The sequence below is a fragment of the Ctenopharyngodon idella genome, chromosome 6 (assembly GCF_019924925.1).
Source record: "Ctenopharyngodon idella isolate HZGC_01 chromosome 6, HZGC01, whole genome shotgun sequence".
Taxonomy (NCBI): domain Eukaryota; kingdom Metazoa; phylum Chordata; class Actinopteri; order Cypriniformes; family Xenocyprididae; genus Ctenopharyngodon; species Ctenopharyngodon idella.
The window spans coordinates 19370690-19492585 of NC_067225.1; the positions used below are offsets into that span (position 1 = coordinate 19370690).

The window sequence follows — 121896 nt, forward strand, 5'->3', positions numbered from 1 at the left end:
ACCTTTACTTTCTAGCCATCTAATCTCATAAATCCATCAATTTAAGAGTAATTATATATTTGCCAGAATTCATATTCAAGCATATTTGAAATTTAGTCATATATGTGAATGTTTGACAGATGTTCTACAAATGTTTTGTACAAGTTTCTGTTATGTGTTGTCTGGCTCATTTTGCTAAAGTGGGGGCATGAGCAGCATGTGGCATTTCAGCTCAAAGAAAGAAAGATAAATAAGATAATCTTGAGACATTCTTGTGTTCTTCTGTCTGTTATTCATTACAGACTCCAGTAAATCTGTGAGGATCCCTTTGCCCCTGCCACTGGATTATTACATCATAGTGTGGGAACAGTGCGGCCTGTTTCTGCCCCTTTGCTTACTTCCCCTTCTCTCCCACTCAACTGGAAAACTCCAAAGGAAATCACCCCATGCTGCTGAACCCTTGAAAATATCAAGAGAATAGGACTCATTTACAATAATGTCTTCATTTCACATCTAGGTGACCGAAACATAATGGAACAAATGGCGGGAACAAAATGCATATATATATATATATATATATTATTCTGCATTCATTTGGTTACAAATACAATAAAAATACTTACAAATATTACAATTCATTACTTTGATGGCAAAGCTGAATTTTCAGCAGCCATACTCCAGTCTTCATAGGTCACATGATCCTTCAGAAATCTTTCTAATATGCTGATTTTTGTGCTCAAGAAACATTTCTTATCATTAATGTTAAAAAGTTTTGCTGCTTAATATTTTTGTGGAGACCATGATACATTTTTTTCAGGATTCTTTTTGAAAGTTCAAAAGAAAAGCATTTATTTCAAATAGATTTTTTTGTAACAATGAACACATCTTTAATGTCACTTTTGACCAATTTTAATTTGTCTAAAAGTATTCATATCTTTTTTTTTTTTTTTAAAATCTTACTGTAGATACTGTATAGACCTATAGCATATATACAGTACACTGTAAAAAATGCCCACTTATTTCACTTTAAAAACTTCAGTTCAGTTGTTGCCTTAAATTTTCATTTCAACTTAAATTAAATTAAACTGACTTTAAAAAATTAAGTTGGATCTTGTATAACTTATAAAAAATGTTGAAATTGCTGAAATTATTTTGCAGAACTAATGTAAAAACATAAGTTGCCATGACTTACTGATCATATCATTTTTAGTGTTACGTTTATTTCAATAATATTTCAATAACATTAGAAGGCATTAAGTAACCTATTAAGCATAAAATACTTTATTAAACATCGATGCAGAAATACAACAAACAATGATGACACTAATAATAATTAAAAAAGAAAGATCAGTTTAATGATTGTGTCATACTGACAGCAAGCATATATATCTTATATTGAATGTCTGCAAAAACTATTATACAAGGACAACATTTTTGAAGTTTAAACAAAAACAGTGCAAAATTTCACTCTCCAGTCGAAGGGATTATTTCTCTGTGGGTCGGAACAAAACTGCAGGGAAAGAGGGCCAAATGTGGTTAGACCACAGTCAGGGAAAGACTTACGGCGTTACTGTTCATCTGATGTGGTTGACTAAAGAGATTCTGTGCTTTGGATCACCCCTCGGGGTCTGGAGCTTTATTGCAATATAACTCTATCAGTTTGTAAAACACTGCTGCACATTCATTTATGTAACCAATGTGGCTGAAAACGAACCTCATTATTTAATGATAGAGTGATTCATACAGTACATTCTGCATAATTTTATTTCATTTTTCCAGCTATCTGGAAAAATACTAGCATTTTTTACAAGCTTTCACTCTCTCTCTCTCTCTCTTTTTTTTTTAAATCAACAATGACACCAGGATAAAACTGCTCAACCAAACTGCACAAACAGACAACCACAATGGAAAATGAGATTTCGTGGCAGACATCAAAGCCACTGTAAATCAGAAGATTTAACTCCACACTACAGGTGCCAAAACCTTGGTTGCTTTTCTGAAAATTATGGCTGAGCACACAAATGGAATCTGAAACTGAGCATTATACACAAAACCTGCAATAACAGCACAGTTAAATGTGATCACTTACAGAACAAACGTTGGAAGCTCTCATAAGAATCTTTGTAAATAAATCATTCTTTAACAGAAATGTGAGTTGACATGAATGATTTTAATATCGCATATATGCATTTGTGTAAGCTCTGATAAATGTAGGCTCCAATTTCATCTGAAACTATCACATACATATATGATTTAGACAGATTAGTGGGGAGATGGAATCAATGAAATGATTTCTGCTTTTTTCCTGGAGCAACCAGGGATAGTTATCACATGCCTTGCTACATTTCTCAATGTTTATTTTTCTTTATTTATTTATTTAAAAAAAAAAAAAAAAAAAGACTGCTTCTGAATAGACATGCCTTGAATGCTTACCTACATAAAAACTATTCAGCATTTTCACTATATTGCCCAGGAAAGATATTTATTGACACATTGACCTATATACAACAGTACATATGTACATATATAGTAGCTATATAAACTACATGTGAGTTTGCTGTTTTTATTGCATACAAGTTTTGTTCAACTGGATAAAAAAGAACACACATTTGACAAATTTTTTGTAACTATTACACTTAAATATTTCAACATTTTCTGTGTTCTGTGGAATAACACTTTGGTTAAGTTAAAAGTGAAGGTCAAAATTTCGTATGCGTTTTTTCGTATTCGTGATCCTAAAAATTCACACACAGATCCCCTGTCCGATGCGTATTAATGAACCCGTTGCGAAAAAATTCGCAAAACAATACAAAATGGAGTCTTCAAGCAGTGAGAATGATTTAGTTGTCCTCTCTTTTTAAGGCCTTTGCACACTATGTGCAAAGACCTTGAGTCCGAAATTCGCGTCCGAAACTTTTGCACGTTAAAAAATAAATACGACCTCACGTTGTGTCAAACACGTTTACACACTGCCTCCGAAACTTTCGTCCGTCATAAAAATATTCGGATCAGGTTCGATTTTCTGCGTTTTTCGCATCCGTGCCACGCATTTTGAGAAACGTTTTGACAATTCAGAGCCACCGTACAAGCGAACGCCAAAATCCCAAATGCCATCTGACAACTTGATCCACCGTCGTCTACAGCACAAAGTAGTAGCACTGAATGACAAACAAAGTGCGGAATACAAAGAGACAGAATATAAAGTCAGATTGTGCCAGTATCGCTAGCAAAGCATCAAACTGAGCCACTGACCTCCTGAAGTAAACTTTGAAACGCTCGGGATAATTACGCAGCTCCTTGATGAGGTGGAACTCTCCTTCGTCTCTACGCAATCTCAGGATTGGATGGACCCAAAATTTCCTCTTTCTTTTTCTCTTTTTCAGAAGAGAGAGGACAACTAAATCATGCTCACTGCTTGAAGACTCCATTTTGTATTGTTTCGCGAATTTTTTCGCAACGGATTCATTAATATGCATCGGACTCAGTGTGCAAGGTCTCTGTACGTGACGAATTTCTAGGATCACGAAAACGAAAAAACGCATACGAAAATTTCGGACTCAGTGTGCAAAGGCCTTAACACAAAATGTGTTGTCCTTATTTAGACACAAAGGTGTGTTAAGAAACAAAATTTTTAAGGGTGCACAGAATGTTGTCATGCTATATGTCATCACAGTGGAACCCGCCATTATCAAAAAGCCAATTTAAACAAAACAATTTGAAACAGTAAAAGTAAAAGAAAAACAGAAGATACTGACCGATTTATCAAACACACTAAAAACACTGGAACAAAAACATATTGAATTAAATAAACCTCAAATTGTAGAAGAATAAAAGTAATAAGTAAGATACTTAATCAAGTAGAGACTAAACTTAAATATATCAAACAGAATTATTATGAGAATGTCCCAGAACTAAAAAATGTTAGCATGGAAACTCCGTAAACAGCAAACTGAAAGGTCAGTTTTCAAAATTAGAAATCCAGAAACCAATACAAAAGTGGGGTACAAAAGTGGTACAAAACATTTAGGGAATTATTAAAACCTATGCTCTTAAAATGTTTTAACCATGTTCTTAAGGGGGGAGAGACCCCAATATCTTGGAAACAAGCTATCATATCAGTAATACCAAAAGCTGGAAAAGGTAAGACAGAATGTGGGTCATACAGACCCATTTCTGTTTTAAATATAGATTATAGATTATATGCTTCGATAATTGCAAAAAGATTAGAAATAATTCCTGAGTTGATTGATACTGACCAAACAGGATTTGAGAAAAACAGACTGTCAGATTGTGCCAGTATCGCTAGCAAAGCATCAAACTGAACCACTGACATCCTAGTCCAAGTAAACTTTGAAACGCATAAACAGATAATGTGAGACGAGCATTATTTCTGATTGATAGCATGAGCAAAAATAATTCTAAATCTTAGGTAATTAGCCTCTATGCCGAAAAGGCTTTTGACTCCGTGCCTTAGGGTTAGGGTTGTATCTGGTATTGGCTTTAAAGCCGTTTTGGCTTTAAAGAGGTTATAGGATGTCTTAAACCACTATATCATTTACCGAGAGCCCAGGTTAAAATAAATGGTAATGTTTCTAGTTCAATTACATTGGAACGGGGATATCGCCAGGGATGCCCCTTAAGTCCCACACTTTTTGCACTATTCATAGAGCCACATGCTCAAGCAATTAGAGAAGATGTAGATATATCAGGATTCCAATTTAAAGGAAATTAACACAAAATATGTTTATATGCTGAATGATATTCTTATGACAATCTCCGACCCTGGACTCCAGTTTACCTAAACTTATGTCATGCCTTGAACAGTTTGGGTGGTTCTCAGGATACAGATTAAATTTAGACAAAACTTAGACCCTCTCTTTTAATTATTCACCACAGGAGAACATACGTAATAAATATAATTTTAAGTGGAAAACTAATAATATTAAATATTTAGGAGTTATCATACCAAAGAATGTGACAAAAACATGTACTATAAATTATGAAACCATAACAAAAGAATTAAAAGTAGATTTGGACAGATGGATGCCCTTAACCCTCGGTTTGTATAATCGAATTGAAATTATTAGAATGAACGTTTTACCGTGATTACTGTTTCTATTCCAATCACCTGCCTGTAGAGATTCCGAAAAAACAGTTTAAGGACTGGAATCGAATGATCTCTAGATTCATATGGAAAAATCAGAAGCCTAGGGTCAGACTTAAAACACTACAATTATCAAAGGAGAGAGGAGGACTGTCCCTTCCCTGTTTGGAGAATTATTAAAAAAAGCACAGTTGAAATATCTAGTTTGTTGGTGTAATAATGAGTATGATGCAAGATGGAAAGAATTAGAATTCAGCCAGTTGGACATTCCCTATACCCTCCTTATTAGGGGTTAAAACCACTAAGATTAAGTACTTTAATAAACTGAGCCATTGGATGATGGTTCCTCTCAATATTTGGTTCAAGGAATGTAAAAATTTTAACCTCGAGAAACAAGCAAGGTTGTTAAGATGGGTGGCCTATGACAAAGATTTTAAACCTGCTCAGTTGGACTCAAGGTTTAAACAATGGACATTGAAAGGCATTACATCATATTGTACAGTCTCATCCAATACAGGTTTAAAGAGCTTCCAACATCTTACTGACACCTATATATTAGGAAAAACAAGATTTCTTTAGATATTTACAACTTAGGAACCATTAAAATAAAAATATTAAAAATAATGAAAAAATTGAAATAAATATCATCAATGTTTTTATTGATGCGTATAAGAGTGGGACTCAAAAAAAACTGGTATCAAGAATATATTCAAGTACACAATCTTCTAAAAATCACTACATTATATGTGAAAGATAAATGGGAGAAGGAAGCAAACATAATTTTATCTGATGAAGAATGGTTAAACATTTGTAAAACACATACTACCTCCAGCTCAGGTTAGTGGAGAGAATTCTCATGGAAGAATATAATAAGATTTTTTATTACTCCAAAAAGAAAATATTTACAGAATGGTAATCTGCACTCTGTTGGAGACAATGTAATAATTCTATGGCTGATTACTTTCACATATTTTGGAACTGTCCAGCAATTCAATCTTATTGGTTAGAGGTAATCACTGAAATAAAATGATATTGGGATTCGAAATTGAGAACAGCTTCGGTACCATATATTTAGGAAACATACCAACTGATATAATATGTTCTTTTCTTTTGTGAAACAGCCTGTGTACACACTGTGAAATTAAACAAAAATGTCCTCACTGTGCATGAGGGCCTAATATTTGTACCCGATCTACAAATCATATAGTGCTCATTTCCGCCAACCCTCGATTTTTGTGATTTTTGGAGCACCAGTGCTGACATTCTGTGGCTAAAACCCCACCGAACCCCTCTAGTGGCTTCTGGGATTATGATCAGCATCCCACCGTCTCTGTACTCCAACTGCCATTAGAACAGCCAGTGTGGTTATCTAGACAAATACTCTTGCATTTGCCTGAGTATTTGTTTTTGCACACTGTCACAAACATTGCCTTGCCAGTGTTCATTACAAGGCAGGTCCATCACATAGCTGCAGCCACAGATAAACAGTAACCGTTTGATCACAGCCCTTATTGTTATGGCAACACTGGGTAAATACTGATGTCATAGGGCCTACTGTGATGAAATTAAACAAATTTTACATTATCACATTGAGTTAAACCAAACATATACACTATTGTTCAAACGTTCAGGGTTAGTGACATTTTTTAAATAAATGAATGCTTTCATTCAGTGAGGATGCATGAAATTAATCAAAAGTGACAGTAAAGATATTTGTAAAGACATTTTTAATGTTACAAAAGATTTCTATTTCAAATAAATGTTCTTTTGAACTTTCTATTCATCAAAGAATCCTGAAAAATGTATCAGTTTCCAGAAAAATATTAAGCAGCGCAACTGTTTTCAGCATTAATAATAAGTTTCTTTAACACATTTTTAGAATGATTTCTGAAGGATCATGTTACACCAAAAACTGTAAAAATTCAGCTTTGCCATCACAGAAATAAATTATATTTGAAAATATATTCCAATAGTTAATTTTTAAATTGTAATAATATTTCATATTATTACTGTTTTTCCTGTATTTTTATCAAATAAATGCAACCTTGGTGCACAAAAGAGAATTCTTTCAAAAACATTAAAAAGAAAAAATATAGACCCCAAACTTTTGAACTGTAGTGTGTGTGTTTCTTTTGTATTCAGTAGCACATTGTACAATGGCACTATAATATGTGCCCAGCATGATTCCTTCCTTTCTTGCTGTTGATTTCAAGCACTTTTTATGCATTGCTTTTATCGCAAGGGATTTTCCCACAAGCATTTCCTACAATTCTTTGGGCACACCAGATGTAGATAAATGAAACAGCAAGGAAAATGTGTGAAAACTCTGAACGGTCCTCATTCTTTTAGTAGTGGTCAGGCACTGGCAAACTGCAGTAGATCAAAGGTAGTGCAGGAAAACAGAGGAGGACGTTTCTTTCATCATCTCCTATGTTCCTGATTGACTGCAAATCGTTCTTGCAAAGGTCTCTAAGCAGTCAGAAGCCTCTTTAAAGCATCTGACAGTATGTGACTTGCATATTCATTTAGGTAAATGCTAGTCACTCTGTCTGGAGTCTTTTACAAAAGTAAAGATAAAAAGAGAAAGGTGTGGGATGTTATGTAATTCAGACTATACATGTGTGTCAGGAGTGAGAAGGGGATGTTATGCAATTGTGTACATATGGGTTGGGTCCATATGTGTGTATGTTAGTGGGGTGGTGTGATGAGGCGACATACAACATGGTTACTAAAAGATTGTTATATATATATATATATATATATATATATAAATCAGTGGGTACGGAAAGTATTCAGACCCCCTTAAATTTTTCACTCTGTTATATTGCAGCCATTTGCTAAAATCATTTAAGTTCATTTTTTTTCCTCATTAATGTACACACAGCACCACATATTGACAGAAAAACACAGAATTGTTGACATTTTTGCAGATTTATTAAAAAAGAAAAACTGAAATATCACATGGTCCTAAGTATTCAGACCCTTTGCTCAGTATTTAGTAGAAGCACCCTTTTGATCTAATACAGCCATGAGTCTTTTTGGGAAAGATGCAACAAGTTTTTCACACCTGGATTTGGGGATCCTCTGCCATTCCTCCTTGCAGATCCTCTCCAGTTCTGTCAGGTTGGATGGTAAACGTTGGTGGACAGCCATTTTTAGGTCTCTCCAGAGATGCTCAATTTTAAGTCAGGGCTCTGGCTGGGCCATTCAGGAACAGTCACGGAGTTGTTGTGAAGCCACTCCTTCGTCATTTTAGCTGTGTGCTTAGGGTCATTGTCTTGTTGAAAGGTAAACCTTCGGCCCAGTCTGAGGTCCTGAGCACTCTGGAGAAGGTTTTCGTCCAGGATATCCCTGTACTTGGCCGCATTCATCTTTCCCTCGATTGCAACCAGTCGTCCTGTCCCTGCAGCTGAAAAACACCCCCACAGCATGATGCTGCCATCACCATGCTTCACTGTTGTGACTGTATTGGACAGGTGATGAGCAGTGCCTGGTTTTCTCCACACATACCGCTTAGAATTAAGGCCAAAAAGTTCTATCTTGGTCTCATCAGACCAGAGAATGTTATTTCTCACCATCTTGGAGTCCTTCAGGTGTTTTTTCATGGGCCTTGCACTGAAGAGAGGCTTCCGTCGGGCCACTCTGCCATAAAGCCCTGACTGGTGGAGGGCTGCAGTGATGGTTGACTTTCTACAACTTTCTCCCATCTCCCGACTGCATCTCTGGAGCTCGGCCACAGTGATCTTTGGGTTCTTCTTTACCTCTCTCACCAAGGCTCTTCTCCCCCGATAGCTCAGTTTGGCCAGACGGCCAGCTCTAGGAAGGGTTCTGGTCGTCCCAAACGTCTTCCATTTAAGGATTATGGAGGCCACTGTGCTCTTAGGAACCTTAAGTGCAGCAGAATGTTTTTTGTAACCTTGGCCAGATCTGTGCCTTGCCACAATTCTGTCTCTGAGCTCTTCAGGCAGTTCCTTTGACCTCATGATTCTCATTTGCTCTGACATGCACTGTGAGCTGTAAGGTCTTATATAGACAGGTGTGTGGCTTTCCTAATCAAGTCCAATCAGTATAATCAAACACAGCTGGACTCAAATGAAGGTGTAGAACCATCTCAAGGATGATCAGAAGAAATGGACAGCACCTGAGTTAAATATATGAGTGTCACAGCAAAGGGTCTGAATACTTAGGACCATGTGATATTTCAGTTTTTCTTTTTTAATAAATCTGCAAAAATGTCAACAATTCTGTGTTTTTCTGTCAATATGGCGTGTTGTGTGTACATTAATGAGAAAAAAAAAATGAACTGATGATTTTAGCAAATGGCTGCAATATAACAAAGAGTGAAAAATTTAAGGGGGTCTGAATACTTTCCGTACCCACTGTATATATATATGTATTTATATAAAAATTTTACATAGCCCAATTCGATTTGCTCTGGAACAAGTAATAGATTAACAAGACCAAAGTTTGCCCGTTTTATGTACCCAAAATGAATTATATCTCATGTTTAACCACTATAAGAGCCAGCAGCACTGGCCGAGATGAAGCTGTTCTCGGCGGGTACACGAGCACTTAACGGCCACAGACGGCCTGGAGCTCACATCTCCGAAAATGTCTAAACAAATTGTAAAATAGGCACTGTGATTAAATATGAGTCACATATTTCAGGTCTAAACATCTACATTCTTGCCTAAAAAACTTTTAAAACTACAGTTCATGGTACAACAAGTGTAGTGTTTGTAAAAAATACGGTGGATTTGCTCGGCTGCCATGACAGTCGGAGTGATACAAACAGTAGGAGTGCTGTTATCACTAAAATATTGCATAGCTATCAGCCAATCAGATTTGAGAACCAGAAAGAACTGTTGTGTATATATATATATATATATATATATATATATATATATACACACACACACACACACACATACATTCAAAATTCTAGAACTCTAGAGAGAGAGAGAGAGAGAGAGAGAGTATATAGGCTGTATATAATTTCTCTAAAAGGATGGGCTGATTTAAATAGCAGACAACAACTTGAAGGGAAAAACCTTTCTCAGGCTTTGGCTTTAAGTGTGTTTGTACCTGCCAACAATTTTGCTGAAGTAATAGGAAATAAAATGCCATATACCCATAATGAAACCACTTGCAAGCCCCATTTACACATAGCGAAACCAAGGAAAGAAACACAATTGCATGCAAATAACACTATGCACAATGATGGGTTTGTGTCAGAATCTAACCAATTAAATTTCTTTTGGCTAGACAGCCACTAAAACTGCACTTGACAAGTGAGCATGATTCATACTGTAAATTAGCATACAGAAAACATTTTTTTAAACACAAACAAGTTTTATAGCTGCAGAGATGCTTTATTGTGTGGTTAGTAGTGGTGGAGGCACACTGCATTTAACTAACGAAGCACATTTAACACAGTGGGTTAGCCGCTATGCTAACTAAGCAAGAATCTCTCATTTGGAACCCATTAGGTGAATTAGCATCCTGCTGTGCTGAGGAATGTTGTATATACCACCAAAATTGCCAATGCAAAAGCTTTAAAACAAGTTACGTTCAACACAAATGTTGATCGTCATTTGTTTTACTGACTGCTACTGTTGGCTAGCAAGGTCAGAGAAAAACATGCTTCTGTGAATTTTAGCATTCAGTGTTTTCTTTACTATTGCTTATATGCTGCTCATTTCATCAGAGCACTCATAGGAAAATTAATAGGAGAAATTATATAATTTAATATGATGGCTGAAGGAACGAAAAAGCCAATTGACATTTTGTTTGAGATTTAGGGGCAGTTCACGTGACACCATTTTCAAATAAAAACGGAAAACTTTTTATGCGTTTGGCTATTCATTTACACAACGACAGCATTTTGGGGGCCTGAAAATGCAAACGGATTCAAAGTGCAAGTTTTTGAAAATGATAGGCTGTTGATTGATTGTCTCTGTGAAACGGTGACGTCATGCACATGCGTTTTACATGTTCAGTCTATAGGCGCATAGTTTTTCTTTATAAAGTGACATCGCCAACTACTGGCCTGGCATGCACAATACAGCGTTTTTAGTTGTTTTCTCAGATTCGTGTGAACAGGGATTGTTCTTACCATGTTGTTGTCTGTACGAGAAAAATGTTTCCGTTTTTTAGTACATCGTTGTCGCATAAACGTACCCTTAAGCAAAGTGTATAACATTGTCATCAAACTTTATAGCTGATTTGAAATATATTATTGCAAAGTTATATACAGTTTTGGAGATTTTGGTCTTTCCCTATTCAGGCATAATTGTATCTATCTATCTATCGATTATATACATAGAAAACAACTACCCAGGAATGTTAAAGGAACACTCCACTTTTTTTGAAAATAGGCTCATTTTCCAACTTAAACAGTTGAGTTTTACCGTTTTCGAATCCATTCAGCCGATCTCCGGGTCTGGCGGTACCACTTTTAGCATAGCTTAGCATAGTTCATTGAATCTGATTAGACCGTTAGCATCTCGCTCAAAAAAGTGACCAAAGAGTTTTGATATTTTTCCTATTTAAAACTTGACTCTTTTGTAGTTACATCGTGTACTAAGACCAACGGAAAATGAAAAGTTGCGATTTTCTAGGCCGATATGACTAGGAACTATATTCTCATTCTGGCGTAATAATCAAGGAACTTTGCTGCCGTACCATGGCTGCAGCAGGCGCAATGATATTACGCAGCGCATGTGACCCCCTGTTTGCACAGGGAGCGTGCCTTGCAACCATGGAGACATTTGTGAGAGACGCTGGTTGCCTGCTGCACCCTTTGTATGGCAGCAAAGCTCCTTGATTATTACGCCGGAATGAGAAATCGCAACTTTTCATTTTCCGTCGGTCTTAGTAGACGATTTAACTACAGAAGAGTCAAGTTTTAAATAGGAAAAATATCGAAACTCTTTTGTCATTTTTGAGCAAGATGCTAACGGTCTAATCAGATTCAATGAACTATGCTAAGCTATGCTAAAAGTGGTACCGCCAGACCCGGAGATCGGCTGAATGGATTCGAAAACAGTAAAACTCAACTGTTTAACTCTAGGGGAGTTGGAAAATGAGCCTATTTTCAAAAAAAGTGGAGTGTTCCTTTAAGATACCTTGCCTCCCCTTGTTCTGCTGTGCAACTGGTCTAACAGGTCTAAAACAAAATCTAATTTAAACCTGAAAATAAACTGAAATTTTTATTTTGAAAATTATTTTGTTCTGCTATTCATTCAAAATGCTGCTAAAATATGAATTATATTATATTTTTTAATATTTTCTATTAGAAAAATCCAAAATTTTCAGCAGTTTTGGATCCCTCAGTAGGTACTTATTGCCTCTCATCTGATCACGCCTATGGCAGCATGTAAATCAGGATCACTGCTGTTTCCATTTAAATATTATTTTATCTCTCTCCAACAAATCCATATCTAATTTTTAGTACTTGCTCGCTTCTCTTTGATCATCCTCTCCATCTCATTCCAATATCTTCACCTATAACCCAGCTCTTCACACAATGGCTTCTGGGATTTGTCCCGTCTCCATTTCCCTGACTCTAAACAAACAGCTGAGTGACACACATGCACATGTTACACATGTATTCAGTAGTCATGGAAACCCTTTCCTAGAAGCATAAGCATTATTAACTGAGAGTGGGTGTTTGTGGTTAAAAAAAGTCTGAGTTTATATATAATACAGTCCTGTTTTTCAGCACAAAACAAATTAGATGAACACATATATACAGTATGGTGTTTTATTACATAACACATATGTTAAATTATTGAATACTGATAGTACTTTCAGTTCTTGCATTAGACAAAAAAATATTACATCAATGCAGTTCTTTTGGCATACAAAACAGACAATGCAGGATTATATCCAGTGCTAACACTGTGACTAGTCAAAGTTACACCACATATAGAACTTGATTAACTGGTAAGAGTTAGCAATCTGAACAGCTTTAAATTAAAAGTGCACTTGAGGTGCGACATTTTTAAATAACAAGTAAAAGACATATTACAAATGCAAAGATCACAGCACAACCACTGGTCTCCATGCGTTTGTGTGAGCATTATTACTCCATTGGATCTGTGCAGTGGAATAAGATATATATGACATCCTTCATTTCCTGTTCCTGTTTTTCAAGCTCATTTAATTGACCCAATATAAACAGTATAATTGATACTCCAAAACAGGATCCTACTTAAAGCTAACCCATGGTTTACCTGATTAGACTTACAATACAGCATTTTTACTGATTGATTACATAAGCATTCTGACAGACAAAGAGTAAACTACAAGCAGTTTTCAAATCAACAATTATATATATATGTGTGTGTGTGTGTGTGTGTGTGTAAAAATGACATTCTGATTGTAGATTATAATTAATTGTCAAAGGCAACTCAAGGGTGTTGCTGATTCTGGACTCAGGGTCACATTGTAACAGATGGGAACATGCTTGGTATTCAGAATGGATTTGTTCTTTGACCTTTAGATGTTAACTCAAAGAAACACACTCTGAGGTGATTTAAGACTTTGGCAGTAAAATTGAGCATGATTTAAACATTCCCAACAGTTTAAGAGCAAATGCTACACTTCATTTTGTCCATATTGTAATCAGCAGAAAGGTCCAACAAAATGGTGAGAAAAAAACATTCGCTGATTTTTGTAACAAAATAAGTTACTGTGGTTTCAAGCTTCTGGATTGTTTTAGCTAAACAAACTTTGGTCCACTTCAAAATATTAAGGAAATGTCTTTTGAAATGTATTCAGCAAGGATGCATTAAATTGATCAAAAGTGACTGAATAAAGACGTTTGTATTGTTACAAATGATTTCTATTTCAAATAAATGCACTTGTATTGAACTTTCTATTCAAAGAATTCTGAAAAAATGTATCACGGTTTCCACAAAAATATTAAGCATTAATAATAAACTATTTTCAACACTGATATTAACAGTAAATAGAATATTGTAATGATTTCTGAAGGATCATGTGACACTAAAGAGTGGAGTAATAGCTGCTGAAAATTCAACTTTGCCATCACAGAAATAAATTATATTCTAAAATATATTAAAATAGAAAACAGCTATTTTAATCTGTAATAGTATTTCATAATATTACTGTTTTACTGTATTTCTGCAATAATAAATGCAGCCTTGGTGAGTATAAGAGAATTCTTTCAAAAACATGAAAAAATCTTGCCAACCTCAGCTTTTTGAAAAAAAAAAAAAAAAAATTAATTTTGTGAACTTTTTCATTGATTCTAAGGACTGATTTGACATTTTCAACATCCAAAAGCTTAACAAAAAATCAATAAATAGTTGTGCTGAATCAATAGATGCCATTACAAAAAAAATATATATATATATGATCCCACATGAAATGCACATTTGAAACATGCATCCATAAACATCTACACAACCTGATATAGAGTCTAATGTAATTAATTCAGGATTTTTAAACTCTGACCCCCCACAGGTCTAAGCTTCTTTTCCATTGCTGACCTCTTAACCTCAAATTAATCAAAGCTCAAAGTCTGCAAACAAAAGCTCAGTGGTGAATAGAGGACCAGAGAAATCTCCAATCAACACCTTTGGCTTGAAAATCACAAAAAAGTCACATCATCCTGCGACTGCACCCAGCGCCAATGTGCGTCATACTCCAGTTGAACCTTGCCATTTATTTTGCAGCTCTCCAGCTCAACTTTGCCATTCTTGTAGGGTTTCACTTTAGGGCTCAGACTCTTCCCCAGCTTTTCAGCGAGACAAGCCCTGGATGAATCTGTGGTGACCATTTGCTTTAGTGATTTGTCTAGGATTCCATTGGTCTTGTTGGGCTGGTATGGTCTTGCTGTCTCAGAGGATTTATTCCAAACCTGAGCTTCTTCTTTAGGGGCATCAGATTTGACTTGTGGAGATCTGGTTCCAGATCCAGTGGAACTGCCAATGCCTCCTCCAGTACCTCTGGAGCCATCTGTCCCCATAGGGGCGGCACACAGTATTGAATCAGTCCCACTGGAGGGGCAGTACTCATCCAGATCATCAGCTAATGTGTCCAGATAGCTGCCAATCGAAATGTTGTCCAGCTTGTCATGGGGGTCCTGCAGACTGCTCCAGCTGCCCCTCCAGGAAGTGTCAGGACCCTCCCCTAAGCTGTACTGACTGCTGGTCAGGCTGCTGCAGCGGCTGGTGAGCGCGCCACGCTCTTCCAGGAGCCATTTCACTGCCTCGATGCCCTCATGCAGTGCTAGCAACTGGTTCAAGATCTTGACATCTGCTGCTCGTAGATGAGCCTGGGCAGAGGAAATACACATGGACATCAAGAGCTTTTTTAACAACCATAACTACAGTCAAATGAAAGTACATGCCACACCCTTTAAAATAAAGGTTCTTTATTGGCATCTGTGGTTCCATGAAGAACCATGGAACCTTTACATTGCACAAAAGGTACTTTAAAGTGGAAAAGGATTCTTTAGATTATCACTCTCAAAAATAAAGGTTCTTTATTGGCAGTGATGGTTCCATGAAAAACCTTTAACACCCATGGAACCTTTTCATTCCACAAAATGTTCTTTATATTTGAAAAAGGTTCTTTAGATTTTTGAAATGTTCTTCACACTAAGAAAAAAATGGTTGTTTTAAGAACTGATCACTGAAAGGTTCTTTGGGGAACCAAAAATAGTTTTTCTATGGCCTCGCTATGTAAACACCCTTTTGGAACCTTTATTTTTAAGAGCGTATAAAGGAATAGTACACCCATATCGTGTATATTTGCAAATATTAAAATATTGCGTGTCAAAAAAATGCACTGTGCCTAATTTGACTATTTACATGTTCAAATAATGTGAATGAGATTTGATTTAGTAGAGGAAAAGATTTCTTTGGTTCTAAAGATTTGTTCAAGGCTCTAAAAATAAAAGACATCATATGGGTCACTTTTATGGTGATTTTTTTTGTCATTTTGGAAGTTTGACAACTTTAATAAATGCTCTAAATGAGTTCTGATTAGTGCTGATTGTTGTATTAAGTCTGAGGTTCATAACCATGACTGTAGTCCTGCTGACTGCAGAGCCAGGGGTCCATTACTGTAAATGCTGCTGAGATTTATAGATCTTCCTGACAATATCCATTCCTCTAGTGAAGCACTCTTCTCTTCCTAATTCCGACAGCAAATGGGCTAAGCAGTTTTCATCTGACACATCTAAACCTGATGTCTAAAGAAAAGTAAACCATATACTATATATATATATATATATATATATATATATATATAGTGTATATATATATATGTGTGTGTGTGTGTGTGTGTGTGTTGCGATTCATCAATTTGACAGCACTATATCCATTTTGCCAAGCCAATAAAAAGTAATAATGGATGCTAATGGTCCTATGATAATAATATATTAGATCCTTCCTCCATCATTAGATCTTGCTTTTGGAATGTATTCTCATTTTATGAGGTATAGCCTATCTGTTAAATATAAGAGTTTCACATTCCTTTAGAAGTATGTTACGAAGCTTCATCTGGCAGCAGTGAAGCATTTTTGTCAGGAAGATGTATTATGATATACAAAGTCCTGAACTCTTCTGACTGACTGAATGGCTCTCCAGCCCATAAAACAGTGCTCATCACATAGTCAGTGCTTCCTCTGAAAGCCACAGTACTTTGGCTCCCACAATCCCTGATGAATTCTGCCCTGTCTGCACCCCATCAGCTATTCACACAGCGCTTCATAAAGGAACAGTTCACCTAAAAATTTAAATTCTGTCATTATTTACTCACCCGCATTTCGGTCCAAACCCGTATTACTTTCTTTCTTCTGTGGAACACAAAAGATGCTGTTAGGGACTGAAAGTCTAAGTCACCATTCATTTTCACCGCATCTTTTTTCTATACAGTGAAAGTGATTGATGACATCTAACTTCTCCTTTTGTGTGCCACTGAAAAAAGAAAGTCATTAAATGATTACAGAATTTCCATTTTCGATTCAATAAAATTTCTGACACATATTGTATACATTTTCAGTTAAAAGAAGGATGACTAAATGGGGATTATGTGCTGAATGCCAATAGATTCAGGACCAGTTTGAGAACGGGATGAGATAAATCAGTTTAAGTGCACCAGGCGTGTCATAAATGGACAGCATACTCTTATCCTATACATCCAGCCTGCTGTGTAATTTAAAGGCCATAGTGCACTGCTGACGTCAACCACACTAATTACAGTACAAAAAACCAAAAGAGAACATTTCGGTAAAAGAGCGTGGGATACAAAAAGAACAATTCAGGCAGCGAGAGGGGGGATGGGAAATAGAGCTGAATTTAGAAGGCAAAGATAAACAAGCCTTATTTTTAACAGTAAATAGGGAAAGATGTAAATACGTAAAAGACGAGAGAGATTCAGAGAACAGATTGTAACAACTCTGCTCTGGTGTGGGTTGGGCTGGGTTAACGTCGGCACAGCACCTCTGTCTGAGCTGCTGAGACTAATGAATATACTCATAAATTTTCTCCCTGTCTCAGCACTGATGTGGTGAGCGCTGATCTGGCTGTGCCCAACTCCAGCCTGTCTGCATCTCTATATATGCATCTGGAACTGGCTGAATTACACACACACTATACTGTTCTTCTTACCATGGGGTACAAACTTTTGTATGGTACTGTACAGTGCCCAGTACCACTGGATATAGAGTAAAACAGTTAACACACTTCAAATTCCTGATAAGTTTAACTTAGGCTACGTTCACACTGTCAGTTTTGGGATTAACAACCGCATTTACTTACAGGTGTGAGTCTTGAAATGTCCCATTCACACAGAAACTTACAGAAGCGTCTCGAATACTGTATGAAGGTGCAATCGGACTCAAGCCGTATTCTCTTACCAGTAATCACAGCGACAGTGACAAAAGTAATATCAAAGATGGTGACATCCATAAAACTGAAAAGTCTTATCACTTTTGACACAACAAGAGTCCAATTAAGCAGTGAGTTCATTCACCAAATCTTCATTAACCGGCAGCAGCTTTTATAACTGGCCGGAGAGTCACACACATAACACAAATCTGACGGAAGCAGCTCCAAAAACAGTGACTAGATCTAGAACCTTTAGATGACACACAGCTCATATCTCCATCACTGTAAGTTAGCTAAAACAACACATGAAAACCTGAGCATGCGGTTGTCACTCCTGTAAATAACGTAACTGTATTAAGGACTCAAATACAAGACTGATAACAGCATTCCCCTGCTGTGTAAACATGGCCTTAAATAACTCTAAAGACTTGAGGCCAGTAGTATTTTGTTTGTCCAGAAAAGTTCAAATGACGAAGATAATGTTAAAGGAACAGTTAACCCAAAAATGAAAATATTCTGTGGAACACAAAAGGAGAAGTTTGGAAGAATTGTACTGGTTTCTTATTTCCTTGCAAGCTACAAAAAGGACACTATATGAGAAACGGACCCAATTTGATTTAGTTATTTGAAGATATGTATCCTTTTTACGTCTTGAAAGCTTTTAACTGTACGTAAAAAAGAGCAGCAACTATTATTCTTCAAAATGTACCCTGGTTTTCCACAAATAAAGAAAGTCATGTGGGTTTGAAACAAGTAAATAATGACCGATTTGTCAGGCAGATTCCTGGGTGAACTAGTCCTTTAAATAGACCTTATAAAATGCTAAATAAATGAAAACACGGTCATTGTAACCCCGTGCAATACAGTGCACTGTTGCTGCAATCATCTTATGCAGCTTCCATCCTTCCACATGGAGCCACACACTGACCCACAGACTCTCCTTTGGGAGAACATTCCACAGTGTCTAAGGCTCACACTGGAGATTCTCACAGCCAGAAGAATTCCATTTTCCCACTCCTTAAAACCATAGCTCATACGTCTTGTGTTCTAATCCCTGGAATTCTGGAGAGCTCATTTTCCATGCTGTGGTGTCCTGCTCTGTTAACTATCACACCACACCACGTAGCTCTCTGCGTGTGTGTTAAAAGGACTATATTATTACTCAGTGGCAGAGTTACAATAGGCACAACTATATTATAAAATTATGCAGCAGTAGCTTATAGTATCTAAGATACTGTATTTTACCATAATGCATATTTTCTTGATTATGGCTCACTGACTTCTCTTGAAAGATGAGGACGCTTTCAAATGTGTACTCAGTGAAGAACCTTGATGTTGCCATTTTTTGCCATGCCATTGTGAAATACTGTAATAAATAAATTTGCTGCATACCAATTATTTATAAATTCTTATTTATAAATTATTTATAAATAAATTCTAAAGCAGACAAACAACAAAAAATCTGAAGAAAAAAAAAGTCTAAGAAATAGTTCATCTAAAACTAAGTATGCATGTATTCAAACTTGCAGCACAGCATAGGAAATATTCAAGTCATATGGACTATGATTATGGTGCTCGTTTGTCATTCTTGAAGTTTCATATTCAGGGTCAGAAATTAAACAGGTCGAGGGACAAAAATGGCCCACATATTTATGTGCATTTGATAGTATTTCATTATTCCATTCAATTTATGGGTTTAGTGCCTATGCAGACACCATAGTGACCTTTAGTTTTATGTGCCGTTTCAAAGGCGAGTGATGTTGAATGTGGTTTTGGAAAATAAAAACTGAAGTCAGAAACTAAAGTCAGCTGTATAAACACTGATTGTGAAGAAAACACTCCCAGAACCCGCAAAACTGCAAATCTGACATTACAGTAGAGAGCTTTATAATCTAACATAGTGACAGCCAATTATTTCAAATCTAGCAGAATGTTTAATGTGCTATCATATTTTGCTCATTATTTAAAGCTACTTTACGGTATTGATATTAAATTGATATAAGATATAAATCTGAATACAATTGTTCAGATTTAGAGTTGTATTCAGTTAATTTATTGAACCAAAGTATTTGAGGTAAATGTGTTTTATCATTTGGGTAAAAAATGCTCCTCAAAATTAACTTATGGGGTGAATATATTTTGGATGCTACTGTGCTAAGTTTGGGGTCTGTAAGGTTTTACAATGTTTTTTGAAAGAAATTTCTTATGCTCATATCCATTTATTTAAACACAAATACGAAAATAGTAATATTGTGAAATATTATTACAATTTAAAATAACTGTATTCTATTTTAATATATTAAAACATATAATTTATTCCTGTGATGGTAAAGCTGAATTTCCAGCTGTCATTACTCCAGTCTTCAGTGTCACATGATTCTTCAGAAATCATTCTAATATGCTGATTTGGTGCTCAAGTAACATTTCCTATTATTATCAATGTTGAAGAGGGCATGCTGCTTAATATTTTTTGTCATTTATTAGAAATATAAGTCTTTTGTAACATTATACATGTATTTACTGTCACTTTTGATCAATTTAATGCATTCTGCCTGAATAAAAAAAAAAAAAAAAAAAAACTGATCCCAAACTTTTGAGCGGTAATGCATAATGAGACAGCAAAATATTCCAAGGGCAGCTCAGTTTACACTCTTTCTGTACTCATTTTAACTGCTGCTGTCTTTTGCTCCTCCTGACACACTGCAGCCATGACAGGATTGACAGCATCTCTTATATTCCAATAAATCACCGCTGTCTCTCTCTCTCATCTAGCACAACACGTGCACTCTATCTCTCTGCATTCCTTCCTAACCTCTACATCCTCCCACTCTCCCTTTCAACCTTACTGCTTCTCTTTTTCTCCCCCCTCATTTCCCCTCTCCTCCTCATTCTATCAGACTAGAAGAGTCATCTCCCTTTCCTCCATCTGTCAGCACACCTTCCCCTGTGTTTCCCATCTGTGTGTCAGGCAGGGAGAGAGAGTTGCATTCAGTGGGGTCCAAGATGCTGAAAGTCATTGAGGACACCCCTCTCTCGCTCTTTCTTCATGCAGATCACAGACGTAAATAACAAGCTGTTTGATTTCACACTTACTTCCAGTGTTTTTAAGTCAAATGTGACCATTTTATCATAGTAATGATATGTAAGTTGTCATTTTTTGTGTATGTTTTTACCCAAAAATGTCTATGCATGCGTGTGCGTGTGTGTGTGTGTGTGTGTGTGTGTGTGTGTGTGTGTGTGTGTCAATAGACTGCAGCAGTCCGGGTGACAAATGTCACAGTGTGAGGTAAAGTTCAGTGACAGTTGGCTTGCTGTAGCTCATGACTATTTGGGAACAGTGTGAAATGGCATCAGGAGAACAGTATAACTCTACATCAATTCCCTAACACACAATCGACTTTCACTCTTAGAAGATAAGGTTCTATATAACCCAAAAGGTCACGTCAGGCGCTTCATACGCTCCTTCAAACGCTCTAATTTATGTTTGTTTGAGTGCTCTCTAAGCGTCATTGGTTTCTATTTACAGTGTGTTTTTACAAGCGCTCAGCATTGTATCCAATCACAATCATATCTGTTGAGCGTGTGAAAGCAACGGCCTATCAGAGGTGCTAGTCAACAATCTGAATCAGCTTAAGACAGCTGAAAACGCAGCAGGTTTTGTTTCGTTCAATGCGAGCCACATGCTCGTGAATCCTTTCATTATAACCAACAAAGTGTAAACACAATGTAAATAAGAGATTCATTGTACAATTAAGACAGCTTTTTTATATTATTACTATGACTTGAATGGTAGTATACTGTATATATAATATTGAAAATTATAAAAAAATTTAAATATCTTGACTAATCTCATCATGATATCCAACCAGTCTTTAGAAAACAGATTCAAAAAGTAAAAATATAAAATTGATGTCATTTCAAATAATTTTTCTTTCTTAAATTTTCTGTGGACCAACTTGTGATCTCCTGGAGGTCCCTACTGTGCCTTTACATGCGTGTTTTAGGCCGGTATATGTCAATTTTAGTTCTAGATGTTCTATACAATTACTGTTGATCTACAATTGATCTTTTGTTGATCTACAATTTGCCAAATTTATGCCAATTTGCATATAATAATAAATACATAATTGCACAAAGCTGTCAAGTTCCATTAACCTTTTTATCAGAAACTATACACAGGCTTGCCTACACAGATCTTGGCCGATGCAGTAAACCACTGACATGTTAAGATGTCTTAATCACAGAGTATCCGCAACAATCATCATGACGATTGAAATTAATAAAACTGACTTCAAAAAATCAGAAATGCAATGGGCAGTAGCGTAATCCATGACAGCTTTGGGGCCTTTTACAAAGTCTCCCACTCAGTAAAAAGCACCATAGCAACAACATCAGGGTCCATTTGCTTAATGGCTCTGCATTCCACTGGGAAACAAGCTCATTTCCCTAACTACAACAATTCTTTATACAACTGAGGGCGTATCTGCCCCAAGAGCTTGGAGTTACAGTATGAAGCATGAACACTGAGAACGGCAGCAAATCTTTTACCACAACTCAAGTCATTCCTTCACTTCAACATCATCACAGATATGTGGTTGCAAGCAATACATCTGTTCATTAAAAACATCATTGCCTAGTATGACAGTTTTAGGGTCATGGTTCAACGCTCGATTTACTGTTTGGCAATGCTGTGAGAAATTCTTTTGCTTCTGGTTGATTTGGTTTGTGGAATGTGGGTTGGGACCCTTCAAAATGAGAAAACAACAACATGCTGCAGGCGTCTTCTTAGGAGTTGTGTTATGAAAAGATACAATCATAGTCAGTATATAAGAGCTTTACACTGGGATTTTTATATGGATACTGCATATGTGACAAACAAAAAAAGGAATGGGAAGCCAGAAGCTTTAAGTTTCATAAAGAGGATAAAATAAACTCACCAAATTGCACATCTGCTATGAATGTCATCCACACACATTATAAAACTTGCACACTTTAAACACACATTCTTCTGACTGTTGACACACTCTCCATTCATTTTATACAGTCACAGACTGAATAGACGAAAAACTGGGCTACATTATCAAATACAATAGTTTATAAATCAATAACCATAAGAATAAATGTGATATAAATAAATAAAACTAGTTTATTAGTATAGAAATGTAGGTCTTACCATCTCCATCTTAAGTTTTCGGATCTTCTCATCCAGTCCTTTCTTCTCTGTCTCATTATTGTCTGTCTGATGATGAGAGATCATTTTGTGCTCCTCTCTCATCCACTTCAGGAGACCCTCTGGGGTCTTTCTTCCCACTTTTAACTCCAGATCCTTTAAATCTGGGACTGATTCACAGGTATTGCTCTCCTCCATGATTATACAAAGGATCTACTTAAAAGAAAAGAGGAAAAATGAAATGCTTGACTATTGTTCTGAAAAAAAAAAAAAAAAAAAAAAAATGCAGCTCCTTGACTAAGTTTTGATTTACACCCCACTGATATAAACAGTATATAGACAGTATTACGGCTAAAAATATTATGCAACACCCTGTGATTGTTTGTAAACATATGACATAGGATACAGTATATTATTGCTGAAATCCGCTTATTCCCTAAAAAAAAAAACCCGTCACATTCGTCTACTGAGCTAAATGCATCATCATACGTGAGAGTGACATACCTTATTAATATTCTAAACATTCACACGACTGTTTTCTTTCCCAAACGCAGACTATATGATCTCCTTCAGTGGGAAAGACAGACCACCTGAGCATGATGCGAGTCTCTCTGAAGATTCGTCGTTTAAATGTATCCGATCCGGTTGCTGTTCAAATTGCTCGGTTGTGCTGATGATGCCATGACTGTGTTAAGGTAAATTGCGCATGTGATGCTCGGAGATGAAGTCAGGTTTGGACGGAAGCTCTCTTCAAACTGGATGTCTGTCCTGATGTGCTGCTTGAATCACACGGTTGGACTGAATTCCACCTGCATGACAGCGAGCGGAGCGCAGAAGTTCACTGCCGTAAATAACTGAGTAAACGTGACCGTAGAAATTCACTCCCACAAGTTAAACTGGTAAATGGCCTACTTTATACAACAGTCCATGTTATACCTACCTATATATCACATGCTATTATAATTAATCACTAAAGTAGCTAATAACAGTAGTAGTAGGCATAATAAGTAGAATTAAAAACAGCTTCACAAAATAATTACAAAACTCATATAAAACTCATTTTTAAAGCGAAGTGAAACATTTTAACTAACTATATTTAAGAAGTTCTGTATAATTTCCATTAAAATAAATTATATAAATCATGTGATGTGTGCACTTGTAAACACATGAAAGCAATTAAGAGACTAAACTGTCCCATTCTTAAACAAAAAGAGGAAAAACTAACCTGTACCAAGCAGCGTAAATAATGTAGGATATAGGCCTACGCAGAATGGTCATTTTGACGAGATTCTGTTCCGACTGGAACTGTTGAATATCAAGCACCACTGTCTGCTAAACACATCTCAGACTGACATTTAATGTTTCCACTAAAATTCGATTCGTAATCTTCTTGCCAACCGTAAGTCAGCATAGTAAATGTTGAGTTGACGCTGTATTTCCATACCAGTGAAAAAAGTTGTGGTCTGTACCGCGTATTACCACCACATGGCTGATATTCACGGTTTGTTTTGTAAGTAGTTACATATAGAAATAAAAAACAAATTTGGACAATTCTGCCCTGTGTCATACTAATGTTCTCTCGGGGCCAGGAACAAGTCAAGATGACATCATTAAACATCTGCTGGCTACACAATGAGGATCTCCCCTCTGTTATAGTCATCAGGGACGAAAACAGAACAGGAACGTGAGGAGAATTACCTCACACAACAGACCCATATTTCCAGTCTGAGGTAACCATAAAAATGTCACTGTTGTTCATACATGTAGCCTACTTTAAAATGGGAGCTTAATATATAGAATTGTATGCACTTTGAAGGATGTCGACCTGCCAGCCAGATACATAGTTTAAGGAAATATAAAAAAAATCAAAATAAGAGATGTACAGTATATGCATATACGTTCCTAATATAGGCCTACTTATACCACTCTGCTTGTATATATGACTTGATATGATGAGCAACAATGAGAAATTCAGTTTTTCCCCCCAGCCAGACACTTCATGTCTGGATTACTTGAATGACACAAAAGACTCCTCCATCATATGTGAGTCACTGTTGTCTCTTTGCATGATATTTATATTTAGTGAAAGGATTCATTCTAGTGGTCATAACGGAAATTACACCTAATGAAAATTATGAACTGACTTTTATGTAGAATTGTGTTGCTTGAAAAGGTCAAGATAATTGTTTTATATTATTTTAATGTTTTAGAATGTTTTTTATATTATTTTAATGTTTTAAAGGGATAGTTTATCCAAATATTAACATTCTGTCATCATTTACTCACAGTGACATATTAATAAATAAATCTTTCATTGAAAGTATCAATAACTTAATATACAGTTTATGTTTGTCATTAAAAAAATGTTAATTATTTTTTTCCATCGGACTTTGAAGCATTTATTCATATATATTAATGGAATATTTATTTATTAATATGGCACCATTCCTGGTCCCCATTTATTGTCATTATATGGAAAAGTGTAGCTCAGACATTCTGCTAAACTTTTCTTTTTATGTTCAAAGAAGAAAGAAAGGCATACACATTTAGAACAACATAAGGGTGAGTAAATTATTATAATTTTTGTAGTCTTTAGACCTTAAACCCAGTTTAGACCTTAAAGGGACAGTTCGCCCAAAAATGAAAATTCTTTTATCATTTACTCACCCACAAGTTGTTTCAAACCTGTATGAATTTCTTTCTTCTGCTGAACAGTAAAGAAGATATTTTGAAGAATGTCTGTAACCAAACAGTTGATGGGCCCCACTGACTTCCATAGTATTTTTTATTTTTTTTTTTCCATACTATGGAAGACGATGGTCCATCAACTGTTTGGTTACTGACATTCTTCAAAGTATTCAGCAGAAGAAAGTATATATTTGACAGCACTCAACCTAGTTCAGATCAGCATTTCATATTGCTTGCACTCAGACAATAACGATTTAAATGCTTATTAGACCACATGAACTTCCTCATGTCTGATGACATTTATCTCACACCTAAGAACATTTTTCACTCAAACACAGACCAGGAAGCTGTGAATTACCAATAGCTGTACACAATGCATTTTAAATGTTATCTAACGCGCAGAGGACTGTTTTACATTTTTATCATATCTGACAGCATTTAAAGTGGTGTTCTTTCTGGCACCATGTTTTGCTGATTCATGGCAAAAGACAATTCCTTCATGACACCAAGGTGTGTCACTCAAATTCAGAAAGCAAGACTCACTATTTACACAGTTACTACAGCAAACGCCCATGTTTTCTTATAAAATGAACAAGGTTAATATAAAAACCACAATGTTGGGGTGGAGAAACCTGTTACAGGAAGCAAGAAAGCACATGTTCCACAACCTTCCTTACTCATGTCTTATTTCTCCTCCTCTTTAAACCTGTATTTCCTGTCCCACTAATAAGTTCCTCTGTCTTAGCCAGGCATCGTCAGTACGTTGTGCAGGAGACAATGGAGGACAGCACAGAAGAGGACATTGAGTCTCTGATTGAGGGAATGGCCTACATCCCTGGCCACTTTCATTTGGATCTGAATCTGAATGGTGAACCCAATGGACCAGCCACACTTCGGCACCGAGACACCCAGCTCAAGCGTGAGGGTCTCAGGGCTGAGCTCGAAGCTGAGACTGGACGACTACAGTACGCTGTGCACAATATGCTGGGCCTGCTGGCCTTTCATATGGATGAACTGGAGATGGCAGAAGAGGCCTTTCACAGCATCTGCCAAGAGGATCCAGAAAACCTCAACGCCTGGGCCAACCTGGGTTACGTATACGAACGTCTGGGTCGCGAGCTGGAGGAGGGGGAGTGCGTGGAGCGTGTGGCTGCCCTCATGGGGTCAGAGATGGGGGAGAACCAGACAGACTGCAGGCTCAGGGTGGCACGGTGCTTGGCTGAACAGGCGTATGCACATCCTCACGATGTGGAGCTGGAGATGGACGAAGATTTACGGGAGAGACTGACAGCTGCCCTTGTGTTATACAACCGTGCTCTTGATTACGGAGAGGAACTGGTGAGCACATTACAGTAGATATCTTGTAGGAGAGTCAATGACATATAAGAGTATTTTATTAAAAAATTAATTATTAATTCATACATATTTCGTTTTTAGGGAGTTGCACCACGTGATTTTTTATAGCTAAAGTTGGCTAAAAATATCTGATATTTTAAGAGACTTAATGACTTTGACACACAGTCATAAGGGGCTGCTGAGGTCCTCATTTTTTAAACAAGGCTTTTTCTTCATTATTATAACAATTTTTGACATTTTTACTTAATGCCTCTTCCAAAAAAATATCCGAATGAATTTTAATTCAGAAACTAAAAACTTACTTGTTATATAAAAGATGTATACAAGCAATTGTATGTATAAATTGAATTTTTAATGTATTTTTGAAAGAATTGTTAGATATAGATACACAAATATTTGTCATGTCATTGAGCCAAGTATAATCACAAAAAAAATCACAAAAAAAAAAATCCATAGAAAATCTGGAAAAGGTATCAGTAATTTTCCATTTCCTTTAACCCTAAAATACAATGCACAATTCAAAATACAATGAAAAAATCAATGCAGAAATGAACACACTACATTGGAATTTTGTGTTTCAGAGTGTAACAAGTTCTGTTCTATTTCTTACAGATACCAATAGAGGAAAAACGAAGTTGGTATTTCAAAATGGCAACAATTTATATAAGGTATTTACACAAGTATTTTCGACACCTGTTTAGCTTCATTTTTAACACATCATCAAACATATGACTGCATATTTAAGCATTTGAGGCAGCTCAGTCATTCCTTGTCATGAACTTTAACATTAATAGGCTGATCTCAACCTTTATTTGTTTTAATAGGTTAGATGGAATTGTAAGGGATTCAAAAGACATTGACCTCACAAGACTGACTTATTTCAACAAGGGCCTCAAGCTTCTCGCAGAGACTCTACAATCTGACAACACACATCTCAAAGGTAATTTTCATACATTATATATGATGAAGACTGGATTTATTGGTTTTTAATAAGGCACAGTCAGTTCATTGATGATACCATTAATTAAGGACCGATTTTAGAGTTGTGAGATGTAATGTCTAAATAACACATTTGCAAATATTGGATATGAAGTTGCAAATGTGATATATGCTGCAATAATGTTGCAATAATGCAGCTATGAATACAAACACACAAATAATGCACATAACATGCAGAAAAATAGATATTGTGGCCACAAATTAAAAATTACTTCCCACAACTTCAATGAATGGCTACATTTTATTAATTAGTTGCCTTGTTTTAGATAAATCATGGCCATGTTGTACTAATTTGGTTGAATTATGGCCATAATTTAACTAAAACAGCAAGGTGTTCAGGAGGCATTGATAGTATAGAGGGGCCAAGAACAGAGAAAACTTCCCCTTTTTTGTCTATTTCACATTGACAGTACTCACTGGCACACTTTCAAGTGCTTTTTGTCTGTCTATAAACTTTTTACATTTACTTCACTCACACCTTGAGAGCCCTGACAACCAGAAGTCCCAGGGCACCGGCCCCATTGGCCCACTCCATTATCCACCCCTACATAAAAGAAGTAAAAGGTTTCACAGACCAGCATTTCCAGTTTTAAATTGCCACATGTTACGCTTGGCTTTTTATGACTTCTTATCAGAGTCCTGAGCCGATCTCAGACAACAAGGAATCATTAAGACGATGTCTTTATATCTCTCTTTACTCTCTAGCCCTGGCCTGGTGTTATGTTGGTCTCATGCTGGAGCGGACAGAGGAGTTCTCCACTGTGCCAATGTCAGTCCATGACTGTGGTTTCTCTGGATCTGACCCTTTGACGTGTTATGGATCGGTACTGAATATCAGCCTAGGAAAAATGTAGAATGTTTTATTGTGGTCAAGCTAATTATTTATTTGCACACATTTCCTCTGTATCCACAACATGCATGGGTGTGACTTTGTTGTTTCTTGACACATGCATTAGAATGATGAGCTTAAGCTTATGTTTGATATGTTAAACATAAGCTGATAAACTGAAAGCTTATAATAATGAGACTATGTGAGTAATGATGCAGTGTAAAGGCTCTAAATGATTAGATTTGTTCTCACTGCTGATTTTCACAGGCCATTAAGCTCGCCACAGATGATGCATTCATACTCAACAGGCTAGCGCACGTGTTCTTACTGTCAGGCAAACTGGAGATGGCCATAGGTATCTGTAACATGGCACTGAATGTCCTGCCTGATGCAGAACTCAACTGGCAGGCATACTGCACACGTGCCAAGGTAAGAGAAATACTTCATTACCTCCCGACCAACATTCAACAATATATTCAAATCTTTCATATATATTTGTTTTTACATGTGCCTATATAAAAGTACTCTCACAAACATTGAATATGTTGAATCGGCTTGTGTATTTGTTTTATATAAATATAACCTCTCCTTGAATCACACCCTATGATAAACTAGCATAACAAAAACAAATGTTTCTGCAAAGACAAAGAAACACCCATTTTGTGGCTTAAAGACTACAAGTCAGGCTAAAAATGATAATATAAAGTTTCTCCAGAAAGTATTTGGACATTTAAAATGTGTGAATGTGGTATGGGTAGGTTTGAGGGTGGGTTAAAAGGAAAGGTCAAAAGTGTAATTATAGATGTAATTACAGAAAGTACTGGAGATGCATTTTTAAAATATAAGTACAATGTAAAAACATGTATGTACATGATGAGTGCATTGTATCAAAGACATAAGTGGGACCAGGTTCTTTTTAGCCTAACTTTAATTTTTCCCAAGTCATTTTAGTGGATGAAATGAGTTCACATTAGGAGCATTTCTAGCCTTTCATCAGTACTGACGCACAAGCCGTAAGCAAAAAAATAAATAAAGTGTCCCTAAATTTCAATGCCATTTTGGATATAATGATATAAGTTGTCTTTATTTGCATTATAAAGTCTGCTGCTCGTTTACAAGCTGCACACAATAAAGAGACACATTTGCAAGTTTTATTTCATACAGTGGATTGTAGGTAAATGTTATCTCATTTAGCACTTATAGATAAATATCACTTTATCCAGTGTTTTCTGAGGTATTCAGTTACGGTGTGAAAAACTGCTTCAAATGATTCAGTGCATGAGTGAACTTTTCAAGTGAATCAAACTGAATCTGAAAACCCGTTTGACCATTTCATGAACAGGTTTGATTGTTACTGAGGCTTGAGCTTCACTAACAATTATAAACCAGAAAATGGCCAAATACTTCTCTTAATTTTTAACAAAATTAACTGTTATTATCTGAAACAAACCTCTGCCTTTTTTAATGTTTTGCTTATAATGGCTAAGGTGAACAAATACTTGTTGCGGCACTATACAGTATATAATGTATTTGTGTTAAGGTGTTTACCATTTTTTCTCTGTCTAATCTTGTTCTGATGGTTTTAATGCACTTCAAAATATGTATTCTTTGCCCTTTTCTATTTTTTCTTCAGCTTAGTGTCACCACTTATGCAAAGGATCTTGAAAAAGCAAAGTGTGGCCAAGGTGGAATCCCTGACCGTCAGATTCTAAAAGAGGCTCGTGCTGACCTGGAACGTGTTTTGGCCATCCGACCCTGTTTGAGGACTCATTTGGAGATGGGTCAGGTAGTTATGAGAACAAAAGACTTATCCTACTGGTCAAAAGTTTGTAATAATTATGATTTTTTTAATGTTTTTGATGAAAAATACAGCAAAAACAGTAATATTGGGAAATATTATTACAACTTAAAATAACCATCCTATTTGAATAGAATTTAAAATGTTATTCCTGTGATGGCAAAGCTGAATTTCCTGCGTCATTACTTCAGTCTTCAGTGTCACATGATTTTTCCAGGATTCTTTGATGAATAGAATGTTCAAAAGAACATTTATTTGAAATAGAAATCTTCTGTAACATTATAAATGTATTTACTGTAATTTATAATAATAAGAAATGTTTCTTGAGCAGCAAATCAGTATATTAGAATTATTTTTTTGAAGGACCATGTGACACTGAAGACTGGAGTAATAACTGCTGAGATCAAATAAATGCAGTCTTGTTGAGCATAAGTAACTTCTTTCAAAAACATCCAAATTATTCCAAACTTTTGACCAGTAGTGTAGCTACTAATATAGTTACTATGTAGTTTAAGAACATAATATATCCATCTCTCCACTTGTCTCAGGTTTACTACTACATGGGTGTGGACGCCCTACAGGAGACCCTGTTGGTTGATGAGATGGCGATAAACCAGGCCCTGGTTAGTCTGGCTAAAGCTCTGCAGTGTCCTCTCGGCTCTACAATCTCTAAACTACAGCTCCTGCGGGGTCGATGCCTGCTGCTGAAAGGAGAGGAGCAGAACGCGATCGACTGTTTTAGGAAAGCGCTTGAACTGGAACCTCTCACCGTCCAAAACACGGTGGTCCTGCGCTGCATGCTACAGGCTATTCTTGTGAGCTTCACCCAATACGGGAAGGACACAGATCACACTATAATCCAATTAGAAGAATGTTTAAAGGAGGCGGAAAAGCGATACGGAATAAACATCGTTCAGACGGAGTTGAAAGCACTATGCCGAGCACATACAGATGAGGTGACGGAGCTCTCAAAAGATCTGATCAGAAAGGGGAAGTTGGAAGTGGTTAGAAAGTTGCTGAAGAGCGTGAAGCCACAAGGGAAAAAGTTCTCAATGATCAGGTCCGTTTCTATTTGAAAGGGTCTGTTGAGCAATGGGAAGGTGACTCCAGATAATGTTCTGATGGGCAATAATGTGATGTCCATGCATGTTAAGACATAAAACAATAATGTAGCTAACTATTTCAAACTAGAGGTATTCACTTCTGGTAAATGGACAAAGGAAATGTATTCTAAAATCCTAAATGTATTACTATGGCGTTGAAGTTAAAAACGTCACTTTGGAATGTTGTCTTTATGGCTACGCTTTCCTCCAACACATGCCACAAAGCATGAAGAGCCAGTTTAACAAGAAATAAGTGTTTAACTGTGTACTATGGGTTCAGAACCTGATGGTGCAGTCACATTAGCAAAAAACATCAGTGAAATTTCACATTCAAAAAAAGATTGATTGTCCATTGTCAATAGCTTTAAGATGTTTGAACCACAGCCTAAACAGGAGACACTTTCAAACCAAGCAACTTTCTGTTGGTCAGCATGGCAAATTCATGTCTAACTTGAACATGAGCAAAATCTGTGTGAGGAACTTTTTCAAAACTCCCAATCGCATAGATTCCTATTGGAAAGACTGGATTCCGCCTGCAAAATTTGATTACTTGCTATAAAGTAAAAAGACTGGGTGAACATCCTCTAAGTGTGATTCCATATTTTTATGCCAGTGACAAATGGATCGATTTCATCACAAATACATTATTATTTAAATCATACATTTTTTCATGTGAATCAATGAATTAAACCTCAGTAAATGAGGTTTGCATTATATAGTAGAAACTAAATGAGTTAATGTTGTCTAAAAGGCTCTAACATCTTTAGGTCCAATTTATTTTATCTAATTTATTTTAATTTGTTTTGAAGCAATACTCCACACAAAAATAAAAATTCTGTCATTTACTCACCTTCATGACGTTCTAAAACCGTATGACTTTCCTTCTACTGTGGGACATATTTTAGATATTTTGAGAAATGTCTCAGTGTTTTTCAATGGAAGTCAATGGGCTCCAATGTTGTTTCCTAACTTTCTTCAAAATATAATCTGTGATCCGCAGAAGAAAGAAAGTCATACCAAATTTGGAGAGTAAATGAGAACAGAATTTTTATTTTTGGGTGGCTATATATTTTAACTGCTTTCATTTATGAGCATATTTTATTATGCAAAAGTAAAAATGCTGAGTTAAATACTGAAATACCTAAAAATAATCTGCATTGTCATGTTTCATATATATATTAAAAAAATCTGAAATAACATTGAGTCTACTTAATGTTATTCATCATTCTAATATCCATACCATACAAAATGCAGATTTAAAAAAATGTTTACAAAAAAATGCTTTTATTGCTTTTAAAGTGAATCATTGACATCACTGCAAAAGAAAACCACTTCAAAGTTTTGTCTCCAGCTCCACAGTTTTCTGAAGGGGTGGGGTGAGTAGAAATGTCCTTAGTCAAGAGGTTGATTTATGGCCAAGGCATTTAAAGTCTTTCAAGGTCCAAACAGAACATTTCAATTATTTTGATCTCTGGACCTTTTTTCCTGATAAAAACTGCTTAGAAAATGGAGAGCCTGATACCAGCACAATGAAACTAGGTGATCCTGCCTTCACAAAGCACCTGGTAAGAACACAACAGAGAGAACAAAAAAAACATCAAAAACCAATTCAAGCAGTGATAAAACTACTTAGAAGAAATTCCTCTGAAATACCTTTGGTGCTGAAGAACGTTAAGAAGTGACTTTTCAAGATCAACTTGATAAAGATGTCCTTTTTCAGGATCCTCAAAGAAAAGCTGGGGGAAAAAAAACATGATTGTGATGATACAGATGGATATGATCAAAGTTCTTTGTGGTACTGCATCTAATTAAAATTTCTCAAGCAAAAGAGAACAGTAATGGATAAAAAAAAAGGTGTCCACCAGTGGTGTTTTAAGAACTTTTTGTACCAACCTGTAGTTTTTGTGGCTGATATTTTCTTTCTGTATCCCAAGGAGGAAGCTCTTCACCAAACATAACTGCCAAATGATCCATTAAGCTGAAGAAGAAAAAAATGAGTGATTACAAAAATGAAATATATTGGCATATCTTCAATTTAAAGAATAACTCAAATTCCAGCAATTTTCTATACAGGCCTCCATTCCTAAGAAATGAAACACATTTTGATAATGACTTTTTGACTTTTGACTAACAAACCTGGAGTTCTCGCAGAAGGCAGAAATAAAGTCTGTTTGGCTGTGCTCAGGGTAAAGGAACAGCACTGGCCAGTGGAGGACTCCCTGCTCATCCATATACACACGAGCTCCTGTGGCCTCCTGCGGGCCTATTCCATCAAGCTCCAGATCATCCAGACTTCTAGATGCTCCTCCATCACCATCATCATCCTCACTGTCCGAACCCCTGTGTTGAGATAGCTTGGTCTTCAGAAGTTTAATGCCACGCTCCTAAGTAAAAACCGTCATTGAATATTTTGCCTTTTTCATAATTCGGTTTAAGAAAAATGTTTTTATGATAAAACTTTGTATCTGCAGTACCTTAATGGCAGCTAACAATGCTTCTTTCTCTTTCCGCTCCTTTTTCGCTTTAACCTTCGCCTTTCTGGCATCTTTGTCAGCTTCTCTCTACAATAAAAATACATTTATACTAGAGCTGCACAATTAATCATTAGAAGATCGACAAGTACAATCACAGCAGAACATTCAAATCTGCATCAGCGCTGCTGCTGAGCCAGAGAGAGCAGTTGTCATGTATAGGTATGAAACAGCTTCAAAGTCTTTTCAACCAAACATTATCGGTATTTCTGTTACAATAATTCGAACTATCACAGAAGTACTGGGATAAAAGTTTATAGCTTGGCTATAAACACTGATGTCTACAGTAGGTATCAAAATAGAGGAAATCACCTTTGACTCTTCAAATTGTATCAATTACATCATTACACCAGTAGGTGGCGACAAGTGACTGTTAAAAAAATGCATTTGTCATTGAATCATTTATTCAACAGATTCAATCAAAAGCGCCTATTTATCCAGTAATGAAACAGGTGAAGTGTATATGAGTGAGTCATCGAATCATTAATTTACATGTTAATCTTTAAACCTTAAATGCTATTAATCCAGAATAGGTCACCATAGATATATCTTTAGGCATTTCTACCTTCAGTTTATCTGCTGTGGCTCTCAGCTCCTGTAGTTTCTTGTCGGTGGGAAGCAGCTTGAGACCTTCATCACACCACTGCAATACTCCAGCGTAATTACGCAGCTCTATTGAGCACTGTGCTCCTAAATCCAGGCATAAATAATATAGACATTATTTTTTTGTACACAAAATAATGCAATTTCAGAAGAGGCTACTCTGGTTTGCTTTGTGAGATAAAGAACTACAGACACATCTCACCTCTTATTATGGCTTTAATGTGGTCTGGCTTTATTTTCTTAGCAGCTGTGGCATCATTCAAAGCTGAACGCATATTTCCTGGAGGAAATAGTTTATTGCATAAATCAAAAAGGAAAAACTAAATTATTCTGGCACATTTATTGCAAGGCAGACTAACTTTAACAGGAATACTGACTGTACCTAAATGGAAATGTGCAGCTGCACGGTTGGTGTATAAAACTGCATTGAGTTCAAGATCCATACAGCTCTTTTTCAATCCTTCTGTGTAAGACACTACAGCTTTCTTATAATTCTTCTCTTTAAAGTACTCATTCCCTTCATCCTTCAAACTTCTAGCTTGCTCTGAAGAAAAAGGAAAAGATCAATTATAACATATTCAACTGCCATTTAAAAGAGGTACATTGTTTACATAAAGAAACATAACCAAAGCAAAATAAAGAGCCGCACACCTTCGGGTGTTCTGTCATCATCGTGGATTATAGACTGAATGCAGGCGAGATCAGGGTGTTTCTCGGGGTCTATGATTTCTGGGGCTGTCTTCATAAACATGGGCACCTTATCAAACTCCTGCGAGGTATAAAACACGTATTTATATATAATAATAAGCTGTGACAGTCAAATGCAATATTACAGCACACTGTTTGATCTTCAGTAACGTTAAACTTCAGTAGTGACATACTGTTGCCAATGGGTTTTCTTTTTCTTTTTTTTTACTAACGTGACAGTCCTTACCTCCTCCCAGTTGCTTTCATTCAACGCATTTTTGTATTTCTGTTTCTTAAACTTCTCCATAAATTCATCCATGGCATCGTCGCTGTCTTCGCCTTGGCCTGGTGCAGCCATAGTTTTTCTCTTTAAATTAATTCTGTGATATATCCCACTTAAATTTTGTATTGTATGTATACGTTACTATGTTCAAAATGTAGCCGCTATGAGGAGCTAAACATAAACCCCCAAAATGCGATAAAACTGAGAATAAACTGCAGCAGAAAACCACATGGCCTCAGCAAGCGGCTGTTCCTGTGCTGCTTGACACACGTCAGAGACGCATTACCGCCACCAGCTGGTCTGGGGTAAAAAAAAAAAAAAAAAAAGTATATAAATATAAACAAACGTCGGTTTCAAGGATATCAAAAATCTTTGTAATAAAGAGGGTAAATAAAAATGTAAAGGCAAATGTTGATCATATTGTATCAAATATTTAATTGAACATATTTTAATGTTGCATCATTTATTGGAAAGGCAGAGAAAATTGGCCTCTCTACCAGACCCAGAGCTTGTATGAGTGTTAAAATGACAAACTCTCCCACATACTGTAATAAAACAAAAACTACAAATATAATGTAAATATAAGTTATAGCCTATCAAGAGGAGTCATTTGAGGATTTTTTTTTTTTTTTTTTTAACCTGGACAATTGTTTTATGTGGATATTAACTGCTCACTGATTTGAAAATCAGTATCATTTTGTACAGAGCAAATGGGAAAATGTATATTACATGTCTTGCTGGTGTCAATTATTATTGGTGCCATTTATTATTGCTGGTGTTTCTTAATGTTTTTTTTTTTTTTTTTTTTTTTAAATCAATACTTTAAATGACAATGCTACTAAATTGAACTATACTTTAACCTTGGTGGCCCTGTAATAGCAAAAACAAAATGACAAAAAAATATTACAAACAGACCAGTTTTATTACCAATATTTTCTTATCACATCACAGGCATTTTCACATCACACACTGTCATTACTTACACAAGCAATGTTTGAACTCTCTTGAACACCACTTAGCCTGTAAAATGTACAAAAAATGCTATAAAACATTATTAGATTAGATAGTTTCAACTTTACTTAAAAGATCCACTAGCCCTTCTTTACTAAGGAACATTGTCTCTCCACTCTGCTGACAAATCACCTCAAATATGGGAAGATCCTCTAGAGCTTTCTGCCCTACCACCACCACATATGGATACCCGAGAATTTTAGCATCCTTCAGTCGTTTACCAATGGTCATCTGAATCCTGTCATCCAGTACCACCTCTCCTCTCAAGTTGGGCAGACTGTTTCCCAAGCTTTGAGCCAGTTCATCAGCCATGGATGTGACTTCCTGTGCTTTACTGCCCTTTTTAGGTGGCAGGACACACACTTGATAAGGAGCGATCAACCCAGGCCAGTGAATAGCATCCTCAGATGACATCACCTCTATAGAAGCGGCAAGTATCCGTGTGACACCAAGTCCAAAACAGCCCATCTCTGCAACTGCAGGCACATTGGATGCATTAACAAACAGGGCCTTAAACACCTGTGAATATTTTGTGCCGAGGTAAAAAGTGTGCCCCACTTCGATGCCTTTGGATTCAGTCAGTGTGCCTGTTTGACACAGTGAACACTCAGTCTGCCCTGGTTCCACGGTTTCGATGTTGGCAGAGAAGCCACAGTTTCCACAAACAAGTAACTGATCTTCGCCAATGTCTGCTGGCAGCTGAAACTCATGGGAAAGTGTGCCTCCTATGTTGCCAGTTGCAGCCTGTACCTGCACCCACTTCAAGCCCAGTCGGTCAAATATCCGTCCATAAGCTTGACACACAGAGTGGTATGTATGAAGAGCTGCCTCTTCATTAATGTCAAATGAATACATGTCTTTCATGTAGAATTCCCGGCCACGTAAGAGTCCAAATTTCGGCTTCTGTTCATCACGGAATTTGCGTGTTACCTGCAAGACATAAGCATGTTATCTACTTATATACATAACTGACCTATAACTGTAAACAACTGTAAAATAGTAGTATTTTTACTAAATAAGACTGTGCGTGAGAACCTCATTTGTATTTTTAAGATTAACCAAGGTCTTATGGGTTTGAAACCAACATGAGAGTGAGTAAATGATGACTGAATTTTCATTTTTGGGTTAATACCTGGTATAGCAGAAGTGGAAGCTTCTTGTAGGATATTGTGGTCTGGGAAGCAAAAAGCTCTGTGACTGCTTCTTCATGAGTCGGTCCGAGGCAGTATTCCGCATTGTGCCGATCCAGTAGCCTGAACATCTCTTTCCCCATTAGCTCCCAGCGGCCGCTCTTCTTCCAAAGTTCTGCACTGCACAGTGCCGGCATGTCAACTTTCTGCCCACCGATTGCCCACATCTCCTCATCGATGAGACGAACCAGCTTCTCCATGGACCGCAGAGCGACTGGTAAGTAATAGAAGCAGCCAGGGTTGGAGGGATGGATAAGTCCTGTCTGCAGCATCAGTCTCTGGCTACGGCATGTCAAGTCTCCGCCCTCCTGACCTTCCCGGAGGTTGGACGGCAGGAAGAGGCGAGACACAAGCGGTGGTGGAATGACTGGTTTGGAAACGGCAGAGACTGAGGGAGAAGTGTGGATGGTACAGTTGATGTGGCTTTTCTTTGATGCTTTGAAGAGAGTCCTGGACAGAAGACTTGGGAGCTTGTGATGACAGTGATGAATGAACACCTCCATTTTTGACAACTCAAATTCTGTGAGACTTTTAATGAAAGAACAAACAAAAGTATGGTTGACAGTGGGCAATCGATTATTCCTCACAGAATATGCACCTCAGAACTCCTGCAGAAAGCTCTAGAGATAAATGGAATGTGTAGCTCTTTTACACTCTATTAAGTTTCAGAGACTTAGTTAAAAAATTGTATGCTTTACTGATTCATAAAAAAAATGTAGTACACACACACACACACACATTTTTTTTTTTTTTTTTTTTTTTCATTTTGTAATCATTGAGCAAAAAATATGTAGTATAATGTTACTGTGGTTTTGGCATGCTGGCAGAAATTATACATATTTTCCAACCAAATGTATCGCTATAACACGTTTCAGAGTGTAAAATAACGTTTTTACCATATTTAAAAATGGTATTTTAATTGCTTTGAATATTTGTGCCAACTGTGGGTCTCTGAGAATGGAAGAGAGAATGTTACAGTTTTGAAATGTTTTAAGTTTTGTTCATTGATGGGATCTACACGACATCTAGTAGTTTAATACGTAAATATGAGCACTGTCTCTGCTTTACATTTCAAGCGACAAATTCAAACAACCAGCTCCACAATCTGATACAGTAGCTCTGATGTAGCCTACCTGCTGTCAATGTAACAGGCTAGATAACATGCACATTGTACCGCAGGAAAACCGACAAAATGTCAAACTTACCGCGAGTAATGTTTTACCTCTTGCTTACATCTATAACCTTGTCAGATTAAACTGAGATCATTAATTGGGACACTGAATATTGTACACATCAATAAAAAATAAACACATAAAAATCTCCATATGACAGAATGATGACCTTTTTCTTCTTGTAAATCGTACAGCGTACTAGTGCGCCACATCGCCACCTGCTGCATTGGAAGTCGAAAAGCACACTGCATTGGACTAGTAGGAGGAGTCTGTTTCTATGGTTATTTCAAACAAGAAGCCTCAGGAGTCCGGACCGGTTTGTTGTCCTGCATATAACTTCAAGCCATCCAGCCAAGCGCTTCTGTTTTATTTCTCGCGTTTAAAAGTGTGAAACATGTCTAACACAACAGTCAAACAGAAGAGACACTCTTTGAACGTTGCCAAGTAAGTTTATACATTACAAACGCTCAAAGAGCAACTCAAACACTTTATTATTAATTGTCAGCAGTCAGCATGTCACCAGTACATACGTTAATTTATTCATTTGATTTGTCAACATGAATTTAAGTGAAGTAGTGTGGTGAAGAAGTGAAGAAGATTTGATGTGCTATTCTACTACTAAAAATATTTTTAAACAACATTTTTCCAGTTCTTTAATATTTATTATTTTGGCTTGAATATTTACATTTTCTCCTTATAGGCTCACAGGTTTTCTTCCTTCCAGGTCATCTAAAACACTAAATGTATCATCTGGAGTATTTCGCGCGAGTAGAAGCATTTCAAAGACCATTAACCCTTCAATCAGCGGGAAGAGCTTCAGTTCGGCAGGTGACAGTAAAGTTCTAGACAAGAGCTCGGCCCAAACACCAAAACACACTATTCAGGTAATGGCCATTTTATTTTATTATGAATATGCATAAATTGGCAAAAATCAATCAATCAATCAATCAATCTATCTATCTATCTATCTATCTATCTATCTATCTATCTATAGTATCTAAAGAAAACTCATTCATTTTTGTACCAACTTCACCAGGTGTTTGATGAACATGGGCTGGACGTTGCTCCTCGCCCATTATATAATCCAGATCCTGGGGTTTTACAACCTAAACAAGGAAAAATATTTCCTGCGCATGACACGTCATGGACTACCATGACAGACTTTCCCTCGGTAGCCTTCCAGACCACCAACGCAAGCTTTACTGGACCGTTTACAAGGTAATTGAGGAGAAATGTCAAAATATTACTTCTTTGCAGCACTTGAGTGCACATAAATCTGTACCACAAAGAATTATCTTACTTTTGTTGCTATAGTAACGAAGGAGTGATCTCTGCTGTCATGTCAGGTCTTTTTTTGGGAGCACATCCAGAACAAGCCTGACAGCGGAATCGGTGACTGATGAAACTAAAGACTTGTTAGTGAAACAGGACTTGTCCAACAGTCTTTCAGGTTTTCATTTCCATTTCATATTTTCACTTGCCAAGTTTCCTCATTAACTTGTCCGTTCATTAATTATCTGATTAATTTTCCAATATAGCATTCTGATATTCCACTATATTTTGCTGTGTTTGCTTCATGCAGATGTTCAGGTTCATAAAGAGGAGGTGAAGGAGCAGGTCAGGGAGGACATATTGGACAGTGTGCTGGATTGTTACCTGACTGAGACAGAGACCATCTGGCTGCTGGACATTCCTGCAGTGTCCATGTCTGTAGATTCAGAGGATGCTGAGGCAGTCAAGTGAGTCACATTTATGTTTTTTTTCCCCCCAGTAATATTCAAATTCCATTTTAAGATTGAGTTATCTCTGTTGATGACATTTGACTTGTTTGACATTTAATTTATTGCTTATTAAACCATATATTTCTCATTTACTTCACATTTATTTTCACTATAGCTAGACACACTCAGTCACTTTTCCCATAGTACTAATCTGTCTGTGTTTTGTTCTTGCGTTTTGAAGGGAAAGGAACAACGCTTACACAGAACTGTGCAAAAACAGACAGGGCAATGATAAGTATGTGGAACGCTCAATGCAAACATTCAGTGGTGCACCAAAGACGAAAGAGGTCCAGTGTGATAGCATTACAATGGCAGACAAAGGTATGATGTCAATACAAAGTTCATTTATAATCTTCCCCTTAAAATAAAAGGCACTTCATTGTGATTCAAATGTAATTTTTTCACATCAAAAACTCTATCCAGGTGTCATGGCCACCATCTGGGACATGCATGATTCATTCCGCAATAAAAGTGATGTCAGTGGAAACACAGCAGTGTCTGCTCAAGAAAATACGCCTGCTGTCCCAGACTCCTCCATGAGTTACCTCCTGAACCCTAAGGGTTCTGACCAGAGTATGTCTATGGTCAGCCTCACCAGTACAGGTAATTGTTTTTATAAATAAACACTACATTTAGACTAATCATTCCCAGCTGGTGTATATATATAATCATATAATCATGCATAGTTGGATAACAAAGGAAATAACTTGTGCATCTAGTCATACTGTGTGCTATTATGATTCATAGATTCATCTGTCATTTGGTAAAGCTGTACAAATTAGACAGATGTCAACATGGACAGGTTCACCTTCTCCTTCTAACAAATTCTAATATACTGTATTATCATTAATATAATAGCAAATTATATACAGTTTAATGAAAAGTTATGTGAAATTATTTCATCCTTAAAACAAAACTACAAAATATAGCACAAAAGATAGTTTGATCCAGACTACATTGAATACAGATTCACTAAGCAATGAGGCTAAACACTTGATGAATTATTGGCTTATTTAATAATAATAATAATACATTCAAATGTTTAAGGTCATATCTTTTCCTGTTTGTTTTATTTTTGATTTTTTAAAACCAGTCATTAAGTATTTTCACATTACATTATGGAAATGGTTAAAAAGACATTCATTTTCATCCTTGCTTTTAATGTAGTTAGTGGCTCAAGCACTCAACTTGAAAAGATGCTGTGTGTGCTTCCGGTGGAGGAAGAGCCAGATCTTGAGCTGATCTTACAGTCAGACAAATTAAAGCAGGACCTGGCAGTGATGGAAAAGGTGGTTCTGGCCAATATCTTCCAACCCAAGCTTGCTGCATACAGACAACTGCCTATAATAGAGGGTAATGTCTTTTGTATAGCATCTAAAATTGCATGTTAAATGTATCTTTATGTTTTTTGTATTTAAATATCAATTTATAAATAAAAATTTGAAATTTGATAGAATATGTATATTGCTTTGTTGAACAGACCCAGACTGTGTGCGGATGGCAATGGGGTCTGAAAACTCCCTGAGCCCATTCCTTGAGCATCTCTGGGCCTTTGAGTGTGAACTCACCATGGGGCGAAATGTCAGCTGTATGACCTGGAACAAGAAAAATCCAGTACTATCCATTTTACCAACATGTTTCATCCACAAATTATTTTATTTATTTATTCATTTTTTATTTTTATATCTTTACTGAATAACATGTGTTTCCCTACAGGATCTTCTTGCTGTGGGATATGGACAGCTTGATTTCAAAGATCAGAAATCTGGACTTGTGTGCTGTTGGTCTTTGAAGAACCCCACGGTATTCATGCACACTTTAGATCAAAGACAAATAGCAGATTTAGCCAATTTAACTGTGTTTGTAGGTATTTTATTTGTACAGATCCCTTAAGCTCTGAAACTTGCAAGTTGTTTTAATGGTACAAAGAACTCTTATATGTCAAAAGATCAATTAAATTTGATTTCTCATGGCATGACCCCTTTAAATGTTGTGCTCACATACAGTAGCCCCCAAAAAAGTATTTGGACACTTTTGGACACTTACGTCACACTTAAATCACACTAAATGTGTACATTTCTTTGCATTAGATAATAATATATTAAACCAAGTAACAAATTATGCTACACAAACTTCTTTACAAAAATGTTTTGATTTAAAAGTGTTTTTGTGAGCTTTCTTTAAAATAAATGACACTAATATTTTATTATCTAATGCAAAGACATTCATACATTTATAGCCACTGTATTCTTTTTCATGTCTTTGTATGCCTCAGCATGTCATATCATGAACATTCTTTAAATATGTTTGTTCATTTGTTTCAGTGGCCTGATCGAATCTATCATTGTGAGAGTGGAGTCACTGCACTGGATTTCTCAGCTTGTAATGCCAATCAGCTGGCAGTAGGCATGCATGATGGCACCATTGCCATCTATAATGTACAGGCCACAGAACAAACACCCATCATTGACAGCAGGTGGGGCTGTGAGCATTCCTTCTCTTGATCAGCTACAGTACAGGAAGTTACGGATTGTAACACAGGCTTCTCAATATCAGTGGTTTGCATCCCAAAAAATTCCAAAATTATATGTTTATGGTTAGGGTAGCAAAATAAATAGACTTATCAGCGTTTAATAGAGGAGAAAACACTTTTGTTGTTGACATCAAAGGCCATACATCCTACCATACTCAGTAATTTGGTTGGTAATTTATCTAAAATCTAATCAAATTAGGCAGATGCCAACATCTGCAAATTCATTCCTCATATTCAGAAGGTTCATTTAAATCATACTTCTTTATAAATGTTTCATTCCATGTTAATAATTTTGCATTATTTTGCTATGCAGCGATGATTTTAATAGATTTTCATGAATGATTTTAAGTATATTTTTATTTACTTTTGTATGATAAACAATTTTGGTAGTGTTGAGTCGTCACTTGATGTCCAATGGGGAAAAAAGCAGTTGAGAATCACTGATCTACAGTATATAACCTGAAAGTCATAGTGCCTATAGGGAAAGTACACATATCAAAAATGTATTTTTGATTAGATTTCATTATTGTGGAAATATTACAAAGATCAGATCTAACCCTATTTTGTGTACACACAAGCATGTTCTGATATTGCATTGACTTTACTCTTGTGTCATCTCGTCACAGTGACTGTGCCAACATGCACACGTGTCCGGTGTGGCAGCTCAGATGGATTGATCATGAGAGTGGTCTAAGTGGAGAGGATAAAGGGGAAATACTCATCTCTGTGTCAGCTGATGGAAGAATCAGCAAATGGGTCCAGTACAAAAGCCTGGAATGCGTTGGTAAGTGAGACAGACGTGATACACATCTGTGTAGAACCACAGACCAAAGATATAGTGTTACAACACTGGCCCCACAAAGCATTTGGACACTTGAAGGGATAGTCCACCCCCAAAAAAAATAAAAGATGTCATCATATAACTCTTTGTTGTTCCAAACCATATATTTGTATTAAGGTGCCGTCACATTTACCATTGCTTGGTGAAATCCAGTCCACTCCATTTCATTAGGAAAAAAGCTACATAAAGTGACTTTTATGTGAGCGGTGCTTCATACATCGCTACACTGTTGACAATGGACAATAGACCATTTTTTGCCTGCAGAATTTTTACGAAATTCTGTTAATGTGATTGCACCTTCATAATGTACAAATAATTATCATTCAGATATATAAGACTATAACACAATACTGACGAGTTGAGCTGGTTTTAGTAAGTTTGAGCCATGTGTTGAATAATTTGTATTTTGTCTGAGTTAGACCTGATGAAACTGAAGATGTCTAACATGGCAACGAACCGCCAGCACTGGAGACCGTTGATCTCATCATTGTCACCGGGGCTGTGTTTCGATTTCCATCCTAATGTGAGGCCTACATTGAGTACAGTAGTACATCTCACATATGTACACATAATTATAATATCAAAGAGCTGAGATTTGTTATTAGCTATAATGCCATTGTCTTACAGGATTCAAATATCTACCTGGCTGGAACAGAGGAAGGTCATATTCACAAGTGCTCTTATTCATATAATGAGCAATTCTTGGAAACTTATAACGCCCACAAAGTATGTAGAAATGTTTGTCTAATTTTTAATGTGCCTTATGGTTGCAATATGGAGTCCTCCTTCATGTACCTTTAAACATTTACTCTTTCTTTTCTTTCTCTACTATTCTCTCTGCACCTTTCCCCAGGGTCCCGTCTATAAAGTGGCATGGTCGCCGTTCTGTCCAGATGTTTTCCTGAGTTGTTCCTCAGATTGGACTATTCAACTCTGGAGACAGGACCTCCAGACACCCGTGCTTTGTTTTAACTCTAAACAGAAGGCTGTGTTTGATATCATGTGGTCTCCGCACTGTGCTACTGTCTTTGGAGCTGTCAGCAAGGGTAAGGTGGAAATCTGGGACCTGAGAGTCAGTAGGTAAGATCTTATGTTCTGTAGCATTTATAATATTGAATAATAACAACTATTATGTTTTCTCATCTTATTTTAACATCATTTTAAAATGTTTAGTGCTTAGAGTTTTTTTCTGTCCAGCAGTTTACAGTGCACTCATTTTTTTTAACAGTCTGGACCCGACAATTGTGAGCGAGACCAGTTCAGGAGTGAATCCCACAGCTCTGCTGTTCACCACTGAGACAGACTGTGTTCTGGTGGGGGACAGTGAGGGGGGGGTCACTGTGTACAAGCTGAAGAACCTCAAACCTGGAGGCAGCACACAGGTAAGGCCTGATCTGTTCATGTCCATGTGGCTTGACGTGTGTGGTACAGTACTCAAAGTAATCCAAGTAATCAAAGTCCAATGCCAAGATCATTTATATCTCTTGTGTTTCTGCAGGTGGAGACGTTGGAGGAAGTAATTCAGTCCACGCTGTCCAGTCAACACTGAGGAGCATTAGGAAAGACTGGTACAGGCTCATATAAGGATCAGGCTGTTTGTTTTTACCTATCCATCATCATAATCTATATCCTCTGGCAGACTGAGTGACTCCATTTTACATAACAATGGGATTACAGTATGCATGCCTGTTTGTGCCTTATTGTCCATCCTTGTAGGAATAAATATATCCCTCCAAAAAGTCATGTTTTAAAGTAAATTAAAGTATGGTGAATTTATTTGTAATTTTGATGAGATGAAAATGTCTTTTATGTATTTTTTAAACCTTTGGTTGTTATATGTTAACCTATGTTAACAACATAGGAACTATAACAACATTGCTTCAGAAGCTAATTAATAATAATAAAAAAAATAAAAAAAAATAAAAAACTTTACACAAAGGCCTTATGTTTCTAACCATATTTTAAAAGCATTTTTGCATGCAGGCATTCATTGGTAAGGAACAAATACATTTGTTTGAAATAATTGTCGGATGTGTTATATTGGTTTTGTGTGGGAACCACAGACAGAATGTAAGTGTTTGTTCTGTGGTAATGGACAGACAGTTTTATTACCACTTGCCCGCCACACATTACAGCTTATCGACGACATGAGGGCCACATCACACTTTTACAAATGACTGTCATTACTGAACTGTTGTTCTCTCTTACATCTCAAAAAAGCCTCTAATCTGAGCTTTTTAGTACAAATCAAACAATGTAGCAATGAAGATGCAACTCCGCTTATATAAGAGCTTTTAAGAATAACAGCTGTGACATTATGACAGGAAATGGGTCTTGCTTGTTTAGTAATGTATATGGGACTTTTTATCCATATGGCATATGGTCATTTATACATTTTAAAACACTTTCCCACATGAAGTTTTGTGTTGAAGGAAGTTGATGTTCATAAATATTGTTAATTTAATGTGATATAATTACTTGCCTAATCTTATGATCGCTTAATGTGCCATGGAAATCCTTCGAAACAAAATCTCATATTATTCTATTATGTAGAAAATGTCTGTTAATGATACTGTAAACTGTTTATTAATTAATCCAGGAAGCATAGTAAATGTCATTTTTCTCTCTTTTTTTTGCATTATTAAATTCAAAGTTACCACTGAAAGAGACAGCGAGGCAAATGTCATATATCATAATATAAAATAAAATTATATTATATTATATTCAACTTAATAAAGCAAAAAATGGAAGAAAAAAAAATAAAAATGTGATATTTGCTATGCTTTCTTAATTACATTAAAATTTATTTAACAGACATACAAGTCTGCTCACAGCACTGAGTCCGCCCTCTTGAGAGTGTTAAACGATATTTATCTCTCTACTGATTTCGGAGATTCTGTGGTTCTGATTCTTTTAGATTTATCGGCTGCATTTGATACTATCGACTACCATACTCTATTATCTAGACTAGAGTCTTGGGTGGGTCTAAAAGCAACTGTTCTGAAATGGTTTCAGTCATACCTGTCTGACAGAAAGTTTTTTGTGAAGATGGATAATTTCACCTCCTCCATGGCACCTCTGACTTGCTGCCTTCCGCAGGGCACTATTTTCTCTATTTTCTCTCTACTCTGGGTTCTATTCTAAGGAAGCATGGTGTGTCTTTTCATTTCTATGCGGACGACACTCAAATGTATCTACCAATCAAAAGAAACAATCCTGCAGCGATTACATCTGTTCTGCTATGCTTAGAGGAGGTTAAATCATGGCTAGCCCAAAATTTCCTCTTCCTAAATGAAGATAAGACTGAGGTTATTGTTTTCGGCCCAAATGAGAATTCTCAGTGTATAAGTCCTGATTTGGAGAGTTCGTCCATCTTTAGATCCTCACGGGTGCAGAACTTAGGTGTTCTTGTTGACCAGTCTTTAAAATTTGACATATCTCCTTCATAATCAGATCCAGCTTTTATCAGCTTCGTCTACTGTCTAAAATCAAAGATGTTCTCACTCCAAAAACTCTAGAAATGGCTGTTCATGCGTTCGTTACGTCTCAGCTAGATTACTGCAACTCTTTATATTGCGGTATATCTAAGTCTCAAATTGCTCGTCTTCAGCTAGTCCAAACGCTGCGTTCAGACTTCTTCACAAGTGTTGTAAACATGAACATTATATCACTCCTATTCTCAGATCTCTCCACTGGTTAACAGTTCACCTCAGAATAGACTTTAAAATTCTCCTTTTTGTATATAAATCTCTACATAACCTAGCTCCTGTCTACCTTTCTGAACTTCTTCATCCATACACTCCATTTAGAAGCCTAAGATCCTGCAACGGGGCTCTGCTGGTAGTCCCTCACTTTAGACTCGAGCTTAGAGGGGAGCGTGCATTTGTGGTGGCTGGGCCGCGACTCTGGAACACCCTGCCAATGGCCCCTTCTTTGTCTGTTTTTAAATCTCTTTTAAAAACCTACCTGTTTTCTCTAGTATATTGATTATTTTTTCTGGTTGGTTTTTTTTTATTTATATCTGAGTTTTAATTTCTGTTTTTGGTCCTGCTTTATGGTAATTCAACTATGTTGACAACACTATACTTTTAATCTTGTTCTTCTGTAAAGCAATTTGGTTAGCCTAGTGACTGTTGTAAATGTGTTATATAAATAAAATGAACTTGAACTATAATATAATGTAATATAATATAATATAATATAATATAATATAATTACTTGCCTTGCCTATCTTGCCTATCTTATGATAGCTTAATGTGCCATGGAAGTCCTTCAACATAAAATCTCATATTATATAAAAAATGTGGTAACACTTTAGCATGGGGAACAATTTTCACTTTTAACAAGTTGCTTATACCCCGTTCCTAAACTTAAAGGATTAGTTCACTTTGAAATGAAAATTAGCCCAAGCTTTACTCACCCTCAAGCCATCCTAGGTGTATATGACCTTCTTCTTTCTGATGAACATAATCGCAGAAATATTAATTAATATCCTGATGCATCCGAGCTTTATAATGGCAGTTATAGGGATCAATGAGTATGAGCTGAAGAAAGTGCTTCCATCCAAATGGCTTGAGGGTGAGTAAAGCTTGGGGTCATTTTCATTTCAAAGTGAACTAATCCTTTAACCATTACAACAACTTCCTTAGTAACTATTAATAAGCAGTAAATAAAAAAAAATATTGAGGCAAAAGTCGTAGTTAAATATGAATATGTGCTCCCCATACTAAAACGTTCACAAAATGTCTGTTAATGAAACTGTAAACTGTTTATTAATTAATGCAGGACGCATAGTAAATTTTCTCTCCTTTTTTTTTTTTTTTTTAATTATTAAATTCAAAGTTACCACTGAAAGAGTCAGTGAGACAAATATTATATTATATTATATTAATTATATTATATTATATTATATTATATTATATTATATTATATTATATTATATTATATTATATAGCTTGGTGATAATATTTGTTTTTGATGAAAAACAAGTTTTTCCTTATGTTTCCTTGTATTGATTTTGTCCCACAAACTTTCATGTCATTTTGTCAATAGACATCATACTGTTATTCATCTCATGGGGCACATCAGCCATAAAACCATAATGGCTCAGATTATAGCCATATTGCTCATTTGCACTTCTTTTTCTCATAGGCCAAGTAGGTTTAAGGGAACAGAATTTGATGGTCACATCAGTAGATAGTGGACATCTGTTTTGCTCGGGGAGCAGCGTTGGTCTTTATGTGACTAGATTATCCATTCATTAAGGAGAATATCACTGCAATGAGACCATTAAACTGGAGATGTTAAGAGACAACAGCTTGTCCCTAAGGATGTAATTTAATTCCAGATTGGGGCAGTAAAGCACCTAAATACCTGCTGCCCTTTGTTTTTCGATCAAAGTTGTTTGACTTGAGGGGATCAAGTAAGTGTTGGGTGGGGTTTAGACAGGATGGAACTGTCCAACGTGAGCCGTCCAACATGCCTCCATAAATTGGGGTCACGTCTCATGAGAAAATCAGATGTTCACTAGACCTGAGAGAGGTTAGCAGAAGATAGAGAAGACCTTAGAGAGACAGAAGGAAACGTAAGGGCAGAACAGGAGGAGCACGGACACTGAAGCCACTATGAGAAGGTTATATTCTCCTGCTGTACTGCTGCCAGTTCTGCTGCTGTGTGCTGTGTGTAGTGTGTCAGACGTACAGGCTGATGTGGGGACCGTCAAGCTGTGTGGCCGAGAGTTCATCCGTGCCGTCGTCTACACGTGTGGGGGCTCCAGGTGGAGGAGGTTCAGCAGTCCGCAGGATATGGAAGGTGAGTTTGCTATGAGACTTAAACTATAAGATTCATGCTAATTCTGAATCATCACATGCCTCTTAAATGCTGGTTTCAGTGTTGGGCTTCAGAACAATTTTAGTCACTAATGAAAATTGTTTTTTTTTTTTTATTAAATACAACTCTTTCTATAGATTGAATAAAAATAATTGTAGTTATTTATCTATTTCTAATCATATGAATCTAATCAGAGATATTCCACACATACATAAAAAGATGATTAGCATTTTGTTTTAGATGTTAATTGTTCTAAAACAATATTTGTGGAGGATATGCATACACTTTATTAATAATAATTTATTGTGTTAAATTACAGCCCTGTCATGCATGTGGAAGTTCTGTTAATTGAATTTTAATTGAATCCAGATCAAAAGGGAGAGGGATATAAATATATACACATTTACATTTGTTTACATTTATATAATAATAATAATAATATGTACTATAATTTGTAAGTGAAGTTGAAATGAAGTTTTAGAAGTATAATGACAAATATCAAAAGGGAGAGGAAAGATATTGACAAATATTGAATAATAAAATATATATATGTATGTGAATATAATGACAAATACAAACTCGAATGCATGTATTTTATATATATATATATATATATATTTATATATAACATTTTCTTTAAACACTGTTTTATAAGATTGTATGTAAATAAAACTTTACTTACTTTTGCTAATTACCAATGACCGTATGATTGTGAGTATCTAAGCATCTCTTCCTCTTTCTGACCCTTCAAGCCTGATGATATTTAACAGAACACTGCTTTAATTGTATCAGTGAGATCAAGTCTCCTCCAGTCAACAGATAAACAACGTCTGGTGATATTACATTCCCATTAGACTGACACAAGTTGAGTTAAAGCAGAAAACTCCTGTGTCATTTTCACAGTGCAGCAAACACGATCTCCTGTCTGTGGAGTCTGAGAAGATTCTCTACCTGCCATCACATCATTTGAGACCTGATTGCATGCAAATATTGAAAAAAAGGGAGGGAAAAGTTGGGAAGAGGCTTTTATTATTACAAAAGACTGTAATAATCTATAACTGATTCTAACTCAAAACTTGCAAAAAAAGTCATAAATGTTTTTAACATAACTTTATATTTTGCCTTTGTCATTCCACAGGGTTTTTTAATGGAGATCTAAGCAGCCCTGAGGATCCTAGTGAGAGTCTGGGATCTGACCTGACCAGGCGAGACCTTAATGGTTGTTGTCAGTTTGGCTGCAAGAAAAGTGACCTCACGTTGCTCTGCTGAGGACTGAACTTGCGTTTTCTATTTGTCTCACTATGTTTTCTTCCAAGTTGACTTCAGATGAATATGAACGCTTCTCTATAAAGTGTACAGTCAGTAGGAGTTCATATAACAACTTAATTTGCCAATAGATTATGCTAATTTACATAAAAAGCCTGTCTGTCTTAGATCATTCTGCTACACTTGTGCTTTAAACTGCACCATGAAAAGAGGTTGAATATCAACAATGAAATTGTGTTGAGGTGCAGAGCAGTAATTGTGGCGATTAAGTTGTTTTAATTGTAAATTGTATTTTGTGAATAAACATTAATGCAAATGCATCAAAGGTGTTTTTCCCCCTAAACCTCCAAACACTGAATCTGAAAATCATCATTATGATTTCACAATGTTATTGTCTGACTCCTTCATACGTTTTGGTAAACCAATTTGAAGCAAAGTGAGTGCAATGATATTAAAAAAAATCTATATTATATATTACATAATACAGATGAGCATTTCAGGCAGAATATATATTATATATAAATATACATACACACACACAGTAAAATCAAAATTTATTCAGACACCTTAAACATTTCATTCATTAATACAGTTTATTCACTATAGTTTAAAAAATGGTAATAAAATATGACAAGATCTCAGAGTTAAACTGTATCAGAAAAAAATAATTATGTCAGATAACACTTAAGCAAAACATGGTCAGGTCAAAGTGTCTGAATAATTTTTGGTTCCAAATTTGTATCAATTTTACTGGTAGTCCACTGTATGAAGAATTTTTGGGTATAATATGTCACAGTTTACTTTATTTTGCTATCCTCACTTACATAAATGAACTATAGTGTCCTGCACCCACTAGTAAAAATATATCAAAAATATCAAAAATGTCTGAATAATTTTTAGTTTGACTGTATATATATATATATATATATATATATATATATACACACACACACACACACACACATACTGTATGTATAACAATACAATACATCAACGTATCAGGCTTATATGTTTTATTGTTTTGGAAAGAGCAAAGTAATCTCAGATCTTTGTTAACATTTTTTGTACAAACACAGCTTGCACATGTTGCTGGGAAGAGATGATTTACAGTTACCAGACAGCGTGCATACACACACACACACACACACACACACACACACACACACGCACACACACACGCACACACGCACACACACACACGCACACGCGCGCGCACACACACACGCACACGCACACTCCCTCCTACACAGACACAACTTCACACACACACACACACACACACACACTAATGCAACTCAACTTTCACACACAGCTCCACTTACATCAAACTGACATGAGTTTTCTCACTTCTTTTGCGCATCTGAGAGACGTTTCACTTTGGACCATGTAGACATACTGATTAAGCACTACACAGAATTGAATTCATAGGTTTTTTTTTCTTTCAGCTGAGAGACTCCTAGTTGTTCTTCGATTAAACTCAGTGCAATAAAAAACCCTTTAGTTACAGTGCTCATAAAATATGCAATGCAGTGTTAACGGACGGCGACGCTCCGCTCATCCTTAACGTTAAATGTGGATGGAATCCTATGAATCACAAAGCACCAGTAATCATCTCCAAACCATCACAATGTCTACATCAGACACTCAAAGATGTAACCAACATGTTTGTTCCTGACAGTGAACATCAGAACATCTGGGAATTTAAACAGTAACACAGTGTTTTTTTGTCCTTTTCATTTTTTTTTTTCCACAAGAAACAATATTTTTCACTTTATTCATAGGTTTAAACATTTAAAAAATATGCAGCTTTTTTTCTCTTAAAGGACAATTCTGGAGATACACGTACAAACGAAAAGAAAAAAAAACAAAAACGATTTGGTCATTTAACCACTCAAGAACCTTGTCATCTCACAGAGACCGTTACCATTTGCAAAATAAAGAGGTTCTCAAGCGCAGGGACTCATGCTCAGGATACTGAGGGGAGAGGCTGGATACAAACACATCTGCGTGAATGAGAAAAGAATTTACAATGTCCAAAAGCTGACAATCCATTGTTGAACTAATAGTGCTGCTATACATAACACTGTAATAACATTAAGCATGACGCATCTAGGTAGATACAGTATCCCGTTTCATTTTTTCTTTTACATGTCACCCGACCCATATATATAGCGTAAATTTTCTGTTGCACTTGAGTTAAAAAACTTATATCTGAAATAAATTTAAAAATTATATCTTATACCTTATACTGTACACAGCTTACCCAACTACACAGATAACAAAAACTTCAAGGATCCTAAATTATGATACCATTCAAAGTCTATTCATATACAGTGTAACTTGTTTCTTTTTTTTTTATACAACAAATCATGAATAAATAAAAATAGAGTGATGTCATGTACTCTGATGTCTAACACTGTTCCCTTGGGAATAACAGAAAGGCTATTTAACAATACAAGAAAACACCAAACGGCCTTCAAGATATATATTACCCATTTAAAAGGACTTTTCTGTTGAGGAAAATCATGTTTGTGTGTGTCTATTGCAAGCAGGAGAGTTTTAAAGCAGTGGCTGACTACAAATTTCTACAAAGAGTTTCAAAAAAAAAAAAAACTATTGTTTTCCAATTAATGAACCTGACTGCACTGAGTAAATTAAAAAGAGATATTCCTGAATACGTTTTCATGACTAAATAAGCTTGAGCAATACCAAAATCTGGTGCAGACCTCTTACTACATGCAACGGTATAGCGCCATCTTGTGGCAGAGGCTCATTCCTCTTTTAGACAATCAGTTGTTTACCGCACTAATTTGCTACCTTGTTCGAAAATGTGATACTTTTTGACAAACTGAATGCATAGAGTAATAAAAACATTACATGTTCAGTATCTCTTTTAGAGAAGGATACAGAAAATTCAGGTTCAGGTAGGCACAGCCAATAACACATTGGACAGAAGTAGAGGCTAAACCTTACGAACAAACCCCAGGTCATTTAACTGCCGTAATAAAGATGTTGCAAAGTGAATACAGTTCACACATATAAGTACACTCTAAAACGTTCCACATTTTACAATGCAACTCATATAATACTGCTGGAGTGTGTGAGGTCCACCTGTATTGTACATCTACAAAGGTTTATCCATAAGGTCAGGTAGGGGTCAGGCTTGTGATCTGTCCTGTGTTTTAAATATTCAGAATTGGTCCAAAATATGCAGACTTGCATGGATCAAAGATGCCGTTTAGTTGTCTGCCATGTATTTTCCTATGGTAAAAACACAAACGTACATTTTAAATAAATGCATGCGAACTCTGGCTCTCTGGAAGATTCTAGGCCGTTGTCACTCGCATAACTCACCTGCTGCGAACCTCTTCTTGATAAGGGAAAAACGATATCCAAGGCCAACCAGTTCAATGTCACAGCCTGACAGAGTGCTGCCCTCACTGGTGAACTGCACTGCCACCGGGGCGGGTTTACTGGGACCCTCTGTTAGCTGGAAACGGGCCAGCAGGGATCCTACACCTGAAGATATGAGAAAAGAAATAGTCAACTTATTATTATTTATTATAGATAGTGTATATACACTGATATATACACTATAGTTCAAAGGTTTGAGGTCAGTAAGAAAGAAAGAAATGAATACTTTTATTCAGAGAAAGGATGCATTAAATTGATCAAAAGTTACAGTATAAACATTTATAATGTTACTAAATGATTCAGTTTCAAATAAATGGTTTTTTTTTACCTTTCTATTCATCAAAGAATCCTGAAAAAAAGTATCACAGTTTCCACAAAAATATTAAGCAGCATTGATAATAAGATGAAATTATTCTTGAGCACCGAATCAGCATATTAGAATGATTTCTGAAGGATCATGTGACACTGGAGACTAATGATTCTGAAAATTCAGCTTTGGCAACACAGTGATAAATTACATTTTAAATATATTCAAATAGAAAACAGTTATTTTAAATTGTAATATTTTTACTGTATTTTTGATCAAATAAATAAAGGCTTTGTGAGAATAAGGGACATTTAAATCTTACCGACCACAAATTTTTGAACATTAGTGTATATACAGACAAAATTGAATCATGATTCTCACCTCCATTCTCAGACTTCTGTGAAATATCAGGAATCTTCCATAAGATTCTCTGCTGTTCTGCATTCCTATAAAGATACCAATAAAAATGATTATATTATCTAAAAAGAAAGAAAAAAAAGAGAGAACTGTCAAACTGTATCTCTTCCATCACATCTAGTACTATTCATTCATAATATAATTTTTCAAACTCTCTAAAAACAAGTACAATGGACATTTTTCACATTTCCGGGGTTCTCAGAAGTGGAAGTCATCATAGTAGGTAGACAGCAAAAATCATTTTTGTATTCCATTTTCTCTAATAGCAAATGAAACATCTGTGATAGCATTTCTACAACTTTCCAAACGAGGGAAAAAATATCAAGAAATTGATTATAGCAGACAGAAAAAAAGAGAAAGATGTCAAATTTGCCATTATTCCCTCAGCTGTTGTATTAGAAAAAAAGCATTAGTTCAGCTTTTGTCATTTACTGCCAATGTAACATAACACAAAGTATAACTTTATATAATTGTGTATTATATTTAAAAAAAATGAAAATATGAAAAATTGGTAACACTTTATTTTAGGGTCTTTTAACTAGTTGCTTATTAGCTTGCATATTACTAGAATATTGGCTGTTTATTAGTACTTATTAGGCACATATTAAAGGGTTAGTTCACCAAAAATGAAAATTCTGTCATTTATTACTCACTCTTGTGTCGTTCCACATCTGTAAGACCTTCGTTCATCTTCGGAACACAAATTTAGATGTTTTTGATGAACTCAACTACCACTCCAATGTCCAGAAAGACATCATTAAAGTACTCCATGTGACTCCAGTGGCTTAAACTCAGTTTTTTGAAGCAACGTGAGTGCTTTGTTTGTGCAAAAAAACAGTAAGTTTGTTTACTTACAAAAATATTGATTGATATTTACAAAATATTATTATCCAAAGCGTGTTCGCACAACAATGCCAGCTCTCATGTGAACACAAAACGCATGCGTCGTGATGCTCTCATGAATGTGCATTGCAGATTTTTGTAAAGTAAAGTGGTCAATTATGTTTTTTTGCACAAACAAAGCACTCATGTCACTTCATAAAACTGAGTTTAAGCCACTGGACTCACATGGAGTACTTTAATGATGTCTTTTTCCTACCTTTCTGGACCTTGGAGTGGTAGTTGAGTTGGATTTCTATGGAGAGACAGAACCCTCTCAGACTTCATCAAAAAGATCTTAATTTGTGTTCCGAAGATGAACGAAGGTCTTACGGATGTGGAACGACACAACGGGTGTCAACGGAAGGGGTAAGTAACAAATTTTCATTTTTGGGTGAACTAACCCTTTAATGCCTTATTCTACATGACCATATTCTACATTCTTAATCCTACCCAATACCTAAACTTAATTACCTTACTAACTATTAATAAGCAGTAAATTAGGAGTTTACTGAGGGAAAAGTCATAGTTAATAGTGATTATGTGTTCCCCATACTAAAGTGTTACCAAAAACTTCACTAGATTTGTGATGTTGGTTACTGTGGAAACACGTCATCACAGTCTGTGAAAAGGGGCTATCATTATGCTTCATTTTCACAATGACGATTTGAGTTTTGAAGACTAGAATTCCATCAATAGAAGAATCCCTCACCAGGCAGCTGGGGGAAGCACAGCCTGCAGTTTGCTGACGCCTCCGTCCACAGGGGATGAGGAACTGAACATTGTTGAGGGCGACAGGAGTGGTCATGGCCCCACCGTTGTATTTGTAGTCTATCCTCAGATCGGTACTGGTGGGTTCACACCTCCAGCTCACTGCTAGATTTAGAGGAGTGGACTGTAGACCTTTCGGTAACACCTGATGTACATAGGGAAATTAAGTGTTAGATGACATGGCCTCATCTTCAAATATCACAAACACAATAAAACTGTACAAGGTAAATACTGATTCTATACATTTAGTTTGTTTTTAAGGACATTTTTGTTTACTCGAATACTCGTACATGATAACTAAACTGAATCAACACCAAACTGATTTTTTTTTATTTATTAATTTTTTTAGATCTGTTTTACAGCAGAATCTGAATTTGTTTCATATTTGAAATTTGCATCATTAATCGTTATTTTCCTGTTTATCACTGTGAAGCAGCTTTGAAACAGTCTGTATTGTATAAAGCCCTTTAGAAATAACTTGACTTGACTGTACTGGGTGACTACTTGACGTCCGAAGTAAAATATAGGTTCCAAAGCAAAACCAATTGAGAACGGTTTATGTAAGTTATAGGGCAAATACCTGTTGTAGATTTTTTAAAATGAAATATGACTACAGGTGCCCTTATGTCTCTGTGGTCAGTGTTGCTTTGAGGTTCTTCTCACCTGATATTTCAACATGTCTACATTGTAGTAAGTTGCCTGTGGTTTCTGCTCCGCCACCTTCTTTAAATGGGTCATCAGGTTTGGCATATTCACCCAGAACTCCTTTGAGTTTGGATTTGGCTGTGTGGTGTCACTGTAGGAAATTTGAAAGTACATTCAATCTTCATATCATACTCTACTAAAATAAACAAATGGCCATTATCTTTTCTTACTGCATCAACATGTATACTACCATTCAAAAGTTTGGGGTATGTTCTTTTAAAATGATATATTTCATTTTTACTTTATATTTTAAGGTGACATAGTTACATGTTAGATGTACTTACTGTAGTAGTAACAGTAAATTTTGCATAATTACAAGCAACTAACCCTAAACCAAACCTTAAACTTTACCCCATAGTAAGTACATGTAGTTTATTAAAGGGTTAGTTCACCCAAAAATGAACTAAATTACTCACCCGTATGTCATTCCAAACCCGTAAGACCTTCATTCATCTTCGGAACACAAATTAAGATATTTTTCATAAAATCCGATGGCTCAGTGAGGCCTGCATTGCCAGCAAGACAATTAACACTTTCAATGCCCAGAAAGCTACTAAAGACAAATTTAAAACAGACTACATGTGACTACAGTGATTAAACCTTAATGTTATGAAGCGAAGAGAATACTTTACGAATCTTTTGTTTCGAATCAGTTGTTCGGAGCGCGTATCAAACTGCCAAAGTCACGTGATTTTAGTAAACGAGGCTTTGTTATGTCATAAGTATTTTGAAATTTTAATGGTTCAATGGGGCGTGACTTTGGCAGTTTGACACAAGCTCCGAACCACTGATTCGAAACAAAAGATTTATAAAGCTTCAAAGCTTCATGAAGCAGTGTTTTGAAATCACCCATCACTAGATATTGTTGAATAAAGTCGTTATTTTGTTTTTTTGGTGCATAAAAAGTATTCTCGTCACTTCATAACATTAAGGTTGAACCACTGTAGTCACATGAACTGTTTTAAATATGTCTTTAGTAGCTTTCTGGGCATCTGAAAGTATTAATTATCTTTCTGTCAATGGAGGCCTCACTGAGCCATCAGATTTTATGAAAAATATCTTAATTTGTGTTCTGAAGATGAACAAAGGTCTTACGGGTGTGGAACGACATGAGGGTGAGTAATTAATGACAGAATTTTCATTTTTAGGTGAACTAACCCTTTAATATTACTCAGTACTTCTTTGTGTAATTACAATGTAACAACATCACCTTTAAATAAAATGTAACTGAAATGTTTCTTGAGCACCAATTCTCAGCATATTAGAATGATTTCTGAAGCTGAAAAATTCAGCTTTGCCATCACAGCAATAAATTACATTTTAAAACATGTTAAAATAGAAAAACAGTTATTTTAAACTGTAATATTTCACAATATTACAGTTTTTACCATATTTTTGATCAAATAAATGCAGCATAAGAGACTTTTTTCAAAAAACATTTACATCTTACAGACCCCAGACATTTGAGGAGCAGTGTAAAAGAATGCTTTGCAAAATCAGTAAATGATCACATCCCACAGAAAACAGAATGATATACTACCCCCCAAAACTGTTGAATCACATGAAATTAGTCATAGTGTTGTGAGTCACCCTCAGTTGACTGCAGGCAGTGCAGGAATGATTCTGAAGTGAGATCTCACCCTGAGAAGATGTGCTAAACTATACTGAAGTATTACAGACTCTCCTTCCATTACTAATTATGAAAGTCTATAAGCAATAATTCATAATACATTTCATGGCTGATGCTTAATTTGTGTGACTAATAAGGAAATGTGTAATCATCACTAATCAATCCATATGATGGGGTTTAAGGTCTGTGGAGGTTCTGTTGTAGGTGATGTTAGATCAATGTTATTACCAGCACAGTAACTGTGGGTTAGGAAGGACGTGTTCCAGACGACTGTAGTTGGTTATGCTGAAGGTTAGCACAGCGGGCGAGGGGTTATTTGCAAAATGCCGTGTGATGCCTGCTGGGAAGGACAACACCATCTCTCCGGTGATCTTCACCACACACCTTAGAGAGTGACATTATTAAACACATACATAAGTAAAGGTCTGGTGTGTGAAACAGTGTTAGAAACAGAGAGATCGATAAGACATTTTATATACTGTAATAAAGTGAATAAGAAAGAAAAACTGAAGTATAAACAGAAGAGATTAATAGAGTGAGGGAGAGAGATGACAGTTAAATACGGTTCCAATGCTTAAATGTGCTTTCAAATTAAGGCTGTGTCCAAAACAGCCGTGGCCATGTCATATTGATGTATTTATATTTGTTATGATGCTTACATTGCAAAAAGCCATTGAAGTAATTATAATTAATGTACAAGTCATAATTTAACTTATATATTTAAATGTGAGGAAGGATAACGAAATATTTAACTGACTTTAGCTAGGGTTAAAGTATTAAAACTTAATATAGTTTTTTGTTTAAGGTATACGAGTGCACTCGATAACATTGTCTACTATGGTTTCGGACACCATTACAAATGGCTGTTCTCTCAAATAGTGCCCAATTTAAGGGTATAGGGGGCGATTTCAAACACAGCCTAAGACTGCTAGACAAAAACAAAATATCAAAAGGCCAGCTGTATTATTATTTTATTTAATAATATCCCTTACTAAAATGTTCTAGGTGTGCATTTCTCAATGAGAAAAAAGGATAAATAATAATTTTGTTCTTTTTTCAAACACAAAGTAGAACTACAGAGCTAAATGTGAATCTGGTTTTGAGACATTGTGTCATACTTATTGGGGTCAGCTCCTTTGAAGTAGGCACTGACTGTCTCTGTGAAAGCTGCAGCCACAGGCAGTGTGTCCTGGGCCCCCATGGTGAGTGGACTGGGCCCTCGAGAACAGCCTGAGAGAACAAAAACACGCGCACACCACAGACTCTGAGTCAGAATGTGTTTACAGACAAAAACACAATTTCGAACAGTCACTGAGATACAACACAGAGGCAAATACATGGGTGACAAAGAATGAGAGAAATGGAAATACAAACAAATAGACAAACATAACATCTCAGTGTGAGACAATCAGCAGCTGACAAACCTAATTTCTTCATTTGTATTTTAGCAAGGCGCTTGAACCCAGACTTAAAATCTAGCACAATGCCTTCTCCAGATGAACTGCTTATTTGTCTTGACCACATTGTTAGGACTTGTCAGTAAAAGTGTACAAGTTTATTTTCTTCTTCTAAGCTTATTTTCAATGCTGAATAGGCCAATCAAGATTACTATATTTCACCTAACACATTCTCAAAGAACAGATAGCTCACTTTGGGCATACCAAACGCGATACGGAAAAGCAAAACTAGTCGCCGATGAGCGGCCTTTTTGCACCAAAAGTGAAACAAATAAACAACAGGCAAGAAAACGCAAATTTATGCCTGTTAACCAGATAACTCATTTCAAAAAAAAAAATAAATAAATAAATACAGACGTAACTAAATTCATGTAATTTACTAAAGCAAAGTCATTTGGTTGTTTATATCGTTAAATTATATCATTGAAAGTCAGCAGCAAAGACTAGCAAATGAAGCATTAAAACCATGAAGTACAGTCAAACCAAAAATTATTCAGACGTTTTTGATATTTTTGGTATATTTTTACTAGTTGGTGCAGGACACTGTAGTTCATTTATGTAAGTAAGGATAGCAAAATAAAGTAAACTGTGACATATTACCCAAAAATTCTTCATACAGCGGACTACCAGTAAAATTAATAAAAATTTGGAACCAAAAATTATTCAGACACTTTGACCTGACCATGTTTTGCTTAAGTGTTATCTGACATAATTATTTTTTTCTGACACAGTTTAACTCTGAGATCTTGTCATATTTTATTACCATTTTTTTTAAACTATAGTGAATAAACTGTATTAATGAATGAAATGTACAAGATGTCTGAATACATTTTGGTTTGACTGTATATCTGCATTATTTAATGTATTGTTTAATTATTGTTGTGACGTTTCAGTAAATAGAAAACAATCCTTAATGTACACTCTAAAAAGTGCTGGGTTGTTTCAACCCAAATGTGGGTCAAATATGGACAAACCCAGTCACTGGGTTAGATTTTTAAATTAAATTTTTAAATTAATTAAAACCAACCTGGGTTTGTCCATATTAGTGTAATTTAAGTTAAAAATTTAATTTAAAAAATTTAACCCAACGGCTAGGTTTGTCCATATTTGACCCAAATTTGGGTTGAAACAACCCAGCATCTTTTAGAATGTAAGGACACTTATATCACATTTATTTTTGCATTATAAAACAAAATACCAAACCATGTCAAAAAGTTTGTTTGATCTGCTAAAAATTATATTAGAAAAGGTACTGTAGCATTTTTAGCAGACGCAACATGGTTTGACATTTTGTTCAGACATCTGAGACATTTTTTTAGCGTGGCTTAAGTATTCAAAAGTGTCTAAATATTACTGAACAACAGTATGTTTACACAGTGATTTTAATTGTGGTAAACAATGAATCACAATCACAAGCTGATTGTTGATTTTTGAGCACAGCTGAACATCATTAAAATCCAGTTCTTCAGTATTTCTTTTTAAACACAGTTTAATACAATTTATGCTTTTCTACAGTATGTGAAGCTGTTTCTAGTCTTTTTTGAATGCTTGAATTTTAATGCAAGTCTATTAATTTGGATTTATAAGATCAACCAAGGATAAGTAAAAAGAAAAAAGAATGGAAGAGAAAAACAAAGGAAGCTGAAACAGATAGCACTCAGCTTCAATGGCATGCACCTGAAGCTGAAACACTGTGTTATGATCCAAGACCAAAGTCGAAAAGATCAAAGCAGATGAGCCACAAGAACCAGAAGACATATTAGTGACGCAGGTGAAAATATGATGGTTGTGAAAGAAAAGGAAAGCTGCCAATGACCGTAAGATGAACAGTTAAATGGCAAAGCAGATATACAGAGCAAAGCAGATGTCAAGCAAATGACAGTGATTTGATGAAGGAACGATTGCGTGAGAAAAGGGGGAGTCAGATGAGACTTGAGTGTGCACGCGCTACGTCCTTAGATATAAACCCCAACTTACCTTCAAAGGTTAAATAAAACTTGCCTCTGTCAAACCACACGAGGGAGGGCTGGTCTGTCTCTGTGTTGGAGGGGGAGGAGGTATAAGGACGGGGGGAGTGAGGAGAGGCAGGGAAGGAGAAGGGGGAGAGAAGGACAGTAGCGTGAGTCACACACAGGTCCATCATACGGCACAGTGATGGGGGCCAGGGGTCAAAGGTCAAAGATGGTCACAGTTCACTTTAGATGGGGATGACTATGATGTGTGAAACATTCACAAAAGGGCAAACAATAAAATAGTCAACCTAATTCGATCTTTGTGTAATTAGAAGTCATTTTATTTGCAGCAAGTACGAAAATAAGGTGACATACATTTGCTATTCGCTTCAGATTTATGGTTGTTATTAATAATGATGCATGTGCAAACTTTGATTTTAATGTCCATTGTCTATTATGTTGTCACTATTTGTTGGCTTGTTCGACAGCTGAGAAGTGACTATTTTGAGAGCTGGGAGATTCAGAGAGTACAAAATTATATTCTATCAAATACTCTAACATTCTGATTTATTTACATATAATATCATCAGATGAAAGCCGAAGATGATTTGAGCTGCTTAGAAATTAAAGCCTCTAAATTCAAGGATGATGTTAAACAGCTTATTCTTAAACTTTTGAAGGAATAGATAATCCAAAATGGAATGTTCTGTCATATTTACTCACTCGACATTTTAAACCTGTATACTGTCATTTTTTCTCTAAAAAGCACCATTGCATTTACATTTATTAAGCAGATGCTGGTATCCGAAGCAACTTGACAAAGTATCATAGCAGTAGTCCATATGACTTCTGCACTATATTCCAAGTCTTCTGAAGCCATGCAATAGCTTTGTTTTGTTATTCGTGAATTAATTGTTCTTGATTCTTGCTTGAGAGGAAGATTATCAGCAAATAGTGGCTTACATTTCAGTCTGTTCCTCACACAACCTTATATCAACACATACATTTATGGTGCTTTAATATAGTTTTTTGTCATTTCAGTGTGTACTTTTGTTCTATGGAAGAAATAATGGCAAAGGGGTTTAGAACAACATAATGACAGATTTTCGTTTTTGGGTAAACTATTTCTTTTAAAATAAGTATTTAAGAAGTGCTTTTGGTTATGTACAATATGAACCTAATAATCTACAGTTTGTGTTTTGTTATCCGCATGTATAGGTCTATTTCTTCATATCTCATATGTGAGTGGGAGAAGGTCACTGCAGTAAGGATGATGGGCAACAGGGGGCAGTAATGGGTGACAAGAAGGAAAAGCAAATGAGGGCTTCTTCTACTGTGCTGGAGAGTGGTAATACAACTTTAGACAAAACCAGGACCAGGACTATGAATGAAGTGAAGATCACTTAAGCAATGAGAAGATGTGAGTTGTACAATAATGCTGAGCATTTCAATGTGTTATCTTGAACTGTTAAATTGATGTTTTAATCAGTGGAGTAGCGTCTGGGTGTGCACATGCATATGGGCCCGGACGGATTGGGGGCCCGCAGCGTGGGGCCAATCCCCTTTATCTCAGAATGTCCTACCTGGAATAGCATAATAGAAGACTAACTGAATTTGGACTTGGAAACTACATTTTCGCATATTGCAACCCAGGAAGATGTACACAGTTAATGATTAACATCTGCTTTTAAGCAAATAAAATGAATCAATGAGTCAAAGTTCTTACATTATAGTATTAAAAAAACGGTTTTGGCAATTTGGAGAGAGAGATAGAACACAGTAAAACCCAGTAATTAAATTGCATTATTCATTTTTGACAATCAAATAATTGTGAAGATAAAGGTAGTCTTGTAATTTCGCATCGGGCACTTTATGGTAAGAGATATCAAGTCGGAATATCCCACATTTGAATTTTAATTAAATGCAGCATAGGATGTTGAAGATAAAATTTAAAGATGTGAATTTCACCTGTGAGGACTACATTTACGTGGCAGTAAAGCTCGACCTTTGTAACATGACGATGTTAGAAATGCTTTTTCCCAGGTGCAACATCTGAGAGCTCTCCACTCAAACTTATGTGGCGGCAGGCATACTGATCAGCACTGCTGCCACTTGGGCCAAATTCCAGACCGCACTTCAAACACTGAGAGGATGTGTGTGTGTCTCATCTGTTCAAGCAGGATGGTGGTGCTCTGAGTTTTCTAAAGAGTCTACAGCCAGACAGATGCTTTTCAGGGACTAAAAGATTCATCTGTTCCTGGTTCTTGATGTCAGTGCGGATGTAAGATGTGGGGTGTTGTGTATGTGATACAGGAGGAGAAGTCTCTAACATGCATGATGATCTAAACAGACACATCATCTTTCATGGATGTGAAGAGCAAAATATGACAGAAAAAAATCAGAAATGGATATAAAAGTAAATTCTGTGGCAAATAGTGTTTGAGTGTAACCAACATGAGAAAAGTAGAGTAAAAAAAAAAAACCTTTTAAAATAAGTGCTAAAATGCCAAACAGTCTTAGGTGAATTAGGAACATTCTGGGTTATTTACAACCTATTGTATATGTACTGGTGAAAAAAAGATCACCATGAATGAGCTATGCTCTGACAACTGACATTATGAGTAATGTAACCATTTGTTACATTGTTGAATCAGTGGTCTCCATCCCATCCATTAAATCAGGAGGGTTTCATAGCGTACCTGCTGGAACGTCTGTCCGTCTCTCAAAGTTGGGAAGTTTGTCTACAAAAGCGTCATCTTCTGACATCAGACAATTACGTCAGCCCAAAAGACAGGACAAGAAAGACGACAAAACACAAACAAAAAATAAAAGTAATTCAAATTAAATGACAAATAATTGCAAAGAAAACCAAAAAAGTCACAGTCATTAAACTCAGACATCACAATGGATGCACGGCACAGATTTAAAATGCTAAAAAGATGATAACTGAAGAAAAATGAATGGAATGGTAAAAAAAAAAAAAAAAAAAGGATGAAAAAAACCCCAAAAAGATGGAATAGCACAAGCAACAGATAGACCTACATCCATCAAAAGCTCTAGATTTAGAAGCTCTTGATTCACAAGACAAAACTGTTTGAAAATCTCAGGAAATACTGCTACTGAAAAAATGGAACAAAAACTTGACCTGCATAGCATCAATGAAAGCTTCCAATAAAAGCATTCTGACTGGTACAGCAGATGCCATACATGGCATTTTGAAATGTTCAGCAACGACATATCTGTTAAAGTATTTTTTTCTAAATCGTAAAACATAACACCTTTTCAGGCCTTTGTTTATTTTCTTCAATGTAAAGATACATACAGATTAAGAATTTTAGGGATTATAATTTAACTTTTTATCTATACAATATCCAATTAATCCTAACAATATTTCCACTTAAACATGCATAAGACAAATTGATGCACAAGCTATTATACAGTACATGATAAGCAAAACTATATTTTTGGCAAAGCAATGAATCTTTCACCGTCATTTCCAGTTATCTAATACATGACTGCAGAATGCTGGAGATTTGACTTCAGTATTTTAAACTAAACAGTATCATCATCATACTGTTTCAGTCCAAACTAAAGTAAAGTTGTGAAAATATTAATATAGTGAATCCAAAACGGTGCTGAATACTGAGTAGGGGTGTGACGAGACACTTGGCTCACATGACGAGACGAGACGAGACGAGGCAATTATCATATGCACTGAAATACAACATAAATACAAGCACTGTAAAAGGTTTTGCTCAACTTACTGGCTTCTCTCCTGTATGATTTCACAAAAGTCTCTTCAGAGCTTACAGTACATGAATTATGAGCTTCTAGAACTTCTGATTGAGGCTGTGTGTGACCTCCTAATTGAACTCCTTTCCACAAATTGAACATAGAAATAAAAACAGTATAAAGTATAAAGTCTTATTAAGTGCAAACAATAAGTGCAACCATAATCAAAGCACTCTCTCAATATTCAAAGAGACCAAAACAGAGACCAGAGCTAAGAGGTGGTTACAACTACACAGCCCAGCCTAAGATAGGTTTCATATTGGGAAAAAGGCTATTGTATGTAGCCTAATTTGTGCACATCGGGGAGCTCGCGTTTTATTTTCGTTTTAAATTCGCGATCATGCGTACTCTGCGTATATTGAGCGGCGGTGCTGAGCACGCATTCTACAAGATAAGACATTTATTAGATGCTTAGACTCTGTTGCACAACGAATCCTCCGCCATGGTCTCATCAGTCATCTCGTAATATTCTCTTTATGTGATCAGTGAACTGTGATTCCTGCTGCACTGTGTGCGACTCTGCAGCTGGTGCTGAATGAGCAGAGCAGAATAGTTTATAATTGCAGTGACCGTTATCCAACTGAATTAAATGTTTTTTATTTCTATAGAAAAAGCAAAACGACAGTGGAGGTGGTGCAGAGGTGGGCATATTCTATGCTAATTTCACCCTCACTCTCCGTCATGGCAATATCACGAGACAGCTTTTCACCTCGATGAGAAATCTCTTCATATTTTAATATAGTACAAGATCTCGTCACACCCTTAATACTGAGCACTATGGCACCTTAGGAAACAGAGACACTGAATTCTAGATAGAAAGGCTGATTTCCAGAGCAGACACATAAAGACAGAGCAGCATGGCAAAGCAGAGAGAACGATGGGAAATGGAGTCACACCTGACACAGACACGGAGAGCTCTTTACCGACGGTGGGCGTGGTGGCAGCACTCAGAGAGTTGGTGGAGGAGATGGAAGAGGTGCTCTCCGCACGGGCCAGCGGAGCCAGAGGAGGGGGGCTTGACGAGTGTACAGGGGGGCTGAACGGCCGATTCTGATAGGAAAAGCGGGGAAAAGGAAGAATAGACAGAGGGGACGTTAAGTAACAAAAGAGTAGGGGTTTGTCATTCTGGTCAGGTAATCAGGAGGAAATTTACTTAGAACATCTTGCGGTAGTGTTACTTGTGTTTTGTTTCACTAAATAATGAATTATATTTAATGAAAAATAAATATGTAGTAAATGTCAACTTTTAAGCTCGATCTGGTTTTCTGAGGAATGAGTTCTTACGCCCTATAAAGGTTTTTAAAATGACTTGGGTCATTAAAAGGTCAGTGAGTTTGTTGGGAACTAACAGGGACTGTAATAGTTACCATTTGAAAGTATTGTAATTTTTTTATGTTATCACGTACCACATCCCCTACGCTTGGTTTCCCAGGAGGCAGTTTGGGTCGTGAGGGTGGTCGAGGTGGGGGAGGGGGAGGGGGAGAGCTGCTGGTAGCCAATGGCGTAGAGGGGCGTGCAGGGGAGGAGGAGCCTGTGGAGCGAGAGTATTCCATTAAAGCAAAGCCATTCAAAGAGTAACATGCATCAAGCCCATTCAAGAGTTCTACCTAATTTGGATAAAGTGGTCCTACATTCAAAAAGTTATGATCAAAATAGCCTCACAAATCACCTATAGAAAGCCAGGATTGCTTAGAATTTATTATGAAAACTTTCACACTTTACTGTGGAAACAATGAAAACAAAAACATTATTTGTATCTTTGAAAATGAAGATGTTTACGGTATATAAAAATAGATGCATGACACCCCTGATTAGAGCACTGCCAAAACACGAAACCCAAAAATGTAGTAGTACCATTATGCGAGTAAGAGTGGTGAGACTGTACATGTCTATATATGGAAAATAATGAGGCAAAAAGTTGTCAGATACACTTCATCCCTCTTAATAAGAAGGCTCTTCTGTAAAAATCCTTATAACACGTTGGTGACTAGAGCAGAACGACTTGAAACTCAGACTTTATATGCATTTCCAATATACAGAAACTTTTGTTACTGCTTATTACCCAAGGGTATATTCTATAAATCAAAATGTGTTTATTCAATAACATGTATTTTTTTTATATTGGTGGTTGTCATTTTTTAAAGGATTAGTTCACCTAAAAATAAATACTGATCATTACACATCATTCAAACCTGAGCAAATGTCTTTCTTCAGTGACACACAGAAGGAGAAGTTTACCAGAATGCCTGAGCTGCTCTCATTCAAACCATGAAAGTGGATGAGGACCAGCAGTTGTCAAGCTCCAAAAAGGACCAAAAAGCATCATAAAAGAAGTCCACATGACTTGTGCTCTATATTTCAAGTATTCTGATTTTCCTTTGGGAAAATCTTACCTGATAGCCATGGTCATCATTCACTTTCAACACATGGAAAGACAAGCTTTCTGCTAATAACTCATTTTGTGCTCCACAGAAAAAGATCCTCATTTGGGTTTATAAAAGACATGTAGGTAAGTAAATGATGACAGAATGCTGATTTTCGGGTGAACTAAACTGGTCCGGTTGAAAGATTTATTTAGATCAGACTCACCACTTTCATTTTCACCTGTACCAGCTGAAGGGATGGGCCCTGGGGATGACACTACCGCCCTGTATGTAGGAGGTGGTGGAGGAGGAGGTGTCGAACGTGGTCCTTGACAAATCTCTTTGGGTGAAGTGCTGCTCTCACTGGGGTTCTCTTTTGATGGAATCTCGTCAGGGCTTTTCTTGTCCTCTTGGTTCAGAACCAAGGGCGGAGGGATTGTGCGTGCACTTGTCTCTACAGTGGATGGTGGGCTGTTGGTTGAGTCTGATCGGGTCTCCGTCAGAGGAGCACATGGTGAAAAGTCTGTAGTGGACTGAAAAAGATCATCCGGTGTCGGTGGGGGCGGGGCCTCTTCCACCGGAGGAGGCGGGACAGTTGGAGGAGAAGGAGTGGTGTCTTTGGGAACAGGTGGGACAGGTGGGGGGCTTTCCCTTTGTGACTCACTGGAAGGTGGAGAAGGTGCCAGCTCTGCAGGAGGTGGTGGAGATTTTGGTAAAGGAGGGTTCAGCTCCTCAGATGGAGGGGGTGATTTAGGTAATGGAGGTGCTGGGGGTGCTGGTTCTGCTGGGGGAGGCGGAGACAAGGGGAGTGGAGGTACTGGTTCTCCTCCTTCAGAGCGAGGAGGTCTTTCAGGTGACTCCTCATTGAAGCAGACCCACTTGTCTCCAACATCTTGACCAGGTTTGGGGGAGTCTTCTGGACCAAAGATGTTGTCCAGATCAGTTATAGAGGGCCTCTGTGAGGTCTGTCTTGAATTTTCCTCTTCTTTCTGTACATCTGCATCAGGTACCACACAGATATCATAAATACAGAGAAAAATTATAAGCAGGTCATAAACAGAAGGAAAGACAAACGAAAAGGCAAGGGATACAAGACAGAGTGCTAAAAAACAAGCACAAACACATACTTGTTTGGGGTCAGATATTGGTATAGACCAGGGGTGTCCAAACCTGCTCCTATCCTAGAAGGCCAACGCCCTGCAGAGTTTAGCTCCACATGCCCTAACACATCTGCCTGGAAGTTTCTAGTATGCCTCAAGACCTTTATTAGTTGGCTGAGGTGTGCTTAATTGGGACTGGCACTAAAATCTGCAGGACAGTGGCCCTTCAGGAGCAGGATTAGACACCCCTTTTATCTGAAGCCTTGGTGGTGGGGGATCTTACCGGTAGGCTCTGTAGCAGGAGATTCAATCGGAGGAGGGGAGGTCGGCACATTCTTAGGCGGAAGCGGAGGCAGAGCTGCAATGACATTAGTGCTGCTATGATAAGCTCTCACATACACCCCCCACCCCCCATAGGCCATGTCTCCATGCCCCACAGCACCATGCAAAGGCAAGGTCTCATTCAGGCAGTCAGGGACAACAGAGAAGGACTGTGGCATGGGATGAATAGCTCAGACTCTATGATAACACTTCACTCTCTGTGACCCAGTAATTCACACTACTTTCATATTATTTAGGATGTAACAATACTTTGTTAATTTATGTACGAGGATCACTTATTTGTTTAGTATGTATTTACCAGGGCTTGCACAGACTAGTCAATTAGTCTATAATTTCTATGATTAGTTCTCTAGTTCAAGGGTTTTCAAATTAGGGCCTGGGGACCGTCAGGGGGTCGCAAGGTTGCTTAGACGGCCATATAAAATTTGATAGAAAAAAGATTTTACTAGAGCTTTCAAAATCAACATGTTTATAAATTTTTTTTAAAACTGAACATACACCAAAGCTTATATCATTACTGTTTCATAAAGTTAGAAATAATTTCTTTTATTTTATTGACATTCTTAGTTTTTAACAATGAGAAATTTGTTTTATTATTATTATTATTTTAATGGTTTATTCATCTCAGATCAATCTACTAGTGACTAGAAAAAGTATACAGTACATAATACAAAGAAAATATTTTAATCTCTTCTTATGGCTTTAGTAAAATAACAACATAACATAACGCTTAATATGTTTATCACACAGTATAATAGGTCTTTTATATCAAAATATACAGCTGCATTTAAATTTGGAAGGTCGACTACTTCCTAGACTAGTCATCTAGTAAAAATAAGTAGTCATGCAAGCCCTAGTATTTACATATTTATGTAAATGTACACTCAGAGACATATCACTATTAGAAGGCCAAATTTTCATTTATAATCATAGCCTTAAGCTTAACTTCAGTCAGCTCACACATTCAGCTCAGTGTCATTTTGCTTTTTTGAAGCATAGGCACACATGAAAATAGGCCACGTTGAGTAAACCATCACCAAAAGACAGGAGTACAGGATGAGCTGGATGACTTTTAGGATTTTGATTGTTTTCATAACTAATGATTTGAGAAATTAGTAGGTTAATGGAGACTGCCAAAGGGGAAGATAAAATAAAAATCTGGAGGCAATCATGATTTTTCCATTCAGACGACCGTTCACTATTTTGGAACTTATGGGTTTATGATACCAGGATGATGGCAATCATGCCACACAAGCAATGACTTACTTCCTGTAGGAAAAGATCTTGCCAGTGAGGATTCTAGGTGTTGCTCAGGCAGGGGTGCACCCCAAACCTCAGGTTCCTCTATCACCGCTAATTTATGGAAGAGGACATGATACACAGTTGATGGGGAGCAGAATTAACAGCTGTGTGACTCACAGAGGAAGGAATCACCATGCAACACTTATCTATCCCTGAATCTGTCATAAATGGACTATAAATCTAATTGTTTTAATCTCAACTGCTGCAAAATGCAATTGAGTGGGTGGCAACACAACTAGTAAGCACTGATGGATGTTTTGTACTATAGTTCACATTACATAAAGCTAAAAACCAGTACAGTGATTATATAAGCATACAAACAGTACACTTAAATACTTAAAGCTGAAATATGAGCATCATCTTTATAACCTCTTTGAGTCTCCTGAAGACACATACTGTATATGACAGAAAAACGAATTTTTAATCAAGTGAATGAAGTAACACAAAGAATCTAGGCTGTGATCAGGTTCTACTGGATTGTGAATGGTTAAAATTCAGTGACCCTGTACATGACAGATCAACATCCATAGGTAGCACTAAGTATATGGTATACTGTACCTTCACTGGTCTTCTGCTCATCAAAGGCTGTCTCCAGCGGAGGGCCGAATAAGGCTGTTGCATCCTCTGGCACTGGAGATTTCTTATTACTGAAATGGAGGAGAATTAAGCCAGATTTGCATGACTCATCCACATAGACGCAGACTAGTCACATCCAGGCTGCAACTCTCAAATTTAATTATATAATCCATTTAGACTCACTTAAACAACTACAAATGTTTAAAAGACTTCAATACCACTCTAAGTTGCAACAAGCAGGGTTATATATATATATATATATATATATATATATATATATATATATATATAACCATAGTTTTGATTTAGAATGTAACTAGTTTTTATCTTAATTTGGTTTTTAGTTAACAAAATATTTTTTTCTTTTCTTGTCATATTTGTAATAGATTTTGTAAACAATAATAAAGTAAATATCTGACCAAAAATGTGTAAGTGTGCGTATAGATACCTAGCAGGCTCGAGAGTGGGCGCAGGTGCAGGCGCAGGCGCAGATGCAGGTGTTGGGGATGGGGCAGGAGCTGGTGCAGGCGTTGGAACAGCACGTCTCGGTCGTGCAATTTCTTCACCTGAGAATAACATCATGTTCATATGAACACAAATAAACTACACCTACTCCTACACATGCAAGCACACATCTATATTCACAAGACAATTCAATTCCAGACAACTATTTATTTTCAGATTTGAATAGACAGAGACAACAAACTCATAAACCCAAGAATAAATTGCATTAAGTGTACTTACTGGGGTTTCTTTTTGCCAGCCCCTGAAACAGACAGAAGGCCAAAACATTCATAAGACTAAAAGCTCATATAACACCATATCGCTCATCAGCTGAAAAGAGTGCATTGTGGGTAAATTTAATCAAGGGAATGGTGAGTCAAATTCAGACCGAGACAGTGCCTTGATGCCCTGTAAATTGCTGTTTCATAATGCATTCTACAGCTGACAGAAAATTCCTATGACTGAACAATCTTATCTGACTCACTGATACATTAGTAACAAATAACACTGTCATAAATGTTATTGCATCAGGTTCTCCATGGTGGATGTGAATTTCAAACAGAAGACCACAGCATTTGTTTTTCCTTTAAGTCAAAATGGCATTCTTTACACTAAAATGGGAGATAACAGATATCATACTGTATTTAGATTAAGAACATTTTAACATAGCTTATGCAAGGCTCAACGGCACACAGCCTACAAAATTAAAAAGGCATTTGCTTGATTTCCAAAGTAAGCATTTTTTGGTGTCTTTAGCACAAAAGTAAGCATTATTTCTATTCACATGGGCCCTTTATTTAGGTAGAAAAGACCAGATGAGGCAGAGAAAGTGAATAAGAGTATGTATGTGAATATGTAAGTATTAAATCTCTTTAAGTATCTAATGTTTAGTTCATTAAAATGATAACATGGGTATCTACAAAATTCAAAAGTTCTGCCTCTGTATGACTTCAACTGAATCATAAAGTGGTTCAAACACTGGTGAACAGAAAAATAATAGTAAAAGGCACTTACCGGGCTACGTCTCTGTGACCAGCAAAAAGGAAGAGAGAAGAGACACCTGGTCAGAAAGTGATAAATCAGTAATACAGACTTCGATCAAAAACAACCAGGGTGTGAATTAGACTCTACGTTCACCTTTATAATGTCCTTTTTAGTGATGATTTTCAATTAAAGATTCTTTAATCAGTTTTTTTGAGACATAATAAAGGCAGTGACAATTCAAGAGTGAATGACAATTCAGTTTTGATCTGTTAATTACATAAAACTATAATATAGCTTGAAAAGATATGGAATCTAGTGCAAATCAAGCGGAATATAGTCATATCAAGCGGAATATAGTCATATCAAGCACTTTTTTGATACTTTTATGGTCCTTTTTGAAGCTTAAAACCTTCAGTTAAAAGTTGAATGGCCTTTTGTTTTGGAAAAGGTATAGCATGAGGGTAAATTAAGACAATTGTCATTTTTAACAAGTAACTGTAGGGATAACAAACAAATCACAATAAAGTTGATCTTTGAACTGATCTTACTTTAGCACCATGATAAATAATCTAGAAGTCACATTTTTCAGATTTCAGCAATTCTTAAAAATGGCATTTATGCACGTATTGCCAACGTTGCACCTGTGCTGTGTTGCTTGTCTCAGCACTGTATAGTCTTCAGAGGATGTAAAAGCATAGAAATTATGTACTGCTCACTACAAAAAGATTTCAAAGATATGCGCTATACGGTGGGAAATTTTGTGGTCATGCATAAAACTCCTGGACCAAATTCATAGTTAGAACAGAAACGAACGGACAAGAAAGTTCATTTTCCTTGGACATCTATTCTGTCTCTCTCCAATTTAACCTCATTGTATTTATTTTTTCCTTGTTCTCCCTCCCTCATATGTGGATTAAGCCCAGGAACAAGGGCTCTGATTTCAGTCTGAGTGTGGCCCGTGAGTTCTGAGTGATTAGGATGATGTACCTGTGGCAAAGTCTAATCCTACAGGCTGTAGGCAATGGTCACCACCAATCAGAGCCAAGAATGGACATGCACAAAGATTGGCATGCAACCAAATGGTTTAATATAAGAGCTGGGCTGATGAATAAAGCTGGTGGCCCATTCATTCAAATAATAAACAGTAGAAAGGTGTTGAAGAGAAACATGCATAAACACCAGATGCAAAATGACATTATCTATCTATCATCTATAATGAAACTAGTACAAAGTATACACAGAACCATCAAACTTAACTTAAATTTTGTTTATTTTGTATCCTGTACATGGATTAACAGCACATAATAGTCTCAACGCATTTCTACAGTCTATTGCCTGTTTCACTATCCAATAGTCCATCCTTAAACATGCAAACTGACTCTAGATCAGTTCTTAATGGCATATTAAACACCAAGCATGCAAACTTCACCATGCCAAAAGAGAAAAGAAGATGCCACTCTAAAAGAGGATGACAAAGTATAAACAGCTTACCGGACTATTCCTCTATATCAGCCAGCATGAGAGTAAGGACAGATAGAAACAAACACACAGGCAGAAGAAAAGAGAGCATTATCTACATTAGTATAGTGCTGGTAAGCATGCACAAATATGTTACACATTAATTTAAGAGGAATGACAAGGCAGAAGTGTCTACAAACACAGACTACAGTATGATGCAACACTGTGCAAACCCACTGTCAATTTTTCTGTCAACCACAGATATGGCCTCCAGGCCAGCACATAATATATCTCAGCTAATGAAGAGATCAGTCAAACGTGACAACAGATCAAGATCTCAGTGAGTGACCTGAATGACTTTACTCATAGCTTGAGTGATCGCTACTAAAAATATTTTAAAAAATCAACCATTTAATAAGCACATTAAAGGAATATTTCACCTAAAATTTAAATGTTATCAATTACTCATGTGGTTCCAAAGTCGTATTTGATTTTATGTCCATGGAACACATAATATTATACACTACCATTCAAACGTTTGGGGTCTGTATTGTGTATGTTTTTGAAAGAAGCTGTTTACACTGCAAGTTTTAATGCACAGATCTGATCTTTTGACCATATTTAGACATGACTGGTATCTGTGTTTACATTAATCCCTGCCCAAAATGATTCTGTTGGTTTACTATGCGACATGGTTGACCCTCAGGTTTTGAATGCCTGTACTAAAATTATTTTATAATTGGCCATGATTATTTGCCAGCATGGATAAATTAAAAGCTGTCATGGATGTTTGCAGCACAAAATTTCACTGAATGGATATAGACCGGAAAATAACGGTAATTTTGTTATTTTAGTAGTGCAGTAATATTTCATTTATTTGAATGAATTTGAAGGAATTACGTGAGAGAGGGATTGTGAGTGTGAATTAACTGTGTGCGTCTGTATGTAATAGTGAAGCTTGTTAGTTTATTTACAAACACAGCAAAGTTATTACCTCATTGCTTAGAAATAGCTTATAATATAGCTTTCAGTAGCGAAGCTGTTTCATTTTAAAAATTCGTGGGGCAGAGGTTGAAAAACAGTTTCTATGCTCCTGAATGTTTCTGTGTGTGCACAATTTCAGTAAAAAAGCTATGAATTTTAGTGGGAGCGCTTACAGGCATGTTTAATTCATAATACCACATTAAAAAGATATCTTTGTGGCCAAATGTGTTGCCCTCACCTTGTGTTGGCTTGGAATTCCAAGGGGAATTGTTTAAAGGTACTTAGACGTAGGTCAAATGTCCAGATTTTGGATATGTATCTGATTTAAAACCACATTCGGAAGTGGCTCAGAACGTATGCGAAAAAAATCATATCTCATGTGGATTTTTGTGTTTACACATGTGCAACAAATTCCAATCTGTGTCAGATGTGAGTAAAAATATCAGATTTTTTTGTGCCAGTGTAAATGCAGCCGACTCCATTTATTTGATAAAATATACAGTAAAAACAGTAATATTGTGAAATATTATTACAAATATTATTAGTGTCACATGAAATCATTTAGAAATCATTCTGATATGCTGATTTTTTTTTTTTTTTTTTGCTCAAGAAACATTTATTATTATAAATGAAAAAAGTTGTGTTGCCTAATACTTTTGTGGAACGCCCGATACATTTTTTTTCAGGCTTCTTTGATGAAACTTCATAGTTAGCCTACGCAATTCAAACTTTGACGCTTCAAAAAGTTCATATAGATATCGGAAAACTAATCCATATGAATTGAGTGATTTAGTCCAAATTTTCTGAAGAGACTCGATCGCTTTTTATGATTAACAGACTTAATTTAGGCTTTTACTCCCATATAAACATTTATCAGCGAACATAAGCAGAAGCTCAACCGAACCGGAATGACGGGCGAGAACAACCAATGAGGTTCGTTCTCGTGTGTTACACAGCACGTCTGAGCTTCCGGAAGAGATTTGTTCTTGCGCGTCATTCAGGTTCGGTTGAGCTATTGCTTATGTTCGCTGATAGCTCAGAAATTGAGGACAGAAAGCTCTCAGATTTCATCCAAAAGATCTTCTTTTGCGTTCTGAAGATGAACCAAAGTATTATGGGTTTGGAACGATTATTGTTATAATTATTACGATTATTGTTGTTCTTTTTCATGCAACAACAATAAATGTGTATAGGGATGATGCATAATAAGGCACTGAATGACACTTGAAAGATATGGCAAAGGGATAACATTTTTAGATTAGCCACTACTTCGGTGTTTTCCCTAATACAAAACTATTGAACATCTTCAGAAAATGTATTAAAAATGCATACACAATGTATGGGCTCCTTTTTACGGTATTTGTTAAATTATTTTTGGAGCTTCACACTTCACAGCTCCAATTTTCATAATGAAAAAGCACTTCTTTTCATGGATTCCATAAAAGAAACGTCATATGGGTTTGTATCAAGTTTAGGGTGAATAAATGGCAACATTTTTGTGTCAAAAGTGGCTTGCTACATGTCAACATTCTGCCACACAGCTTGGAATTAAGACTGTCGAATGATCAAACAGGCTCTGAGCACACAGTGTTTCCCATGTGTAGCTTTATTAACTCTTGTTGGATGACTGCCCATATACAAGAGGCTTAATAAAGAAGCAAGGCTTATCAATAAAACATGAATACCAGCTGGAACCCAGCACCTGGCCGAGAGGTGTGCTATATTAAGAACCCCCATGCCTTTGTGCTCTGTTTTGCTCGACTGTAACTCCACCGTTACATTTATCTCTCCCTGCGTTCTGGATGGCTGGCTGGATGTGATATCTCCGCCCTGACTACTCAGGTGAAGTATAGTGGAGAATACAACAAGATGTATGAATTATCACTCTCCTCTGATGAAGTGAGAGAGAGCGCGATCACTATTGTATGGTTTCTGTTGTTCAACCTTTGCTCACACTTTCTGTTGAGTATTCATGGCTAATCCATCACCATGGTTACACACATACGCACAGGTTGCCATGGCAGAGGACGGGCATGTGACTGATGTTTAATTCATGAGTAAGGAATGCCAGGCGTTCCAATATACTGGACAAAGTGGATTTCAGTCACTGAGGTCTTAATAAGTCTGCTTAAAGTGTGTGTCATTTTTCGACGTTAAAATACAAAGAAAGTACAAGTAAGCTATTTGTAGGATGATTTTTCTAAGAAATTAACCATTAGCAGGGTATATAGCACAAAAATAATTTTCAAAATGTGCATAAAAAAGTATTTTTTGTTGACATTTACTGAATATACACTACTGTTTGTAAGTTTGGGGTCCTTAAAAAGTTTATCTCTTACCATCACAGGAAGTTTAGCTTTACCATGACAGGAATAAATTATATTTTAAAATATATTAAAATAAAAAATTATAAATTGTAGTAATAATTCACAATATTACTGTTTTTACTGTATTTTGAATGAAATAAATGCAGCTTTGGTGGGCATAAGAGACTTTCAGTAACATTTAAAAATCTTACCAACCCTGAACTTTTGAACATTCCTAGATGCTTATCATAAAAGTCATGTGACTTTGGATGGAAACTGTAGGCTTTTTCGAGGCTTTCGCAGCCAATTTTGAGCGACTGCAGTGTCTGACCTAGACGGCTTGTCTCGTTTTGCTCTTGCGATGGCACATGTGATCGTACGCCGGCTGCAGCGCCGATCAGTCGGATACATTTTCTAACCAGAATGCATTGCTTTTGACAGGTGGCAGCCGATCTTTGCGACGCCCCATAAAGTCGAACAAGCCTTGTATCTTTGTGGTGCTTTAATTCAAAGCTCTGTCTGCTTGAGCATTCTGTTCAGCCCAGCAAATGCAACAACACTGACTCAACCAATGGTATGAATTATGGGGCGGGGATATGTGTTTGTTCAACTAACAGCAGACAGGGGGTGTCACCTGTTTGAATACATTCAGAAAACTGCTTAAAGTTTGAATGTGGTTTAACATTTATTGAGCATACTGAGAGAGGAATTCATAGACGTGCAGATTCAAATTTAACTTTGGGAATAAGAGCTAATGAAAACCCCAGAAAAGATAATTACTTTGTGACAGCTAAAGACCAATCTGAGTGCCAATTAATTTCAGGAACAAAGCAGAACAAGAAAAGGCCCGGTAGGTGGTCCTGAGTTGTAGATCTGAGTAAGACTGATTGACAAGACACAAAAAAGGTTTTGAAAGCTCATTGACAGAGTTACATGTATCTGTGTGTGAATAATTTAGCGTGTAAGTTCTTCATGTGACACATTCTGGATGGGATGCCTGTGCTTTGTCAGTAGGCTTGCCGTACTATACAGCGGAGTCATTGTGCCCAGTTTCCAAGATGAATTATTGAGAGAGAACAGAGTGACAGTCTGAGAGACTCCGTCTGAAACTCCGACTCACTCTGACTGCAGATAACAACACGCTCGGTGAGTCAGATAAGACTCATCTACATCATATCTCATCTGAATGACCTCTGTCAGACGGACTTTAGATGACTTCACCGACAAGAAAAGTTTTTAAAAGTCAATGCTTCAGTTTGGAGAGATAATCTTTGTGGAATCTTCTTTAACCACGTAAAATGTACCATATACACTACCGTTCAAAAGTTTGGGGTTGGTATCAATTTTTAAATGTTATTTAAAAGAAGTCTCTTATGCTCACCAAGTCTGAATTTATTTGATCAGAAATATAAGTAAAACAGTAATATTGTGAAATATTATTGCAATTTAAAATAAATATTTAGATAAAAGTCATTTATTTCCCGAGATAGCAAAGTTGAATTTTCACCAGTCATTACTCCAGTCTTCAGTGTCACATGATCCTTCAGAAATCGTTCTAATATGCTGATTGGTGAAACATTTCAACAACGTTGAAAATGCTGTGCTGCTTAATATTTTTGTGGAAACCATGATAATTTTTTTCTGGATTCATTGACGAATTGAAACTTAGAAAGTTCAAAAGAACAGCATTTATTTGAAAAATTAATCTTTTGTAAGGTAAATTTTTAATGTATCTTGCTCATTTTAATAATGTTTTGCAAGATGAGTCTGTTTTGAGCCAGTGGAGAATAATTAGACAGGTGCTGCCGAAAGACATTTTTATCTCCTGAAGGCTGTATGTAGGGCACACAAACAAAGACTTTCTTGCACATGTTCAAGGTACACCTAAAAAATTCATTTAACACAGCTTTAACTAACAGGATGCAGCTATATAGTTTGCCGAAACTCAAAAATGTTTTTAGTGAAATGGCAGGTAGGCGTTTTTGGACTATTAAAATGGCAGGCAGCTCCATCTGAACTGCTCACGCTGCTCTCTCCAGTACCAGCCTCCACAGTGTGATAGCCTCACATTAACCACACATCTACAAACAAGGCTCCAAAAAAAACAAGACATTTCTACTGTAAGCAAGTTTGGCTTGTGGCTTTTGTGATCATGTGACTATTAAATTGAGTTGAAAAGGTTAATAAAGAACCTAAAGCACTTCCTCCATTTCATAAGCCTACTTATTCAGTACAACAAGCTGTTTCCTGTCCTTAATGACAGAAACACTAAGTGTCTCTCAAACTTCTTCATGCCCTGAGAGTTACTGTCAGCATAAACCAGAAGAAGCAGTGATCTTGACCTTACTCACATTACATCAATATAACAGCCAATAATAATAATAATAATAATAATAACAAAAAAAGCATAGATTCATAGAAGTACCATGGAATACTAGATTTATCAACATAATACAGGGTACAACAAGGCGAAAAGCGCACCAGGGTAAAAGGTGCATTTGTTTTTATTCTCCTCTAAACCGCTAGATGGCACAAAACTTGCCGCAGCACTTTCTCAAACATCCACGTCTCAAGATGCTTGTGGAAATGTGGCTGATTCTTAACGCAATAGCGGGCAGCAGAGCAAAGATAAATCTGTGCCAAATTGATCTAATATTTATTGTTTTTTTTAAATGTTATAGATTCAAGTAGCAAATGAAAATTGCTAAAATGACCAAATCTATTTTGAGACAAAATTCTTGTTAATGATTTTCAGTTTTGTTCAAGGTAATTAAATCAACAATTTTATTAATAACTGAAGAATATGTAAAAGTGTGTTATTTGGAGTAAAATGCACCTCTGCTGTTGGGGATAAAGGCACAATAATTAACATCTTGACTTTTCCATTTGGTGGCATGACATGGTTAGATTCAGATGTTTAATATCATTTATTAAGTTGGGTGTCCACCTTAGAGATAACCACATTTATGGGGAAACCATATGATATTTAAAAATATGATATTAATCATATATACTAAAATATATTTATTGTTACTACTGTAAAGCCATATTACATTTTCATGGATTCTCCTTCAAAGCTTTCAGAATCTTTAGTCTTTAAATATTTATTTTCTGTTTTTTAAAATGAACATATTTTAATGACAGTATACAGTATTTATGAAACAAAAATACATTTCCTTTATTTATCAAAATAAACAGAAAATAGTACAAACTTTAGTGAAGTGACTGTTTTTAAACAAGTATTAACTTAGATATTATGCAAAACATTGCTTTAACTAAAGTATTTGTATCGATAATGGGGACGTTTTGCCTCATGCCTGAGCCTTTTCTTAAGGTGTGCCTTTAGCCCCATTGTACCCTATATAAAAGCATCACTCTACCATGGTACGTTCACAGTATTATTATTTTTTTTTTGTAAGGGATCTCCAAATTAGTTCAAAGTACAAAACCATTAACACATGGCAAAATATTCTCTTCTATGTTAAGTTTAAGGAAGAAAAAGTGACAAGAAATGACATCATAAGCTTAGGATGCATGGGTAACATTGGCTGGACTCACCAGAGGCGAGGGAGACAGAGCTAAGTTGCCTATGGAGGCTTTTAATTCATCTACCGAGGGAGCTGCAAAGTTAGCGTCTGCTGGCAGGGGTTTGATTTTGATCTTAAACTTTTTGCGGTGGTCCTCCTCTTCTTCAGACTCACTGGAGGAGAAAAAGTGAGTCTTCTCTTTGGGGGCTGGTGGAGGGCTGTTAAGGGATCAGTTGTAAATTGCCATGATTACAACAGTGGAAGAATTTTATAGACCTTACACAGGGAATCTGTTGAGAATGAAAAATCAGAAAAAAATTGGTTGTAAAAACTACAAGTACAAAACTTTAAAAACGCACTGAACAGATTGTACATTTATACCTCACAGCTTTGTTTTTCTTCACAAAAAATTATTATAATTCTTTAAAGAAAATTAAATAATAAAATTTTTTATTGTTTATTGTCAAAATTCAATTATTCAAAATTTAATCACAACAATTTATGGCTCAGTTAAAGGATATCTCCCTCTTCCTCATCTGGCCTGATGCTATATCCTTCTTCATCTACCTCAGGCGAGTTCTGCAAAAGAAAAGAACTGAAGTGAGATTTTATTACAGAAGCAGTAGTATTATTTAATAGTTTAAATAGCCATTAATGTAGTAGGCTTGAGCTGTCATATGCTTTACTGAGTATCATCAGGCTCTTGAAAGACGAACTCACATATCTCTCCCAATCAATCTCCCCGTAGAAGCCATTTGGAGCTCCATTTGTCTTTTTCTGTGGCTGAGCAAATCAAAACACAAATTTAGTAACATCATTAAGATTCAATGAGATTTAGATTAGATGGGTTTGGCCTATTTAGGTGTGTCGCTGAGGGAATCTACAGATGCTTAGTGTGTATTCACTTCTAGCTAAATGACTATTCTGTCTATATATTCAGTACCGATTCAGTCTCTTGGAGTTCCTGTGTCACGGTCATCCATCATAAACAAAATAAAGACATCATTTGAATTATTTTCCACCATTTCAAATTATCTTGAATTCAAAAAAGGCTTCACATGAAAAAAAAAACTTGCTTATATTAACACTGATTATCTGATGCATTAAAACAAGGGCTGTCAATCTATTCAAATATCGAATGACACCAACAGTTTTTGCATTAACATTTTTATGAATCACTGTGCTTCACTTGTAGGTAAATATTTCCCTTGTTGATCTTCAATGTTAATAAAATTTTACTATACAAAGAATGCAAATAATTTTACTTTTGTTAAATCCCATCAAGGCTTATTTTATAGTTAAATTACCCATAAAAAAAGGTCTTTTCTCATAATTTACTGATAAACGGGTGGCCTTCTAGGCTCTTCAGCACATGTGTGCTTGAGTTTCTGCTTTAATTAGCTTCAATTAGCTCATATTTAAATCACTCAGTTCTCAAAATTCACAAAGAACCAAATTATTTGAACACACATGTTGAATAAATATATTTAATTAACTGCATATGTTAATGCATCAACTTTTGCAGCCCTAATTAAAATAAACATTGATTCAAATTCCAAAATACAAATAATAGTAAATTTGGCTCTTGAAATGATTCTGCAAGTTAAGAGGTACTTACTCCACCATCTCTGTCTGGTGACCCCCTAAAAACAGAGAACACAAAAGAAAGAGACAAAGAGGTCTTTAATGCCCACTTAACATGCAAGCCTCTCTTATTTCAACTCAAGCACAGAAGCAATTAGCCAGGCTTCGCTCTGAGGCACAGAAACACCTGTGTTGGGCCTCAAACAGACACACTCTCAAAACAGACATCATCTATTCATCTACAAGCCTTTTCACACCCAGGGGACAGTGATTCAAAGCATGCAAGCAGCAAATTTTTGATGAGTTTGAGAGAGAACTCCATCAGCCTGCCTTTGGAAGCACAGCTATTGCTCTAAGTTTATTAACCCTGTAAAGCCTGATAAATGAAATAATAGTCAGAAAAATCATTCCTCGTATGTGTAAACATACCTGGCAATAAAGCTCTTTCTGATTCTGATTAATAGAACAATTTATTGAACCTTTAGGCAAAATCTTAAGAAAAGTTTTGATCATGTTGATAATTTAGAGGTGTTAGAAATTTGTGTATCAAATGTACAGTAGGCTTTCTATGGTTATTACTGGTATATAAATTAGTCAAACTTACGTAGAGTCAGTGTCCTTTTCTTTCTTCCGTATCCCGAAGGCCTTCCTGGTGCGTTTTTTCAATCCTGTGGTGTGCAGAGAGATCTCTTAGTGGTCTGATTTGATATGGCTCAAAAAGTCACAAAAACACAGTATAGCCTCAGAGAAACAGACACATGGCATTGGATGAATTTACTAATGTGCTGTAACTGTAGGTGTGTGTATCTGTGTGCCTGTGTGTGAATGTAGGTGGGTGGATGTTTGTAAAAAAGAAAACGTTCAAACGGCTTATGTCCAAAGACCTATGACATTTCAGATCAAACGATGAACAGAATCCATTATTGAATCACACTGCCGACTGCTGATTCAAAATTGATTTCGGCATCACAAATATCAAAGATAGAAAGCATTAGCATTTAGCAAATTCACAAAATGACAAAATAAAAAAACTCAGTCATTTGGCATCTCCTTTAAGAGTCAATTTTTTTTGACAAGATCTTTATTCTAGAAAAAATATATACACATTTTTTTTTCCAATAATCATTGTCACAATGAAGTTGATCAAAACTTCAGTTTCAAATTATGCGCAATTTGGGATATCACATAAAAACTGCTGGATGGAAAAGGCAAGATGCACATACACATACATTCTAAAAATGTGCATTAAAAAAACGTATGCGCCCAACTGAGAAGGATACATTTTTTTTTTTTTTATCCGATAAGTAGACATGAGCATGAACTACGATGAAAACACATTTACAGAATAAATCACATGACTTTGCCTCAACAGTGGATAACTGGACTAACCAGTGGAACAATTTCATTGCACAGCATCTCAAATGTTGGTTTGATCATTCTGAAATGCTTGAGCCAAAATCTGTCATCAGAATGATTTGGTATAATGACCTCCCAGAAGCATCACACAAGATTGCATTCCCAAATATCAGGCATCCAAATGCAAGATAACATGGCAGTGTTTATTATGTTGCATCTGATGTAGGAAAAAAGAGCAACTGTGGCTTCTCTGATTGCAGCAACTTCCATTTTTATCACAGATATTTTGCGCCAATTTCCCAGGAAGTGACGATTTTGTTCTCTTGAACACATGGGATGGAAACGCTGGTTTATTTGCAAATGTTTTATGTGATATGATAATTTTGGGCCCAAGTTAAATTCGCAACTTTGATTGGAAACACATCTATTGACTTTAAATTAGAATATTTTTTGTGAATTCTGTCCTCCAAAATTAAAATGACATTAACATATGACAGTGTGTTTTTATTATGTTCACTTCTTCATCCTAAAAAAATCATGATTAAGCAAGGTTCAACTATATTATGAATTTAAATTAGTCTTTAGGGTTGAACTGTGTTATCAGGACAAGAGTCTATTTCAGATTGAAGTTCTCACGTTCATATGAGCGATTTAAATGTTGCCGTTTTATGCTCATTTTTTATTATCATAAATAATTTTTGTTAATGGAATTACAATTTCTGTATGCCACAGCATTACGTTTATATATTTAGTCTTTCCATTTTTGATGATGTTTTGTCTTTTCATAACACTGATGGTGGGTTCAGAGCTGTTTTTGTAGCCAAGACTTCAATGTAAATATCTATACAGCAACTGACTTTCAAAAATAACCCCACACTGATAAATATTCTCTGGAGTAAAATAAATCACAGTCTCCATATAATTAACACAGCCAAAACATCCTCAAACCCAAGTTACAGTAAATAAATACCCATAAAGTCATGTGGACATGAGGACATGATTGTGCAGCAGGGAGCACGTCTGCCTCACAGCTATTGGGCCTGCAGGACTCTGAGTCAGGCTTCGATCCAGTTAAGCCTCTGCAGTGACAGGGAGCTCCAACATGGCGGATGGCATTATTGATCTTTAAAAAATATTTCCTAACACATCCACAGGCTCAAACGCTGCTGTCTGGCTGAGGGCGAGAACAGAATCTATTTCTCAGAGCCATCAGAGAAATTCCCAGACATTGCCTTTCCACGTCTATGTTTTCAGTGTCCTTACATGTTCCTGTTCTTGATACATTTCTTCAAAGTAACTGTTCCTTTTGTCTGATTAAAAACAAGTCAGTCATGATAGCTAAGAAGGAGCAAATGTACAGAGAGTTCACAGTGCAGAGGACGTTTAGTGAAGTGTGCTACAAAGAGACAAACATTGAAGAAAAAATACACTAAATTTAATACCAGGAAACTAGCCATTCTACTTTGTGCACTTGAACTAGCCGTAAAGTGATGACTCAAAAGCTTGACAGAGTTGTGCTGTTTGAGCACATAATTAAATATACAAAATATACTAAATATTAAAACATACAAATCTCCAGAGGTTAAGTGTTGGAGACTGATGTGAAAACAAACTGACAGCTGCATTCACAGATCTGCTCTGTAAAGGGAATTAAACAGGTTAAGGCAAGACTTAAAAATGGACAAGTCTTTTGAATATCTTTTGAATTAGCTTTTTATGTTTGTGTCTTGTTTATAAAAAACGATATCTAATGTTTTTTCTAATTGTAAAAACAAAACAGAAAAATAACAGTAATGTATTGCAGTAATGTGTTATAAATATCACACACACACAAATTATTTAAATAATTAAAAATATATGTTTTTGCTTAAATGGCTGATGGGTCTTCCAGATAGAAATAGATACAATAGAACAATAACAAAAGAACAAAAATAAGAAACAATGGCAGCAAAATGTTTTGTGCAGCTTTCATAATATTAGAGTGGCCTTAAAAAGGTAATAAGGTTACCAGTTAAGGACATTCTCTTTATACTGGTTTTTATGTCTTTGTATACCTTAAAGGGGACATCAGATGCCAATTTTCCACAAGTTAGTATTATTCTTTAGGGTCTTCATGAAAAGTCTATAACATACTTTGATTAAAATTTCTGAATGGTTGTGTAAAAAAAACACCCTTTTACCTTGTCAAAAACAGCTCTGTTCACAGCGAGCCGTTTCGGTGCATGTCCCTTTAAATGATAATGAGCTTCTGTTCACCCCACCCCTATCTTCCGTGAGCGGGCTGTAAACACTATTTGGCAGGTATTGCATTGAACTCACCGTTCTTATTTATGCAGTTATAAATGCTCAAAAACGATTAAAATACATTTGAAAATTACTTGTTAGTCATTAACACCTTTATAAACCTTACTGTAGTGTTACCATGTTATCTTTACATAAAATGTACAGTTTGTAATAAGACAATCGCCTTAATGCATTGTTCATTATAAACGTGCAGTTATGAATTACAGTGAGAAGGTTCTAAATAGGAATGACGACATATATGTTTGTTCGACTGTATTATTTTGATAATGAACAAGCTTCAATGTCACGTTTGCAGTGCTTTGTTGGGTGCGTGAGGCGCCGGCGCGATCAAGCAGCAGTCTTTGCAGGGGACTTGCTCATCGTCATGGCAACGGTTCGTGGCCAGGTCAGATTACGTAAGAGTTTGTTGTCGTTTGTTGGAAAATCATACCAAACTGCTCAGACTTTCCCTGACCCAACAAGCGCTGATTAAACATATTCTGCGCGGTGGCGAAACAATGGCGGACTGTCTGTTTACAGCTCATTCAGGGCGGGTCTATGCTAAAACGGCAGTGTCCGTCAAGAGTCGTGGAAGGGGCCTGTGCAAATTTACATCGCTTTGCCAAGAATCTGTGAACGGCTTGTTCTGACAAAGTGCTTATGATTTGTGGGGATTAAAAAAAAAGCACTGTGTGGATTTTTATCATTATAGGGTGGATGTGTAGACACACTGCCAACACACATTTATGTGTACACATTTAAGTGAATTTTGCATCCGATGTCCCCTTTAACATTCTGGCATGTGTCGACTCCGTTTCAAATCATTTGTCCCTTATAGAACAGTTTTGAAATTAATCAGGCTTAGATATTTAGCAATATGATTGCATTAAGTGGACAATTACCTAATCTGGATCTTCTGGTAGAGTACGGTATGTGAGTCTTTATAATGCTACAGAAGAAATCCAGCAGTTCTGCCTTTCAGGGTGGATAGATTAATAATATGTTTATATTCAAAGAGCTCTTGAAGCAGGTTTTAAAGCAAATAATATTTTATGTAATTAGTGGTTAGGTTGTTTTACACTATTTTAAGAAGGAAATAATTGTTTTGCTATGAACATGGTGGAACATGGCTGTTCATTCTGGCCAAAATTCAAGATAAACATTTCCAGGCTCATTAAAGGGTCTAAATTTAATGAAAACAGAGCCCACTATTACAAAAAAGAACTGCAGAGGTATCATGGTACAATCGTGGCATCAAATTATAGTGACATACTTTGGTACAGTGTTTCTCAACTGGTGGGTCGCGATTCACGAACCAAAACCAAAATGATTGCAAAACCATTTTGAGTGGGTCGCAAAGTATGCAGTCAAAGAAATAACATGTTTTGTACGCTGTATATCACTTCACTACTGTATAGTGAAAGAGCAAAACAAATTACGAGCATGCAAAGTTGTAGTCACGTTGGATTTGCATGCGGTATGATGTTATATATTCTATTCAGCAAGATCAGTGTTCATATGTTTCATTTACAGTTCATGTTATTATTGTTTATTTACTATGGTAACTGTTGTTCCCTTAACCACCAAATACCACTTAATTTTCACTTTGTATTATTATTGCATATTTTTAAATGACTGCTGTGGCTCATTCCAACTTACTAACTTTATTGTATTAACAAAATTTAGTTTGGGCCTGCTGTTTAATCGCCTTACCTTATACTGTTTATTCATTAGTATTAGTTATAATCTTACAATTTATCTGCATGATAAGTAAAGTGGGACAGTACTTGTATAAAGTATATATATGTATATGTGTGTATAAATATAATATATATAAAATGGGTGGCGGCATAATGACCATGGGAAAATGTGGGTCCCATGGTCAAACCAGTTGAGAGCCACTGCTTTGATATATATACCATATCACTAAATAGTTATCGTTTTCTCATACCATAGTACTTCCCAAAACATGCTACTCTTTGTTACTTCTTTTTTAGTGCAACATTAAAAGAGTTTAAAAAGCACTGCTGTGTCATCTTTGGTTCACAAGGATCAAGTTCTTTCAAGCTTTAAATCTGAACCCTGACATATCACAATTTCACCTAAATCCACATACTGGCAAACACAGAAGCAACTACAGTATATCAGCACAATTCCTTATGCATTTGAGCTAGCTGCTAAAGCAGCTTACGGTCTCTGCAAACACACAAACCCCAGCTTGGTTACACATTCCATATGAGCTAACCCCCATGAGATGGCTTGAGTCCATTTTTTGACAACAGGGATTTCTAAACACAGAATAACACTAATTAATGGCTTTGAAAATAATAGCTTCCGTATGGAAGCATGATGACGGAAGTGGTAACGTGATTACCAGGAGCTAACTCATGGAGTGAAGGCCAGAGAAAATGACAGCAACAACCATCCAGGGACACCACTTAAGCAAACAGGAAAAGTGAAGACGATGTGAAAATAAAGATACATGGTATTTAGGGCTTTAGAGACTACAGAAAAAAAAACAGCAGTGGTTAAAAGCAACAAAGCTTAATTGTCAGTGAAAAAGTTGGCAAGACTGTAGGTGCCACAAGAGCTGGTATTCATCTGTGACATGAGTGCAACTCATGTTTCAGCAAGATAATAGTGTTCTTCTTTCTGCTATTATGGCCAAGAAATGTTTTTAAGAGCTCTCCAAGGTTTTTACTCAACAGAAACTACTGTAAATGCTAGAGACATGGAAATACTTTATCACAAAGAACTCATGTCCAGACTACAAAGTACATATGACGTCACATAAAGTGCACTGGAAAAACAAAACTGAGGAAATTACTAAATGGAAATTATTGATTAGCAGCATAAGTGTTTATTTGTTAGTCCATCCTTTATGAATATATACAGTATGAATTGAAAATCTGTGCCTCTAAAGAAGAGAATATCCAGCAAGGCAAAAACATTGTGCAATAGTTTTATTAACAGTATAACAATTTACCACACACACACACACACACACACACACACACACACACACACACACACAAATAAAATGCAGATAGAAGGTGAGATACTCATTTAAAGCACCAATATGTGTACTTGAAACTGCACTGCAGAAAAATGTGCATAATTTACTGTGCCCTGTACATTCTGTAACAGTGCACAAATTCAAGGGCCCTTGTTGTCTATTTTGCCATTTTACCTTAAATGTCCACTAGTTTCGAGTACAAAATGTGGACCAAATAGCCTACTCTTTTCCTTGGGTCCAGGTGGCTTCACTGTATGCCATGTGCTCAAAAGACCAGCACACACACTCATACACTCTCATCCAAACAGAAGCAGCTAAATGACTGCACATACTCAAAAGACACTCTGCTTGAAATCCCAACCCCCTCGGAGGAAAAACGTCCACCACAAGGGGAAACTGGGTCAGGAGAAGAACGGCCTGTGCTCATCGTTAAAACAAAGTAAACGATGAGACAGAAGATTGTTTTAGAAAACAGAGGCATTTTGGAGAACCAGAAAGACAATACTAAAAGCACGATTGAGTTGTGACACAGATCGGGTGAAGGGAAAATCCTTCAAAATGAAAATTCTGCCATCATTTTTTTTTTTTTGTGGAACACAAAGATGATGTTTAGCAGAATGCTGCTCTTTTCCGAGGTTCTGGGATTGTCAAGTATGGGCCCTGTGGGACCCGGCACAAATCTCGCAGGAGCAGGCTGTTTTACCTTTGCTGGGATGGGAGTGGGCGGTCAAAAATATAGGATGGGTCCCAGAATTTGGGGCGTAACAAAGAAAAAGAAAGAGAATGGGTGTTTGTGCTCTTGAGATAGTCAAAGGTTTCTCTTTACAACATATTTTTGCAGCGTTGAGCAATATAGCCAATCACAAACATATCTGTTGATTTTATGAACGCAATGGCCAATCAGACGTGTCTAAGTTATAATCCACTCATTGCTCAGAATGCTGGAGATTTGTAGTTCTGCACTCTTGCAAATCCTCTTGTTATAAGTTAACTTATAACCAACAAAGTGTAGACATTATGTAAAGGCAATGGTTATTTATTATTCGAATTGGCTACCATGCCAAATACAGTATGCATGCTTTCCTGTTCAAATTATAGTGGTTTGTGAATGTAGCCTCTTAATAACAAATAATTTATCAGAAGTGTTTATGCAGGGATATGTAGGTTGTTGCTAGGCGACATGTAACTTGAAACTATTCATGACTTTCTATTTAAATGTTTTTTTTTTTTTTTAAAGAGGAAGCGCATCTCCTTAGCCTTAGCCTGGAGTTGGTTCACCCTCCGCCTATGACCCTAACGTTTGTGTACATTTTTCACAATATCTACAAGCTGTGACAGAACGTTTGCAGGGTGCAGGCGGGAGTGGATACGAACATTGCGGGTGTGGGTGGAAGTGGATCACATGTTGCGGGAGCGGGCAGTAATGGTCAGAAATTCAACGGGAGCGGGAAGGATTGAGATCACAGTCCTGTGCAGGGCTCTACTGTCAAGCTTCAAAAAGGACACAAAAGCATCATAAAACTTGTGTGCTATATTACAAGTCTTCTGAAGTTATATGATAGCTTTATGTGATGAACAGATTGAAAATGTTATCAATAACCCCTTTTGCATTCAATAATAAATGACACCATGAAATACATAAATTTGAATGACATTAACTATTACAGCACAGTGAAAAAACTGTTATCATCAAGGGCAGAAAAGGGCAGAAAACTATCAAGTCTCATTAAAATGTCTACATCAGCATCCAAATGGCTGTATTATCGCAGCAGCTATCACAAACAAGGGCATTTCCGTCATAAACATAAACTCATGAACATCAGCAACTTCAGAGGAAGAACATTAAGGGAGTCCAGTCCAGTTGCTACTAGTATTCAGCAGGGGATAAAGAGGAAAAAACAAGAGAAACTAAGATAAATCTGCCGGGTTTTTAATTCTAATATATTACTGCCAGAGGTAACATGGCAGATTTACTTAGACAGGGATTAATGCTTAACAATCGGTTCATCTGGACAGAGTCGAGCCATCACACTGTGAGAAGAGATCAGAGAGCATAAGCAATAATCTTAAAACTCTTTCTGTAATGATCCACACAGCTACAATGGCCCCAACATGATCCCCTGAATCATGGCGTTAGTGTTGATCTTAATCTGAGAAAATTCATTAACAAATCTGAAGACAGATGGCTACATTTATAGCCAGATCCAATCTTGAGGTTCCAGAAAAAAATACAGAACACAAAAATAAAACAGCAATAACCTCTTGAGAGAAATTATACTCAGTTGGTGACTTTAAGCAGCAGGTAAGTTACATAATAAAATGACTGACTATTCTTTACCACTAAAAATGTCAGTCTAAAAAACACAAAATATTTAATAATGTTTCAGTTCAGTTAATCTATTCTGTATTAGAATATCCACCAAAGCACAGTTTTTTGTTTTCCCTTTGCTATTGGAATTGATTCTGTTCTAAACAAAAACACCTTTTGATTATACTTCAACAGCAACACTCCTGAAAGAATAAAGTCGGTACTTGAAGAAAGTCAAATATTTTGTTGGCTAATATTACTAATAGCTTGTAGCAACACATGCCTGGCCAGCACAGAGAAAACTATTACCCAAAGGCTCTCCCCGTTTAGCAGTTGAACATGGAGTAAATGAGGTTGCCAAGTCTGCCTCTAGACTCAGTGTCATAGCATGCATTATTCATTTTTCCACAACGTAAACATACGATTGATAGGACTGCATTCAGTTCTTCATGAATGCAACTAAATTAACTGTTAATGAACAATTGATAAAGCTTTTATAACTTTTTAAAACAAAAATATTTATCAAAACAAGTATAATATACTATGTTAATCTTTGGCATGGCATATTTTCTCAAATGCCACAATTGAGATTATGTTTATGGCCTTGTGTATAGTATCTCTTAGTACTACTTACTAATACCTGGATATCATACTGTATGTATTATAATTTTTGAAAGTCTCTTATATATTTTAAAATGTAATTTATTCCTTTGATTGCAACGCTGAATTTCCATCATTACTCCAGTCTCCAGTGTCACATGATCCTTCAGAAATTATTTTAATATGCATAATTAGTGATCAAGAAACATTTCTTCTTATTATCAATAGTGAAAACAGTGCTTCTTAATATTTTTGTGAAAACTTTCATTACATTATATCATATTATATTATATTACGTTACGTTACGTTACGTTACGTTACCTTACATTACATTACATTACATTACATTATATTATACTATGGCCCTGGACCACAAAGCCAGAAAATAAAACCAAAAATAAATTTTCAATACATTTACGGTAGGAAATCTACAAAATATCTTCATGGAACATGATCTTTACTTAATATCCTAATGACTTTTGACAAAAAAGAAAAATAGATAATTTTGACCCCTACAATGTATTGTTGGCTATTGCTACAAATATACCCGTGCGACTGGTTTTGTGGTCCAGGGTCACATATTATATTAAAGGCTGCATGGGAAAATTGGAGCAGTCTTTTGAAAATGTAGAAGTTTTGCCAAATTGAAATACTATGAGGGAAAGAGATTATATGTAGTAGAGGGACAAACTCTAATGTGATCAATTTGATGCATTAATTGGTATTTCACAAGCTAAAGATTTCATCTCTTTTCTCCTGGCTGAAATGAAATAACATTGCTAAACATGCCAGTGATTCAGCAAACTGAATCTTACCTTCAGCCAGTGTCACTCACGCAACCATGTGTTCAATCATGTCACAACTAAAACACAGTTCCTGAATTAAACATGCAATTTTAAAATAATCTCTCAACAAACAAAACAAAGCAGAAGTATGTGGTAACTCAGGCTGAGATTTCCCTGGAGAAGACCAAGGAAGCACGCAACAGTGGAATGTAAATCTCACGCTATCTGAAGACCTCTTCAAAAATCCACTTTGCTTTGGCTGCTTTATGAAGAGGCTTAACTGAGATGCTGTAACGATAATGTTTTTGCAGTCTTCCTTCACTTGCAGTCAAGCACAGTGCCCAGTCACATTGCTTCGACATGTTATGACTAACAAACACTTAAACCTGGCCAACTCATTTGGTTAAAAGGATGGTGGAGGCCGTTTTTTCCATTGTTATGGAAATACACCAACAGTCATGCAGAATAATTGAGTGTTTACTAAATGAACGGTAAACATTGCTGCACCTGCACATGTAAAATAACCTCCACTCTGGGAATGGCTGGGAAGATTTGTTTCTACACTCTGGGGACAGAAGAGGATCATGACATCTCACTTGAACATTTATCTTTTAAAATTTCATCAATGTTAAATGAAGCCCTGTGGCATTAAATATAATCTTACAGAGAAATTAGCGGTTATATTTAATTCAGCATTATGTTTGTGTAACATCCTCTATACTAAGAAGCTTTCATGGTATCATGTGCACAGTGGTTCGATGGTTAGTGGAAACTGTCTCAAAAATATGTGCAAAAATAAGTAGCAATGGCCCCTACATGATCCCCAAAGTCAAAAGCATAGAATATTCCTTAACAGTTACAACAATGTAGTGCATGTCAGCAACAATACTCCTAAGAGCTTATAAAGTGAAGCATGACAAGAGAGACCAGAGAACATATCAGAGAGAAAGACTTACAGAAGGTTGTGCTAAAATACAAAATATAGTACCAGCTATGTTATGTCTAAAGGTCCAGTATTTGAATTAAAACATAATTTCATACATTACTGCAAATTAACATATAACTCCTTAAATTACAAGTGGTAAAAATGAGGTTGAAGTGCTCTGGAGCAATTATATTAAATCACACCATCTCTGGTGGAGGTCTGGGCACTCTGTGTAAGACTAAAGAGGGAAGTACAGCTCTCGTGCCAGTATATGTGACATGTGCCAAGTCCTTGAGCTGCCTGCCAGTGAAACAACCAACCAAGTGGCTTTGTCCAAGTGTCTGAGCACAAAGAAGGCTGATGCCAATCAATTGTAAGATTGGTAATAAAACTGTAGCAGGTGATATCTGACAGAAACTAGTAGGTTACAGTGTTAGAGAGCAACTAAAAATAGTAACACTGTAATATAAAGCTATGTTTTACGCTATTACTTGTATTTTTATTTTTTTGGTGTTTTGCTTCATTTTTGTTAGCATTCTGTAATGGAGCTCAGCATATTTAAAAACAGTGTAGCCTTTTCAGTACAAAGCTACTTTTTCCAACAAGTATGTAGAATTTTTTTAATGCTACACTGTTACTTGTGTTTTTTGCTTGTTGTGTTTTGATTCATTGTAGTTAGCTTCTTTTGTTAGCATTTTGCAGTGTAGCTTAGTGTTTTTAAAAACAGTGTAGACTTTCTAGTACAAAGCTACATTTTCCAACAAGTAATTATTAAGATTTTTTTAATGCTACACTTTTACTTCTGTTTTTCACTTCAGTGTAGCTAGCTCCTTTTTGTTAGCATATTGCAGTGTAGCTAACTGCTTTTGTAACAGTGTAGCCTGACTAGTAATGGAATTACTTCAAATTATTAGTAGCTTATAGCTTGGCAAGCTACAGTTTCAATGTAGCTTCCTTAAAACTCATCTATTAAAACCACACTTGGATTACTTGATCCTCTAGACAACAAGCTTCATCTTCAGCCAGACAGAATTTAGCATTCCCTGCGTCAGCTCTACTACATGGAAATCCTGTTTATTAAAGACAATCTTCACATTGAACTGATTCAGTACTGGCAGTGAATGAAGATTCTTTGTTGAGAAGCAGATGGAGCATCATGAGACAGAAGCAGATGGAGAGAGAGTCACAGCACAGGGAAGCTCACACACACTGAACAGTAAAAGATCAGCTGCTTCGGCCTCCATGCAACACCAACAAGTACAAAAATCCCAGCATAATTTAGTTAATTTTTTCCCTTTGTAAGCCACAGTCCGTTTAGTATATTCCTGCCGTGGGTTTTTGATACAATAACAAGTGTAGAATAGTTACTTTGGGAAATGATTCTGGCCATTATGGTCATTTTCAAGAAATGATTGTGTAAAATAAGTGTTTAAATAATGTTCAATATAAAACAAAAAATGACACATTAGACCTGAGAAAAGACTGAGATCTTAAAGTCACGATGTAACGGAAGTAGAAACAGATCTTTTTTTCTGTATAGTGACATACATCTGAGTGAAACAGATTATCTAAAAAGAAACAAAATGTAGGTTAGGGACTTTCCACCATTTGTTGATTGAATGGAGGCAGATCTGAATGCGAGCTTGCAGTCAATTGTAAGAAAGGTGCGGGGTTTAAGTGGACTAAATAATTGGAGAAGTCTGGCAAACGTCACCAGACAGAAATCTGTCATTTCACTAGAAGATTGAATTATGAAATTTTGATTTAAAAAAAAAAATTACAAGTAAAAAAAAAAACAATAAAATAAAATTTAAAAAACTGTAAAAAAATTTTTTTTTTTAAAAAATGTATGGATGAATCATTCAATATGTGATCAATAAGATGCATTTAGAAAATAAAGGGTAAATTTCCATTTCATGCAGACTTTACCTTTCTAATACCTTTAATTATAATGTCAGATAGAAACTTCTGGGTCAACTGCTTGTGTTAGGACATGGTCTGCAGGAATAACATGATATCAAGTCCAATTTGCCTGATGTTAATTTTTTTCCCCATCCCAGGAACTGGTTTGAGAAAAAAAAAAGAAAAAGAAAAAAAACTTTCTCCTACAGTTTTCTGTCTCAGTACTGTTCTCTCTCTCCCTCATGACTTTCTCTAAGAAAGTGGCTTTTAAAAGAGTTTCTGTGGGTTTCTTACATTAACCTCTATCTTTAATCTTGACTTTACACATGGGAGTTCCCTTCATCTGGATATGAGCTCGGCAGCAGCTATGTTTGTGATGGGTTTGGTCCATGTGGACCCAGATTGCTCTTTTCCTCCACCACCCACAGAGATAGAACAGGCAATTTTTTTTAAATGATAATTATCATCTCTAAACATCTTTACAGCAACAACAACAGCAAATTTAAAATCTACTATATTGAACATATGTCATTTTGCTTGTAATCAATATTTTAAATACGGAGGGTTAAAAGGAGCATAAATAAAGATCTTGCACCAGATTAAGGGAGAAGGATCAGCAAAAGGCACTATATTTTAAATATGTAATAACCAAATTGTGAAAAAAGATTGGTAACACATTAGTTTAGGGTCCAATTCTCACTATCAACTAGTTAGTATATAAGCATGCATATTACTAAGATATTGGCTACTTAAAGCACATATTAATGCCATATTCTGCATGACCATATTCTACATCCCTTAATCCTACCTAATACATAAACTTAACAACTACCTTACTAACTATTAATAAGCAGTAATTAGGAGGCAAAAGTTGTAGTTAATAGTTAGTTAATGGTGAGAATTGGACATTAAACTAAAGTGTGACCAAAAGATCATACCATAAATACTATATTATACATATCTGCAGTATTTACAAATATTTATCTGCTCCACTCCTACTCAGAAATAAATTATATAATACTAAAGAAGTTCAGAAGTTCTGGTTGCAAAAATATAAGCGCAAATCTAATCTCTCTGCATGAAATAGTTACTGACGATGAAACATCCACACACATGCACACATTTTACATGACGGAGAGAGACAGGAGAGAGCAGCAGTGCGGTTTCTCAAAGGGCTGATCTAGCCTTCAGGCCTCACCAGCTGATGCTCTTTGGCCGCATTTACATTACGACCCACGAACGTGTAAGCAGGAAAAAAGCACATTTATTCTGATATTCTCAGATCAGTTTTAGGCCTCATTCATATGTGGAAATAATTATGATATGAATCAAATATGTGCATTTGCGTCTACCAAGCATACAGTTCGGATATTCCCGTCAATGCGAGTCGTACATCATTCACAGTCGGCTTTCTGTGCGCGCATTTTTGGTGTTTGTTTACAGAGAGCCGCTTCACAGCGTGCCATGCAGCACCACATTGAGTTCTCTTTCGCAATTGAATGGACAAAAAACACCAAATTATGTTGAAATTCCTGTTATTGGCGAGTATTACTGTTTTTACTGTATTTTTGATTAAATAAATGCAGCCTTGGTGAGCATAAGAGACTTCTTTAAAAAATGTAATGTTTCCAAATTTTTGACAGGTACTGTACATGTTTAAAATGCACAGTTTTTTTGTTTTAGAAAAACAGAGCAAAAACAGCTATTGTTTGCAAAAAAACACGTGGCACTATAATGATTTTTGGCCAATCAAATGCTGTACCACCAGCAACCAACTATCAGTGATATAACTAAACCCTCTTGGCTTAAAATGTATGGTGGTCAAAACTGTACCACTCGTATAAATCATCTTGCACTTTGTAAGGGAAAAACATTATGAATTACGTTATATGAATTTAGCAGCGCTCAGCAATATCATAGCATTCTACTTTGCTTCCCACAGTGTGTGGATGACTTGGGTTTTTCAGTCACTAATATGGCACTGTCTTCTGAGGATATGTCTACATTAATCAGGATACATTCAGCGATTGTGCCAGAAGAACAGCGTGAGAACTTTATGTCTGGTTTCTCTGTGTTATCTGAGCTTTTATTACATTTCACGCATGTGCAGTAAGATGATTTAAGCTTTTTCAGATGTTTCAGTGTGGATGAGCAACTTTTGAAAAATGCTAGTGTGGACAGAGAGTGTTTTGAAACAAAAACGCCATTTTACGCCAAAACGCCATGTACCCTGAGACGATCACACAAACTCAACGCACATTTCAAGGCAGCTACACAATGCCTTCTGCTCAGATTCTGCTGATTTGTTCTCCTGCCCCATTCTCTTTCCTGATGCTCACTGCTGATGATAAAAATCAATGGAGCCTCTATTGTCTAGAGCAGCAAAGTAATGAAACCTAATCAGGATGACTCATCTTTGGGACAGGGACAGAGCAGCATGGGGTCCACAGCCATTGTCAGTATTTAACTCATCAGAAGCCCAGTTGCACATGGAATGGCCTCCATATCAAATGACTGAGGATAAAAAATAAAATCTGTTTATAATATTATTTAACAGAGAATTAACCATTAATGAGAAGTAACTAGTTTTAAACACATAACATATCTGTATCCCCCTTAAAACAGCAATCTTGGTCTGTCCCAAATCTTGACCTTCTCAACTGTATCCAACAATTAAAATCATACAACTGTGCATAATTTGCAATAATCTGTTGAATAAGTCTTCAAGTCATTGTAGTAAAAAAAATGTAATTAATAACTAATATTAATTAGCAAAGGAATAACTTAAGGCACTCATATTTCTAATCTACAGTATGATGGGAAATAATCTTGTTTCACATTATCAAATAATTTTTATTATTCTTTAAATTTAAAAATAATTAATTTCTATAACTTTTGTGTCTGCTTGTTCAGTCTGAAGTCATGCATCACTGTTTCCGGGACCAAACGCTCTATCAGACACCAAAGCAAACAACAAATGGTGCTAATATACACTCATGATGTGATGTAATACTACTGAAAAATCATGATTCTAACCTTTATCTCCATACCGACATCTCAGATGGCTAGACAGTGATTCATCTTTTATGAATCGCTAAAATATTGGTGTCCATGAACCCGAACACTGTAGTGTACACTGTGAGTTTCTTAAAGGGTTAGTTCACCCAAAAATGACATTTCTGTCATTAATTACTCACCCTCATGTCATTTCAAACCCGTAAGACCTTCGTTCATCTTCGGAACACAAATTAAGATATCTGAATGAAGTCATTATTTTTGTTTTGTTTTTGCGCACTAAAAGTATTCTCGTTGCTTCATAACATTAAGGTTGAACCACTGTAGTCATGTTGACTATTTTAACAAAATTTTTAGTACTTTTCTGGACCTTGAATGATGGTAATTACTAGGGCTGGGTATTGATACAATTTTCACAATTCGATTCCATTTCTATTTACATGCTTGCGATTCGATTCGATTCGATTTGATTACGATTTCAATTCAATTCAATTCGATTCGATATTGATTATTTTGGATGTAGTATATCACTTACAGTACATGGCAAATTTTTTTGAGGAAAAAAATCTCAACTAATGCTGTAAACTACACATGGGAGTCAGTTGGTACTACTTTACTATAATATTGAAGGTTAAAATTAACTTATTTATATACAAACACTTAAATTAAACTCAATTATGTTTTTTTTATAATAAATAAAGTTTAGAATTACATAATTATATTTCTACTCCAATTCGTTTTTTTTGTTGTTGTTGTTGTTTGTTTTTTTTTTATAAATATAAACATTTAAATCGTGGCTGTCATAACTGATTTATTCAAACATGCATTAAATATTGAAGAACATTATAATGAATATGTAACGGTGCATAGCTATATTTATCAGAATGCTGCTTTCTAGAGTTCATTTTTCTAGCTGACTAACGAGTTTATGGTCACCGAATATGTTTTTCTGAGGTAAATGTGACGTTACGTGACATTGTTTACAAGCTGTTTTATTGACGCCTTTCCGCGGTTGAAACACTGATTGAGGTATTACACGAGACATGATATATTTTAACATACCTTCAGATGTTTAGTCATGTTTATTTCGCGCTGTAACTGGTATTAAAGCGGAGGAGAGAATGTTCACATGCACTCCGTGCTGCTGCTTCTCTTTAACTGAGGCGCTACAGCGATCTGTCACGTCACATTAAACAGCGCCAAAACGGTATTTATTTTTTGAATCTCATAATAAGATGGACGTCATTTGAAATCTGAGACTTTGCTTCATATTAAAAGTAACAAAGCACAAAGATTATTGCGATTTATTGGATGTGAGGCGCGCTACGTTCTGTTCATTCATCAACTGAAAACAGACTAGATTAATCGATTCTTGGGATTTAAGAATCGATATCGGTTCGTAAAAATGAGAATCGATTAAAATAGAGAAATCGATATTGTTTACCCAGCCCTAGTAATTACGTTGCTTTCCATTGGGGATAAAAAAAACCTCTTGGATTTCATCAAAAATATCTTAATTTGTGTTCCAAAGATGAACAAAGGTCTTACGGGTTTGGAATGACATGAGGGTGAGTAATTAATGACAGAAATTTCGTTTTTAGGTGAACTAACCCTTTAAAGCTTAGCTTAAATTTGTGATATGAATAAACAGTGCTGATAACAGCTGTTAAGATAGTATTTTCAATTGAAATAAGTAGAGGCTTGGCCTTGAACAGTATTCCTTACATCACGACTTACAGTAAAGGTGCAGTAAGCGATTTCTGAGAAATCAGTGTTGCCAAATATTTTCAAAGAAAAGAAGCCTACCCAAAGAGTGTCGATCTCTCATGTCAGCGGAATGTGCTGCTGTTCCTCTCAGCCACTCACTGAACAGAGTAGATGCAGAGAGAGGTGTGGCTGCAGGGGGGAAAGCAAGACCTCGTGCTCACAAGACAGTACTGGCGACATTTGGAAAGTTACTGAGGTTTGTCCAAAAAGTCGCTAGATCTGTCATTAGGTGCTTTTTTGGAGGAAAAAAAGTGGCAAATTAGTTTCCCTTACAGGGATTAATAAAGTTTTCTAATCTAATCTGGAGGGGGGGTTGCGCTACGTTGGCAACACTGTGAGAAACGCTGTTGAAAGTGGATCGGACCTAGCAGCAAAACACACTTGTAGCCAAACAGCAGAAGGGGGCATATGATGAGGGACACTCTCATGAAACAGAACAGTTTTGAGTGTTATTGTTTGTCTGGAGCTGGTTTGCTGCTAGTGACTAAACAAACTCTTTCTTCTATATACTGTATGTTTATTTTTTGTTCTTCCTGTCGTTTGTTTGTCATCTTCGCTTTATTTTTCACAAAGCATTATTTTGCTTCCCTTCAGCTATGATAAAGAGATATCCATTCTTGCATTGCGTGTGTTAGCGCATTTTGGGGGCGGAGCAATGAAGGGAGGGATGTGTTCTGTTGGGCTGATTTCAGTTTCTCAGAAATCGCTTACTGCACCTTTAAATTTGTGACATGTATAAACAGTGCTCATAAACAGCTTTGAAATTTGAAATGTGTAGAGGCTTGAGCCCGAACAGTATTCCTTACATCACAACTTAATAAACAGATACTTTTTTTTATATGTATATGTTAAAAAAAAAAAGGTATTTAGACACATATTTCGGTAACTGGGTTGCAAATATTGCAATCCTCACATAACGAATAAAATAAAGCAACTTAATAATAACATACAGTAAACCTTCTGAGGTTGACGATGAACAATGCCAGAAGGTTGAGCATCTCTCTTCAACAATCATTTGTTTAAACAGATTAATTATTTAAGAGTTTTAGACCTTACTATGCACCCTTTTTGTGTAAAATGGCATTATTAAAGCCATTTTTAGTAAAAAAAAAAACAAACAAAAAAAAACACACTATCATGTCTTTTATTATTGGTTTTAGAGCAGTTCATGCTCGTGCTTTAGCTGCTAATGCTAATGCAGCCATTAGCTCTGAGCGGATCAGCACCATATCTGCCATCCATGAGATGGTCCAGCCCACGGTGAGAAGCACAGCGCATTCAGATGAGTCATCTTACAGACAGGCCCTAACACACGCCCGACCCCAACATACACGCCTGCACACATCAATTTACAGCCATGCAGTATATTCATGTGTGAATATTTAGATATCTGAAACATATATGAATAAATAACATGGTCAGAAAAACATTTCTTATCCATGTGGAAGAAATTCTATCATAAACAGATAGGCATCGAGGATCCTTTCTCTCTAATGTGCTATATATGCATCTTGATGACAGATGCTCTTTCCTGTTATATCATAGCCAAGGTCCATCCAGAAGGTACTTAATCTGTCCTTCCTGCAATAGAACTAATGCTTTCAATCATCAACCTACTAAGAGCACAGTGGCAGGACAATAAATTGCTTTTTCCCTCTAAGGCAAGACTACTGTTTGCATAACAGGGCTCTGTAGGGTCATATACGGAAGTACACACATTCAAGTCACCTTCATTCAAACCAAGAAACCATTTCAGATAATGACAGGATCATATAACTGAAGTTCACATTCACATACAGGGCGTCATGCACCATTTTTTGAGGGTTCACTAGTGAGTCCTGGTTCACGCTGCTCTCTAAGGTAAAACCAAACCAAATGGAGAGAGAGAAAACAGAAAATGTTTGCAGTTTGAATGGGCATGACACTTCTGTTCACATTCACGGTTTGACTGTTTTAGAAGGGAAACAGGAAAAGGCCTGCATAAATAAGCCTGGACAAATGGTAAATCAGTAAGTAATGGAAGTAAATCAATTAAAAAAAATAATAAAGTAAAATAAAAATGAATAACAACTCCTTTGAAACTACTCTCTTCCTGTCTATCTTTATTTATTTAATGGCTTCCTCTTCCTGCATTAGTTCAGTTGTAAATTCAGTTGTTAGCATTTAAAGTAGTGTCACAAGCTGATTATGAACTGACAGCCTGTCTGCTGTGTTTACCATTAAACAATCATTTTGAAATTAGCTATATTTGGAAATGAAAACAAAATTCTGGATTATAAGTGTATTTTTTCACAAAGAATTTTGTTTTTATTTCTTTTTTATTTTTATGATATCCGCAAATAATGATTTACTGTATTGTAGTACAATTGAAAGCCATTCAATAATTCAGAATCAGGTTTAATAATAATTATAGTTAAATATAAGCTGTAGCTTTCATAATCTGGTGCATTTCAGATATTTTTTGCTTTGGCTAGTAGTTCTGAATCGCCAGTAACTTAAAAATTTAATAAACTGGCTGGTGGTGAGTGAAAACGTTCAAGTGCAAACCAGCAGAAAAAGACGAAGGAAGCAAAGAGATATCCACTCCAATATTGTAAACAGGAAATTATTTGTGAAGTATTTTTCTGCTCTGTGCTAAGTGTCTTCCCTACCACATTTATAAATCTACTTTGATGAATGAAACTGATCTCATTGTATCATTACTAAATAATTATGAAAATGTTTGTAAACGCTAGAGTAAACTATTATTGAAATAAGATTTTTTTTAAGAAATCAAAACCTTTATTCAGCAAGGATGCATTACATTGATCAGAAGTGACAGTAAAAACCTTTATATAGTTTTAATTCAAATAAATGTTGTTCTTTTGAATCTTCTATTCATTAAAGAATCCTGAAAAAAAATGGTTTCCACACACACACAAAAAAAAAATATGTAGCACAACAATTTTCAGCATGGATAATAATACAAAATATTAGCATATTAGAATGATTTCTGAAGGGTCATGTGAGAGTGAGACTGAAGACTGTAATGTTTTAAGAATTAAATCATTAAACTGTAATAATATTTCACAATATTACTTTATTTCTCATCAATTAAATGCAACCTTCTCAATTTTTTTAAGTATTACTGATCTCAAACTTTTGAGCAGTAGTGTATATGTAAATAGTCAAAATGGCTGAAATACTAACATCACTAACAAACCATCAAATAGAATTCTATGAAGTACTTCAGGATACCATGTAAATGGAATTGTATATGATAGGTATATATAGTAGGGCTGTCAAACATGTTAATTTCTGCAATTAATATTTTCTGTTTAACGCGTTAAAAATATCAGATGTGTGTCAGATCCACATCATGTGCATCAGTTCTTAAAGCTTTAATAAGGATTAATCTATATTTAATTTATACAGTGAAGACGAGTGTAATTTGACATTTGATTACATTACTCAGTTTCTGTAGTATTTCCTACCTGAATGAATACTACTGTCTATATCACCATGGTCAGCCTGTCCCTTCCACTAATGTGCCTGTCAGTCCCTATGTATTTATTTCTGTTTCATTTGTTTACCCCAAATTGCTTTTGGGGGCAAATGAGGAAACAGGGATGTGTTAATCCAGGGTCATATTTGCCAAACAGGTCTAATCTGAGGCCTCTGGAACAGAACAAACACCCACCCACACACACACACCTTAACGAACACAGGCATACAATAGCGAGACAAGGTAAATCCTGTGAATTGCTGTCACAGACTGATGTTCATATAAACTCCTTCACATTCAAAAAGTATTTGGAAATCATTCCAGTTATACAGTACATTTTGAGCTCTGTGTACGAAAAAATGAACTGGCCTGAAGCTGTGTTGTAATTTAAGTATTTCAGGCACCTATACTTTTTTAATTATTTACGTAATGGCAGGATGCTTAACAGGATAGAACCAAACTAGATGGAAATAAAAAGCTAAAGTTAGCCATTGCTCAGTGAGGGATTAGTTTACATGAGGGTGTAGACTTAAACTTGAAGTTATCATACCGACTCACGTAATTTGAATGAACAGGATGGAATATTTTATGAAACAATCAACTAATATTAGAAAACATCACAGAATTTATCAAGTTGAAGTTGATAATACTCATGTGTGTTGTTATTTTCCCTACTAAAAATGTCACATCCTGGAGAATGATTCTGGCTTTTGTTAGTCAAAAGGGCATTGTAAAAACTAACAGGATGGAAAGAACAATAAATAATTTCACTCAATTTTCAGTTAATTAACTGATATAGTCATTAGAAAAAAATTAAGTAGTATGATTTCTCCTTTCAAATATTATATATTTAATATTTTTTCCAATATATTTAAACATATATGATGGGAGTATGAAAATACAGAATGCAATAACACAACCCTTGGTCACTTAAGCTGCACAATATCTTTGCAATAGATGACAAAATATAAAACCCAGTGACCTCTGAAAACAAATTATGTGAGACTTTCTCAGAACAAAATTTTCTATCCATTTTTCAACTACTTTCAACCAACTGGTGTCAGTAATTTTTAATTAATGTACATGTATGAAGTCAATTCCACTCATGTTCACCCAGGTGTATTTTAGTGTCCAAACAGACCTATTTTGTGTGCTCACTGTGTCCAGATAATAACTTCCACCACTAATAAATAATACAACACAGTACTACATTATATGCTCATCCAAGCTAATGTAAATGTACAGTCAGGGACTGACTGATACTTTCTGAGAGCACATCAAAACCTATTTTGTCAACTATCGATACTACATAATCTATACTCCATGGCTGAAACCATTCAAATTGTCATTGTATTTTTAATGATGTTTTGTTTATCTAATCAAAGCAACACACCTCAGCCAGCTTCATGCACAATATCCATCCACCATTCAATATGACAATCTGTAACTGTATTTCTACACTGCACTCTCTTCAAATTAAAAAAAAATATAGATATACATATACTCATTCATGCAATGAGCTTCATTCCTTACTTTGCAAAGTTCATCTTAGTTCTTTGTCCAATCTATTGTTGCCATTGTACAAAGGCTCTCATTCTTCAAAGCATGGAGTGTTTCTGTAGTAGGGGGCGGGGAGAGTGTTATCACAGTGAACTGAAAGCCTAGTGGCTCTTTTGATGTGCAGACAGACACAGGCACTGCAAAAAAAAAATCATATAGAGTGCATGTGCATTTAATGTTCTCAAAGTTGTCTATAGTATTTTCTATTTAGCCTATGTCACATTAATAATTTTTCCACATTGTTGGGCCTATCAAGTACAATGATATTTATGATACACAAATATGAAAAAAAAAAAAAAAAAAAAAAAAAAAAAAGCTGTGTTTGATTATACTGATTGGACTTGATTAGGAAAGCCACACACCTGTCTATATAAGACCTTACAGCTCACAGTGCATGTCAGAGCAAATGAGAATCATGAGGTCAAAAGAACTGCCTGAAGAGCTCAGAGACAGAATTGTGGCAAGGCACAGATCTGGCCAAGGTTACAAAAAAAATTCTGCTGCACTTAAGGTTCCTAAGAGCACAGTGGCCTCCATAATCCTTAAATGGAAGACGTTTGGGACGACCAGAACCCTTCCTAGAGCTGGCCGTCCGGCCAAACTGAGCTATCGGGGGAGAAGAGCCTTGGTGAGAGAGGTAAAGAAAACCCAAAGATCACTGTGGCTGAGCTCCAGAGATGCAGTCGGGAGATGGGAGAAAGTTGTAGAAAGTCAACCATCACTGCAGCCCTCCACCAGTCGGGGCTTTATGGCAGAGTGGCCCGACGGAAGCCTCTCCTCAGTGCAAGACACATGAAAAAACAACTGAAGGACTCCAAGATGGTGAGAAATAAGATTCTCTGGTCTGATGAGACCAAGATAGAACTTTTTGGCCTTAATTCTAAGCGGTATGTGTGGAGAAAACCAGGCACTGCTCATCACCTGTCCAATACAGTCCCAACAGTGAAGCATGGTGGTGGCAGCATCATGCTGTGGGGGTGTTTTTCAGCTGCAGGGACAGGACGACTGGTTGCAATCGAGGGAAAGATGAATGCGGCCAAGTACAGGGATATCCTGGACGAAAACCTTCTCCAGAGTGCTCAGGACCTCAGACTGGGCCAAAGGTTTACCTTCCAACAAGACAATGACCCTAAGCACACAGCTAAAATAACGAAGGAGTGGCTTCACAACAACTCTGTGACTGTTCTTGAATGGCCCAGCCAGAGCCCTGACTTAAACCCAATTGAGCATCTCTGGAGAGACCTAAAAATAGCTGTCCACCAACGTTTACCATCCAACCTGACAGAACTGGAGAGGATCTGCAAGGAGGAATGGCAGAGGATCCCCAAATCCAGGTGTAAAAAAAAAAAAAAAAAATATATATATATATATATACACACACACACACACACACATACACATACACACTCTACTGTATGTCCTGAAGCAAAACCAGTTAAGAACTACACTTTCTGTATGAATCTAAACTTCTTTCCTTGCACCTTCTCCATGTGTGAACCCTTGTCTATGCTTCATATGCATTATTGAAGTACTGTCTGATAAGATTGGGATGCTCCCGACATTATGGGACAGTGAAAAAAAATCTTCTTCCACTTTAGGCAGATGCCAAGGCACTGTTTGCTTTAGCCTGCTGGGAAATACTGCTCCAGCTCAACTCCAGTTACAGCCAAAACAACCAGAGCCGGCCTCTGTCTCGCCGCAGTACAGTGCGAGCCCTTTCACATGCTGTCTGTGTTCACTTCCTCTTCTGCTGTCTTACATCTCGCAAAGATGTAATGTGTCATTTTTGTCACTAGTGCTCTCTCTCTTTGAGCCTCTCAGAATGGGCTGTAGAATTATATTATATTATATGCAGAAAATATAGATATAGAAGTTGCTAGCCTTATTTCATTTTTTAAAGTGTTTTATTTGTCCCATTAAAGATGCTGTAAGCAACTTTAGCCGTTCTGGAACTTCCAGCAGATTTAGCCATTCACTTAGACACACCTCTTAAAAGATCAACAGGCAGAAAGTGACTTAAAGTCTTAAATTGCGAGTTTAACAGACACATCACAGTCCTTTTTTATTTTGTACTTCTTAAAATTGGCCAAGCTTCATATCCACTCATCAGGGTTGAAAGCATTACAGTACATATCATACTTTATGTTTATTGGCTTGGCTGATGAGTTTGCTTTATATTACAGAAACAAAATAATGACAAGTTACAAGAAAGACCTATGTACATTTCTGTTATTACTTCCAGCATCATTCTGTAAGCCTCCTACACAAAGTAACAAATACGCCCCTTAAGCTAGACTTTACTCAATTTAATATATTCATTGAAAGTAGAGCAAGAGTACATAATGGAATTATTATTTTATGACTCCCACATGGCACACAGACAAAACTCCCCAGTTAATACTCTATAGACTACAGGAAACTATTTGACCATTTTACTCATGATGATGCATTATCTTAATTCTGTCTTACCAGCTGGAATAGCTACAATTTTGCAACAGTTAACAGCAACATATTTTTGTACCATAAATGCAAAATCAAGATATTGTGTGAGCAAAAATATGCCGTTTTTGTGTGTCCCTTTAAATGCAAATGAGCTGCTGTTCCCTGCCCGCATTCTCAAAAAAGGGTGAAGTTTTAACAGCTCGCGCTTCGGTTGCTCAACATCAACAAAGCTGGAGAATCTCACGCAGCCAAAATGACGATTGTCAGTAACTTTGTTCAGCCTTACATTGTTCAAACCAGAGTCGGACACTGATGGAGAGACTCAGGAAGAAGTTTTAAAATGTAACTGGACGTTTCTAAACGGTTAGTGGATACATTTATGTAGTTGCTGTGGAGTTGATTCAACTCATCGACTAGCATGTGCCGTCATCTTAATCTTATGTGCAAAACCCGTATGGACGCACACTATACATAGCATACCTGTTAGCCTAACAGAGCCATACACACCAAGCTAACGTTTATGATTGCTATCAAATGCTGTGAATGGTCTAATATTTTTTCTAAAATATCACTCGCTCTATCACAGAAACGCTCTTTTTTTAGCAATCGAGCTTGCCAGGGTCGACTTGCAGGCTGTCCAAGCTAAGGAGTCTCTAAATAGTGTTCTGTGCTCACCTGTGCAGCCAACAACAGAACAGTTAGAATGCTTTGCTCAAACTTTTGCAATGGGCTTAGAACTGGTACACTGTTTTTTCTTTGAGAAAACAAAAATGACGATGCCGTGGGTTGAAACGTGCAGATTAAGGGGCGGTTATATTATAATAAGTTCCCCTTCCAACATCACAAGGGGAGCGAAATTTGAGCGGCTCGTTTTTTCACATGCTTCCAGAGAAAGGCTTGCCAAAACAAGGTTACTGGGTTGTCCTTTTTCACGTTTTCTGGGTTGGTAGATGCACCGAGGACCCGATTATAGCACTTAAACACGGAAAAAGTCAGATTTTCATGATATGTCCCCTTTAAAACTACTACAAAGTAAAATATTATAATACTTTATATGTGCAGCTCTTTACAATCCATTTATTTTCTACAAGGCTAATTTTATCATCATGGAGAAATTCAGTGAAAATCCATTCTTGTTTCACTGACATGGGGTTGGGTGGAGCCAAACCTCTGCTACAGGAAATACTATCACTACCACTGCCACTATTTAAAGTCTATATGGCAGCCCTTCTATTTAAAAGCTCAGTCTAACCCCACCCAGACATTTCCAGGGTCACTAACAATTGATGTCAGCTGAGCAGAGAAGTCACATAATGGGTAATAACACGACTAATTGTTGTTTCAAATCAAAATGGATCGTGATTATTAAGGAACCACTGAAATAATGAGCAAGAGCAACGGTCGAAAATGTGGTTACTATATACAGCATATGTTTGCTTAATGTGCATGAGAACATTTAGACTGCACTGCAAGCCATTGAGTTAGCAAAAAAGCAACACTAGCTGTATGTTGAAGATATGATAAAGCAATTATACATTTTATTATTTTGAACTTCTTGGAATCATGAGGTAAGAAACATCAATACTGTCACATTCTGTCATGCCTTTGAAATACTCAAATGATCTGTTTTGGGGATCCATATAGCTGACATTCATTTTCAATGATGAGAAGGATTAGGAAGTCTAGGGCAGAAATGAGAGGATGGGAACAGGATGAGAAGAAAACCCTAGACTCTTACACGAGGAACCAATTACAGGGTCAATAATTCTTTCAAAATATCCCTGTAATGTAACAAGTTGCACAGTGAATGAATACAATGAAAGAAAGAGGCAACAGAAACAATCAATTTTTAAGTGCATTATAAACAAACACCTGATACCTGACATTTGACTCAACCATCCGAGAAAGCCTTTCAATTCTTTTCATCCTCAGGGATGAGCATCTTAGTAGCCCAGCCCTACATGCATATAAAATAAAACTTTTTTTCACAATTCATCCAAGTGGATATGCCAACTTCAACCAGACATGATTAGAGGAAAAAAATAGCTTGGGAGTTGAAGCAGGTGGAAGTATAATTTTGAAAACACCGGGTGAAGTGGATTACCTTCCTATTTTACACCTTCAGGTAATCCAGGCATGCCTAACCCCACTAAGCCTGTGCTAGCCACACTTAGAGATTCACCTTTATGTCACAGCTATTTGAGGCTACAGTGATTGTCACTGTCACTTTTTGCTACTGCGTTACCTAACACTGAGAGCCCTGAGATCTGTCACTTGCACGCGTTTGGTTTTCTATCGTGATTTTTCATACTGAGCAAATAACCAATTCTATCTCCTAACCCTAAATCTAACAGTTTTAGGTTTTCAATAAGACATTATTTAGGAGTTTCCTCACAATATTAGTGATTTTACCATCCTTGCAGGAACATTTAAGACCCAGAATGTAGGTAAAATCTGCACAATACAGTATTTTGCTTTAAAATAATGTGTATTAAAAGACCTAATATGACATACACACTGAATGAGAAAGTAGCAAATGGTTTGTTCTGATGTTTCACATGCATGCCTCAATAAATTGCATAACACATGCTTGTAATCCATATACAAGATGTGAATGACACACATATGTGCCATTTTACTCTAGTCAAGGTAAACTGTACAAACAAATTTGGATTAAATCCCCTTAACCTATCATTATTCATCATATTTCAACAATTAGATTTGATCCGGCTTCTTTGTACACCAGAAACGCCACGAACCGTTCATGCAAAAGGAGAGACAACGGTGTTTGGGAGCAGGTGACATGATACTGAGTTTATCTGATCCAGTGTTATAAATAAATGATATGTTCTCGTCAGGCCAACAGTTACATAAAAACCTCCATCACACATGTGAAACAAACCTCCTAAACACAGCTGACAGCGGCGTTCACATGCGTGCACTGAAATGCACATATGAGCACCTCCCTTTAAAGAAATGGCCTTGAGCGGACACATGATTAAAAATGAGTGCTGCGTTACAGTATGATGTGTATGTATGTGTGTGTGAACTCCATATACAAAGAGAATTCTGAGGCGGCCAGCTGGGCACATAAGCCGTAACTACAAAATCCAAATAATCCTTTACAAAGACAAGCCATCTAAAGGGGGGTGAGTCGAAAGCACAAAGAAAAAAAAACAGCAAATATGCCTGCTATTGTACATTAGAGTGCATAAGCGTGCGTGTGTACATACGAGATAAATTTACATGTGTGTGTGTTGGTGTGTGTCTATGTTTGAGATATCCAGCACCTTCAGTTCTATATTGAGTTACCGGAATGTCAAGCCACTCAAAATAGCCGGACAGCTTATGGCATTTAAAGCAATCACAAGCCGGGCCTTACACGCAACGAGAGGCAAACAGGAGGCAATAAGATAAAAATAGACCAAGCCCTCACCTTCCATCATGATTGCAGATTTGCATTCCTCTATCTCCAAGGAGCCTGAAACGGGAGGAGGGGAGGAGAGAAGCCCCTGGTTACCAGATGGAGAGATGTAAAAAAACAGAGCACACTTCCAGCCTCCAAAACCCTTGAGTTTAAAGTCCCCGTGTCCCTCGTACGACGGGCCGTCGGATGTTTTAGGGCTCCGCGTTTAGGCCATGGATGCTGCTGCTAGTCACTGCGGCTGTGGTCTACACGATCACCAAAGGATGCTCAAAAGGGGGCAGGAAAAAAAGCAGAGTGGAGAGAGACAGAGAGAGAAGGAGGGAGGGAGGGATGGGGAGAGAGAGAGAGCTGCTGGGAGGGAGGCTTGCTGAGGTCATCACTCAGCTTAGCCAATCCCGTGTGCACTGCTGCATGTCACATGGCGAGTGGTTCATCGCTTCTGTCAGTGTCCTCGCTGGGAATTCACATACGCAGACACACACACGCACACGCACACACTTGCACACAGCTTACCTTGTTATGGTGCAGCATGCCGCTCCTGCCAGAACAGAAAGGAACTGGATTAATGGCACGTTGTGTGCCACACAGTTAAATACAGAAAACTGTCCATGTTGAGAACACACACACAGACTGAGATACGGTTTCTTCACGGGTACAAGTTGAGGCTCAGCTGGCGGCCCGTGCCTGTGTCTCTCTGTGACAAATCAATCAATGTGACATTACCTCTGACAGAAACAGTATAGCTGCCCCATGGAGGGAGGAGCTAGCACTCAATACACTGACTTGTGACAGGGGAGGAGGGGAGGAGGGGAGGAGAGAGAGGCTGTGTGTTTGTGTGAGGGCTGGTGATTCATTTAATATGAGGAGGTGGGTCTCCCCCTTTGGATTACTAATGAAAAGACAAAAAAAAGGTTAGGTGGACTGACAAAACACTTTTTCTATCACAAAAGCATCAGCTGCAAAAAGCAGCTGAAAAATTTTAAAAAGGGCAGATGATTTTGTAAGGAACATATTTGACTCAGTGTAACTAATTTAAACAAGACAGGTTTAAAAAATAAAACTGTAAATGTAAAATTATATACACTTCCATTCAAGTTTGGTAAGATTTTTTAATGTTTTTGAAAGAAGTCTCTTATGCTCAACAAGGCTGTGTTTATTTGATGAAAAATACGGTAAAAGTCATATTGTGAAATATTAATACGATTAAAAACTTTATTTTTTATTTTGTTTTTTATTTTAATATATATTAAAATGTAATTTATTCATTTATTCCTGTGATGGCAAAGCTTAAGCAGCCATTATTCCAGTCTTTAGAGTCACATGATCCTTCAGAAATCATACTAATATGCTGATTTGGTGCTTAAGAAACATTTATTATTATTATTATTATCACAGCTGAAAACAGTTGTGCTGCTTAATATTTTTGTGGAAGCCGCGATACATTTTTACCCTAAATTCTTTGATGAACAGAAAGTTTAAAGAACATTATTTATTTGAAATATAATTTTTTTTTAACATTATAAATGTCTTTAATGTCAATTTAATTGATCAACTTAAAGGATTAGGATCACTTTCAAATGAAAATTACCCCTTTACTGTTCAAACATGTACTCCACACGGCTCCAGGGGTTAATAAAGGCCTTCTGAAGCAAAGCGATGCATTTCTGTAAAAAAAAAAAAAAGAAAAAAAAAAAAAGAAAATCCTTATTTAACAAGTTATGAAGTAAAATATCTAGCTTCTGCCAGACCGTATTCCGTATTCAAGTTACGAAGAAAGTGTAAACCTGCTTCGTGTCAGTTACACTTTTTCCGTAGGTTGAATAGGGAAGGCGTAGGACGTAGTGTTAGCTTTTTGAACTGCGAGAGTTTTACAGTTTCTTCGTACGTTGAATATGGAAGGCGGTCTAGCGGAAGCTAGATATTTTACTTCATAACTTGTTAAATATGGATATTTTTTTTACACAAACGCATCGCTTCACTTCAGAAACCCTTTATTTAAAACGTACTTATGAATTTAAATTTATTTAAAAAATGTGTTGAGGGCAATTTAACAAGGCCAGCAGAAAAAAATTAATTGCTTTTGGTAAGATGCCTTGGCTATTTCAGTAGCAAAGAAATATCTGCAGCTAGAATAATGCAGCAGGACTGGAACCACAAATAACAGAACAAACAAACATGGCAAGCTAATGAAAATAATTTACATGAGCATATAAATGTTTTATCAGTATTAAGTTGTTTTAAACTGAGTATCTCTCCTTAAGAACTATAATAATACAAATATGTGTGTATTATGTGGCTATTCTCAACCCTGACACACTCTTTTTATTTTCAGTCTGGCTTGGATAAGACATGAGACGCGGTTTCATTCTCAAGCCTCTGTTCACCTCAGTCATGCTCTGGTCCATGTGAGCATCTCTTCCCCTTATTGCTGTCTGTCTCTAGCGCCCTCTGTCTGTAGTCTTCCGCCTGACTGAACACATTGCAGGCCATAAATGTCTAATTTATTATGAACATTTACAAAAAAGTTGAGTATAGGGCCATAGTGACCCAGGCATTGACAGGGAGACATTTTTCAGTTTCAACTTTTAAATTACATTTAGCTTCTTCTAAATCCTGAAAACGTGGTCAAATCCTCTGTTGTTATTATTATTCCTAACCAACACAGTCTGCCCTTATACAAAACACACCCAGGCTCACACCACCCTATTATAGCAGATGCTGTCTGTGTATATCTCCCCTCCCCCACTCCATCCATTTTACCCCACCTCTAACCCCCTTACACCTCCCAGTGGAGCAGATCTTATCCTTCCAGTCAGTGTGCAGGTGCACAAGTGTTTGTGTCTGTGTATTACAAGTTGCTAAATAAAGCCTTAAGGTCTAATCCCTATATTAATGCAGTAAACTAAAAGCACAAACTGTAATTTTTCTGTAACTCACTTTGACACGGTTTTATTCAGCTTGTCATTATTAGTCAGCAGTGCCAAGGAAAACTGGCTGCTCTCTTAACAGCACAGGGAGAGAGAGTTGTACAAACAAACACACTATTTATAAGCTGAAACAACCCTAACTAAAGGGTTGTTACTGCTGTGTGTAATATTATAACATTTAGATAGATTAAATTGCTTTCCATTTTGATATACATACTGTATATTAAATATTTCACATTACTGGTTAAAAGTTTAGAGCCGGTAAGTCTCTTATGCTCAACAAGGCTCCATATTTTTGATCAAAATACATTAAAACAGTAATATTGTGAAATATTATTACAATTTAAAATAACTCTTTTCTGTATTCATATATTTTAAAATGTAATTTATTTTTGTGAAGACATAGCTGAATTTTCAGCATCATTACTCCAGTCTTCAGTGTCACATGATCCTTCAGAAATCATTCTAATATGCTGATTTGGTGCTCAAGTAACATTTCCTATTATCAGTGTTGAAAACAGTTGTGATACTTAATATTTCTGTGGAAAATGTGATTTTTTTTTTTTTTAGCCAGAAGCAAAAAGCTAAACGTACAGTAGGCTATAAGCGAACTACACCATGGTCGCACAATTTCAACGTCACCAACACTAAGCTTCTGACAACTCTTAATCTTTATCAATAACCTTTTTCTCTTAAAGTTTGAAAGAGCGCAGTTATAAGCATAACTAGGCTGTGAAAGTGGACTGATGCTGCGTTGTAACGATTTCTTCGTTTTTGCTTTTCGTCAGCTATTTTCAAAGCGATTTATGTTATTTTTATTCTGTAACTGGCACAAAAACACGATATGCTCTCATTGTGTCATGGCAACATCATGTGGTCAACAAGTGAATGTGACGTGTGATGACTGGAACTCACTGAGGTCTGAAGTGGGACATTTAATTTGGGATTAAACTAAAAACCCATTAAAAAATCCCATTGACTTTGGAACCGGAATATACTAACGCGTTTCCGGGGTTTTGGCCTACAAATACGCGTCATAGTTCCACCACTCTAAACAGGGCAGCGGGTGCCTGAGCCCTGCCCAGCTCTACAGCGCCCCACAATTTAAAAATGTAAATATGTGGTGAAAAATGGAACTGCAGCACGCTCTAATTTAGAGCCATTGGTGCAGAATGCAGATTTCACAGTGCCCCGCTTATTTTCGCGTTACCTTATGTAACCCTTGCTCCAGACCAAGACGATCTACAGACCGCTTCAGCTATGTTTATATTAGTCTGCACCAGGTCAGTAACTAGTTAGCATGTCTGTTCTTCATATATCAAATTAATGAAAGTTTAAAGGTGCTGATCTGAATAGCCTTTATATAGTTGTTGTTTTTGTTTTATGTTTGTTACACAACTTATAACATTCTAAAACAACATTCTGATTTAATAAATACTACATTAAGGCATTATTTCTATGCGTGCCTGTTAATCAACATTAGAGCGCCACCCTCAGGCTGAATAACGCAAGGACGATAGACCTCTGTCAAAAGTGTCTCTCTGCATGTGTTCAGCAAATATAAAGAGTTGTGCTGCTTAGAATAAAAAGCTTACAAAATGTTTATCATAAACTAGCACTAAGACCCAGAATCTGCCCTACCCAAATTTACAGTCAGGCGCAGCTACTGCTAAGCTATTCAAAAATAGCACATCACTAACAGGTTATTATGAGAGGCAACACAATGACATTGAGACACAGAGTAACACACATACGTGCACATACACATACAAAAGGATGATATACCTCACCAATTTTCACAAATTTCATTAACTATCCAGTAAGAGGTTCTTTAGTCATCTTTATCAATGTCCATTAGACACAATCAGCAGCATCTCTTGGTGCTAAATAAAGAGATGAAAGAGAGTGAGATGGAGAGTGTCAAAGAAGCTGGAAGCAGACAGACAGCAATCTGAAACATGAAAGAACATGCTGGACAGAACAGTCCAATTATTTCTCTGCAGAGGACAAACACTAGAAACACACTGACAGCAGGAACCCAACAGAACACACACAGACAGTACAACCACAGATATAAAAACAACACAGAGGTGGTATTATTTGAATCTGCATAAATAAATCTTATCATACAAAAACATTTACATTAAAAAACAAAACAAAACATTTTAATCGAAAACCAGCAGATAATTAAAAAAACTTCCTGTAGCTCAACTAACAATGACAATGTCATGGATTTCATTCTCAAAACATGAATGTGGAATGCACTGTAAGTTGCTTTGGATAAAAGCATCCAAATGCATAAATATAAATGAATCTGTCCCCTGCTGTTGGCTACTTGTCACTGCATCCAATGTAAATAAAACAGGACAAGCTGTCCATTATAATTTTGCTTCTGGGCCTGTTTTGGCATATTCATGATGTGTCTGTTAAAGATCTCAGTTATGTAATACAGCTCTCTGGACATGCCAGAGTCAGTGACACTGTGTGTGTGTGTGTGTGTGTGTGTGTGTGTGTGTGTGTGTGTGTGTGTGTGTGTGTGTGTACAAAGTTAACCAACTGGACAGCAACTTGAAAGGTCATGTTCCTTTTTAACGTTTTGTTTATTTGAACCTGTAATTATTCAATCATATAAAATTCATTCATAATTCAAGTATATTTAATAAAGATCAGAAGAAAATAAACCTCTCTGATGACTTATTTCAATAAAGTGCTAGTTTATGGGTTTCATTTGCTAAAAAGTCAATTCAGTGAGTAGCCTGTAAATATTTTCACTATAAAAAGTTCATAAAATAAAATAATATAATTAAAAGAAATAGTTAGCAAGTTAATCCTTGTATATCATCAATAAAATGGGATCCTGGGCTATGAATAGCACTCTATTTTAACTATTTCTGCAATGTGCAAAATGCTCATTTTCCAAATTTTCCATATGCACAGAATACGTGGATGACAGACTGCATTTGCAAAAATGTGTAGTAATATACCAGAGTACAATGTGTGTAATACTGTATCCCACAATGCAATGCACTTGACCCGACCTAACCTGACCTGACCTTACATTTCAGTCTGGCAAAAATATCAACTAATATAATAAACTAAAATTACTGAAATATCATCAACTCTCAAATCTTTTATATGACTGGACTGCAAAAAAAAAAAAAAAAAAAAAAACTTATTTTATATTAAATATTTAATAGTCACACTTTTAAATTAAAAAAAATAAATAATCAAACTTATTTCTGAAAGTATAAATGGACAGCACTGGCAACAATTTAGCATCCCACTGTTCAAAAATATAGTAGTCAACATTTGAAGTGGATCAAAAAAGTTCATCAAAGTTGTCCTAAGAAGAAGGTTTTAGGACAACTTTGATTAAATGTTTTGATCCACTTCAAATGTTGACTACTGTATTAATTCAAATTCTTAAATAAAAAAGGCAGTGTACGTTATACTGTATATTGTATGCAGTTCTGGTCTTGGTCATGTGAGAGAGCCATAACACCAAGTTTTGAACAACACAGTGCAACACTGCCACCTTGTGCTATTCAATGTAATCAGCTTGCCAACATGAGACATTCACTAATTAGATCAAATTAAAAGCATATTATATTAAATCAAATAACTATAATAGATATCACTATACCCCCACTCTTGATATTCTTTATCTTCTGTTTCCTCCTGAGTGGATTATCCACTAAAAATGAATGCAGTATACAGTACAGGGGAAGATGAATCCAATTTAATGGAATAGAAACTGTTTTCCTGATATCAGAAAAATAGCTATAGTGAGATTTACTTTTTAATTCAAACAGTGCTAAGAATAGAACAGAGATTACACGTCCATACATGTCCTGAAAACTTTTTTTGGAATTTTTTTGGGTGCTGTTGGTATTTATTCAACCTAAAATACTTCTGTACTTGAGTTATTTACAAATGAAAGTGCTTTTTTGCTGCCAGACAAGGCCTAGTTATTTGTGAAAGCCACATACTTTGTAAAACACCTCTCAATGTTTCATGAGAGTTATGCTGACACTATTCTGTCATGACAAGGTTTTGGGTAAATATAATGGGATGGGAGAGAATTTAACACAGAGAGACAGTAAAAAAGAGAGCCAGCTGTGATATTCTCAAGTCTTCCCTCTCCATCATCCCACTCTCCCACATCTTGGTTTTTCTCCTGCATTTCTCTCCTCCTCCACTTTGCTGACCTACTTTCCCCCTCAAGCATTTTTTTTAGTCTCCAATAGATGGCAGACAGGCTCTGGGCGTCTGGATCACTAGTCTTCACGTACATGCATGCACACTAGCCACGAACTGATTTAGAAGCGGGCGAGTCCATGTGCTGGGTGTGCACCTGTTAGGCCTTAATTGTGCAGTAAATGGCTGCTTATCTGAGGATCTTCTGAGGGTGTGCTCTACATGTAAACGTGTAATTCTGCCACGGTGCTCCAAGAGTCAAAAATGGGTCTTCAAGTGCTACTGAGTTCAAAACCGCCCACAACCGCCCTTCTCACTGGGTGTGATTGTCCCTCAAGACAAAGTCCACCCATAGGCGTTGCTAAATCCCTATTTAGGGGGCCCACATCTAGTCAGTGGCGATCACAGGAGACATAGGGGGCAATGTTTGACACGTGCACTGTGATTCTCATCCGAACACATAATATAATTTTTTTTTTTTTTTTTATTATATTTTTTACATTTGAGCAAGATTTAAACTTATAACATTTTACATAGATTTTTATAAGGTACATTATAATGTTGTGATGCTTATCAATTGTTGTAGCACATCAATTGATTGATTTTACAGTAGTTCTCGTTTTATTTTTCTTTAGGGGAAAAAAATAATACTTTTATTCAGCAAGGACAATCAAAAGTGACAGTAAAAACTTTTACGTTGTTACTAATGATTTCTATATCAAATAAATGCTGTTCTTTTGAACTTTCCATTTATTAAAGAATCTTGAACAAATGTTTCCACAAAAATATTAACCTGTTTTCAACATTGATATAATATGAAATGTTTCTTGAGCACCAAATCTGCATATTAGAATGATTTCTGAAGGATCATGTGACACTGAAGTCTGTAATGGCTGCTGAAAATTCAGCTTTGCCATCACAGGAATAAATTACATTTTAAAATTTTTGTTTTGTTTTTTAAAAGTTTTGTAATATTAAAATACAAAACAGTTATTTTAAATTGTTATGATATCTCACAACATTACTGTTTTACTATATTTTGTTGATCAAATAAGCATATCCTTGGTGAGCATAAAGACTTATTTCAAAAACATTTAAAAAATCGTACTGTCTCAAAACTTTTGAACATATTTAAGTAAGATAATAACTAATTTTAATATCAGCCATAACATAATCATCTGTATCAATCAGTTTCTGAGAACGGCATTTTAATAATGCTGAGGCGTTGACACCAGATTATATCTTCAAAAACTCACTGGCATAACCAAAGGACAATTTCCAGTAAAAGACGTAAAAAATAGTTCATTATAACTTCATATCTTTTCATCTCAGTCAGAACCATTAGAGCTAATGAACAAAGTCAGCATTACAAAGGAGTGATTTTTGCGGGTCACTCGCTGAGATAAAACATAAACAACTTTTAAAACCATCAAAGTTACATTCTCAAGATGCTTAAGAGTTCCAGATTTTTAGAGGCTTAAGTCTCATTTGACCCTTTTTCTGTATTTTAGGCTTGATATTCAGCATTTGTTGCAGATATGAGATGCTGCGATATGCTTTAAAAGCTTGTCTAGCTTAACTCCTTTTCGTCACCAAAAAGGCAGGAAGTGAGCTGATGAGGGTGTGTGAAAGTGTGAGGCGACCCTTGTCCGTCTTATACAGGGCATTGCTTGGCAAACTGCACGTAGGCAAAGGAGAGGAGCAGACGGGCACGTCGCTAATCTGTGCCATCGCTCTGCAACAGGAATGTTGTTTTGGTTTGGGTCACTCCTGTAATCATCGTCGCTCATCGGCAACGGAACTACAGTCAGGGTTACAAAAAGCTTATGAAGACATGGGGACTTTCCACACGTGCAGACGTGTCTAACAGTTACCCTTCAGTTTTGGGTTCAAGAGAGGCTATGACTTCATAAGTGTGCGCTGATCACA

The 121896-nt window shown here is 36.3% G+C and overlaps 6 protein-coding genes and 1 long non-coding RNA gene across 10 annotated transcripts; 3 read left to right on the top strand and 4 right to left on the bottom strand.

Moving 5' to 3' along the window:
* Positions 1 to 12834: 12834 nt before the first annotated feature.
* Positions 12835 to 24360, bottom strand: lurap1 (leucine rich adaptor protein 1). 3 transcript variants are annotated; one of them, XM_051896864.1, is made up of 4 exons: positions 24345 to 24360; positions 23624 to 23928; positions 23123 to 23332; positions 12835 to 15389 (listed from the first exon to the last, which is right to left on the bottom strand). In XM_051896864.1, exons 3-4 carry the CDS (start codon positions 23315 to 23317, stop codon positions 14703 to 14705), a joined length of 882 nt encoding a protein of 293 aa, XP_051752824.1. In that variant the 5' UTR covers positions 23318 to 23332; positions 23624 to 23928; positions 24345 to 24360; the 3' UTR covers positions 12835 to 14702. The 3 variants fall into 3 exon arrangements, with proteins under 3 accessions (XP_051752824.1, XP_051752825.1, XP_051752823.1); XM_051896865.1 differs by lacking the exon at positions 24345 to 24360 and having other exon boundaries at positions 23710 to 23967; XM_051896863.1 differs by lacking the exon at positions 24345 to 24360 and having other exon boundaries at positions 23123 to 23335; positions 23624 to 23966.
* A 2081-nt stretch (positions 24361 to 26441) lies between these two features.
* ttc22 (tetratricopeptide repeat domain 22) lies at positions 26442 to 33095 on the top strand. The gene is made up of 7 exons (XM_051897679.1): positions 26442 to 27145; positions 27776 to 27831; positions 27988 to 28103; positions 28868 to 28986; positions 29259 to 29420; positions 30625 to 30777; positions 31338 to 33095. Exons 1-7 carry the CDS (start codon positions 26585 to 26587, stop codon positions 31863 to 31865), a joined length of 1695 nt encoding a protein of 564 aa, XP_051753639.1. The 5' UTR covers positions 26442 to 26584; the 3' UTR covers positions 31866 to 33095.
* A 64-nt stretch (positions 33096 to 33159) lies between these two features.
* Positions 33160 to 36283, bottom strand: ttc4 (tetratricopeptide repeat domain 4). The gene is made up of 10 exons (XM_051897681.1): positions 35961 to 36283; positions 35678 to 35795; positions 35409 to 35570; positions 35229 to 35306; positions 34989 to 35113; positions 34367 to 34453; positions 34029 to 34276; positions 33786 to 33870; positions 33546 to 33628; positions 33160 to 33454 (listed from the first exon to the last, which is right to left on the bottom strand). The coding sequence occupies exons 1-10, from the start codon at positions 36069 to 36071 to the stop codon at positions 33352 to 33354; spliced, it is 1200 nt and encodes a 399-aa protein (XP_051753641.1). The 5' UTR covers positions 36072 to 36283; the 3' UTR covers positions 33160 to 33351.
* Positions 36284 to 36897: 614 nt separating this feature from the next.
* pars2 (prolyl-tRNA synthetase 2, mitochondrial) lies at positions 36898 to 39570 on the bottom strand. Its single transcript, XM_051897680.1, has 3 exons — positions 39403 to 39570; positions 38140 to 38725; positions 36898 to 37937 (listed from the first exon to the last, which is right to left on the bottom strand). Exons 2-3 carry the CDS (start codon positions 38698 to 38700, stop codon positions 37056 to 37058), a joined length of 1443 nt encoding a protein of 480 aa, XP_051753640.1. The 5' UTR covers positions 38701 to 38725; positions 39403 to 39570; the 3' UTR covers positions 36898 to 37055.
* Positions 39571 to 39666: 96 nt separating this feature from the next.
* Positions 39667 to 46681, top strand: dnai4 (dynein axonemal intermediate chain 4). 2 transcript variants are annotated; one of them, XM_051897222.1, is made up of 17 exons: positions 39667 to 39813; positions 40094 to 40253; positions 40406 to 40587; positions 40716 to 40819; positions 40952 to 41108; positions 41332 to 41471; positions 41574 to 41753; positions 42318 to 42503; positions 42631 to 42764; positions 42867 to 42953; positions 43475 to 43626; positions 44310 to 44467; positions 44944 to 45047; positions 45152 to 45250; positions 45378 to 45604; positions 45753 to 45906; positions 46023 to 46681. In XM_051897222.1, the coding sequence occupies exons 1-17, from the start codon at positions 39764 to 39766 to the stop codon at positions 46071 to 46073; spliced, it is 2325 nt and encodes a 774-aa protein (XP_051753182.1). In that variant the 5' UTR covers positions 39667 to 39763; the 3' UTR covers positions 46074 to 46681. The 2 variants fall into 2 exon arrangements, with proteins under 2 accessions (XP_051753182.1, XP_051753181.1); XM_051897221.1 differs by having other exon boundaries at positions 39671 to 39813; positions 40070 to 40253.
* Positions 46682 to 49701: 3020 nt separating this feature from the next.
* On the top strand, positions 49702 to 51939 carry LOC127514402 (uncharacterized). Its single transcript, XR_007930627.1, has 2 exons — positions 49702 to 50335; positions 51492 to 51939. It is a non-coding gene; the product is annotated as an uncharacterized LOC127514402 (long non-coding RNA).
* A 678-nt stretch (positions 51940 to 52617) lies between these two features.
* sgip1a (SH3GL interacting endocytic adaptor 1a) lies at positions 52618 to 113326 on the bottom strand. The gene is given in 26 exon segments (XM_051896303.1): positions 52618 to 54880; positions 54974 to 55138; positions 55722 to 55786; positions 57349 to 57401; positions 57403 to 57552; positions 58071 to 58203; positions 59971 to 60126; positions 60861 to 60972; positions 65851 to 65910; positions 67840 to 67993; positions 68350 to 68474; positions 69533 to 70303; positions 70690 to 70764; positions 72015 to 72101; positions 72609 to 72697; positions 73075 to 73192; positions 73371 to 73392; positions 74145 to 74156; positions 75606 to 75617; positions 82421 to 82599; positions 82911 to 82968; positions 83110 to 83172; positions 83333 to 83353; positions 84008 to 84032; positions 84578 to 84641; positions 112853 to 113326. Coding segments are annotated over 26 exon segments (2802 nt in total). The 5' UTR covers positions 112863 to 113326; the 3' UTR covers positions 52618 to 54857.
* Positions 113327 to 121896: the final 8570 nt, after the last annotated feature.

Excerpts from the sequence above, each read along its gene's own strand:
- lurap1 (XM_051896864.1), bottom strand. The coding sequence starts at position 23,317 with ATGGAGGAGAGCAATACCTGTGAATCAGTCCCAGATTTAAAGGATCTG. Across the intron at positions 15,390-23,122 it reads GAAAACTTAAGATGGAGATG|GCTCATCTACGAGCAGCAGA; the intron begins GTAAGACCTACA and ends TCCTCTGCCCAG.
- ttc22 (XM_051897679.1), top strand. The coding sequence starts at position 26,585 with ATGGAGGACAGCACAGAAGAGGACATTGAGTCTCTGATTGAGGGAATG. Across the intron at positions 28,104-28,867 it reads TGACAACACACATCTCAAAG|CCCTGGCCTGGTGTTATGTT; the intron begins GTAATTTTCATA and ends TTTACTCTCTAG. Across the intron at positions 28,987-29,258 it reads CTTTGACGTGTTATGGATCG|GCCATTAAGCTCGCCACAGA; the intron begins GTACTGAATATC and ends TGATTTTCACAG.
- ttc4 (XM_051897681.1), bottom strand. The coding sequence starts at position 36,071 with ATGGCTGCACCAGGCCAAGGCGAAGACAGCGACGATGCCATGGATGAA. Across the intron at positions 35,796-35,960 it reads ATGAAAGCAACTGGGAGGAG|GAGTTTGATAAGGTGCCCAT; the intron begins GTAAGGACTGTC and ends TATACCTCGCAG. Across the intron at positions 35,571-35,677 it reads TGATGACAGAACACCCGAAG|AGCAAGCTAGAAGTTTGAAG; the intron begins GTGTGCGGCTCT and ends CTTTTTCTTCAG.
- pars2 (XM_051897680.1), bottom strand. The coding sequence starts at position 38,700 with ATGGAGGTGTTCATTCATCACTGTCATCACAAGCTCCCAAGTCTTCTG. Across the intron at positions 37,938-38,139 it reads TTCCACTTCTGCTATACCAG|GTAACACGCAAATTCCGTGA; the intron begins GTATTAACCCAA and ends TATGTCTTGCAG.
- dnai4 (XM_051897221.1), top strand. The coding sequence starts at position 39,764 with ATGTCTAACACAACAGTCAAACAGAAGAGACACTCTTTGAACGTTGCC. Across the intron at positions 39,814-40,069 it reads CACTCTTTGAACGTTGCCAA|GCTCACAGGTTTTCTTCCTT; the intron begins GTAAGTTTATAC and ends TTCTCCTTATAG. Across the intron at positions 44,468-44,943 it reads CAAAAGCCTGGAATGCGTTG|ACCTGATGAAACTGAAGATG; the intron begins GTAAGTGAGACA and ends TGTCTGAGTTAG.